The sequence below is a fragment of the Phyllopteryx taeniolatus genome, chromosome 9 (assembly GCF_024500385.1).
Source record: "Phyllopteryx taeniolatus isolate TA_2022b chromosome 9, UOR_Ptae_1.2, whole genome shotgun sequence".
Classification (NCBI taxonomy): domain Eukaryota; kingdom Metazoa; phylum Chordata; class Actinopteri; order Syngnathiformes; family Syngnathidae; genus Phyllopteryx; species Phyllopteryx taeniolatus.
In genome coordinates this window covers 23685626-23807521 of record NC_084510.1, presented here as the reverse complement: position 1 = coordinate 23807521, position 121896 = coordinate 23685626, and the positions used below count along the sequence as shown (strand labels likewise).

Genomic DNA, 121896 nt, shown 5'->3' with positions numbered 1-121896 from the left:
GTAGATACAAAGAGAGACATTTCTACAATCATGTCAAGTATACATATTTACTTTCATTTACAGTCCATACTGTACAGTAAAAACAGATTACACTGCAAATATTCATGATTTGAATTATTTTACAAAAGACAAATGCGCCACAGCTACTCTATAAGAACACAGCTGTTAATTCATGGACGGAAATGCGTCCTACCATTGGATGAAAAACAAAAAGAGAGAGCTTCAAGTCCATAAAAATGTGCTCTCGCCGATTTTCAAAATGACAAAAAAAAGTATCAAGTCCTTTTCTTTAGGTGCAGACGTGTGCCCTTGTTGATATGAACCATTGACGGCGGAGTGGAAACCACACACACACACAGGACAGCTGTAATGACCTTCACTTGATTGTTGGTGCTGCTCGTACACGCACACGCACACTCGTGCACACACACATTTCAAACACGCAGTCCAAATTAATCAGCAAGTCATTTCAGATGAAAGTTCCCTGAATGTTTGCAAGCCTACGCACACAGAGGCATGACAACTTTATTGTTCCACAGATGTACGCTAACAAAAAAAAAGTACAAAATTAAAAAAATTAAAGGAAAGCAGGGCAGCAAATGAAACAAAAAGTGCATTCTTAAAAATTCAAGTATATAAACAAAACGATTTATTTCAAGGGAGATACGTTATGTTCTGTCAGTGTGCTTGAGCCTGAGGTTTGGCACACACATACACACTCACACATATAATGAACTACTGTGAACTACGGTGGGCTAAACTCCATTTTTTATTTTTTTTTTAAACATTTTAAATTTAAGCGCAGAAATAAATAGAGAAAATGAATATCTTACAGATGAATACTGGTCTAAATTGAGGTTTGGTTCCAATATTCACATATATAGCACTTTTCCTGCATCGTCAGTGCAACAACTAGGCCAACTCCCATTTGACAGATGTTTAGAATAACTAAAACATGAGCACAACCACAATTTCTGTAAAATCAAGTATACAGAAGAAGTAATCATTGCCATTTAAATCGCAAAGCTATAAATCACCGACATTTTAATTGCAGCCATAATATTTAAATGACTCTCCTGCAAAATGACAAAAATGGAGTTATCCCACCCTAGTTCTCAGTGGCTGAACTGTACAATACACACGCGCGCACACACACACAGACAGACAAACTCCATGTTTCAAAAAAAAAAAAAAAAATACAAAATAAAAAATAAAGGGGAAGTCCCAGCAAACGAGGAAGGAGGCTCTATGACCTGCAAAGACACACCCCTCGGTCATCGTGCTCACATGGCGGTGTTGCAGTGGCTGCTGGGAGAAAAACAAGACGGTGGAGGAAGAGCAGCAACACAAAGAAAAAGGAACAATGAAACACACACATACACAAACAGAGGCGGTGGTTGGGGATGACAGATGCTTAAAGGAAGAAGCAATCAGAAGATCCTGATCAGTCTGCATGAGGATCGCCACTTCACGGGATAAAATTAAAGAATAAAAATCTTGATGTGATATTTTGGCAAAGGCAGGGGAGACAGAGAAAGTGAGATTAGTATTGTCAGTGTCTACTGAGATGATGCGCTCTTTATCATCCACCGCATGTGAAATACTGTCATTCTTAATTCCTCTTTGGTATCGGTAGGGATTAAGATTTAAAGTCCTTTTCAATATTTAGAACAATTTAACAGGTCAAACTCAGGCTGGGCTCTGTCTTTGTTTGGATAAACATTAAATATACACCACTAGGACAGAAGTATTGGGACAACTGCTCATCATACGCACAGGAAGTGAACAAAGCGAGAATAATGCGTTCTGTATTTTATCGCTCTGCGTGTGTGTAAATACACAAATGCAATAGTGTGTGTGCATTTGCTCTGTTGTTTTATAATGTGCAGCACTTTGTGCTGCATTTACCACAGATGAGAAGAGCTCTACAAAGTTTTGAATGATTGATTGATTGACAAAATGTCTGAGTAAGATGAAGAATTAACATTGAGAGGGAACTGAAGACTCTAACCTAAGACCAATCCATTCATTAAGAGGTTTGTCTCAATACTTTTGTCCATACAGCGTAACAAAATGTGGAACAGGAGGCATAGGACAACACTCACTAAAGACGGTAACACAAGTTGTAGTCAGACAGAGAGAAACACTGAAACGTGACAATAAGACACTTTGAATGAATGCTTGCGATGTGGATACTCACTCTGATCCAGAAGAGTCACCGTCCACCGTTCCTGCCTTGATGCTCACAGCAATGCCGTTCATCTGCTCGGGCAGGCCGGCCTTGGCGGCGCCAGCCTGTCGCTCGCTGCAGGACGAGCCGTGTGGGGAGGCCGAGCCGTGAGGGGATGCCGAACCCGGGGCGCCATCACACACTTCCTTGTGGATGCGGTTGAATCCGTTCCTCTCTATGATCGGGGAGAGCTGCTTCTTCTTTAAAATGCCTGTGTGCCACACAATAATCACCGGATGTAACACCGCCTACTACAAAATCCCTTTCAGGAGAAGCATAACCGTAACAAACTACAAAAAGTTTTTCAGCAGCTATTTCCAACCGCTTGTTTCTAGAACAAATATAAACTGCAACTAGGTCGGAATGAATGAGGTCACTCATCAAAACAACAAAATATCGGTAAATTTGGCATCATCTGCGGCACGGTTGAGGACTGGTTAGAGCGTCTGCGTCACAGTTCTGAGGACCGGAGTTCAATCCCCGGCCCCGCCTGTGTGGAGTTTGCATGTTCTCCCCGTGCCTGCGTGGGTTTTCTCCGGGCCCTCCGGTTTCCTCCCACATCCCAAAAACATTCATGGTAGGTTAATTGACAACTCTAAATTGCCCGTAGGTGTGAATGTGAGTGTGCGAATGGTTGTTTGTTTGTATGTGCCCTGCGATTGGCTGGCAACCAGTTTGGGGTGTACCCCGCCTCCTGCCCGACGATAGCTAGGATAGGCTCCAGCACGCCCGCCACCCTAGTAAGGAGAAGCGGCTCAGAAAATGGATGGATGGATGGATACTCACAAATTCAACAATTGCATTTTTTTTTTTTTAAAAGGTGAACGTATGCCACTAGATGGTGCCAATCCTTGTCTAATAGACAAGTAGTACATTGGCATCAAAGAACTTTGCTGAAGTGATACATTATTTTATTTTGTTTCATAGATCTTGACTGAGAGGTATCCTTTACATGTTGAGGAGGAGGTAAGTTTAGGCTCAGTTGTTAGTGAAAGTTACAATGAGTCTCTGCCGGATGTGCATGTACACGTTCACTTCCGATGAACTTTGTCAAAATCAAGTTATCTGTAGAAACCAACTATTAAGGGTATTTAAGGGTAATGTTGTAAGATGAGTTTGAAATGATGTTAAACTTTTTGGGGATCACAGTTTGTGATATATTTACGGTTCAAACTATTAACACATTTTGGGGGGGGCGTCAGTTACTTCTTGTTTTTCGCTATTCGCGTCAGGGCACGGGCCCTTCTGTGGCAGTAAATTTTGGCAAAGCTTACCACGAAGATATTGTTGTGCTGAATTTAAATCATTGATGTAGGTAAGAAAAAAACTAGTGCTAAGCACGGACCCTTGGGGCACACCAGATATCACCTTGATATCTTGGTCTGAATTGTCATAGATTGCTTCTGCTCGTACAGGTACATTAATCTACCCAAAATTAAATAATTATATAAACTATTATTCCAAAGCAGTTGAACTGTAAATATGCGGGGGGTTACTGTACGCCTGAAACCATTTCAGGCATTTACCTTTGTGGGGGTGGGCATGTAGGTTGGGCATGTGGGGTAGCAGTACCGTCACCGTGTCGAGCCTGCGCTCATCTGATGACTTGGGATTCATCTCGAGTCTGTCAGCATCTGTGAGCTCTCCATCACTCACTGCTGCTGGCCAGTACAGTCTACTGTCTACATGTAAATAGAAAACATATTGTCACCAGGTGTACCTAATGTTTTGGCCTGTGAGTCATTAGACACTTGATGCTGCACATGAGAAGACAACTGATTGTACCGGGCGCTTGAGGCTGTCTGGCTCCATTGGATGCCAAGTTTTCCCAGCATTCCTCAGGTGGTAGGGGACCCTCCTCGTCCTCGCTGTCAGATGAGTGCGTGGAGGCGTAGGAGCCGCTCTGGTCGTCCTCCAGGGACAGGTCGCTGTCTGAGTCGCTGTCACGGTCTGCGCACAGGCGAGAGTGAGAGGACAATGCGGGAAAAGAATGAAGGAGAAAAGAAGAAAAAGGTTCTGCTTAGCTTACCGTCGTCCACGCGCTCGTTGGTTTCATGGAAGAACGACGTGTGGTCGTTGAGGGCGATGTGGGCCTGGCTGGTGCTCAGGCCGTCGTCCCTGCAAAGACACCAGAGCTGTAAAAGTGCTCCTCAAGGCCACCTCATCGTGCCTGCCCTCGAGTTCTTACCTGAGGACAAAGGGCACGAAGCTGTGCTGACTCTTGCAGCTCTGCATGGTGCCGTTCAGAGAAACGCTGGACTCCCCAAAGGGAAGATGGTATAACTTGCCGTCCATGTAGTTGGTGTTGCATTTGTAGCCCTGGAAAAGTCGAGATGATAGCTTATGGCGTTCTGCGGTTCTGTTGTGCAATTTGTTGTCTCATTTCAGTTTTTTTTAAGTCCTGTGTATTTTTAGATCATGGCACTCAGGAATAGTTCTGAGATAAATCAGTACCTCACATCTGGTGTTTCTCAAAGGTCCATCCTTGGCCCTAAGTTTTGAGGTATATTTAACTGCATTTTTGCATTTTATTTTTAAACTGCTTTCCGAAATACCACCCTTAAATCCAGGACACAACAAATCTAATGACCTCAGTCCAAAATAGCACAATATTACAATATATGGCTCATAATGCACAAAGTATATCAAACTACTTGGACTTTTTAAATTATCATAATTTATTTTCTTAGAAATTATTTTGATGTACTGTGCTACATCTGCAGCTTAAGGTCATTCAACTGTATTGTTTATTATACACACAATGCGTTTCACATTTATCATATAATATTTAGAATGGCAGACCACATACTTATGACCATATATAATACTCACTTATATGTAAAATTGAATGTGATTTCTGTTCAGACTGCTACTTGATAACACAATTTCCTGAATTAATGTCCCTAACCCAGGGTGCCGTGGCACCCTTGTGCACCATGAGAGGGTACATGGTGGGGTACTGTAGTCAATTATCCAGAGGTCTGGGGCCTCATTTATCAACCACGCATAAAAAGAGATTCAAAATGTCATCATAGGACTCAAATTTTGACTGTGTGTAGGTACAAAAACATTTTTTGTCCAACTTGAATATTCCCATACTTTACGAGGCAAGGTTCGTACGCATGCTTTACACACACTAAATAAATGAGGCCCCAGGAGCTTTCAGGGAGGCTCCTGACACGGGACCGTGTGAGTTTGTGGCGAAGGACTCACCGATGATTTGGATTTGATCATGTGATCGGGGTGTTTGCGTCCACAGCAATACTTCATGGCGTTCCTAGCCTCTTTATTCAACACAATGCGGAAGAAGAAGATGAAGGGACCCTGCATGACAACAGAAGCGAAGTTTAAAGACACAATAATAATAATAAAGACTACAGTAACATTATTTTGAGAGGATTAAGTGGGCGCACCTGCACACAGTTGAAGCCAGCAAACAAGTAATGGAAGATGATCATGTCACTGTTGACAGAGAGCAAAGCCAGGAAGCATGTGACTGAAACCAGGAAGAGGACACCACCTGCTGTCTTCAGCCCCGAACTGCACAAGACAAAGGACATTTCAATCAGGGGGGACTATTGTGAGGTGTCGGTAGAATGCTCTGACACTCACACACGAGGCTCCTTCTTCTCCACGCTTTGGCGTCTCGTTGAGCATGACGCTCTGGATGACAGGATGTACAGGAAGACGTTCATCTGCGCACACAAACATCAAACATCATCACTGCTTGTTCTGGACAATAAAGTAGAAGAATCTACAGAGACTGACCGACACCACCATGGCGATGGGTCCAGCGAAGCTCCAGATGAGGGTGTCGTACATGGACAGCCAGCAGAAGTCTGGGTTGCCGTAGCCTTCAGGGTCCAATCCCACCGCCAAACCTACACGCCAAACCCATAAGTCTATTTAGTCCAAAGATGTGTGTGACTGTGGCCCATTAAAGCAAATAAAGTACAATCTACTTCATGTTTCTTCCAAAACTGATGTTTTATTTTTTATTTTTTATTTGAACAGAAAATCTGTACGGAAATTGCAATGTTTCTTCTCTTTAACCTGTTTTACAAGGATTGTTTTCATTGGATGTACAGTACGTGATTTTGGCATGTCCCACAAACTGCTTTCCTAACTACAGTGTGTGTCATAAGTGGTTAAATGATACTAAATACTTTGGTCATTTGTTAAAATGAGTCATTTTGATCATGAATATTCAATTTTTACAATCACAATGAACATTTTTGCATCTATCCCTGAAATTGCTGTCCACCCTGCCATTATGGGGTAACTGCCCCTTTAATAAATAAATGTAATAATATGATGGATGAGTTGTAGTGATGAGGGAAACCATAACTACAAAATGGCCCGCGACGAAAATTTCTTTGACACCGCTGATGTTGATGAATTTTCTGATACTATCTGGGTTTGGACCTGTGATGAAGGCGGGTACTCCCCAGCCAATCAGATAGTAGAATCTCATGGGCCCGTAGTTGATGTCTCGCACTTCGCTGATCATGCGGTAGACGTGCAGGCCCTCCAGGAAAAGCCACGAGAACGTGCATAGGTAGAAGAAGTGCAGGAGGATGGCGATGACTGTGCACAAAAACTGCAACAGGAGAAGCAGATTTTTAAAATCCAACTCAAGACTTTACTGGACAAACAGAAAAAAAAAAAAAAACCTCAAGGTGCTCACTGGATTGTCGGCCTGGTTGATTCCCAGGATGAAGACGAGCTCGGAGAGAAAGAGGGCTGTGGCGCCGTTGTTCATGATGCTGGTCTTGTTGCACTGCATGGCTCTCAGACACAGGAGGAAGACGGCGGTGAGGAAGAGGAAGCCCAGGGTGACGCCAACCGTGCTCCACGACAAGATTTTGATGGGCAGGATCTCACCGTTCTAATGCATACAACATGCAGACACGCACACATTTCATTTTATCAGAATATCTTCTGTGACAAACAAGGAATCATCATGAAATTGTCCCCGAAGGACTTTCCAGTGGAAACACAAGTCTTTTCATTTGCAAAAGGAACACTGGCAAGCTGAACTAAAAGCTAATTTAGCTCACTTCATCGGCTCGTTTGCATGCTTACCTCCCTCCTGGAGATGTCCATGAGCACGGCGAAGCTCGTCATGTGATAACACTGACAGCTGATGTGAGTGTTGTTCCGAAAGACCACCTCGCATCCCTTCGCTGACCAGCCGCCCATTACGCCTCTAAAATAACACACGAAAATCAAACATGACAACAACAACAAGAACCTCATCTTCTCTTTGTGTGTGTGTGTGTGTGTGTGTGTGTCCACTCAACAGTATAGTGTGGTTCCAGAAAACGCAGATGGGTTTGGAGCGCTCCTCTGTGGTGACCAGGCGGAACTGCACGGTGATGGGTTTGTCCAGTGGGTGCCGCAGCAGCTCGTCATTGTCGTGAACGGTGATGCTCACCACGGGTGTGTTGATCACAGGACGCTTTGGCACGCTGGAAAAAAATTTGATATACGCAAAAATACTAGAAATCCATGCATTTTTTTTTTTTTATAGTGCATGTCTTCATTAGGGTCACGGATGAGTTGGAGGCTATCCCAGCTGACTTTGGGCGAGATGCTGCGTGCACCCTGGACTGGAGGCCAGCTAATCGCAGAGCACATTTAGACAATCAAACATTCACACTGATGTTCATAGCCACGGTCAATTGACAGTCTTCAATTAACCTAATATGAATGTTTTTTTAAATGTGCAAGGAAGTCGTAGTTTCGGAGAAAACCCTCGCAAGCATGGGGAAAAGATGCAAACTTTTCTTACCGGAGACTTCTCTTGTCGGGGTCGTAGCTCTCCGGTAGCAAAGACGCCAGAGTGTGGAAGATGATCACGCTGGCGACGGCGTCCGGCTGGTCGCCATCAGGATGGCGGCGCTTCCTGTTGGCGGAGCGGTTCCTCGGCGAGGATTCTGGGAAAGCGTCCAGGTTCCTGTGGGCCTTGGCGTCCACGGGCAGCTGGAAGACGGAGTCGGGCAGGGTGACGGTGGTCTCCAGGTCGGCCGGACGAGGGCCCCTCAGGGACTGGTATCGTGGGAGTTTGGCCCCGGCAAAGTTCATCTTTTTCAGACGGTCCACTGAGATGACTAATTAGGACACAATTAAATAGGTCGTAGATCATGACTCTTCATTTCAAAACCCAAAAATCGAAAGACTCCTGTCTGTACCACTTTACTCTCCGTGACTAGCTATTATTATTATTATTATTATTATTATTAATCTATCGTGGGTGTGGTTAGGGAAATCAAAAAACAGAGCTATTATAAAATATATTAAATATTTTTAATATGAATACAATTATTATTTTTACATCCAGTATACAAATATGCAGTATATATGTATAAAAACATTTTATTATTTTATATAATCATTATAAATATAATAACTTAAGAACAACAATAACAATTAGTTATTGATAATAATTGTTGTTTCATACACAATGCAAAATATTATTTTTGTGTCATATTTTTGACAATATTTAAATAAAGAATAATAATACTTATATATTCATCATATAATGTATCATTTTATTAACTAAGTATTATATATCTTCACAACTATGTATAATATACGTAATCAGCACAATTATCTAATAGAACAAACTTTTACAAATATAATACTATGGAAGATTATTTTGAGCAGTATAAAATGTTATTATTCTAATAATAGAATGTATGTTTCTGTTTAATGACGTAATGTACAGAGGCTAACCAATGTGCGGTGTGACGATGGTGAAGGGGCTTAGGTAGGTCTTCCTCATGTTCTGCGCCAGAGTGTTGGCGTATTCCTCGTAGCGGCGCAGCAGTGCCGCCGTGCCGCCCTCCTTGTGCTGGATCAGCTCCCAGTGCGGGCGCGTGTCGGGAGACAGGATGGCACTGCCCACGCGGACCAGGTTCTGTGGGGCCAAAGCCAGAGAAGCTCAGGCACCCTCAATGGTGACATTTATCCAGCTCATTTGAACTGGCATTATTCAAAAGGATGAAGTGGTGGTGTGTGTGTGTGTGTGTGTGTGTGTGTGTGTGTGTGGTAGCGGTGGTGCTTGTTTGTCACCTCGGTGAAGTGGACGTCCTGCGTGGCGGTGAGGTTGAATCCCTGCTGCTTGCTCTCACGCAGCAGCAGCCGCTGAGTGAGTCCGTAGGCCACTTTCACGTCGCTGCCGTAGTACTTCTCTGTGTGCAAAGTGGCGTTGGCCAACATGGCCGCTGTCTGCTGGACGTGGCCCGAGTCCAGCAGTGATGCATTATGGGAAAATCTTTCAGACTGGGAGCAGAAAAGGCACACATACAGTACATGCAGACATCCATCTAAATGCTTCCCCCCCCCCCCCCCCCCCCAAATATAAACAAGATTATGGGAGATATCAACTTTAAAAGAGTGGTTGATGAAGAAGAACAAACTTTTGTGCTCAACGGGCATGTTGTAAATGAACAGAGAGGCAAGGTCATTCAGAGATGAGTTGGGGGGGAAAAAAAATTAATGAAATGCTAAAATATGCATGTAAAATATCAAAATAATAATAATAGCCATGGTTTGCCCACACTACACATTACACTTAAATGCCATTCTTGCCATAAAACTGTGAGAAAATGTTGATGGTAACGGTGAAAAAAAAAAAAACAGCATATTAGAATTCTTATCTCTGTAGTAAAAAAAAACCCTAAAAGCTAACAATTTTTTAATGGTATTTGTGGAATCGCGTTTATCCCCCAGAAACATAATAAAAAAATAAAAAATAAATTCCATACTTTTTGTTCCACAGTGACTGTTGTACCTGCTTTACTCTGACCCATAGGGAAGTACTTATTGAGCTAAAGTGCTAATGATAATAATACAAAATCACAGTAGCAGAAAAAGCTATTTAATGTACTCTGATAGGTGGCATGATAAGTATTTAATTTGACAATTTCTTGGAACTTTGTGTCATGTAATATATTGGAAAGAGTGCAAGAGAGTGATGCATGCATGGTAACATTGAGCTTCCTATTGTTCAATATGACAAATATTTGAACATTTAACATTTGCTTTTAGAGGCAAAGCGAGAGAGAAGCCACACACCAGCGCTCTCAGCTGGCTGAAGGTGACCGACGTGCAATTGAAGAGATTAGGAGGCAGCCAGCCCTTGTGCTCGTCACAGTGGCGGATGGCAGTGCCTGTGAAGGAAAAGGAGGAGGAAGAGGAGGAAGAGGAGGTGTGAGTGTTATTACATGAGGTGGGAAATAGACTGCAGCTTTAAAAAAAGCCTCCGGGCAACCTCCATGCATTGCCATTATTTTATGGTAATCGGAACGTCAGCTGAAAAGACGTCCTACCCAGAGTCCCCTTGGGGCAGGGCACTGCTGCAGGGAGCCCAAACTTGGTCCTGGGCCACCAGATTCCAGCCTGGATTGCCTGAGGGCAGCTGTCATAGATGACTGGCACAGATGGAGCAGCGCGGGGTGAAAATGGAAAAATATTTAGCGGATGAAGCGGAGTGTAAACGTGGCGGGCTGTTACCTTCGCAGCCGTTAGGAGAAACCTCGGCGAAGGGGTTGTCGCAGCGGTCGCAGTGCCGTCCGATCACGCCCGCTTTACACTGACACTGACCGCTCTCGTGCTCGCACGTTCTGGAGAAGGAGCCCACCGGGTAGCAGTCACACAGCAGGCACGTGTCGCTGCCTTCGGGACGGTAGTGATTGTCCTGCAAAGGGCGCAAATTCAGACTGTATATTGTAATTGTTCTGTATGGACACAAAATATTGAGACACCTGACCATTAGGCATACATTACATTACATATATATATATATATATATACATATTCTAGCATACATATTCAAATGATGCTAGTCTCCAAGTGTAGTACTAGTACCACTCGTGGTATGCAAGCTCAGTCGAGGGGTACACGAAAGACTCACTGGCAAGAGCAGTACAGTTGTATTTAACTTTTTAGTACAGTGGTGCCTTGAGATATGAGTAACTGGACTTTTGTGTTTTCCGAGACATGAGCCATCCATTTTTGGCAGTGAAATCCATTCAAATCACTTCACATTGAGCAGTAGTTTGGCAAACAGTGAACAACTCTTCAAAATAAAGAGGCTTCAAGATGTTTAATGGCACTCCCTGTTGAAGTTTACTCTCAAACTAAACATTAAACAAAGAGAATTAAACGTGTATTTCAAACAACGCTGCCTTCAGAATGGCCCATTAGCTTAATGTTAACATATAATGCAAAACGCCATTGACGTGCTAATAGTTAGCATCAATAATTGCGGTTTTAGAACCCTTTGAACACAAACGGAGGGGCAACACATGTAGACACAGTGTTGGGAAAGTATATTTTCTACGCGAACTAGTTCAAAGTACAGTTTACCGTTCCAAAAAGGAACTCGTTCAGTTCATAGTTCAGACTTTAACATTTTTAAACTAAGTCCACCATTCTTAAAAAGAAACAAATTCATAATTCTTTTTGTTTTTTTCTTAATGTTGCTGACGGGCTATCACCCTTAAAATACTGGGATTTCATTTTCCCATTGTTGTCACCCATTCAGTCCACACTAGTAAACAACTGCAGCATTCACCCTACAATATCAGAATAATGAGGAAAAACGTGTTGCTTGAATGGTGTTTTTAAAAAATTAATAATTAAAACAAAAACAGGACTTTTGTCCTTAATGTGCAAACAAAAATACGCAACACAGTATGACAGGAACGATGGTTGAAAGGACATTGTTAACTTTGTATTCCTCGCAGCTTTGGCTGACTATATTAACAAAATATTTGATCTATTCACTCACCTTACAGCGACACTCTCCAGTGGTCTTGTTACAGTCGGAATCAAATCCGCGCTCAGTGGGACAGTTACAGGGCCCGCAGGTCTTGTGACCCCACCAACCTCGAGGACAGGGCAGGTCGGTCCTGCAGAGACACAAATACAGTCACGTACTTTAAAGCGTCCTGGCACGCACACAGGTGGATGTTAACGTTGCGTTATGTACTTTTTCTCGCAGTAATGGCCAAAGTAGTTGTGTGGACATTCACATGTGTAACCCCGGGAGGAACTGGTCTTCCTGGTGCACGTGGACTCGTGCTCGCACAGATTGAGCGTGCACGCGTCTGTGCAGTTGGTGCCGTAGTAACCTGCAAACATGTAAATGACACAATACTGTTGCGGGTCATGTGATATATGAATTATTTCAAAAGATTGTGAATTGATGCTAACCAGGGCGACATGTGCACGAGTAGCTGTCCCAGTCGTCGCTGCAGTAGCTGTTGGCGGGACACGGGCTGGAGCTGCAGGGGTCGGGCACATGGCAGCCCAGCTCCACCTTCACCTTCCTGGCCTGACTCAGACTCAGAGCCCCCCCGACCCGCAGACCCTGCACAGAGACCGACACATCTTTAACAATAGAGGCTGCACTATGAAGCGTAACCACAGAGAAGAGTTTTGCTGTTTCAACATTTTCTTTTAAGTCCTTGTAAAGTAAAAATAAATGTTGTGTAAATTTGACACACCGCAGAGAAGTTAAGAACTCTGCCATTTTAAATGATTAAAAAAAAATTACTAAAATTGGGAAAAATCAAGCCCAAGATATTGAATAGTTTTGGGATCCTGGAGAAGGAAAGCTTTTAAATGGCCATTTATACTGTAGGGCACAACCATAACGGTAACAAAATGGACGCCACACACTGTGATTTCTCTCAGCCAATCAGTACAGAAAGGTTAAGCCAATACTGTACAGCAAATGAACAAAGGTTTTGGGACTTGTAGCAGGAATAGGGTTTCCACGTTATGGACAAAGGTATTGGGACATGCAGCAGAAACATGTTATTCACTTAATGGTTGTAAATTGGCAATTCCTTCACATAGAGGTCTGTGGCAATACATTCTTTAGAGGGGTCTCACTTGTATGCAGCCTCGGAAGCCATGCTGAATTTTCCCATCAGACATTGCTAAACCGCCAACACTGACAGCCTTCAGCGTGGACTCCTGCAACTCCCCATCCACCTGCATACTGGCCTGAAACACAGAGACAACATTCAGTGCGGGGTGGCTGAGCAACAAGATTGTCATGAATAAATCTTGGCATATTTTCTCACCAGGTAGAGTCCATGGTCTACTGATAGAACAGCTTTATGGTGGCCCGCCAGCCCGCCCAAGCTGCTAATATCCAGCTGCAAATGATGCCAGTCGCCGTCGTTCACCAGCACCTCCTCCACGCGGGACAGCGTGGAGTCCTCCCCCCTGTGCAGGCCCATCAGCACACTCCCACCACGCAGCTGCAAAGGGAGAAAGGTGACGAAAAGGACAGAGGCAGCAGGGAGGGGAGTCAATCAATAACAGAAGATTCATTAATTATAATGGATGAGCCTCTTTAAATAGGTGTTTTTGAGTAATGATTTCAATATGGTGAGAATCCAGATTTCGTTGGAATCATATTACAGTTAATTTCATGTAATTGGATCCAGAGGAATTTCTTCTCATTCCAGCTATTAGGACACATAAACATTGTAACCACTTCATTCTGAGTTTTGCCCTCTAAGCGATCTTATTAGCTTTGTTTCCCTCCTAATTAAAACATGCTGATTATATGTAATTCTATTGCCCTTAGGAATAAACTTGACATTTCTGTGTATTGCAACATGTGAGCAGAAAAACAGCATCTGATGCAACGAGCAGCAAAGAAGAGACTTTTGGTTTGAGTTTCAAGTTTTTGTGTTTAAAGCCAAGAGCGGTCTCACCTGCAGAGTGAGGTTGTGCCGCAGGCCGGAGGAGATGTGCAGCAGCATGGCGGCCGCCTGACGGGTGCGCAGCATCAGCTCCACGTGCCACGGGACGGAGGTCGCCGTCGCCAGGTTGTTCCACTGCAACAGGCTGTTGCCCAGGAAACGCTGCGGGTTGGCCATTACTACGGAGAACAACTCATCTTGAACCTCCAAAGGCGAACGCCCCAAAAATCAAACGACACACTGCGGTTGAATAGTTCCGGGGGAAGCACATTCAGTTTATGTTTCCTGCAGTGCACAGCAATTCCTCACACCTTTCATATCAGATCATCACGAAAAGCAAACACAATCACCCTTTTCCTTGTTTGAAACACGGCAAACACAATTATGCGTGTTGCGCACTCACATGGCCCATTTTTTTTTTTTGAGCTTCTGTGCGTGTCCTCTCACATTGCTGTAAACCATAAATCAGCACACAAAAAAAGAGGCTGCGGTGTGTCAGGTGAAACAAACTGGGACACTGGAGAACATGGAAACAGAAATGATAACTCATGCGTGTCGTTAGGGCAATTAGTCGCGTTTCAACTATATTTGAGCACCCTGCTTGACACTCATAACTAAAGCTGATGCTGTGGGAAATCATCCATAAAACTTGAAATGTCCAAAATACAAATTTTGTTTATACACTTTCTTCACAATGAATTGCAGTACGCTGTTTTTTTTTTTACTTTAAGTTGCATTTCATTGCACTTATCCTAGTCGGAGTTTGGTACACCATCAGCCTACAATGCATTGATAAATGCATGTTGAGGTTATTATGTTTTTGTGATTTTGTCCTGGCTGATGTTTTTTTTTTTGTGTGTTTTGGTTGTTGATGAGGATTGCTCATTGTTAATACAATACAATTCATCTTTGGAAGACTTCATATTGCATTCCATTTAAGATCTTACAATAAGTACATTTCTATCATTTGTGGTTAGAATCACTTTAAATGCTTCCTTTGGACCTTTCAGTCAAGCCGGATAGACACATACCAATTTTTAACATTTTAAAATGTGAGCGACTCCACCCACACATGATAAGGGGGAACATAAATGAATAAATAAATTGCCATATGTTTGCTTACTGCTCTTCTAGTATGTGTTGAACTTGAGATGACCACAATATCTCCACAGACAACCACGTCTCCTCCCACAATGTGTTGTAGTACCAAGAGTGACCTGTTAGAGGGAGCATGGTGCCACTGGACATTCAGATTGCCCGAAAGAAGCAACAGTAGTATTGTAGTAACTGGTATCCTATCCGGTAACTTGAATACAGTCACAAAGTTGCCTCATTGTATGTCTGTCTGTCTGTCTGTCTATCTAGCCATCTAACAGGCCTTTGCTGACTTTGATCGAAAGAGAGGAACAATGCTTGAATTTGGCCCAAGTGTCAGCCCTCGCATATTCATGTTCATCATTCGCAGATGTTTTTGTGGAACCTACCCTCCGTTATTCACTGAAAAACTCACTTATTCACTGTTCTCGTGCTTAGAACAAAGCAATAGCATGATTGCTTTGGTGTCATCTGGTGGCGTTTTGGCATCAAGGAAATCTGTTGAAATGAGTTGATGAGTTTCATTCAAATATAAGAAGTGCTTCGTTGCCATCTTGTGGCATCTATAGGCAAGTGCAAACCTTTTTGGGGAGACAGCAATTACTTGTGGATTTTCTCTATTGGTGGCAGGGCTGGGCCTCTATACCCCGCTTCACTATTTCCATTGCTTTATTGATCTGATGGATTCTTTGTTTACACCAAACGATAACTTCAGGTTATATGATTCATGGATCAGACTCACGATAGGTGTCAGGCCTCCTCTGGGGTCTAAACATTCTCGACCCGTCGACACTTTCACTTCCACTCTTTTCCCTCACCTCTTTCACAGTTTCTTCCTCCGAATCCGAGCGGGCAGTCGCAGCTGAAGGAGCCCCACAGGTTGACGCAGGTTCCTCCATTCAGACACGGGTTGTTGTTGCAGAAGTGCCTTTTGGTGGAACATCCTAGGAAGGTGAGGGAAAAAAATAAAAAAGACTCATCTTCATGCTTGATGTGTTCCTACCTCATTATTTTATCGCAGCAGCAAAGAATGGAAGGTAGATTATTCTGATCATTTCCTTCTGATTCGTCTACCCTGCTGTGCTCATTATAGTCAGTGTTTGCTCTCTCTCACTTGGCAGCGCTCATCTGCACACTGACTACAAAACAGAACCAAAGCAAAGCCATGTGAGCTTTTGAGGCCGGGATGGCATCGCTGCGTACCGGGCAACGTGCCGTTGTTAGCGATGAAGCCGGCCATGTCGACGCGTTGGTTGTCCACACGCAGGTTCTTCATGCAACCCACAAACTGGTGGTTGCGGACCGGAAAGTCCTCGGGGAGCTTGGGGACTCCTCCGAGGAGCAGCGGGCCGGTCAGGTCCAGCGATCTGACAGCACAGAACACACGAACATTTAATATATTGCAGAGTTTTGAGTCGCCTGGCGCCTTTAAAAGACATCATCAGCACTCATTAATGGAGAAATACATACAGTAAATAATTCATGACAGAACTAGTGCACAGTGTTACTATTAGTGCCTGCAGATAAAACCAGAAAAGTAGTAAACATCCTGGAAAAAAGTAACACCCTGGAGATGTGGAACTTCATTTTATAAGTTTACTCTTAATGAGCCCACTGCAAAGAAAGTAATGTGCTAAATTATGGAAGTCAATAACAAATGCGTGAGGGGATGCAGCTGCAAGAACTTTATTTATAACACCAATGGAGAAGAATCCACTAAAATATATTTACTTTTTGCTCCCCGATTGGCTTCCTTGCGCGGAGCAGGTGTAGTTTCCAATCACATGACCGAACCTCAGAGCCACAGGGTTGTCGCAGTTGTCCACAGTCACCACCACGGCCTTCTGGTCGGAGGGACCCTGCGGCAGGCCGGCCTGGTTTAGGACGGGCTGTGGACAAAGACGCAACAAAAGAAAAAACCTGAATCTATCATAAGCATTTTTATGTGAAGATTGAATTGTCATGTGATCGACAAGTCATGTCGCCTGGGCTACGACATATATCTATCTGCCTCACAGTTCTGAGGACCCGGGTTCAAATCTGGCCTCCCCTGTGTGGAGTTGGCATGTTGTCCCTGTGCCTGCGTGGGTTTTCTCCAGTTTCCTCACACATCCCAAATTTTCGCAGGAGAATGTGCACTTAATGAAGTCTTTCACCAGATTTGTGTATTTCTCTTCAGGTACATTCTAATGTCTGTGGCTCCTTTCTGAATTGTTCTTTGTTCATGCAAAACTTTTTGTCTGTTCATTTTGGTGGAAAATAGTTTGTGCAGATTGACAGATTAAAGCATAAACGAAAGTACAAGTAGAATCACACCACTATTTTAAGACACTGCCGTATTTTGGGTTACTAAGCATTCAGAAATAGCTATGATGTTAAGAAAATATTGTATTGTTCTGCTGCATTGATGAAAGGATTATTTGGTAAATCAGTTGAGACTCCAGCCAGTGCAATGCTGCATACAGCTTTTTGAGCCAGATTAAACAGTGCAGCTTTGAAACTGTGAAAGATCAGCCAAATGATCTTTTGCCTTTAGCCTGTTTCGGCCTCCCGTTCAGCTCACAAAATCTGCTTATTACAGCTGCTGTTGTGCATGTCGATAATTCATACAACAATACAACAGCTAACGGCAGCGTATGGCCAGATAACACACACGCGCGCAAATGGCTGGCTCTCGGCAGGACATCATCCCTGTCAACAAAGGGTCGTCTTCATTGTCTGAGAAGCCGATTGTGGGGAGGCACCAAAAGCATGAGGGGGTAGAAGGGGGTGTGGTCTGTGGGGGCCCAGAATGATGATTCTATCAATAAAGGTCACAACCTCTTTTCAAACTGGGCAGTTTCTCTGAGGTCACGTCTAACTCATTTTAACCCTTAGCACAGGTTCAAGCTGCTGCTGCAAACAGACAACGGGGAAGTAACCAAGTCCTCCCAAAACCCCCGGCCACCCCCCGTCGTGCAGCTGACCGACCGTTCGGTCTGCAGGAGAGGACGCGGCGCTGCGCTGTCAGCTGGTCAGACAGGATTTAGGAGGCCTTAGCCCATTTCATGCACAGAGATGAGACGCGCAAGCCGTTTTAACTTGCTCGGTGCTGACAGCTTGAGAACGTGCACAATTGTCTTGTTTTGATTGTCTTACAAGAGCCAAAATAGATCGACTATACGTCACTCAATGGCTTCTCTAAGATCCCAGCTGTCATCTCTCAATTTTTTGGCATCTCAACTTTAGCCTCGTAATTTTGTAAGCAGGATATTTGAAAACATGTTTTGAAATTAAATGTCCATGAAGCAGATCAGCATAAAAGTTGTTAGTGATAAAAAAACAAATACCCTGGTTCTGGGGCTGGAAGGTATTAATTCAATTTCCTTTCATTTGAATGGGGAAAATGCTTTAGTTCGCAAACATTTCAGTTCACGAAGAAAGTCTCAGAACCCTAAGTTTGTAAGCTAAGGTACCACTCTCAATAACATCCATACATCCATTTTGTATAGCCTTTGTCCTTATTAGGGTCACAGGTGAGCTGGAGCCTATCACAGCTGACTGTTAGGGCAATAGGCGAGGTACACACTGGACTGGTAAACAGCTAATTGCAATTTATGCTCACATTCGAACCTACGGACAATTTAGTCTTCATGCGTGTTTTTGGAGTGTAGGAGGAAACCGGAGTACCAGGAGAAAAAACACGCAAGCGCGGCGAGAATATGAAAACGCCACATATCGTTAGCCTAACAGCATAATTGCCAAGTAATGTTAAAATGTTTTCGGAAAACAAGAAAAAACAAATTCAACAAACAAGAAGAGTCCACTTGTGTCGATTCACCCTTTGCGGATTACCATGACCCTGGATGAATGAACAAGCTTCACTGACATAAACACGGATTTTCAGCAAACACATTGGTATTTTTGATTGTTATTGTGACAGGTCGTGAAAAAAAACAACATAAATAAATCTGTCAGGTTAACAATATGAAGGTTTAAGATGAGATTCGAACCATCTAGCAATTACACTACCACATGAATAATATATGAATTCTCTATTAAAAGACTCAAGCTTTTGCAGGAGTGATTTCTGTTAAGATGTTCAGTTTAGTGCTCATGCAAATAAGGATTGTTCCTCTTTAGTGGTGGACTGCACTGGAATCATCCAACCCCAATTCCAGTGAAGTTGGGACGTTGTGTTAACCATAAATAAAAACAGAACACAATGATTTGCAAATCATGTTTGACCTATATTTAATTGAATACACTACAAAGACAAGATATTTAATGTTCAAACTGATAAACTCTATTGTTTTTAGCAAATAATCATTAACTTGGAATTTTATGGCTGCAACACGTTCCAAAAAAGCTGGGACAGGTGGCAAAAATGACTGGGAAAGTTGAGGAATGTTCATCAAACACCTGTTTGGAACATCCCACGGGTGAACAGGCTAATTGGGAACAGGTGGGTGCCATGATTGGGTATAAAAGGAACTTCTCTGAATTGCTCAGTCATTCACAAGCAAAGAGGGGGCGAGGTTCACCTCTTTGTGAACAAGTGCGTGAGAAAATAGTCGAACAGTTTAAAGACAATGTTCCTCAACGTACAATTGCAAGGAATTTAGGGATTTCATCCTCTATGTTCAGGTCAAGAGGTTCAGAGAATCTGGAGAAATCATTGCATGTAAGCGGAAAGGCCAAAAACCAACATTGAATGCCCGTGACCTCCGGTCCCTATGGCGGCACTGCATCAAAAACCGACATCAATGTGTAAAGGATATCACCACATGGGCTCAGGAACACTTCAGAAAACCAATGTCAGTAAATACTGTTCGGCGCTACATCCTTAAGTGGAACTTGAAACTCTACTATGCAAAGCAAAAGCCATTTTTCACCCAGAAACGCCGCCGGCTTCTCTGGACCCAAGCTCATCTAAGATGGACTGATGCAAAGTGGAAAACTGTTCTGTGGTCCGACGAGTCCACATTTCAAATTGTTTTTGGAAATCGTGGACGTTGCGTCCCCCGGGCTAAAGAGGAAAAGACTGTTATGGATGCAAAGTTCAAAAGCCAGCATCTGCGATGGTATGGGGCTGTGTTAGTGCCAATGGCATGGGTAACTTACACATCTGTAAAGGCACCATTAATACTGAAATGTACATCCAGGTTTTGGAGAAAAATATGCTGCCATCCCAGCAACGTCTTTTTCATGGACGCCCCTGCTTATTTCAGCAAGACGATACCAAACCACATTCTGCACGTGTTACAACAGTGTGGCTTCGTAGTAAAAGAGTGGGGGTACAAGACTGGCCTGCCTGCAAGTCCAGAAATGTGTGGCGCATTGTGAAGCCTAAAATACGACAACCGAGACCCCGGACTGTTGAACAGCTGAAGCTGTACATCAAATAAGAATGGGAAAGAATTCCTCCTACAAAGCTTCAACAATTAGTGTCCTCAGTTCCCAAATGTTTATTGAATGTTGTTAAAAGAAAAGGTGATGTAACACAGTGGTAAACATGACCCTGTCCCAGCGTTTTTGGAATGTGTTGCAGCCATAAAATTCTAAGTTAATGATTATTTGCTAAAACAATAAAGTTTTAACATTAAATATCTTGTCTTTGTAGTGTATTCAATTAAATATAGGTCGAACATGATTTGCAAATCATTGTATTCTGTTTTTATTTATGTTTAACACAATGTCCCAACTTCATTGGAATTGGGGTTGTACTTAGAGCTGTCTATAATGGTACCATTTTGATGTCGTTAAATGAAGCAACCAAAATATTAAATTCTCATGGTACGCCTCTCTAAGCCAGGGGGTCAGTTCGTGGCCCACAGCTATTTTCTTCATTGTATCAGAACATTAAGTTTACATATGTGACATATTAGTGTGAGGGACAGAAATGGACTTGTGGTCTACCCCTATTTCTGAGTAGAGTCATAGACCACACTAAACTACAGGGTGCTTTCCATACATAAAAACAGATCTTTCACGAAATGCATCTTTTTAAGCCGTCTGAAACATTTTACTTGAAACATGTTAAAGACCCTGTTTAGTGCAGTCAGAGATTGGCTTTGAAATACTTTATGTTTGAAGATAATTGCTGAAGACACGTGAACACTGAAGTACTTGTTTGTGGAGATATAGCGTTAAACTGTTTTTTTACAAGGCTAAAAAAGGTGACAAGAGACATACTTTGGAGTCCGATTCGCGACGACCCGAAAATGCATGTTGAAAAAATGCATGCATGGTATGCCTTTGGTTAGTCTGCTGGCATGGCAGCTTAAGATGGCCTCATTGTTAGGAGAAAGGTGTAAGAGGGAGGAGGGAAAGATAAAAAGCCCAACTTGACAGCCAGCAAAAAGACCTCGCGCCTCGCTTTCGTGGCATGGAAAAGCCCCGTGATGCACCGGTGGAGTATATCCCAGCCAGCAGAAACTTTAAGCACATATATTTCCGTGGCTCAAACATGTAGTTATGTATAGGTATAAGAAAAGTAGCATCCATGTTTTCATGTCACGGTGGTGGTATCTGATTGACAGTTGGTCCACCACAATAATACACATATTGTTCAGTTCATACCATTCTTATATAGTCAATCGAAACTGAGCATTATTATCTTCATAAAAGAGGAGTTTTGTTATATAGCTCTTGTATTGGATGTCACTGAATTGTGGAAGTGGCAAGTGTGTGTGTTTCACTTCCAAAATGTCTTCATACAATTTAGTCCTTTCAAGACAGAGCGATTCATCCTGAGCTTGTTAAAGCAACTGGTTCTTTATTTTTTCAGCAGCACAGGCCAGTGTGTTACAAATTTGTCGATGATGAAAAAGGCAAACACTCTGTTTGAATCGGCCAATGGTGAAATCATCCGACATGCTCTTTTTTTTTTTTTTTTTTTCTCTCTCCACGGCGACCCCCCCCCCCACCTCTCCTCTCTTGTGAAAGGTCCGGAACAGGCAGCGCTCCAGATTGGACGCTCCTTCGCTGACCTCTGCTGTCATCAGTCACGGTTGTTGACTCGCCATTAATGACTGACTGTCAGGATGACATTGGGCCACACAAAGGCCCGCCCTGTCAGCGCTGATTGGAATGTACATATTTGCTCAAGTCGGACATTTGCCGGACACGACAGAAGGATTATGGGAATATGAGTTTCTTGACACAAAAGGGGGACAGGAGGTGAGCAAGAGGAGCATGAGAGAAGTCACACACGCATATGTGATCTAAGATTGACTGGAAAAACCATAGCAACAAGGGAGTTGGGCCCTGAAGCGCAGCATCGCCGCTCAAAGCCCGAGTCAATACTTCTCAGCGCTTTTCTTCCGCTGCTCTCCTGCTCTCCCGAGAACACAGAGCGGGGCACCTTCCCCGGGGCCGCATCATTCACTGCCCGCGGTCCCAAAAGAAGCAGAGCCACGCACAAAGGCAACGGTCATTGCCATTCTCCACAGCCCCGGCTACCGTGAAAGCCACATTTCAATCTCAAACGCACCCCTCCCCGCCACCCTGCCCCACCCCCTGCTGATAGGGACGGGTCAGAGAGGGCCACTGTGGGATACCTCCAATGGGAGGAGCCATGTTTAGACCTCAGCAAGTCCCAGGACGAGGGAGGATTAGTTAGAGGTGAGGAAATGGAATAGGGTGATGTTCAGTTGTCCAAAAGTCAATTCATGAATCAATAAAATAATTAATCTGCATTTTTCTTCTCAATAAAACATGGGAATTGATTGCAACGTTGCAGAAACAGACGTTTCCTTTTCGTCTGCCAGTGCACAACGCAAGGTCCATTAATTCAATGATCCTCAACCACTGTGCTACAGCACTTGAGTGGGTTGTGAGAGTTAATCAGGTAAGCCACAGGAAATTATCCAATTTAACTTAGTCTAAAAAATATATATATTTTAAAATACACATAATGCATCTTTGTTATATGCCAGCAACATATAGTGACAGGCAGTACAATTAGGTGCTCTTCGACTAGATGGCAGAAGGTGCAATTAACCTGTGTATCCACATGTTGCCATGCATATAACAGAATCATAAAACAATTCTTCTTCTTAAAAAAAAAAAAGGCTTCAAACAGTTTATTGCCACTCCAAGTTGAAGTCTACTGTCAAACTCAACATCAAAGAGAATTACACAGTGTATCTCAAACAACCACATAACCTTTCCATTAAATTGCGCTAGCTTAATGCTAGCACATAATGGGAAACAGCAAAGCAGGGCTAACAAATTGGAACGTGTCACAGTGTTATAACCCTTTAAACAATGGATATTGTAATAAAAACGGTGGTGCAACAGATGTAGACATATTATAAAAAAATATTCACGGCATAAAAGTACAGCGGCATACTGAGGAGCTGAGACCAGCTTCATTTGCAGTCTGGCCGTATGTCTGTATTATACTGCCCCAGATGGCCAAGGTGCGCACACCAAAAGGAGCAGCCCCATGTCCATTGACTTGAAGCAATAAATGAGGCAAAACCTGTTTAATTGCTTTGATTTGTATTTAATTATGTATTTACTGTGTGTTTTCATAACGTAAAATCACAATACACACATTTTTGTTGGGTTTGTTGGAAGGCTGGAAAAGATTAAAAGCTATGCCATATATTTCAATTGGGAAAGAAGTATTTGGAGTTCTGCTCTGTCACGCATCATATTAAAACCTTAAGTCAAGATACCACAATATTATTATAACTGTTTTACATTATATAAAGCTCCTATTTCCAAATTTGGTGAATTAGATATTTTTTTCACAAATTGACTTATTTGAAGTGTTGAAAATGCCTTGCTCTCTTTGACGATGAATTGTTAATGGGTCAATAAAAATGACATGTTTTTGTTGTTGTTTTCCTAAGAAGCGATTTTTTTTAATCTAAGACATGGGAATGTTTTTTACGGCGTAACAATTTTCAGCTTTTGTAACAAGTTGACTAAAGACTCCATAATAGGTTGTTGGCAAAAGGACAAGTTTTTCTACCCCCTTCATCACTTTTGTGGGCACAGCTATGCTATCATAGACATTGAATAGAAAATGTGAACTGCAGGGGAGTGTGTGTGGGGGGGGGGGGGGGGGGGACATCTTTATAATGCAAAGTGGCTTTCTCAATGGACTAAAATGTGACATTCTGTCTGGGAAAGCACAGACAGACAACAGGTCCGCACATTCCTCACTGATTGAGATGTTGAGTTGTTGGTACGGAGAAATTCGTTAGTCACAACATCTTAAATCCAATCTGAGCACATCTGCAAAAATAATGTCCAGAAGCTCCTCCCACACACCCCCCCCCAAAAAAAACTAAAACCCTTGGCAGCTTTCCAGATTATCAATTTGTCAGCAGCCATTGTTGAGTGTGACACTGACGAGATGGACCAACAAAGTCCCTCCACTTTCTACTTCACTCCCTCTGAACCAGGGTATTATTGCCAAAGCACGTCACTTATTTATGCCAACTTCAATAGAATCAGAGCCCTCTGACTGACATTTTGCTGCAGATTAACCAGGATTCCACTCATTAACTTCTGTCTTAGTTCTGTCTTGTTTTGTCAGCTATTTGTTGTGTCATGAATTCAAGGAGGGAAGTGCAACGTAGTCTTTTCTCAGCCAAATGAGACGATACCTTGTTGTAGTAGTTAACCTCCACCACATGCCACTGGCCGTCGCTCACACCGCCAACAATAAAAGGTGAAACGGTGGTCTTGGTTTCACCTGTGGAAAGAATCACGATCAATAATGATGATGAAGTATTACACATACACTGCTCACAAAAAGGTAGAGGCATTCAGCCTTCAGGAGAAATTTCAGGATGAAACTAAAATGCACTGTAACTTTTACGGGTGAACTTGATTTGACCTTTTCTAAACTTTTGACTGCACATGTCCAACTGATTAATGTTTCAATAGTTTTTACCAAACCTGCTGCTCTCTAATGTGTTTGATTCGTTAATGGAATAATAAATTGCCGGGTTCGATTACAAATGGTATTTAAACAGTCCTCTTCGTCATCTTTTTCACGTTTTGACATCATGAGACCAAGACAACACCTGGGCCAGTCCTGGCTATTGGTGGCTTTTCTGTCCCCATGAAAAGACTTCGGATATTTTACTTAAAGACAAAATGCTTATTATGAAATTTTTTTTGTCATACATTGTGGTCTTTCCAGGGGCGGAGCTACGTGGTGGCCAGGGGCCACCCCAGACTGAAGGTCAGTCACCCTGCCGGCAGCTGCGGCCACCCCGCTGGCACCCCCACTATAGAGTTTTTCAAGGCAGAAAATTTTGACCAGCACCCCCTTCTGATTCGGAAATAATGAAATATTAAACAGTTGGACATGTACCTTTATACGTTTATAGGAAGTCTAATTAAGTTTAATTGTAGCGGTTATAGTGCATTTTAGGTTCATCCTGAAATTTCACCTAAAAGCCGAACATCCCTAACATTTTGTGAGTAGCGCAAAAGTTGATTAAGTTGATTAAGAAATCCTAAACTAATACGAGTGTTTGTTACCTGCGGAGAAGGTGACCTGAATCTGCTCGTTGATGATTTCCATGGCAATGAAGTCGTGTTTCTCGTTGAAGCGGCCGTTGTACAGCAATAAACCGTTGGGCTCTTTAGTCGCAAATCTAGGACAAAACAAATTACAAAATAAAACAAATGCAATTGCTAGGCTATCAATATCTTGCTAATGCATTACAATTCCCTCAGGTGTTACAGAAATTGGAGTAATTTTAAGGCTTTATTTTCTATTCTCTATTATTAAAATGATACCAATAATGTTAGGAAGCCCTGCACAGTTCAACGTGTTTCAATGCACGACATTATAAAAAATTCCCTTTGTAAAGATAATAATGCTCAGTTTAGATTGACACTATCAGAGAAATCAATTTTAAAATGTTTATTATTGTGGGTGTGGTGTGCAGGGTTAATTAATAGCACAACATCACAATATTATAATTCTACACCACTGCTAACTACAACCACAATGATAAACATGTTGAATTTATATCAATCGAGATCTTTAGTAGTTTTGTGAAGGCAGAATTGTGATACATCTTGTACTGAATCGTATTATTGTTATAAGGCTTGACTGTGTTTTTAGTCTCATCTTAGAATAAAAAAAAAGGAGAGTAACACTTTCACTTAAACAAAACGAGACATGTTTTATTGTAAAAACAATCTAAAAAGTGCATGCGCAGGATGATGATAAAGATTTAGTGCTTTATCGAGATGAAAGTACAAATCACAAATACCAGATAAATGACAAGATTAATGAATAGCACACCGTGAGCAGGAGAACTTTACAGCAGAGAGGTGCCCTGAGAAACAGAAAGGAAGTGTGCCATGAATAACGATTGGCACATTAAACAACAGAGATGAGAAAATCTAGGCCGACGTCAAAGTAGCAGTGGGTCGGATGTGGCGGTGAATGAGTAGGAGGATGTGGGGGGATGCATTATTACCGCACGGACGGCGAAGGGGGAAGGAAGATGAGCAGATGTTTGCATCTGGATCACTGCGATGATGAAGTATAGTGCATAATAAGAATACTATAATAGAGTCTAATAAATACAATATCATTATACATATATTGCAAAAATAATATTTAATTGTCCCCTCCCGGAAGCCATCACCTTAGCGTGGTGGAGGGGTTTGTGTGTCCCAATGATCCGAGGAGCGAAGTTGTCTGGGTATACTTATTGGGGGTGCTGGAGAGCGCTCCCGCTGGGGACTCCATCGTTCTGCTGGGGGAGGAACGGCCCCATCGATCAGAACCTGAATGGGAGCTCGCCCAACCAGTCTACATGTGTTTTGTGGACTTGGAGAAGGCTTTCGACCGTGTACCTCGGGGGGTCCTGTGGGGGGTGATTCGGGAGTATGGGGTACCGAACACCCTGATACGGGCTGTTCGGTCCCTGTACGACCGGAGTCAGAGTTTGGTCCGCATATCCTATCGTGATAACGATACTTGTCAAAAATGTAGCTCATTCATCGCCAAGGAGGCAAGGATTAGTGACTTAGGGAAATAGATCGGCAACGTGGAAGGACAGTGTTTAGTTGCACCAGTTAGCCAGCCGCAGCTCGTAGCTGATGCGAAGCAAGTTAACTTAGCGCCTAGCATTAACCCACTAGTTTCCGAACAGCCGGGAAAGCATGGAGGATGAGTGACCGTTCGAAAGAGCTTGTTTAAGAAAAATGGCGCTGGCAGGCTCTTCCAACTCTGTGATCCGACGTGCTTGAAGGCATTTTTACACTGAAGCAGATACGATTGCATCACCAACAAGCACTATCACAATTGTTTGGTAGAGGCCAAATTTATACCGACTACCGCATATATCGTGCACAACTAATTGTGGCTACAATTTGTTTTCGTCCCTATGTCCTGTCTGGGACTCCGTCTATATTACAATCCAACCCCCTCAATGGGAAATGACCCTCCGCTGTATTATTTTTTTTTTATGTGCTACACACCACAGAGAGAGCCAAACTAAAAGCATGCATGCAAGGAGAGATGCCAGAGAGAAAGCGGCACGGGAACAGTGCGGGACTTCTTGAGCTAGGGTTGCTCAAGGGCACCTCAACAGTAGTTAGGAAGCAGACTAGCATCTCTTCAACAACTAGTTCAAAAGCCCAAGTCCTTACTGATAAGCTACAGCTGAGTTGAATTCCTGGCATTATTATCTGTACAGTATCATGCAGCTAATGCAAATTATTAGGTCAAATAGGACCTTTGGGTTTGGAGCCTGAATGCAGCTACAGTGTCTTCCAGAGATGTCATTCCCAACTCCCACTTTCAATGGATTCTCCCAGACAACATGAGCAGCTGCCCACCCCCTCTTGAAGTCCGCGGGCGTTTGAGGCTATACTACATGCACATGTATGTGACGCTATTGGTGCAGTATTCTTAAAAATGGAGAGGAGCCGGGGGGCACGACACTGCTGGGCTGCTAACACGCAAAAGCTAAATCGCCACCTTGGAGGACAGAGGATGTCGATAAAGACGACAGCGACAGAATTCATAAAAGGCCCTCAAACGACCTCAATACATTCCGAATGTATGCACAAAACGCCAACTAAAATAATAATTTTGACTCTCTCACACAGCAGCCCCTTCTCGTCTTTGACATATCAATTTAAAAGGCCCCACTACCTTGACCCCCCCCAGGGCTCTCGGAACTATGAGAGTAATCAGCTGGAAGTAACCTCGCACATCACTTTGTGTCGCATTAGGCACTCATCAGTAAAAAAAACAACCAGTCTGCCCTTATGTGGGGAACCGTGTCACGCTATGCGAACATGCTGCAATGCATAAGATGTGTGCGCTGATGAGGAATAAAGAGGGGCCCTTCACTCATTGTACTGCTATGCTGTATGTAACATGCATGTACATGTACAGTAGTACATTAACATTCCACAACCACTGCATGGATTTTTATGAAATAACTGTGCTACCTCCTTAATATAGGGTCACTAGCTGGATAAGTTTGGGAATTTTCCAATTATTGTATTTCTTATTATCAATATGTATTACAGTACTTTACCCAGGCAGCACAGTAGACTAGTGGCTAGCATGTCTTACTCTCAGTTCTGAGAGTCGGGGCTTGTGTAGAGTTTTTATGCTCTCTCTGTACTTGCGTGGGTTTTCTTCGGGTACTCCGACTTCCGCCCACATTCCAAAAACATGCATGTTAGGTTAATGTAAGATTCTAAATTGTCTAGACGAGTGAACGTACGTGTGAATGGTTATTTTTCTAGTATGTGCCCTGCCATAGACTGGCGACCAGAAAGTTAGATTTCCTCATCATTTATTATTATCATCATTATGTATTGTTTTACCTAATGTAACCCGTTCATCTATTTTATATTCACTTATCCTGATCTCTGTTGACTTTGAGCAAAAAGGAGGTTTACACTCTGGACTGGTCGCGCTGGGCACATGTGGACAAACAAACAGTCACATTCACACTTATGGACAATTTAGAGTCTTTAATAAACTGAAATCAGTATCGATGTTTTTGGAATGTGAGAGGAAGCTGGAGTACCCGGAGGAAACCCACACAAACACGGGGAAAATATGCAAACTCCACACTGGAAGGCCATAGCTGAGATTGGATCCCACTGCAGAGATTTGAGCGGAAGACAAAAATGTAAACATTGTGTTTGCATTGTTACCATGGGTGCTGGACATTGTCAATTCTACTATGAAGTTTCTTTTTTGGTTGAGAGTACAAATTATGAGCAGAAGTAGGAGTATGGTCACCTCAAATCCAGCCAGTGTTGATCCTATACACCTTTTTGTAAAATCAAAGCCTTTACTTCAGCGCTAAAGCGGTGACCAAACACGATGCGTAAGGCCACCTGTGGCCCGGTGCAAACAAGATTTGCATTCTGATCTGTCCATCATAACAAGTTGCCCATGGACGAAACCTGATCGGTGTCACCGCTACTTGTTCTCCCTTACCTGCCTCGAGCTCGGAGTATCGGCACCTTTTACGTCGCCGCTTCTCTGACCTGCCACTGAAATGTAGAGCACTTTCCAAACTGGTCAGGCCAGTTCTCCATCAAAAAAAGACGGTCATCCGAGCCAGGCTTAAAGGAGGGCCGGGCCCAGAAGCATCACAAGGGCGATATTATTTTCACTAACAGACATTGTGAGGGTCAACCCTTATTGGGCAGGTGGAGCAGTGATGCGAGCATGATGGTTGTCACATTCCCTCTGATGCCATCTGAGATGTTTGACAACATCTGTTGTGTTCGGATATCAAAACAACACGACATGCTTTTATCGCCCATCCCATTACATGAAGGATGGGTATTCATCCTCTAACCTCTGAAGCAAAAAATGCTGAGAAGTAAGTTTTGAGGATATTGCATTAACATTCATCTCCACATTGACTGCAGGATCTCAACTCTACAAAAATACACCTTTTCCTTCTGTCCAGCAGCCATTAAAAAGCCAACATGTAAGCACAGTGTACAGATGTAACCTGCTATATTGGATAGCAGTGGTTCTGCATGTATTTTTAGGTCAGGTGCTAGAATGTGGCACTGCAGTGGCTTGACAGAAGAGGGCTGATGTTCAATGATATCCTGAGAGGTGTGTGGAGGTGGAGGAGCAATGAGTCACACTGTGCAAAAAGCAGTGGAGGGGATACAGTTAATACATGTGATATGGAGTAGATGATACAGGTGATGCGGTTGATATGAAGTATGTGTCAATGTTTTTGCACGTGGGTGATGCAGGTGACACATAGAGGTTTTACAGGTGATGTAGGTGAGGCAGCTGATACAAGTTATATATGTAACAGGTGAAGATGCACAGTCTGCGATGTTGGTGATACAGGTAATATACTCTGGGTGATGAAGGTGATGCATATATGTTCTGTGTTATGGATTGTTGTCCTACTGCAGAACCCAAAGTGTACTTCAGCTTGAGGTCAGGATCTAATGGCCAAACATTCTCCTTCAGGATTTTCTCGTAAAGAGTATAATTCATGGTTTCATCAATCAGGTCCTGAAGGAGCAAAGCAGCCCCAGACCATCACACTACCACCACCATGTTTGATTGTTGGTATGAGGATTTTTCTGAAATATTGTGTTACATTTATGCCACACACACCTCCCAAAAAGCTAAACTTTCTTCTCGTCAGTCCATAGAATATTCTCCCAAAAATCTTGGCAATCAGATAAGCCTGAATGTTCTTTTTGGTCAGCAGTCGTTTTTGCCTTGGAACTGAGACAAGGGAGGCCTGCGGTTCTTGGATTGCTTTGTGACCTTCTAGATGGGTTCCCGTTGTGCTTTGGGTTCATTTTTGTAATCCGACCACTCCTGTGAAATTTAATCACTGTTCCATGTTTACTTTATTTAAGGATAATGGTGTTTACCGTGGTTCGTTCGAATCCTAAAGATTTAGAAATTGCTTTCTAATCCTTTCCACACTGATAGATGTCAATTACTTCATCTGTCGTTTGTTCTTGAATTTCTTTGGATCATGTCATTTTGTTACAGCTTTTTTAGATCCTTTGGCCAACTTCATTTTGTCAAACAGGTTCTATTTAAGTGATTTCTTCATTGAACAGGTCTGGAGGTCATCAGGCTTGGGCGTGGTCAGTAAAAATGAACCAAAATACGCGATTAGCCACAGTAAATTCCTGATTTAACAAGAGGATGCATTACTTTTTTTACACAGGGCCAGTTAGGTTTGAATAATTTTTCCCCCCGTTAATAAATAAAATCACTGTTTGAATACAGCTTTTTATGTTTACTTTTGTTATCTTTGTCTGCTATTTATATCTGTTTAATTTACAATTCCATTGCAGCATGCTGCCAATTATTTTGTCTTGAGTTTGTTGTCACATTTCTGTCGGCCCAATTATACATTATTCGTGCACTCACTGTGGTAGTCTAGCCACGCTGCACTATTTGCATCTGTTGTTGACCAATACTGGCCAGTCATGCCAGAGTAGCATCTGCACCACTTGCACACTGACTGAGGAGTATCTGCAACGTTTGCACAATCGACATTGTCCCAAATGATCACACTACTAGTCACTTTAAACTGCGTACATTCCTTGAAGTCTCGGCGCCCTTTGCACAATGGTCATTGCGCCGGACTATTGCTATATTAGTCATTCAAACTGCTCTAATTGCTAGAGGACTCTGCATCTTTTTGCACAATTTTTGCACAATTGTCAAAAAAAAACAAAAAATTGTGTCGGCATTACCAGATTACTTTTCTCAATGTCTTTATGTCTCAAAAGTATTCTCAGTCAATTGACTGTCTGTTGTCGTACTAGAGCGGCTCCAACTACAAATTCCTTGTGTTTTTTTTGGACATACTTGGCAAAATAAAGATGATTCTGATTCTGATTGATGATCTTAATTAAACATTGAAATTGGGAAATTATGCAAAAATATAAGAATTTGAGCTGCGATTGGCTGGTGACCTGTTCAGGGTGTACCCCGCCTCTCTCGCCCGACGATAGCTGGGATAGGCTCCAGCACACCCGCGACCCTCGTGACGATAAGCGGTACAGAAAATGGATGGATGGATGGATAAGAATTTGAGAATGGGGCCAATATTTTTTCACAGCACTGTATGTGATGTACAGTACATAATGATGTAGGTGACAGATTATATGTGATACAGGCAATGTTCAGGATATAATGCAAGTGATGTAAAGTATGCGATGCGAGTGTTGCAACTTACGTGAGCGAGAAGGTGAAGTGGAAGCGCTGGCGGAGGCCCTTGAAGGTGAGGAAGGAATTCGAGGGGAAGTTGCGCGTAGTCATCTCACAGTAAGGCTTCTCGTAGCCGCCCGTCGGACACTCGCACTTGAACCCGCCCACCAGGAGGTTTACGCACACGCCGTCGTTCTTGCAGATTCCCGGAGCACAGCGGCCGGAGCGGGACGACAGCTCGCAGCGCTCTCCTGGGACAGAGAAAACAGAATAATGATGTTCAACCACTATCGCTTGGCCTCGTTAGGGTCACAGCTGAACTGAAGCCGATCCTAGATGACTTTAGGCAAGACGCGGGGTACACCCTGGACTGGTTCCCAGCCAATCGCAGATCATTATGTATACATTCATTTGTATTTTGGAATTCACTTAAACCCTCACTGGATTTATTAAAAATGAATAATAATAACAATAATAATAATAAGGTCAGTGCGGGCAGTGTGGGTTCAGTTCCCACTCAGTGACGGTGCGAATGTGAGTGCGAAAGGTTGTCCGTGTCTATATGTGCCCTGCGAGTGACTGGCGACCAGTACAGGGTGTACTCCGCCTTTCGCCCGAAGTCAGCTGGGCCCCGCGACCCTAACCAGGATAAGCGGTGTTAATAAGAATAATTGTTATTATGTCATTAATTAACATGCTCTTTCCAAAAGGGTGTGCCCTATGGGAAGTCTAGCTTCCCGCTGCTAATCTGTTGCAGTACGTTGCCAGGTAAGTGCGACAGCAGGGCGCAGAGGTCAGAGTGACAAATGCACAGCATCTCCTGATTAATTATTTAAATAAGTCAATATAAGCAACGACCATGTGTGAGTGAGCGCTCGTTGCCGGCATGAATCATTAAGGCGGCAAATTGCACACCTCGGAAATGGGCGGAAGATGCGCTGCGCTCGTTAATGTTTGCTTGATGCATGCATAAAAGATCAATGCCATTGGAATGTGAGCCAACGTTAAATTATGAATTTAAAAAAAAAATCATTTTGTTATTCACCAAAGAAATCATAAACTGATCCTAGAATAGTAAACAAGATTCAATATTTATGCATAATAAATTCAAGTGCAGCAGAAAGTAGTCAACCAATCGATATGTTAGTATGCAAGTAAAAAGCAGAGGTGGGGGAGTTGAGTCGCCAGTTTTAGAACTTGGGACTTAAAGTCCCAAGTTCTAAAACTAAAACTAAAACTAAATTAACTAAATTAATCAACTTGACCTCGACTTTGTATTCATGAGACTCAACTAGACTCAGACTTAAAATTCATCGTTGGTGTCGAGCGGAATCCTAATTGAGATTAAGATGCAGCAGAGGACATTTCCTCAGAGACACAGAAGCTCATGGGACGTTGTCAGGCTGCTAGATAACAAGAGCACCAACGTCCCTCTGGACTCACAACAAGAACGACCTAGCTCAACTTTAATTACACCAGATAATAAAAAGGAGATGAGGTTGGTGTAGGGTCATGCAGCTCCTGATTGGAACATGATCGATATGAGCATAAATGCTGAGGCATCATTGCGGGGATATGTTCCACACACACTTGCAATAGGTGAAAATCCTATAAAAATGAAAATACATGTTTTTTAACCTATAGAAAATACGTCACATATTGTAGTGTCGGTGTGTCAGGTATGTACCTTTAAGAGGTGGGGCTCGGTGGTGTGGCATGTGACGTGGCGAGCTGGAGGGAGGTTGGTCGGTTGGCTCAAGCTATGGCGAGTCTGTGTGTGTGTGTGTGTGTGTGTGTGTGTGTGTGTGTGTGTAGGCGTGAGCTGTGGTCATTGTGTTTGTGTTCTATACACAGCTGAAAACTGCATCCAATTATTTTTTCAGAATGTAACCCCCTTTTATCAGCTGAAAACTCTGCCGAGTCACGATTTTTTATGAGGTGGTAAAAAATATAATTTTATCCTGTGGCAAAATAAAGTTTACAGTATGTATGTACTTTGGGAAAACAGTTCTGAAGTTGCAGTTTTGAAAGTGTCCCATTGCGCTGGGTATACGTAGTCTCACATTTATCTATCATGTAACGAGCGCTAGTAGCAGTGGTTGACATTAACACCCACCAACCCGCCAATTACGGGTGGATTTCAGCAGTTCCGGGTAGCACTGCCACTCCCCGTTGACAAATGTATTTCGATTGTGAAAAATTTCTATCACCTGGTCTCCTGAGTAATCGTTCATTATAGGAAGCCATTATTACAAACAATATGTGTCCTCCAACACCAAGAGCATAATGTACAGGCTGTAAAAAAAAAAGATATAGTTACCGCTCTGGTGCTCAAGCTGTCATTAGTGCTGAGCTTTTAACTCAATACTTCTCTTGTAAACACTGTTTTTCTCAAAAATTCAACAATGATTGTGACATACAGTACATTGATGTCATTGTACAGCACCAATTTAAATATAGAGTCAGTGGGACCTAAAGAATTTAATTTACCTTGTATCTTCTTATCTACAGTGCTTCATCTCTTAAATTATTAGCCAGGAATAGTTTTATTTTTTGGGTATTCTCTCAGTGATACATTCAAGTGGTTTTCATGGTTTGGCATCAGTGTGAGGTGCTTTTGAAGATTTGATTTGTTCCAAACACATTCGAAGCCCATAAAAGAATTTGGGATGAAATTAAGAATGCAAGCAGTATGACAAACACAAGCGGGGTGCCAACACACTGTGAAGAATGCGGGGCTGTTCTTTCACAACTCGCTACGTTCGTATTTGTTCACTCGGTTGCGTTATTGTGATTCAAACTAAGAGCAACAAATTTGCACTTTCCTCTCTGTGAGCGTTAGAATGTCATTCCAGAAAAGCACATGAATGTTCATTAGTATGTAGTAGTTTTTGTCAAATACACTTACACTTTACTTTTTCTCCCTAAAAACATTACATCACACTCACCACATACTGGATATATTCAAAATCCATTTAATTTACTTATACTTGCTTAATATAAATATTTTATAGCACATTTCTCGTGTATAATGCACATTCATTTTCCCCCCCAAAAAATTGTCAAAAGTCAATAGTGCGCATTATACATAGGTATAGGGGCAAATGGAAAAAAAACTTTCACAATTTATAAATATATGCCGGTATCTAGTGGTTATGAAAACGCTGTACACTTCTTTCCATAATGCCGCCGCCACCAAGAGGTTATGAGAAAGTTGTACACTTTCATTCTAATATGCCACAGCCACCTCGTGGTTATAAAATACGGGTAGCCTACACTTTCATTCCAATATGACAGCGGGTACGTATGACTGCATATAGGTACAGTTGTGCTCATAAGTTTACATACCCTGGCAGAATTTGTAAAACATTGTTTTCTTTATAATATGACTGAACAACAGCCATCATTAATTTCTTTATGGTTATGATTTGTTTACTGATAATGCTTTTCTGAAAAGCTTGACCATTTAATTTGAACCCCATTAAAATAAAATGTCTTTCATGTTTTCTTTAAAGAATTGTACCCATCTTACAAATTCCGCCTGGGTAATCAAACATATGAACACAATTGTGTATTTTCTCATTCACTAAATAAAAGTAGGGCTGTGAATTTCAAAATAAGAGCAAGTCAATAAAAAAAGTATCACATGTTCAAATAAAGTGCTTAACTTTAGAATAATTCTTTCAAAAAAAACCTAACAAAATACAGATAATACTTAATGTTTTGATCATATGGATAGAAGCAAAATCATGCATTTTAAAAATATAGAAGGGTTTTCCAGAATTATGAGGTCAACTTTGGGGGTGTGTATTATACATGGGTGTGCATTATACACGAGAAATTACGGTATACATTCTAAATTTAGATGTCACTACTTGACTAATACATTCCGACATATTTTACTAAATGGTGCATTCATTAATTATTAATTCATAATCATAAAATTAATATACAGTAAATAAACAAGTAATAACATAAGATTAATGTATTCATTATCTTTATAGAGTAATAAAGCTAAATAAAATAAAATCGCTTTACTTCTACTGTATGTAAATGATATATTAGTAATTATTAACTAATAATCTGTGACACTGATAAGTAATAGTGGTTTTATTGTAGTTGATGTTGGATCAGTGGCTTATAACTGCACTGCATTATACTGAGAGCTGTTTGTAATATTTTGGTGAACTTATATGGTGACGTCTATGATGCATTAAACTTTTGCACCAATGTAAAATACAGTACAAGCACAATAATAAACATGTTTTTAATATGACCATGTCAATCAAAACTCAACATTATTACCTTTCTAAATGCTGAATTTTGTATTTGGATCTTATTACCTATTACCTTACTTTTTATTTCGGCCTATGAGTATATTAAAACTTTTTTTTTTTAAACATACAAGGCCATTATCTATCACTTCAGCAGCTACAAAACAACTCAGATGATAAAGATCTTTCACTCTGGCCTTCTGAAGAGTGAAAATGATGGCTACAATTTCTTCTCTCTGTTTTTTCATCGCTACCATCTGGCAAACGCCTACGGTCCAACAGATCCAAACCACACACGCACGGATTCACACATCCATCCACCACAAACGCAGAACTATTCCTCAGATTGTTCATCCAGCTTTAACTGCAGCACTTAGCTACGTGAACCACAATAGGTGAGTGCTTTCCTCAACTCAACCTGAAGTCATGAGAGAAAGTCCACACTGAATTAAACCTGCATGAGCGACTGTGACAGTATGACAGCTACAACATCCCCCCTTCCACAACCCCCCACTAACTCGTGAATATAGCCATCTCTGCTGCTTACAGGGGAAACAAGAGAAAATCTGCCCACTTTCACCCACTCACATGACAACTCCGGTTAAAAGCGGCCACAGTTCTGCTCCGACACCCACAGCAGTGCACGAGAAGATGTGAGTGCCACTCAACCTGGTGATGGGGCCCACACATTGATAAGCTATTTCAGGTGCAACAATGTATACAGCGGGTGAAAGAAAACCTTGGAATGTCGGATGAGGAATAATGGAATGGACATGTTGTTGCAAGGAGAGAGTCACGTGGGCAGGAAACATGTTAAGAACATCAGTCGCCAACATGGTTTTCACTCATGTGAGAAATGTATAACGCATTCCACTATATGCTGCTGTTCTAGTTAGCAACAGAGTTCACTCTTTAATGAAAATAGACTCATAAATGTCTGCGAGTAATAGTAACTTTATCATATAATTTTCACACTACTGAACGTGTTTAAGGCAGCACGTTGGACGACTGGTTAGCTGGTTCGACTGGTTCAAATCCCGGCCTCGCCTGTGTGGAGTTTGCATGTTCTCCCAGTGCCTGCGTGGGTTTTCTCCGGGCACTCCGGTTTCCTCCCACATCCCAAAAAACATGCATGCCAGGTTGATTGAAGACTCTAAATTTCCCTTAGGTGTGAATGTGAGTGCAAATGGTTGTTTGTTTATATGTGCCCTGCGATTGGCTGGCGACCAGTTCAGGGTGTATGTACCCTGCCTCTCACCTGGGATAGGCTCCAGCACGTCCGCGACCCTTGTGAGGATAAAGCGGTACAGAAAATGGATGGATGGATGAATGTGTTTATTGAGGTTCCACCATTAAATCTGTTGTGTCGGCTCTGTGATAAAGCTTTCTGCACTTTTTTTTGGAGTGGGGGGTGTTAGGGAAGCACATTAGAATTTTTTCGGACAGTATCAATCAAAAGTGGGCATTATTCTTTTTTTAAAGGCAGGCTCGAATGTTATAAAAATTATTATGCAGTATCGTGAATGTGTACTTAATATTGGTGGTCAGAATATGACAAGACATGGATTTTAAATCTCAAACTGCGAATAAACAGAGCCCATATGTACAAAAAAGCAATTAAACATGCTGCTTCAAAGAGTACAAATCTTTTCAAAGTCAGTTTTTGGCATACTTAACCTTCTAATAAATAGGATGGTGACTACTCCCATGATATGCATGCTGTATTGATTAGCATATTTTATTTCTCACTTCTCTCTTTTTGCTAAATTAATATGAATGAGTCGGCTTTAACCCAGTTGAGAATGTGAACATTTTGGACTGAATATTTCTGCAGTTGTTTAGCTGCTCTGCTGCCAGCAGTCATACTCCCTCATTATCACTGAAAATTGAAGCTTCTGTCTCAACATACTGTGTGCGGAAATTAATATGTTTATATATATATATATATATATATATTGTGTCACCACAATGAATGGAACAGCCAGGACACATTATTTTTAAAGTTATGTAGCGTTACCATTGCGGCTCGGGATGAACATCCAAGTGTGGGAGTGAATACCTTTGCAGGTGAACCTACTGCGTATTTATAGACATGTAGACACATAAGTGGACATAAGAGTTGCAAGCAGACAATGTACCTCCTAAAAATACATTTATATTCAGATCAAATACAGTCTGCTTTTGGATGAGAACTGAGGGTCCAAAATGGACCAATCCTCGTTTTAATTAAGTGAAATATGACTGGTGCAACATGGCACTGGTAGTAAAATGGTCTACTGTACGTCTGCCATGCTATAAGGTACCACAGATACCCATTATCGGAGTTTGATAAAAGAACAATGTGCTTTATTGACTTTGTGTTGGTGCTTTAATGAATGAATATCTAGCTGAAGCCTGATTGTAGTTGTTTTGGCAATATCTAAAAGAATGGACTTCAACTTAATACAGACTTTCACTTAAACGTGTCCGACTGACCAATTTGATGAAAGAAATCAGAATGTGTGGTCAATGCTGTTCCATTCCAGTCTTGTAGATAGATATAATGTGCATCATAAAGAACCAACTGCCATACAAGGGAATCTTTTTTTCCCCACTTTGAATGCTGTGGTTCACTGCCCTACTTGGCCCCGATGTGAGCAAACGAAAGACCGAGTAACCCGAGGGTGCTTTCAACCTAGCATTTTTTGGGTCTGTATTATTCAAATTGCAATCCAGTTCTCTTTCGTGATCTGACTTTGACTGGCAAACCAATCAGGTATAACACAAAGCAAAGAACATTTGTATTGTTTTACTGAATGTATGATTTGTCAAGCTCCTATAATTCCACACGACACTGTAGACATGTAGCAACATGCCAGGCAGCAGAAGTCTACTAGAGGAGATGCAGTGTAGGTGGAAGCAAGAAGAACAGACAGAGAAGGTCCCAAACAGAGCTGTTGTTCCCATACAGCTGAGAAAATATATGCCTACAAGTATTGTGTGCTCGATTTGTATTCACTGATGCTCCGTGTTCCCATTTGACCATCTACGGTGTTTTGTATGACATGTTGCCTTGAGCTAGCGGACATTTGTCAGATGAAATGATATGGTTTTGGTTGAACATTTTGCTGTATAAATACAACATGTTTAATTCTCTTTTGTTGTATGTGTCAGTTTGAAAGTAAACTTCAACTGAGAGTGACAAATAAAAAACTGGAAGCAAGTACACTTTGCCTCTTATCTGGAGAATTGTGCGAGAGAGTCTACGTTTCGTTTTCCTATGAGTGATGTTAGACGATAGGTTCCCATTTCTTGACAGCGAGAGAGTTCCCACTCGCTTGCTAAGGAATACTTTACTTTTTAACTGTTTTAATAACCTTTAAGTGTTTTCATAGTTAAATCACATTTAAAGCATGTTATGGGGTAAAACATTGCTTAAAAAAATGTGTCTCTATAGTGCAGATTTTCAACTATTGCGGGTGGGTCCAGAACCACTTATCCCCTGCGATAAACAGGGGATTCACTGTATTCTATTTCGAGAAAGCCACTTCTTCATTGATAGAGTGTAGTTTGGGAGAGGCCTCTCACCTGTATAGTCGTCCATGCACTCGCAGGCGAATCCTCCCTCTCTGCTGCGACATACACCGTGAACTCCACAGGGTTTGGAGTAGCACAGGTCGATCTCAGTCTCACAGTAGTCTCCCGTAAAACCGGAGGGACAGCGGCAGCGCAGGCCGGCGATGGGGTGGATGGGCCTGAACAGGATGGTGTCGGACGCCACAAAGGGGGCCAGGCTGTCAAACTTGAGCACGGACACACACTTCATGTAGTTCTCACAGGGCTCGCGTAGACAGATGTTGTCGTCAAAGGGCAGGACTTCCTGGGAGGAGATCTGAGCCAGCAGGCTGCGGTTCAGGTACAGCCTCTCCTGGAGCTCCTCGGAGCCGAAAAACTCCGCCCCTCCGCTTTCGGCCCCTCTCCTGGCGCCGTCCTCCCCGCCCTCACGAAGGCCCGGAGGACGCTGGGGGGCGTCGCCTGGCACGGCCACGGACAGGCTGACATTCAGGACGCGGGCGCTGACGTCGGTGTCGTCCTGAATGTTAAAGATGACGACATCTTCGGGGGCTGCGGAGAGCACACGGGCCACACCGTCCAGGAACTGAGCAAGCAGCAGGGAGAGGAAGTGCTCCTGAGAGGTGTTGGCCAGCCTCACTGTGATGCTGTTGGACAACATCTCATCTGTGATGACGGTGACCTGAAGAAGGCACTGGGCCGACACGGAGTGTACGCCATCTGCACGCACACAGAGTAACACATCATGAAACAGTTTCGTGAAACTGTTTTCACACTTAAAGCAGTACTTTTGAAATATTTGCATGTCATATCTACTATACCTCATTCACGCAACAATAGTACTATTTTGACATGTTTATACTTGCACAATCCTATCAACCTCACTCACTCAACACAATTGCTTTTATACTTACACTATTTTGTTGTTTTTATAATATATATATTTTAATAGCTCTTTTACTTTTTATCTTTGCACTGTGGTTCAGTTCAGAAAGAAATCTTTTTTCCAATCCTCTGTGTGTCTGGTACTACGGATGCATGCGGTGTCGGTGCCGATACTGTACGTCTGTGCTTGTACTCGGACTCACAGGAACACTCCAATACTATGCGACCGGATACCATTTAGCAGCCAGTCTTATACTGTACTATAGTGTCCTCACGAGGAGTTTCTCCACACCCTGACGAAGATCATGTTAACACTGCTTCCGTGTCTATGTTCACTCAAGTGAAGGAAACCAAACCAGAGTTCACTGGCAAGCGGACCGAGACACCCTCTTCAAGCAGCAGGTTTCAAATGATATTGTTCACACTTGACCGATTGAGCCGCACTGTAGGAGCAATCGCACTTCAGTTCCAACCACACATGCCAAGTGAAAACACCGCCTACAATTGGAGGACGCTTATATGAAACACTTTCCTCATATTAGCGGATCAAAAGAAGAGTTTATCTCCTGCTATGCGTTCTACAAATAACAATAGAAATACGCCAGGACTGAGAAAAGAACAAGCTTCTGTTTCTTTTCAATACATCCCAAGCTCCTAATCAGGAATTTTACGCCTTCATTCAGAGCAAAACTCCTCCTTTCTTTGTCCGGAAGCAGAAATGTTTCTTCATTTTTCATGCCAAGTCTTCAGTTCAACAGTTGAAGCTTTTCTCAGCCCGGCTAATCACTTGTCTTGTATCCTCTTGTTCCCATACCACATCGTGTAAATGCTCACCTTCAATACTTCCAATTGTTTGCCTTTCAATGCTGACATGCAGTCTTTTCAAGTCTGCCATGGGACTACGCAGTCACTTAGAATATCCATTTCCCACACTGTAAGGCTAATATTTAGGCTCTACTGTATATAGTTATTTACTTTAACGCAGGGATGTCAAACTCAAATTCACGGTGGGCCAAAATTAAAAATTGGGACAACGTCGCTGACCAAACTCAATATTTAATGAAAAATCACTGCGATGTGCATGTTTCCCTTCTCTGCGGAGATGTAGTGTTAAAGTTTATCATATGACAGCAAACTTAAATTTTGCTTAAATACTGAGTCTGGAATAAATAAACTTTAATATTATAAACACGAGGAATCAAATTTGCTATAAAAGACATCAGTGGTATTTGTTTGTTGTTTTGTATATCAATAGATAACATGAATTCTTCTGTCTCTCCATCTTCTATTTATGTAGACTGATGGGCCAACACACTAGCAAACCATTCTGGGATTTGTAATATTAGTGGCGCATGTGCTATATACTGGCGGGCCAGCTCTAATACACATTTGATATGGTCTTGCGGCCCAAATATAATTACATCGTGGGCCAAATTTGGCCCCCGGGCCTGAGTTTGACAAGTGTGCTTTAAACTTTCAATGCAATGGCATCGATTAGGGGTGACGCAACGATACCATAAGGTATCATGTTTTATGAATTATTACACATCGCTGTATCATGATAATATTGTTAGTCATGGTTTGATCTCCCCTGCTATTGATGCTCGGAACAATAAAAAAAAAAAAGATGTTTTATAAAAGCAGATGGAGAAGAAAAGTAAACACTTCTATGTTTTTGTTTGTTTCTTTTTTGGTTATTGTTGATGAGATTTCAATAGATATTTCATAACAGGCCCTGCCTCAGGTCCGTAGGTTACCATTATCAAAGCGGCAAACACAAAACCAGCTCAATCGACTCAAACGTGTAGTGAAAACGGGCCCAACGCCTCCCCTGTCCCAAACAATCAATGGGTCGCTTTGTTTAAGGGGCCTGGACGCTGGCCAGAGGGCAGAACCTGTGTGCACAACTCGCGCAAACAAACAGAAAACTTCCCAAAGTTACCAGATCACCGTTTGGCATCAGGCGAGGTGAAAAGCACGGTGCCAGCCGGGAGGTGGGGGGTGAGGAGGAAGAGGAGGAAGAGGGGCAGGAGTGCTTTTCATAGAGGAAGCGAGACAGAAGCGTGTTTGACACGGTTCTAATCCCTCTGTTTTCAGTCAAGAGCCTCCGACACAGCAATAATACATGACCCAAGTGGAGGAAGTACAGAAACAAGCGGGACTAATTGACACTGTACAGTCAACAAATACTCACACACACACACACACACACACACTTGTGTACGAGACATTACTTGCATACAAGGGTGGATATACAGTAAAAAAAAAAAAAAGAATACTGAATGAAGACTCACAGACACACAAGTTTAACTGATGATTGTGTGAATGCTAAAAAAATGTCTGCTATTATTTTTCACATTCCAAAATTTACCACTTTTCTCAGAATTCCATATTTTCCCCCCAAAAAAACCAAAAACCCTCACTGATTTACGGAGAGACGTTCAACAACAACACAAAGACTGAAACCATTCCAACTTCAAAATGTTCCGCTCATTAAAAACATCTTGGGAACTATTCCCATTCCCCAAATTGTCAATTAAAAACTTTCAAACTAAGAGATTATTACATATTTAACCTCCTCCAACTTCCACATTTTTTGACCAATTCAAATCTTATTCTAACTAAAACTCCCTCCATAAACAGATGAACTTGAGTATGAGAAGCTCTCATATACTGTATGAATGAAAGAAATGTGATTTCTACAAGTAGCTACAAGCTGTCCCTCAGCATCTGACAGCTTTATTATGATGATTGCATGCTTCAAGCAGACGAGCAGAATTTACACTCACTGGTACACTTCATTAGGTACACCTGTACAATCCAATGAGACTACAAAATTGACTCCACAAAGTAAGGCCGATGTGCTAACCACTCGGCCACCATGCCGCCAACACTGACATCACATTATAATTATATTATTATCAACCATTTCAATGAAGCATACTATCTCTGTTGATATAGTGTCCCAAAAAATATTTCAATAAAATATTGCAATAATAGCATACGATCCCTTAACAGCCACGTCAGACTCATTTAAAAGCATGTCTTAATGATAAAATAAGTTTTTTGGTTGCAGTCTTAGCGGAGAATGTGCACATTCACATCACATTAAAGTTGAAATCCTCATAACATGCAAATCCATTTTTGTAATCAGGTTGTGTTGAAACAATCATTGATTTTGATGCTAGTTTGATTTATTGATTTATTTTGTCCCACCCCAACAACCACAATTAAAAATAAACACACAGGGTGTCCCAAAAGTCATTATACACTTCCTTTTTTCCCATTAAGCTCTCATTTTGAAATGTATTTACACAGTTGTGGCCGGTGAGTGCACAAACCTCGAAACACTCTAGTTAACGCATAACATCAGTAACTTCGGACGCTGAGCAAAGCAACAAAAGTTGAACGGCCTCCGCCTGTTTTCACCCATTTCATCCATTTATGTCCATTCTGGCCGAGTTTCTGCAGCAACAGTAGCCAGATAAACTGCTCTCACTAAAGAGGCGCTTTTAAAGGGTCGCCCGAGTATGAGGACAGACATGGCCTTAATTATGTCTTCTGCCAACTCGCATTCTTGGATGGGAGCTCGGGCACAGCTCCAGGCGTGGATGCAGCGCTGGGAAAGCGAGCACGAGGAGAATCTCCTCTGAAAGGAAGCAGACCATCGTTCAAACGGGTCATTCTCCATGGAAGGATTCTCCGTGCAGGAAGAGGGAGGGCAAGCGGCGGCTTTTGGGGCCAAATGAGGGACGTTTAGGTCCCAGACCTGAAGTGTGACGCTGCTTTCACTTCGGACCCTTGTGGGCCTCCGGGAGCCTCTCAGCTAGGAAGTGGCGCCAGAGAAAAGATTAAACACACACTGTGGTTATGGGTTGAGCCATGGCAGTACACAAACACAAGTGTGTGCATGTGTGTGTTAATGTACACATTGACACATGTAAGCCGGGGTGGTTATTTCACATTAAAGTTGCGGAAAAGACTAACAAGCCACTTGTTTATAGTGTAATTGACTTTATATGGGATCATGATAACAAATAGACATCAAATCAATCGTTTTAACAGTTACTGACTGTAAATGTCTTGATGAGAAGCAATATTAAAGTTCTGGGTCACCTGGATCAGTAGAGTCATTTTTGACATAGTGAACAAGTAAATAAAGACGCAAAGATACAGATATTAGCAATTCTATTGGGGTTTCTATTTAATTTACAACTTTACATTGTAAAAACGTAACATTTCAATTGCATTGTGCACTCGCCTTAATTGTGTGCATTTTTAGACAATAGCTTTTTCATGCAGAGTATGAGGGACAATTTCACTGCATGCTATACAACTTAGTATAGTATCTACTCTATGTGACTAATAAAAGTATGGCGTAAGGGGACGTAACAATAAATACTTGCTTCTTTAGTATTCTGCATTCTAATAAACAGAAGATATAGTATTTTTATTTACGCATTGCAAAGACAACAAATGACATTATTGCACATTAGCATAAACATACAGTACATAAACAGTATCCTCTGTACACCACTGCATATTTAAGTCTTCAGGAGGCCTTAATGGTAGTGATAATTGCCTGCTGAGGGACAGGCAGTGAGAGAGAGGGCAAAGAAATTGGGGAGAGCAGCCTAATTAGACCACAAAGTTACCATCCAATCTCCCAGTGGATTCCCAGAAAATGTCAATGAAGTCATGGTGGATGAAGAGCAGAAAGGCACTGTGACCAAACTGCGGAGGAAAGAGACATCAACAACCTCCGCTGTACCATAGTAACCCCGAGCCATCTTTTCACGCCCCCACTTCTAATATGATATCAGTTATTGAAGCTGACTAAAAAAGATTTTTTCGGGGATGGAAATAAAAGACATGAATTCTTTTCATAACTTGTTACAAACAACGGTTAACTTCTTTTTACTTTTTTTAATGGAAGTTTGAATATAATATACTGTGTGTATATATACATATATATATATATATATATATATATATATATGTATGTCACAAAATATTTCTACGAATACAATATAACATAAAATCTCATTACATTCATTTATAATATTTCATATTTGACAGTTGCTACCTACTATAATTTGTAGAGATTCGCTCCGCTAATAGGACACCGACACCACTTTACTACCAGACTGACATACAACTTCCGGCAGGTGGACTAGCAGCCAATTTAGCTGTGTAGAGATACTTTAAGGTAAACACAGATGAAAACACTTTGTTAGCTGACCGATTTGATTTGAACTACTAAAACGAATCCAGTGACTAACTCACAAGCTTGTGATTAAATGGATATTATTGATGATAAAAGAAGCAAGCTGGCCATTATTTTCAAGGGCAATAATTGGCAGAGACCCACTTTCACAATCCATTTTCATTCATTTTCACTCCATCTAACATTAGAAGTGAATATTCACTTGAGTGTGAAACTTTTTGGGCAATTGTCATGTGTGCCAGCAACACATCTGAGGCACACACAGCAATGAAAACACACAACGTTGACCTGCGAGAACAGTCCCTTTGAGGCCTTTTTGATTTCATTACACCTAAATACTCGGAGCAGCCGCTAATGCGTTACATGTATTACTTAGTGGGAGTACTCTGTGTCCGTACACATGTAACATCGCTTAATGGACAGCACACGTGTTATATGTTTATGGATACTTTGAGAGTAAACCTTACAGGTGTTGTGGTTTGTAAACCTGGGGCCTGCTGAACTGTCAAACTGTAAATCTAGCCAAGAGTTTTCGCTTTACTGTTAGCAGCACACTTGTTTGGACATCTAAATGAGAGCTTCTGAAGAAGTCTCAACCTGTGAAGAAGCACATTTTCCCGTGGCCATTAAGTTGCCACTCACTTTGAATTAATTCCTTCTAAAAACATGCATGTTACGTTCATTTTAGACTCTACATTGGAAAAAAGTGCGGATGTGAGAGTCCATGGTTGTTTCTTTTGGACTGGTGACCAGTCCAGGGTGTATCCGGCCTCTCGCCCAAAGCCAGCTGGGATAGGCTGCAACTCACCCACGACCTTAACAAGGACAAACTCTATAGAAAATGAAAAAGGATGAAAAAGGTCCAAACTCCAATGAATATCACATTTTGGGCTTTTTGTCTCTCTTTACTGTATAATCAATGTACAATAATACAAATTTAAAAAAGGTCCCATGAGCAAAAACTTGTCAACCAAGTGTTCACTGCTGGACTGCTGCAGGTTTGCCATGCATGACTTTCAAACTTAAATGGTTTTTAAACGAAAGGTCCAAGATAGGGTGCCACATAAAATCATTTTAATTAGTGTTTGGTTTTTAGCTCGATGTCCACAACTCACCCAGAAAGGCTCCATGATCCACAAAAACAGCTCCATTCAGACCGCTTTCTCAGAAACTGCAACTATCATGACAAAGTGACCGACATGCCTAACTTAAGCAAATCACACCTAGGAAAAAGTTAATAATTTCACTCTCACTTCTGCTTTGATGATGACTAATTTCCCGAAAATGAAATGAATTATTCCAGAATGCAACTTCAGACCAGAGAGGCCGCAGCGGTGGGGCTGGGCTAATCCCCACCTCCACAATAGCACCACCAGCAGCAGCCGGCGAGTGGATGTTCAATTAAATACAAAATGGAGGAGAGAACCATTCTGCCCTGAACCATCACTAACGAGGGCAGATGTAGGTCAAAGATCGAAAGAGTGGAAGATGATCAAGAAGTTCTATGTCTCTGTGACAGGCTGTCTACAGAAGAAAATGAAAGGCCGTAGACACTAGGCCGTTTTGAGTTGACATTGGCAGCTTGCTTACTGGATAGCAGTGTTTTTGGAGTAAAAACCTGAGAACGATCTAGTGAAAACTGATTTTTATTAATGTATTTACTATAATGTATTTACATGCAGTACTTTCAAATGTTTGGGTTGAGAATTGGAGAAAGTGTACACTTCACTGGAAGACCTTTACGGTTACCTTGAGCAGAACACACGCAACAAGAGCCCTGTGTTCTGTCATTCATGAATGAATGTGGTGCACTTGCACATGCTCATGTTTTGGAATATGCCTGTATTCAGTGTTTAGACAATAACACGGCTGATTGAAAACCTCCCCTCTGAGACCTGTATTTTACCAACAAAAATGCCAGTGTCGTCTAAACGAGTGGCACAAACAACACAATTGTAATCCATCTTTAGTAGGAGAGGTAGGTCTTTAGCATTCACAGTAAAATGTTGCTGGGTAGCGGCCCGTATGAATGAACTGGACTGAAAAGGTCAATGAAGACGAGGGGAGTGGGGGCTATAAAACTTTTTCATCTCATTGCACTTGTACCCTGCCCCCTCTGCAGGCCCTCTTCCTGACCCCTACTAGACCAGCAACGGCTGATGCTGACACTCCACCGCCATCACCACCAACCCCTTGTATTAAATACACCTGTCCATTTACTTACACTACAACTGCTTCTAAGAGAAAGCACCGTCAGGTACCAGGAAAAGTCTCCACCCACAGCCCTTTATCACTTTTAACCGTTAAAAGACATGTTCAGGTGGCCACGAAATAATTGAATGCTAAGGTGTTAAAGGGTTTAGTGGCGATTTTGTATTGGCTTGAGATTAGCTACAGTAAATCCTAAACATTACCATACCCTGGCCATATTCTGAGTTAAATCATATTTATAACGATTAATTGCTTATCTTGCAGCTGGACATGAAGTGACAAAGGACTTTAAAACGTTCTGTTAAGAGATATTATTGAAATATAGTCAACATTTTCATAGTTTTTTTTACATTTTGGAAATTATTTACATTTCGAGGAAATGCAAACTTGCGCGCTATTCTTAAAGATGCTGGTTACTTCTACCATTATCTATATGCAGTGACTTTTACTCAGGGTGCCATGGCACACTATTGTGCCGTGAGAGATAATAAGGGGTGCTGTAGGAATTTTATTAAATTGTACTGGATTTGCCTGAAAATGATCTCTTCATTACAAATATATCTTTGTTCATCTATCTATGCCATTAACGTAAATAGTGACAGGCTGAATAAATAATTAGATGCTCTTCCAAGAGACAATACAATAAACCTATGTAGCCACCTGTTGCTATTTATACAACAGAATAATAGCTTTGTGTTCAACTAAACAGGCCCAGAGTTCCCACTGAGTAAGTCGATTTGTGTGTTAATTGAGACAAGATCATCGTTATTTTAGTGTTCATACTTTAGTCACGTTCATTTATTTTATTCTAATGTAAAATAGGGGCCTTGGCTCCATTAAGGTTGGAAATCACTGATTTATAACATTCAAAAATTAACAAGTGGGTGGCACGGCTCAGGTAGTAGCGTGGTCGTCTCCCAACCTGAAGGTCGTGGGTTTGACCCTCAGCCCTTGTGACAATGTCAAAGTGTCCTTGAGCAAGATACTGAACCACCAGTTGCTCCTGATGCCGTCATCAGTAGGTGAATGATTAACCATTCTCCATCAAGAACATAGGATATGTCTGTAATACGTTTTCTCAATGCAAACTGTATTGAGAAAGCGTATGGATAATTTTGATCATGGAACTTTGTCAAAAAATGTTTTAAGGGGGAAAAAAAACCTGACTCTTTCAACACACTTCCTTATGTAATTTCAAGATACAAATAATAGAACATGGATTTAACTGTACAAATTTTAAATGTAATACAGATGAGTGTTTCCATTGCTAATTCAATGTGCATGAATTTTCTTCTCAGTAAAATAAGCAGAAAAAGACAGTAACAGAGTTTTCCGGGACTATGGCTTAGCTAAGTGGTTGGTGCAGGAAAGACATTTTTAGTATCAAAACTCCGCTAAGTGGGTTACAAATAACATGGGCGCTAATGATGAAAAGATTTGTCAACAACTGAGCCAAGAACAATACTTTCGCAAAGAGAAGTTCATGTTGGCCAGCAGCCACACAAGTTGATCTACGCACAAACAGCTCAGGTGAAAGAAAAAAGCTCTTATCCTCCGGAGAGGGAGCAGACAGACAGCATGTTCCGACTCCTACGCAGCAGATTTGCTGTTGTCTCTATCTGAGTGATGCTAAAGCTGTTAAATCAAATTCCATTAACACTACATACCCTCTGCGCAGAGGAAAAAGGGTTTGCGAGAGCACAAATTAGTGTCTGACCTTGTTTTTGTTTTTATCTGCAGACAAATAAAACCTCTGTCGTTTGAAAAAAAAAAAAAAAAAAAAAGAGCCAAAAATCAGCGATAACGACAAAGACAACAGCTAAAGGGGAGTCAATAGTGACACAAGCAATGTCGACCCATGGACTTCAATCCTGAGGAGACAGAGCCCAAAGGCACAAAACTCTCCCGAGCTGACTGTTTTGGCCATTCGAACTCATTTGTGGAGCCTTCCACTTGATCCGCTGACGACACTTTCCTGCTGCATCCCCCAAAAAAAAACATCAAGATTCCATAAATTGTTCCCCCGCCTCCACGCTTCCAGCGTGGCGGCTCCAGAAGGCACGTGACCTCTCGCAATCAGAACATTTGCATATCAAACAAAACTGCTGTCAGCGCAATAGTGACGAGACATTAGCATGCAGAAACGTGGCCGAGCAAGAGGGCTTTCGTTTGAACCAGTTGTCACTCGATAACTTGATAACTGCAATATTTGCCACAAGCTGGAGAGGAGATAGCATAAGAATCCATGAATCAGTTGTGTGATCAATTGGAACTGATCGCTGATTAACTCGGTCTTGAAGCAATGGAGGATGAATAAGTTAGCCGTTTAAAAAGACAACATGATCTCACTAGTGACTAGAAAAGCGATATTTTATTATTTCATTTATTGTTTTGTGCTTTTTCTATCTTTACTATGTACAGCACTTTGTTAGAGCTGCAGTTGTTTTTTTTTAAAGTGCGCCATGAAGAACATTAAGTTGAGTTGATATTTGTGTTCTTTTACAGAAGATCGTTGCAGCAGAGCTGCAGCTAATGCATCATTAGGCGCCGTTTTAGCCAGGCCCCACCCCCCCAAAAAAATCAGGAAAAATAAAATGGTGAAAAACAGTTTAATGCTATATCACCACAATTCAGTACTGAATTGTTCTCTTTGTACATTTGTCTTTAGTTTCAACTTTTCGTTTTGTTTCTCTCTGTACATTGTCTTTGCACTTTTTACGCAATTACCTTCAAACACGTATAATATATTTCGAAACAAATCTCTGAATTCACATTAGAGGGTCTTTAATGTCGAATAACTTGCAGCTTAGCTCACTACATTTTCAAAGTAGCTTGCCCAAAACTGCGTTTGATTCCAAAAATGGCTTTCCAGAAGTACTAAAAGTAAAAACTACAACCTGCATCCACTCCCACATTGCCAGCAAACTGTGAAATCCCAATCACACCAGTGTCGTGGCTCACGGGGGTCCATCTGTTTGACTACTGTGACGCCCTCCTGTCACTATCAATACAAGACCCTTGCCGCATGTCAGAGATCACTGCAGCTCGCAGTCACACCTCGCGTGTAACAGTTTAACGTTGACAGTTTACACTCTGGAGCTGGAGCATATGAAACCAGCTCACTGTGAAATCTCAATCTGGTTCCACGTTAAATGGGAGCAATGTAGCGTGAAGGTAACAGTCCGTTAAATAATCAGATGCTGTCACATCCGGGATGTTGGAAGCATTCGCTTGCTGTGCTGCCTGCTCGGTTCAATTGAGGTCTCCATGCTGAGAGAAGAAGAAAAATACACTATATGGACAAACGTTATGGGACAACAGGGAGTTAGTCCCCACTTTGCAGCTATAACATTATCGACTACATTACAGAGTGCATCTGTGGGAATTTTTGTCCATTCATCCAGAAGAACATTTGGCCTGTTGGGTCACAATCTGTGTAGTAGCTCATCAAAAATGTGTTTGAATGGGGTTAAGGGGAGGAGTTCTTGCACACCAAACTCATCCAAGCATCCCTTCATGGACCTTGCTTTGTGTACTGGGCTACAGCCACAGCCACAGCCATGCTAGAATGGCAAACGAACATTCCCCAACTGTTCCTTCCAAGTTGGACCAAGGACTAGTCAAACCCCAAATTGATTGATTAAGATAAATGTCCCAATATCTTCCACTTCAAAATAGTATGGTGGGGAAAAATGCAAAAACCACGGTTTATTGAAAGCATCAGCTATGTTTTACAAAAAACAACAATGGATGAGAAATTGAGTCTCCTGTATTAACAAGATGCATAAAAACTGGCTTTTACGTTAAATTTAAGTTTGTTAGTTTGATGTTTTACTTTTTTCAGGTTGAAGAATGACACTTACTCGCAATTGAAAGGCATTTAGTGTGTTGGAATATGCCCGAACACAGTGAAATCAGAATGTGCACTGAGCATTTTTGTAGAAATGCATTACAAATCAACCAACACCAACTGCACAACAGATTTGGACATGACATCACACGGAGCTCGTGCTTTGTAAAGTTTTGAGAAAATCGGTTATAAAATCGATCTCCAATTGAATATGGTGTTGGAATTTTGATAAATGTCTTATATTTTTAACATGAAACCCACTTAATTTCTTTTGCCTCGACATGCAGTTACTCAGATATTCATCTTTCAAATTATGTAAAGTTTTTGGGAGCAACCTGTATAATGGCAAGTAGAACCGTCCCAAGCTAATTATGTACTATGGCGTGTCTGCAATCAGTGATTCGTGAGGGGAGGAAGTGTCACCATTAGACTGTACACTACAGTAAATTGTGACCCCTGTGAAACTCAAATAAGAGGACAAGAAGACAGAAAGGTGCCGCCCCAAAGCGATAGAGGCCACTCCCATTGTCTGCTAGGAGGATGAGGGCAATGCGGGACAACCTTGAGATAAATAAGGCCTCACCCTAGCGATGCACCAATCCTAATCCCAAACAACTCCTATCTCCCCGATGATGTCATCTTCCACGGGACCCTCATAACGCAGCCAAGTGGAGAGAAGCAACAGGATGTTACTGAGAAAAAACACAGCAGCAAGAAATGGGATACCCTCTGAGTGCATCAAAAGACAGCAGCACTGTTATCAACAAAGAGGTCGCAGGTGTTTTTAGGCCTCCGAAGTTTGCCACATGCAGGTTTAAACTATATTTAAAAAACAATAGCAACAACAACACAAGACTAGAGATGGTTTATATCTGAGGTCAGGTGTCGGCCACCTCGCCGCACGCCCTATAAAAATGTCTGCACCCGGCGAGACAGGTCAGTGCGTCCCGGAGTACTGCAGCTCCAAAGAAAACCTGACATGCTTCACTGCTAAAGAGGGAGATGGGGACAGTTACTCTTTAGAACTTTATGTGCCTCCCCTCCCCCGGCATCTTCGCTCCACAAAAGGGGACCTTACCCCTCATCCCCACCCACCAGGAATTTCTCAGGCATTGCTGGGTTCACCATGACAACTGGGCGCTTAACAAAGCATTTCTCTTAGGCATTCTTCCTTTCACAGACCAGGGAGGGGTAGCTGGGGGATGGTGGGGCAAGGCGGGAGGGGGGGAGCGGGGGGGCATAACAGTCAAAAAGACGCAAGAGACAGAGAGGGCGGAACGGAGGAGCTTGGAATGATGGGAGGGAACGGTGGAGGTTGCAGGGGTGACAGCAATATTGACCCAGATAGGAGCAACATGGGAAAGGGGTGACAAGTAGACAAAAAAGGGGGGAAGAGAACAGCATCAGGTGGTAGGTGATGGGAAAGTACGAAGAAAGACTCCATTTTTGCAAGGCTTAACTCATAATCAATATTATGCCGATGCAATTACGCAATATTGATAAGAAAACCATCTACAAAACATAATGATACCAACAGTATGAGTATATAAGAAGAGACTCTTGTGGAAGCAGTCTTTTTACATATTAAGTATAGTGTAATATAAATACCAATTAAAAATGGAAATAAGTGAAGATATATTGTCCATTTGTATCAATACTGTACCATCAGCAGGTCCAGTATTCTAAAATGCCCTACCTGTGGAAATTATAGTGGCTACCTCTGTAGAAATGTTGAAATCTCGACTTACTGTATTTCTATACTATTGCATTTTGTTAAACCACACCTAGGATACAACTAGTCTCTCGCCCTGCTCCACCACCTGACATCTGGATTTTGGCCTGTTTAACTGCCGCTACCCTTATCGCTTCCCTCCCTCTCCTTCTGGTAAAGGGTGTAACATGGCGATGACATTATCAATAGCAGTATACTGTAAATCTAATGCAGGTATATGGTGAGAGATAATAACAGGATATATTGATAATTTGTCCCCCCCTCTGCCATAAACACTGCAAAACATGAACAGTAGCTTTACAGTTTCTTCTGGTCATTGTAGCCTCAAGTGAAAGCAAAACATGTGCATGACACACACACAAACACACACACACACACACACGCACACACAGTTGAGCACACAGAAAGCAATTCATTGTACTGCTTGACTGAGATAATTATATGATTGCGACAAGTGATGAAAGCAGTCCAGCTGTTGGTGGCCACACACACACACACACACACACACACAAATGCATACAGCCCATACACATACCAGTAATACAATATAATTTAAGCAGCTGTATAAATTCGTGTTTCACCGGTGTTGAAGCGATCAACCATGACAAAGGTTTCAGAGTCACAGACATTTGAAAAGTTTGGATGGATCATAATGAAACGACACTACTGAATGTTCCATTGAAATTCAAGACACGCAGCATTGTCTTACACAAGGATAACCACGTCTTGTTCCTACAAGACAGTAAATGGAGCATCTAAATATTTAAACTCTCACAGTCTTAGCTAAACTAAACACCTGCTGGAGCATGTTCGGTACATCTCCGTAATACCAATGTCACCAGAAGTGTTCACAGGTAAAGGCTTTCCAGGAAAACACCATTTAATTGGCATTTAAATCCTTTTAGCACATAAAAAGTAGTGTAATCCCAGTGTAATAATGCGGGGATATGGGAAAAAGGAAAAGGGGGTAATCTTATTATGATAAAGTCGTAAAATTAAGAAAACATTCTTGTAATTAATATTCTGTGCAATATTACAACAAGAGGGACCTCAGCAGAAATAACTCTGAAAAATGAATACTGTCACATTCACACCATGTGTGGGGACTGAACCCACGCTGCCTGTACATAAATCCGGCAAGTGAACCACAACACCCTCAGTGACTCCAACAGACCCTAAATCCCTAATTTATTATCTAATCTTGGATCAGTAATTTGCAGTGATGCTAAAGTGAAGTTGTCTTTTGTTAATACAGATGGGTTACTAATGGCGCAGGTGTACCCTGTTCACAACATTAGATACATCTGCTCATTATAATGAGATCCATTCCAAAAACTACATCAGAGATAATAATAATGATCTGTTTTGATTGATACTGTCAGAGACTACCAGAGATGTTGACAGTATGTGTATTATTGTGGGTGTAGTTTGCACGGAGAGTCTTTTCTTGTACTTTGATCACGAAGTTTAGCTGATTGATGCAGTGTATTTCTACATCACTAGAGTCCAATCACAATGATAAATAGACTTTACACCGATTTTATCGGCCTTATTGGTATCGGCCGATAATTAGCATTTTATGCTGATCGGCTTTAATGTCATAATTCGCCGATCCGATCAATGACGTCATTGATCGGCTCCACAAAAGACATTTACTCCGCGTCGCCATCGTGCACAGTATATTTGAATCCAAAAGCTAGTTTACTTTTAGCCTTGTCACGTGTCCTTTGGCGTAGTCCTGTAACTATATGACGGCCAATAAAGTTATTTAAAACAAAAAACAAAAAAAACGTCAGCGGTGTGGAACAGACAACACGTCTGAGACAGACAACACGTAATGCCTGGATCAGACTACAAGACAAATTTGGTCTTTCAAGATTGCACTATGTTAGACTACTGCAATAAAATATTGTATTCCGATACCACCGCATCCCGTTTTTTACGATCATTGTTCTTTATCTTGTCAACTCAAATGCGACTGGATACACTCGTTACCGTGGCAAGGACAACAAGAGTGGATCGCGCAGACTATATTATTAGGACAAAATGGGGAAAAACGTGTGTTGTCACCGGTGCTCAGGACAGGAGAGGACGTTCGTTTAAGGCTTGCTTGAGGTATGTTCACGTACTTTTAATACGATACGGCTCGCAAGCAGGCAACAAAACGTTATGTAGCCTAGCAAGCTAGTGGTAGCACGAACGGGTGGACGTAAACATGCCGCCGTTCTGTCGAATCATGCTCTAAAGTTTTGGTGTGGGTTAAGTCATTTAATTAAAAATAAAGTAATTTAATTACAGTAAGTTAGCACCCATTATTTCTGTCATGTAATGTTGGTTTGACCTGACAGATTAGAATACACGACTGACTAGAGCAGTGATTTCCAAGGAACATATTTTACAATTGAAAAATCTCACAGCACACCAACAAACAAAAATGTCACAAAAAGGGGATACATTCATTACTGTATTTACCATTCATTCATTCATTCCATTCATTTGAAAAAAGGAAAAAAGATACATTATTTATTGTACAAGTATATACAGTAAATGAACAGGTAATTTAAATAGACACATTCCTCCATCTTGTGATCGGATCGGTGATCGGTTATCGTTTTTTTAAACTCGCTGATTGGCCCCAAAAATCCTGATCGTGTAAAGCCTAATGTTAAATACACCGTCAAATTAATACTTTGCTGACAGTTGCAATCAAAGGGTGTTCTCATTTTTGTAAAGGCAGAATTCACGCGACACATCTTGGATCGGATGTCATTAGATTGTGCAAGTGTACTAAACTGGGCCGGACTGGACAACAAAGTAGCCTGTAACCTTTGCGCATCCACATCCACTTGAGCTGTACACTTGAAAATTGAAAGTGCTCCTGTGCTGTCCACCACTGACCACAAAGAGAAAAACAATGGTGCCCACCATGTAAGTGAAGTACCTGCTCAGCGGGATGTGAGCCGAATCGAACGTGTTAGTCAAATCTCTGCTGTGGCATTTGCGACAATATGCCACCTTGGGTTTGGAATTGGATTAAAACAAAGGACAAAGTGTCCTTGTTGCATATTAAAGCTAATGTATAAATTATCTACTTGCAACAAAGGGGGTTCAACTAACTGGGTCATAAGCAGGCCGTGCCACATGTACAAAACAATAAAAACACTACACAGACACATCACGAACACGCTTTATCTTGCATTAGCAGGGCTTAAGGATGCAATGAAAAGACAATAGAGAACAAAATTTGGTTTCTAATAAAAACACCTATTAATGCAGGCTCACGCATGCCTGGGAAGAGTTGATCAGCCTTGAGTATGTCAACACTGATCTGACACAACCCGGGAAAGAGATGCAAAGGCAAATTGAATCCCACGGATGACAAGAAGCCTCTCGGCCTGTGCTGTGACCAGAATTTGTCTTCACCGCGTATCCCAACGCAGGAGAAAATCTGTGGATTTATTTGACATCCAACTGTCTTGCAGTCTCAACACCCGCACACTGCTGCTGTAAATCTGACAGCATAACTGGCTCACTTAATTATACGCTGATCACTAATTTATGTCAGCTCACAGCAAAAAAGCTAATTGTGTTTATGACATAGACAATGATCCCATTACTGTTTCCGTCTTGTTTGTTTTTCTGAGGTTCTTCGTGCCTATTAAATCATAAAGACCTGATGAGCGTAGGCCTGCAACGAATACTTGAATGTTTCAAGTACTTGGAATACCAAAAATGCCCGAAGAATTCTCTCTGCCTCTGGGACACGCTTATTTAACTTATTCACTGTCAGCCCTCTTGACTGAGTTTGCTCGTACGTCTGTGATGTTCTTGTGTTTCCGCGAGTTCAATAAAATGACGGCAAGTGCATTGGCGACTCCCTTCCTCCTCGACCACTTCCCGGGATGTTACAATACCATTTGCATATACAGTAGCTTCCCTTTAATGGCAGGAAAGAGCTAATTGGCAAGCTGAGACAAATCTCACAGTGCTTAACAAGTTAACAAGCACCCTGAATAGGTTACCTCACATTATCGTCGCACGCACTGTAATTGTATATTATGGCCAGCGTACTTACATCGTACCTATCTGCAAGTGGCAACATTTTGAGTCAAGTACTGTAGGTTAAAAATAAATAAATAAAATAAAAAAGGCTCCTGATGCCTTTTTTTAATTAGTGCCATTTTTTTAATTAGCGCTGTTTGTGTTTTTTATACTTACAAGAAATGCTGAGAATGCTAAGTAGAACAAAATGCGAAGATGAAACTGAAATTTATTGGTGTTTTCTTGCTCACTGAAAATATTTCTAGACAAGAAAGTAGTTTCCTGCTCAATGTGAATTTAAGAAATAAAAAGTATTGATTATTTAAAAAAAGAAAAAGTATTGGTTGTTCATTTTTGAGTGAAATGCCTTATTTTTTTCCTGTGTATTCATAATTGGTCTTTAACCAAGCCAAAATATAATTTATCCGAATAGTCGATTACTTGATAACATTTTTAGTAGGATACTCGAATACAAAAATATGATAGCTGCTGCCCTAGATGAGCAAGTGTAGTCCGTGTCTGTTTGTAAACAAATGATTAAAGCCTTTCCAATGCAGTCTACTCAGTTCCCTCTAATGGCTAATTTATGATTCAATATAGGTCGATTACTTTGGAGGGGGTTGGGATTATTTGAGACCTTGTTAATGTATTACAGCCTTTAAACAGTGATGTCATTGAAATTATTGATGATGTAAGTGAGCGTGTCTTTGACCTGGGCTTGCCAGTGTCTCAATTGAAGCTTGCGTTTTATGATTTTTTTTTTTTTTTTTTACAGAATTTTAGAAAAAGAAAAAAAAACCTGGATTTGACTTTAAATATGGTACATCCTCATCACTTGGGGCATTTTATTTAGATGAGACTGCAAAGGGAGTAGCTAGTTTGCATATCAATCCTACCGCATGTCGAAGACCTTTTACCCTTCGGTTAAAGTGATGAAAAGACAAACCTTTCAAAGCAGATCAAATAGCAGAAAAATCGTTGACGAGAAGCTGGTGTCGACTCGAAATTGACTTTAAAGGCTTATTAGCCAAGTGCCGCTTCATTCAAACCATTTCACTGCTGGAGAGCAGTGCTCAGAAGCGCTGTTAATCACAGTCCAACTACAAACAAAAGAGCCCATCACAAATCTTCGATCATAAGGGGCCTCTGAAACTACAGCATGAAGAGGAAGATAATGGGAAAGACTTGGGAGGCCCCTGGAGGGGGAATCAGTTGTAAATTGGGGTCAGTAGCATCTAAAAGAGGAGCTCATAGTGCTACCACATCCCCTCATCCTGCAGCAGCTGGACAGACTTTCCCTTCTTGCTTCTTTATTTGTTGCCTCTTTAATCAAGCTCTCAGTTCGTACCTCAACCCCCTCTGCCTTTAGCAGGGGTGCCGACACTTATACATATACTCCGTCAGGTGCAGGACCCGTGCAGAGACACGGACTCTAAATGGTCTTTGCTGGAGTCCCAGCTGTCGCCTCCCGGCCACAATCCGCTATGACGTTGAGAACCAGCTTGTCAATCGACTGCTCACTATTGTTCTCCAGAGACGCAAAATACGTCTAACCACCACGCAAACCATGTAGTGTTCAGTCGGTGTGGGAATTGCAGATACTGGAGTGGAAAGTGACAATTTGATATTTACTGGTTACCAGTCAATCGCAGGGCACTTACACATACGGACAATTTGAAGTCTAAATGAAACTAAAACCCCAAACCTCAAACCGTGAGCCAGAGTTGTGCGCACCGCTAGGTCACCATGCGAGACTTAAATCATCACATTAATATCAAATCATTTCAATTAAAAACACAAAAGTGTCATTACATGTGCGGACTTAGACCAAAGACAGCCATAAAAACAATATTTGACGCTTGTGTATTGACACTACACTGATACTGATACTGTACTAACTGTACTGTCAATCACCAAACCATTTAGCCAGCTCAGACAAATCCCCAAGATGCCCATCAGTTTTAATCCACATCCACATTCATATTTAACCTTCATGTCCAACCAATTTCTTAATTGAGCTCCCCGTTGAGTTGTGTTTTCTCTTAGCTTCTGCCAAGGTCAAAGAGAAGGCAGATTTACAGCAGCGCACACTGCGGCACATCAAGGGGGAACAGTGCACTCCCACTCTTTGTGAATATAATTCACGTTCGCTCACATTTTCCGAGTGAGGAAAAATCTCATTTGTGCTTGCCTGCAGAATTGAAGCTTTATGAGTCAAACCTATCAAGTCAATGTGATGTTTAGGTGCTGTCTTTAAATGCATTGTTGTCTGTCATCAACACTTTCTCGGTGAGAAAACAGTTGCTTTTAACCTCTTCCGTTGAATGAGTTCAAAAGCAAAACAGTTAAAAGGACAAACTCTCTGCTGCCGCTCTAAATAAGATCCAGAAACAGATCATAATTGAATTAGGATTTTTCTTTGTATTTGGGTGGGAGTGTGTATAATGGACAATTATGGCTCAGCATCAGTCTACCCACTGAAGTGTGGATCCCGCAGGATACAGACAAGCTCAGTCTGGCACCTATTTAAATCTCCACAATAGATGGCTACAAATCAAGGTATTAATAAGTCAGTTCCTTAATGAGGGTCCAAGTAATTACAGAATCTGCCACACATCAAACAATTGAAATCCAAGACTCAATTGAATGCTTGAATGTTGTATTTTCAGCATGTCCTGCAGAGAATGCTAATCCTCCCTCATGAATATTTCTATTGCATTGAAAATCACTCTGTAAGCACAGGAAGTCATACTAAAGCTGTTGCTCAATTCCATTATCTAGTCAAGTGAATTGAAAATGGAAATGGAGCAAAAACGCATCTGTGTGAGTGTGTGCTATGTCATTATCTTACCTGACACGGAGATTCTCATGGAGGCCTCCAGGGGACGGTTGTTATCCAGGGCCTGGCTCAGCTGGATCTCGCCTGTCGTTTGGTTCAGCAGCACGAGGTTCAACTCATTGCCCACCTCAAAGCTGTAGTGGAGCTGGTCCGACACGTCCGGGTCATGGGCTGGGATGCGACCGATCACACCGGCCGGGAAGCTGTTGGATTTGTCCGTTACATAATTGTTGAAGATGATCTGGAAGTTTTTGAGCACAGGCACGTTGTCGTTCTTGTCAACGAGCTTGATGTGGACTGTGGCGCGGCTGACCAGAGGGGCGGAGGTGGCCTGGACCACTATGATGTACTCAGACCTCATCTCATAGTCCAGGTCTATTAGTGATGTCAGTTCTCCTGAGAAGATATCCAGCTGGAACATCTCTGGGATGTTTCCTTCCACTATCTGGTACATAATCTGTGCATTACTGCCTTCATCTGGGTCTGTTGCTATTATAAGCGCAACCACAAGGCCAATGGGGGTGTTTTCGTCTACCATAATGTCAAACTCATCTTTCTCGAACACAGGAGGGTTGTCATTCACGTCAAGAATAGTCACTTGGATGTTTATTGGCATTTTCAACGCTGGAATACCTTTATCTACACCAAAGGCCTGCAGGCTATAAACAGGCACATTTTCTCGATCTAATCTACGCAGCGTGCGAACAATACCAGAGGTGGATTCAATTATGAAGTCTCCATCGCCATCCTCGCCACCCAGGAATGTGTAGAAGACGCGGCCATTGAGGCCAGAGTCTCGATCAGTGGCAGACACCTGGACCACGCTAGTGAAGACGGGCACGTCCTCCATCACAGAGCCCAAGTAGCTGTCCCTGATGAAGCGCGGCAAGTTGTCGTTCACATCGTTCACCAGTATCTCCAGGTAGGTTGTGTCCGACTTCTGCGGGATGCCGTTGTCGCGGGCAGTGATGGCGAGTGTGTAGGACACCTGGTCCTCGTAGTCCAGCTCCATCTGCGTGGTGACGGCCCCTGTGTCAGGATCGATGTCAAACTGAGGGATGCTGTCGTCCATAAAATAGGTGATGCGCGCGTTTTCTCCTGTGTCTTCATCCGTGGCGCTTATAAGGACAACCGTGGTGCCCATCGGCCTGTCCTCATTAATGTTGACCGTGTAATGGGAGCTCTGAAAGACGGGCCGGTGTGTGTTGGCATCGGTGACGTTGACAAACACTTTAGCCGTGTCAAAGAGCGTACCATCACTTGCCGTCACAGTCAGGACATACTGACGTTCTAGTTTGTAGTCCAAAGGCAGCGCGAGTGTGATAAGCCCACCTCCACTCTGACTCGTGATGGAGAACCTGTTGCGAGTGTTTCCGCTGGATATCTGGTACGACACCACGCTGTTGATGTCTTGGTCCACAGCGGAGACCGTCACCACGCTGGTCCCCACGGCCGCATCCTCATTCAGTCGCATATAGTACGCCTTCTGGGTGAAGTCTGGGTTGTTATCATTGACGTCGAGAACGGTCATGGTAATGCTTGCGGAGGAGGACATGGCAGGGTAGCCGTGATCTCGGGCCTCCACTCCAAAGTTGTAGAAATCGACGCTCTCCCTGTCAAGTTCGGCGGCCACTACGATCCAGCCCGTATTGTTGTTGATGGTGAAAGGGAAGTTTGGCATGGTTTCAGTGAGCCGATAGTCCAGCCTGGAGTTTTCACCAGAGTCTGCATCCACGGCTTGGATGTGGATGATGGAGTAGCCTACCGGTACGTTCTCCAACACGGTGGCCTGGAATGGGGTGCTGACAAAAATGGGAGCGTTGTCATTAACATCCAGCACCTGCACCGTAACCAGGCCGCTGATGTTGGAAAGAGGGGGGCGACCCCCATCTTGAGCTCGGATTCTTAAAGTGTATTCTTTGTTTGTCTCGTAATCCAAGTGGCTCACCAGGTCCATTTTACCTGTCTGTGCATCAATATAAAACTGGCCCCTGGAGTTGCCACTCATGATGCTAAAGTGGACCATGGCATTGCTCCCCCTGTCCCGGTCTGTGGCGGTCACCTGCAGGATCTCAGTATTAGGGGCCAAGTCCTCAGGCACCTGGACCACGTAGCGTTTCTCACTAAACTGGGGAGCATTGTCATTGTCATCCTCCACTACAATGCAGACTGTAGCTGTGGTGCTTCGGGGCCCGGGGTCACGACCTTGGTCATTAGCCTGGACTAACAACACGTACGCATCCACCGCCTCCCTATCTACAAGACCTTTTGTGCGGATAACACCAGACCTGGAGTCAATCTCAAAGACATCATTTGAGCCGTTACTATTAAGGATTTGATAAAGGATGTTACCGTTAACTGGCGCATCGCCATCTGTGGCCCTCACTGTCAACACCTCATAGCCGATCTCTAGATTCTCCCTGATGCTTTCTTTATAGTCCTCCTGCTCGAAAACAGGATCGTGGTCGTTGGCGTCGCTGATTGTGACGGTGAGCGTGGCCATGGCCGTGCGCCGAGGTGTTCCATGGTCCACGGCGGTCACGCGGAACACGTGGGTTTCTTTCGTCTCGCGGTCCAGCACCTCCACTGTGGACACGGTGCCGCTGGCCGGATCCACGGCAAAAAGGTTATTGGAGCGGCTGTCAAAGAGAGCCTCGATAAAATACTCCAGCCTGCCCGCTTCGCCCTCGTCTGCGTCCACTGCTTTCAAAACAACAACAGAAGTCCCAGTAGCCTTGTTCTCTGCCACCGACACCTGGTACATTGGAGGCTGAAACTGAGGGCTGCTGTTGATGCTTCTCCTACTCCTGCCCACAATCCCAGAGGTGGAGCGAGCTGCCTCGTCTAGCAGCTTCTTAATGCGGTCCTGAAGAAAGGGGCCCTGTCCAACACGCCAGTGGACGAAGATAGGATCCACTCGTGCGGATCCGTCTCCGACCAAGACATCGCAGAGCAGGTCCAGCTCCAGGAGCGCGTCTTGGCCCCAGCACAGAGTCTCGGACACAAACAAGTCCCCCTCGGAGAAGTAGAAGTGACCTCGGCTGGTGACCCGGCAGCGGGTGGGCACCCCAGGTAGCAGCCCCCTCACTGGAAATAAAGCAAAGCCTGCTTGGTGGCACTGTGCGGGCTTGACAAACAAACTGAGCACCTCCATATCCCACTCTGCTTTCCTTCTGGGCTTCTTGGAGCAGTTTCTCCCGTGGACGTGAACGTCATAGCGGCTGGTGATGAGGTGCCGGTAGCCGGAACTCACGGAGTCCACGCAGTCCGAAACGGTGTACAGTGTAAACGGGTTGGAGCGGAGCGAGGCGCACTTTATCGAGTCGGAAAGAAACACGGTTCCCGTCGCGGGGTCGGTGTCCAGGAAGCGCTCGGTGGCTGCGGGAGCGAGCACCTGATCCAGGGCGCACCGCGCGCGCTGCTCCACGCCGGCCAGCACCGTCCCCGGCCGGGCATCCTCGCTGAGGTGAACCGCGGAACTGGACACCAGAGGAGCCAGCTTCCACCAGCAGAACACAAGCAGAAACTCCAACTGAACGAAGTGCATCGCTCCTCGGTGTGCGTTCAAGAGTTCCAAGAGAGGAGTTCAAAACGTGGAGCTCCTTAAACTTTCAACCAGTGACTTTTCTTTTGTTGCGGAGGAGCCATGCTCTCTCTCGGCGGGCGCGCGTCTCACTCCGGGTGCCTTTTTGGGGGGTTTTGTTTCAAATTGTATTTTCAAGGTAAAGGTAAAACCATTTCCCGACAGACGGACTTTCCGCACAAACACATTCACACACGCCGCCGAGCTCGCTAACACATCCGACCCGCCTGCGCGACTCCGCTCGAATGGTGAAAATGGCTCCCGGCTGCGACCACGCGCGCGGGCTCCTGATTAGCATGAAAGCCTGCGCGTGCACGTGTATGCAAATGCAGGACAGTTCTTGTGAAGGGGGTCCACAGACCCTGCCACCGGAGATAAATGAAGACTTCCTCGCGGGGTTTCTTTGATGAAACGGGAACATTGCAAAGTCAACAGTGGCTCTCGTCAGTAAAGCTCATTTATTTCACTCCTTCTCTTACATAAGCTGGACATACTTTGCCTGGCTCTGTTGTGCTTTCTTCAAATGCAGATGGCACCCAAGTGAGGATCTCCCAAAACGTGTACTAGAATTAATGAGTGACAAAAATCTGTCCCAGGCTCAATCTGTCACATGGGTATTTTTTTTTTTATTCAAAAAAAAAAAAAACATTTAACATTCCTACCTGTCATACAAATATAAAAGTTAAGCACTGTATAATAAAACTATACAACTAAAATAAGATTTGAAGAGATTTTCATGTTAAATGCTAAGTGAACATCATGTATAAAATTAATTTGCATTCATTTGTATTGCTCATATTGTACTAAGCAGCATTGATTTCAGTCGATGATTATCATCACACTTTTCCTGTAGTGTTTTCACCCCCCCCCCCAAAAAAAAAAAAAAATCTAATAATCAGGTTTGTGATATTACGTATAAACGTCTAAAGAAATGGTAATCTAGTCGAGGATTTATGTTTTCTTTCGGGTCACATAAAAGCAAAACACCAAATGGGCCATCGGTTCTCACTGAGTCTCACGAGATTTGCTGATGCTTGCATATGACTGACTTTTGAAGCATAGAGCTTGCTTGACCTCCAATTTAGAAGTTTCCACTGAAATTCCTAACACTCGAGTTGGATGCGCACTCACCTGGACAATTAAGAATGAATATTTGCATTTAAAATGCTGCCTTTACAAAGACAACAATGTTCTCTTTTGACTGACAATCTCAGCCAGATATTAATTTGAAGACGTTCACATTTGTGAGATCTGTCCCGCTGTTTGTGGAGATAATGATGCGTCACTGCCACCTAACGGACAAACAGCGATAATTCAGCCACACACTAGCACAAGCAGTCAATAAAGTCATGCTGCTCTCCATTTTACAATGGAGACTCAATGTTACAAGTTTTCTGTACATATTTGATTCTTGTGATTAAAAAAATGTCATAAATTGATAAATCCGGTATGACTAAATGGAACACTAGTGTCTTCAACAATAGTTTCTATCACACTATCTTCCTCACTATGACTTTGCCTCTTTGTCCTTGAATTTTCAGATCAGTCAAGAGCTGCCATCAAAGGCTCAATCTCGAGTTTACTCAGAAGCTCTGAGTAAATTCAATGCACGTTTAAATATGTGCATTGAATGTTTCATTACAAAACGAGTCAAATGTTTGGACACTCATTGAATGGCTAAGTGTCCTTTTGACTTGTACTGTACATTGCAAATAAAATGAGGCTCTGGTCCATGATGAGGATTTGTACTAGGATGTTGAAATGTTTACCATCTCTACAAATCTGCATCAATCCCTTGGTCAACTACAGGGATTTTCATTTTTAATAGGAGAATCGGTTGTGAGACTTTCCACCACAAACTAATTTAGCTTGAATCAATTAACATTCAATTGATCAATAATGTCCATCCCTAATCGGCTCTCCTAAAAACAAGCAGAACAATAGCTTTTTTTACTTTTTATTGTTGCTGGAGGCTCTAATACAATATGAATTATAGGCTTTACAAAATTAAAACAAAAACAAAATACAAAGTTTCCCCTCCAAAATGGAAACGGTCAAAGGTTTCCACTGACACAAAAACTGTGACCCCCAACAAAGACATAGAAGGTGAGCAGAGAGAAGAGTTACAGATATTGTAAAGAGGGGTGGCAGTTAAACCGTCATGTGATACTCATTGTGGAAAGGTGGGAGGAGGAGGAGGGGTGGAGGGTATTATTATGGCGGGAAGTATTTCCACTGACTGCAGCTCCACGCTCGCGCATGGGCTCACATGCATGCGAACAGATGACGAGTAAAAAATCTTTCAACAGAAGGCAAAAGCCTCTGTGTGAAGGGAAGACTGAAAGGACAGTTATCAATTGAGACAACTAAATCGAGGGTGGGGCAGAGGGGTGCAAGAAATCAATGTGATGAGAATGATGCCACCTAAAGCACACAAGCCTGTGCCTGTTTGTCTCCTCAGCTGAGAGGAAATAAAAATTGTTCAGTTCCAAATGACTGAGGACATTGCACGGGGGTTGGGGGTGGGTGGGATTAGTATACGCCGACCCTCGCACTGCAAGATGATCTTTAACCGCCATAATGCTATCGTTAAGTTCATAACATGGAAGGGAGTGTGAGTGAATGGCTTCAGAACATGTAGAGATACATGAAAACAACAAAACGTGACAGGTGAAAGGGGGTGGAGAAAAAAGCGAAGCATTTTCTCATTTTTTTTGTTTTGTTTTTTCCACAAAGAAACAAGAGTGCAGGAGGCGGTGAGGGGAGAAGACAGAAAGAAACGAGAGAAGAGATGACGGAGAGAAACGGACAGAACAGTAGCATCTCTAGCTTTGGTTTTTCAGTTTGAGCGCCTTGAACAGTTCGCTTTGGAGAGCCTCCTGCTTTGACTTGTCAGCCAGAGATGTAACACTCCTGTGAGGGTGAAACACATGCAGGAAACACCGTCAGTGTGGACACAATCAGGTACAAAAAAAACAAGAAAACTGTAAGAATACCTTGCCATGAAAACGTATTGTCCCCTTCTCAAATTCTTATTTATTTTGCATAGTTTCCCCGCTTTAAGATCATCAAACAAACTCATTCATTCATCTTCCGTTCCACGTATCCTCACTAGGTTCAAATATCAGAAATAAAGTATTTAAATAGTGTTTTTATTTTTTTAAGGATGGAAAACTTCAAAGCTACCTGGCCTTGTAGGGAAAAAAGTGATTGCCCCCCTTGTAAAATCATGAAATAAGTGTGTTCACGTTCATAAGCTGTGTACATTTTCACTGGCCACATCCAAGCCTGATTACCTCCAGAAATGTTCAATCAAGAAATCATTTAATTAGAAACTTCCTGAGAAAATGAAGTGAGCCAGAAGACCTCAAAAAGCTGAAATAAAAAGCTACGATCCAAATAAATTCAAGAACAGATGAGAAATGAAGTAATTGACATCTATCAGTCTGGAAAGGGTACCAAAGCCATTTCTCCAGCAAACCACGGCGAGAGGAATTTGCCACAAATTGAGAAAACATGGAACAATAGTAAACCTTCCCAGGAGTGGCTGGCCTACAAATATTACCTCCCAACCAAATATAGGTGGGATAGGCTCCAGCAACCTGCGACCCTATTGAGGATAAGTGCTAAAGAAAATGGATGGATAGATAATTGTCGTATAATTACATTTGTTTGATGAAGTTTAATGTTAAAGCGGGGAAATTATGTTAAAAAAAAAAAAAAAAATCATTTCAGAACAGGGCCAATACTTTTTCACAGCACTGTATGTTAGTAAAGTGTCTCAGTCCCATTATCCTCCTTTGCAAGGAAACAGCATTCAGGGTTTTTACAATCATATCAATTGAACATCAGCCTCGGCCTTTTTTCACTTGAAAAATAAACAGTGTATCTTTGCCCCTACTCATGTACCACAATATTAGAAACACCTTGTGCAGTTCTGTACCACTGCGACATACTGTAGAAGCACAATAAGAAATGAATACATCTCATAACAGTGTCAATCAAAACTGAGAATTATTGTTATGTATGCCGCTCTTCTATGATGATATTATGCAGGTGTACCTAATGTGGTTGAGGAGGAGCTGTATCTCATTTAAAAGGCAAAGAGTACTTGTGGTTTGTCGCGAGTTAAGGAGTTAGTAAAGTGCATTCTAGATGAACACATTCAAGTTAACAAACTTAAATACAATATTAAATATTAGTTTAGCGTCTGCTGAGAACAATCAGACACAGTCAGTGATGTGTGCTTTCCTTACAGGTGGCAACTGTGACTAAACAAAGAAATTCAATGCAGTTATTTTCATATGGTCACACACGCACACAAATTCAGGAGAATATAACAATAACTTTTTAGTGGAATTCTTAGTCATTTTAGGAATTTCAGCTATTAAGAACTACTCAGGGTCATGCGGCGACTGCTTTGGCTCATTACCTGGTATTTTGTTTTCTCAAAGGAACATAGTGAGTAGGTGAATAGGAACACCAGAACTGAGCTTCTGTCATGCTCAGCTTGTGACATTTTTCACACACGTGCACACTCTCCATGCCTGGCTGTACCTCCGAACCTAGTCAATGAAGATCTGACGCTGGGTGAGGACCTGCGACAGCTCCCTCTGGAGCTGTCGGTACTTTTGGTTATCAGGCAAAGACTCAATAGATCTAGAGCACAGAGAAGAGGTGGAGTGGGGGAGGCATTTGCAGTGTAGACAGAAGAGGAGAAAAAAATGCAAAGACTAATGCCTGGATCAGACTACAAGACAAATCTGGTCTTTCCCGACTGCACTGTCAGACTACTGGCATAAAATATTGCCGTACCTCGGCTAGACAGTGGCAATACTACACGATGTATTCCGATATCACCGCGTCCCGTCTTGTACGATCACTGGGCTTTATATTGTCAAATCAAACACTGTCAGAAAGGCGGAACCAGAAACCGTGTGACTGGTCAACGCGACCGGATACGCTCGTTACCATGGCGACGAAAAGAACGTGCCCGGCCAATGTATTTTGTGTGTGTGTGTGTCGGGGGGACGACGACAAAATGAGGAAAAACGTGTGGTGGTCGTCACCGGTGCTCAGGAGAGGAGGTTCATTCAATGTTCACATACTTTTAATATGATACGTCTCGCAAGCAGGCAACAAAACGCTATGCAGCCTAGCAAGCCAGTGCTAGCACTAACGGTTGTACGTAAACATGCCGGTGTTCTGTCGACTCATGCTCTAACGCTTCGATAGACATTGGTTTGTGTGCATAAATACATTTTGACAACGGCGACCCACAATGTTGACAACGACAAGCACGGGGGGCGAAGCGCCGGTCACAATTTGCAATCCTATTAGTCGACATCAAGGTGCGCTGTCGGAGTGTTTTCTTGAACATGGAATATGTTTTACTCAAATATAAGACTTTTTACAGTAACAACTTGCAATTAGTGACATTATAACATCCAAATACATGTTTTTGAAATAGTCTTGCCACACATTTCAATTCAGTGTAGCCTCTAACACAAGGCATTTGAGTTCTTTAAATCAAAAATTAAATTTTGGCAGGACAACTGAACTGATAAATCATCACACCATTGCTTACTGTAAATTATCGTGTATAATATGCATTTTTTTCCCCGAAAAAATGCCTCAAAGGCGTATTTTACATTGGGTATAATGAAAATTTAAAAAAAAAAAAAAAGAAAATTCACAAAAGTATACCGGTACCTAGGGGTCGTCCAGTATGATATGTAAGTCTAATGTTACAAATAATTTATATATAATATGGTAAATTTTATCATGACGATCATCGCGGGCACCTCCATATCATATATATTGCTCCAGCGTCTGCTTGACAGCATCGGATTAGCATCTTAGTTTACTGGACGGCAGATTTACTTCTTGTACGGCCACTTCACAGGGCACATCTCCAAAGTTAAAAGTCGAGTAAAAGAACACGTTGTTCGGAAGAAAACACGGAAGTCCGGCACACTAAAAACTAACATGTGGAACACATTAATTGGCCCTTAGTTCCATCTGAGAATTATGCCAACCCACCACCACAGTACTTTCATTTCAATATGATACGATGAAGAAGATATAGACGATAACCTAAACTAAGATACAGACACAGCTAATGAAGAGCGCTTTGTTCTTTTTCTATCACAATGATCTTTTTGATGTGTGTAATGTTGGGATTTGAACTGATTTTGACTCCTGGGCATTCCAGGAACTCATGAGGGTTGGCCTCTCTGTAAAGGTAGCCTGAAGCAGATACAAGTTAAGAAACAACAGTAAAAAAGGACGAGTGTTAACAATAGGAGGTCCGGATGCTGTCGACTGTTGGTGCTTTTCAAGGAAAACGAGGGCACACTCATCCCCTTCTGATCCTTACCTAAGTCCGTTGACAATGTCCTTGGTCTTCCCAAAGTAGATTTCATTCAGTGTGGAGCGAATCTTGTTCTCCATATCCTGCAAGAACATGTCAAAACTTAAAGGGAGTCTTAGCAGCAAAAGAACATTGATTAGTGAGTCTCAGCTTTATGCAGGAGGTAAAAATGGTTCATGAATCAGCCTGCTCGAAGCCATACTGACTTCAACAAGGCGGCCGATGTTGGCAATGTGGGGTGAGGACTCTCCAACCGTCTCGTCTTTTTCCATCTGTGAAAAGGAAACAAAGTGAGTTGATGTGTGGCAGCGGGTCAGCAGGTCGAGTCGGTTGCGCTCAAGTTTTACACCGTACTTGTCTTGTGAGGCTGCCACCCAGATTCATGGTACCAGAGTCGCTTTTGGTCGTCTGGAGCCACAACATGACGGTGGAGGTGAGTTTGTAGTGAGCAGTTCGTCCACTGGACTTCTCCTGAACACGTTAACAGATACGAACAGATCGTCATTCACTTAATAGTGCATGTTTGACACTTCTGTTGTTTAATTTACAAGAGGAGAACAGGTGAACTTTAGGGGACTCACCTGCACCTCCACCACATGGATGGAGTCCCAACACCCTTTGATCTTTTTGGAGCCATCTCCAGCCTTTTTGATGAGAATAACGCCAGCGAAGCCGTGGTCCAAATCCCATAGGTACACTGATGACACACCACCCTCAAAATACCTACAGACAAACAAATTAAGGACTCGAGTGTGAACGTATATACAGTGTGTGTGTGTGTGTGTTTACTTCATTTAAACTCACAGGTCTCTGTACTGGTCAAAGGCGTTATTGGCTTCGACCTCCAGTTTCCTCAACCGAGCTGAAGGCATGGCACCGTCTTCAATGGGAGGGTCGTACTTATTACTCCACGGAGATCTAAAGTATCAGGAAGTACAACATGTAAAGTGTTTGAAGTACATCAAACTTTGGGGATCATGGGAAATATGAATTAAGTAAATATTTTATTTAATTCAACTTTGTATTATTTTGGGGGGGGTTTCATTGAAAGAAGCTGATTAAAAGTAGTTACAAAATTAATGTAAAAATCTAATTTTTAATATTTAGATTACCGTACTATGGCTGCATATGACAAAGCTAAATATTAATATTTGTGTTCATGATTTCAGCAAAGTCCCACAAATTCACACATATGACACAATTGAAAGCGTCCATCTATAAATATATGTAAAATATGATATAGTTTTTATAGATTTGCAAGACATTTTTCCCCATTTTGCAACCTACTGTATTTAGTTATAGATAAAGTTTCAACTGTATGAGTTTCTCAGTTTATGTTTAACGTCGAATTAAAAAAAAATGTAATGATGAAAAAAATTGTCATGTACAATAGGCATCCCCCAGAAAACATTGTTACTGGACATGTTTTGTCTTGATACTGATACGAACCAAACTTTTTATGAATTTGCAGGGAAAAAACTGAAGGGACAAATTTTGTTTTATCCAGAACTAATCCAGATTGCACACATGTAGTAGCATTTAAATTTAACAGATGAAATCCCATTTACTCCACTCATATCTCTGAGTGATATTTATATAAATACCAGTTTGTGATTTGCTGAGCGTATGTAGTTGTTTTAAGCCTTGTAAGATGTTTTGTTTCACCCATGATTGTGTTGCAGTTATGTTCTCTACCTGTAGGAGTCACCATCCCGATTGTAATCACAGAGAAGATAGTCTTTTCCCACCACCTTGTCCCGGGCAATCTTTAGGGGCTGGTCCACAGAGGAGAGAAGGTCCTCACACAGACTGGGCACCTGGACATAAATACAAAGAGAAAAGCTTTACAATGTTTTACAGAATCAATACTACAACGTGGTTGCCTCTATTAAAGAGAGCAAGGGCCAAAAGGACAGTTAAAAAGCAAATGGAAACTCCCAGGAATCTAACAACAAGATTACACAAAACAGAAAATAATACCTCCATTTAAGGCAAGGAATGGTTGAATGTCGTACTGACATTCCAGCTTCCCTTAATAAGGAGAGGAGGAATAAAATATCAGTAGGAAACATTATATCTTGGGGATAAGGGGGTACAAATTACTTCTCACAGACTGACATGTACCCTCTATGTCCACTGCATCATTGCACAAACACAAAAGAGGCACTGTTTTCCTTTAAAAAAAAGATCCCAAATTCCCAGCACCATGCACACAAATGCACACACCTGGCAATGGGCTGAGCAAGAAAAGGAAAGGGAGTGAGGGTGAACAGAAAAGAAAGGTGATTTCAGGTGACTTGAAGTACCCGATACGAGAGATGGAGCCAAGATGGCGGAGCTCAGTTACAGGCAGCTATGTTGGACCCCAAAAAACGTGATTGGCAGCAACGATAATAATCACTAACTACTATACACAGAGGGGTGAGAGGAATGCACTGATGCTTAGGGGGCGAGAGGTCAAAGGTGAGGGGGAAAATAAGGTGAGCAGGTGGGGGGCAGCTGGAATGTAATCTGCAGAAAACAAGATGTCACACCGGGAGTGTGACTTGATTTTCTTTAGAATCATTTAATACACTCAACAGGGATTGCTCAAGTAAAACACACTTAAGCCTTTTAAATGACATTCAGTAGCGTGCATATTCAACAGGCTATTTCAAGTCTTGTCTAAATAATCACACGAATGACTTGAGTTAGATTCTTTTGATACCTTTTCATACCTACGGACAATTTAGAGTCTTCAATTAGCCTACCAACCTTTGTGGGATGTGGGAGGAAACCAGAGTACCCACGCAGGCACAGGGAGAACATGCAAACTCCACACAGGCGAGGCTGGATTTGAACCCGGGTCCTCAGAACTGTGAGGCAGATGAGCTAACTAGTCGTCAACCGTGCCACCTCAACAACAACAAATAATTTCAACATTTATTGAGGATCTTTTCAGGTTATAAAAAATATTGAAATATTCTTACTCAGTACAGTTATAATTTATGGTATGTTGGGGAGTAGAGTGTCTGTTTTGGTTAGACTTCAAATTCTTCCCCCAGTCATCAAACATCAGTACAGTGCTTAACAAATGTAGTAGACCACAACGTGCATGTGTCAAGTTCTACTTGCATTCTGAAACAGAATATTTTCTTTGCTGGCTACGATATGTGTGTAAAACGGTCAGTTTTAACCTTGAATAAGCAGATGTCAAATGAAAGTAATTTACTTGCATTCTTGAACAGAACATTTTCTTCTTAAAGAAGCTGGCTCAAATCTGGGCATAAAAAGTTAAAATTCAGTTTGAAATGCCTCATTCCTCTTTAAAATGCTAAAACAAATACATTTTTGAAAGATTTCAAATATTTTTTTTTTCTCGTGTTAATAACAGGTGGTTGAATAACTCTGTTAAGCACTCTATGTTCCCCAACAGTGGGAGATCCAGAGGTGACTTTTACAGTATTCTAAAACTTTGACCCGAGACCACCAAGCAGAGGGGGAAAGATATCTGAAAATATAGGCACAGACAGTAACTCACCAGGTCAATGAGGTCACTGAGGTTCTTCTCGATCTGTTGAGGCGGCAGACGCCTCATCAGGTCTAGGGCACAGTCTAATTGCTGTTCACTCTGAAATACACAAAATTGGCTAAATCAGACTTAGGGCTATGTCCAGATAAACACAAGCAATTTTAAAACCCTACTGCCTTAGTCTTCTGTTTGCCTTTAAGGCATTCATTGTGCTACCACAACTACCGGCAGGCTAAAATTGTACTTGATTGACGAAGGGGAAAGTTAGTTATCTTCATAATAAATGACTTCATTCTCAGCACAGAATGATGATAAAAGACCAGCTACATTCTGTGCAAGTGTTTAGAACCCTGATTACTGAGAAGAAACTATTCACACACACCCTTGCAGGCCAAGTACTTCTTGCCCTGTTAGAGTGCTCTCTGAACATTTTCAGCTCAGCATGACCAGCACTCATGTCTTGTCACAGTATTTTCCAAGTAAAAAAAAATGAAATAGCGAGTTGAATCCTCATAAGCACCCCTTCAGCGTGGTCCAGGCTTCACTGTTGTTATTAAAAAAACAAAACAAAGGGAAAAAAATAAATAAATGTTTGGCCGAACAATTTTAGGTGAAGATGCAAAGCAAAACAGTTGAAACGTGACCCGTGTAGTTTAATGAATACAGTGTGAAGTCCATTCCTTTTTAGGTCACATTTGAGTATGTTTGCTGTTTTTTTCTTGTGTGTTTGCTTATTTGGGACATGAATAAAGTGGTCAAGATTTCCCATAAACTACTATTGGTGAGGCAGTACGCAGCTTGGCTTTCCTGTTTATCTTATCTAGCGGGGAATCCAGTGTAATCATTCCAATATAGTCCTTTTACGACTGTCTTTTGTTTGTATTGCAGACAAAGTTAATGACTAATAAGGATTACTGTTCACAGCGATCAAACAGTCCCTTCGATAACGTCAGACCACTCTCTAGACACAGACAACCAATCACACTCACTTTTGCACCTACAGTCACTGAGTGGGAATCAAGCTCACGTTTCTTGCATGAAAGTAAGCTGTGTGCACTGTTACACCATCAGGTACTACACCCGTAAATAAAATCTTTTAAAAAGTACATTAATCTTACTTTAATTCAATTCAATTTTACTCAATCTCAATTAGAAAATATGGGTAGTGGAAGTGAAAATACAGTGGTGGCTGGACTTATGCGTTAAATTCATTACGTGACCACACTTCTAACTCTAAACACTCATATCTCAAGGCATCTTTCCCCATTGAAAAAAATGGAAATGCCACTAATCTGTTCCAGCCCTACATTGTGCTCCTTCTGGTATGCATGCCTTGGCCATCACAGGGCAGCATAATACAAACATGGAAACACACACAAAGAAGAGTTGCACAACTGACTTGGTAAGCTGCAGTAATATTAGTCAATTTTCACAGAGGAAGGAATATATACCCATAGGTATTGTTGTAGTGTCTTCCTACATGTGTTGCCACTCCGTTTGTGGTCAAATATCCACTGCTTAAAAGGTTACGAGACTGCAACTATTGATGCTATTGCTGAACCCATCTATGGCATTTTGCATTGTGTATTAGCAATAAGCTAGCCGACATTCCAAAGGCCAAGTTCTGTGGTGGTTTGAAACACACGACGTGTAAATCTTTTTTTTTTCATGTTAATTTATACAGGAAACTTCGACTGGTAGTGCCAATAAAAAGCTTGAAGCCTCTTTTTAAAGAATAGTTCACCATCTGCCAAACTGCTGTTGTTATGAAGTAAGTTGAGTTTGCTGCCACTATCTAGAGCCTGTATGTCAAATTTTTGCTCACAAGTCAGTTGTTTGCATGGGGTTCTTTTAATGCCTCTTTTTGTGTCACAAAAATACAAATACAAATCAAAATACACACAGTAAATGTTTTGATGCTGAACTGAGCTTGTGTGACGTGAGTGGAAGTATCGCGTGATATTCTGATGTCGTGAGAAATCATACAAGATTCCAATCTTTTCAAATTAGTGTGACTAAAAAGCCACAGAAAGCTAAAACACAGGCCCCCAATTAATCCTGATGCTTGATGAACTGATATTTTGCGAGAGATTTGCTGTTGTCCTCAGTTTACGATGGTTCCAATATATGACAAGGTTGCAAACGGCCCACCATTAACTAGTTTCCACAGCGGCGTAAGAAAACATCGTCACATGGCACAAAGTATGCTTAGTTACCAATGTACTTACTCTTTTTTTCATTTGAATGTTTAGTATTTATGGCCAAAAAGTGTTTTTCATACAAATATTTACTGTAATCATGACTTAACTAGTGCTTTTACGCAAGTTTCCAATTTATGTACAAATTTGTTACGTTGCTGCCGTAGGAACGCAAATCCATCATAAGTTGTTAGACAGATTTTTACTGACAAATTTCGTCAAACTCCATATTGTTGGGCCATTCAACCTTTAGCGGGCGCCGGGGAGTGGGACGCATTTGCGCGAAGCGGAGGTCCGCCGGCAGCTGTTCCCAGCCCAACTGCGGCGCGTCGGGGCCACAGGTCTGCGCTTGGGGAGAGACAGAAGATGGCGCGAGGGTCGCCTCTCGCCCAACTGATAGTGAAGCGATGCTCAGACAGGCGAGGTGTGTTCAAGTGACGATGTGTGTCCTGCAACTCACAATCGTTCTCAGCTCTATTTTTGTTGTCGGGCAATTAATGCATGCCTCTTGTGTAACCCAGTTACAGCATATATGCATGTATGTATGTATGTAGGTATACGTGTGTACGCACACACACACACAGACATATAGAATACACACGGTATTGGTATGGATTTGAGGCGGCTGGCTGAATCTTGCTTCGTACCCATACATTTTTGCTGTAGAAGTTCATGTGATAGGACAATGACATTTTTGAGCAGTTACGTCTGTGACGTTCCAACACTGTTCACCTGCGATTCAAATTTCGATTCGCAGAAAAACTAGTGTCCAACCGAATCCTAGTTGCAGAAACGTTCGGCCATGTCGCGGGCCTAAAGCAGCATATGATCATTTAAATCTGGTTGCACTACTTTTATGCACCTACAGGCAGCATTATTCTCTCTAGCATTGTAAATGGTGTTCAGAACATGAGTGAGAGATCCTACCATCCTATTAAACCTTATTTAAAAGAATTGATCATTAATTTTCAACAATGAATCAAGAAAATGTCAATTGGCCAGCCCTACTTTAGGTGCACGAAGTAAAATTTAACTTTAAAAAAGAAGCATGCCACTGGAACATCCATCCATTTTCTGAGCCGCTTCTTCTCACTAGGGTCGCGGGCGTGCTGGAGCCTATCCCAGCTATCATCGGGCAGGAGGCGGGGTACACCCTGAATTGGTTGCCAGCCAATTGCATGGCACACATAAACAAACAACCATTCGCACTCACATTCACACCTACGGGCAATTTAGAGTTGTCAATTAACCTAGCTTGCATGTTTTGGGGATGTGGGAGGAAACCGGAGTGCCAGGAGAAAACCCACGCAGGCACGGGGAGAACATGCAAACTCCACACAGGCGAGGCCGGGGATTGAAGCCTGGTGCCACTGGAACATAAGCACGCATTTAATCTTTTAAACACACTCAATTCATTCATTTTGTTTCATACTGACGAAATAGCGTGCCTTGCAAAAGTATACGCATGCAGCTGGCCACTGGTCAAAGATATCACAGAGGGAGGGGTCTGCTTCCTGTAAAGAATTCCCCTATAGTTGACCCTTAAGAAAACACTTGTTTCAAGGTAATGTCATATTCATGACAATGTTTCTTTTGGCCTCATCTTAAAATCGCTCTCAGCCGATACATCAGGCTGCCCCATCAGACACCTGCACCCCTTTTGACGTTGTGTTTAACAATGCTCCCGTCTTTGAGTAAACACTGGCTCGTAGCAACAACTCTGGGGTCAGGGGGGAGCTGAGCCAGCAGGATGGATGAAGTGAGGCCGTGGAGAACGGGTGACTGGGGAGAAGGGACAGCTGCTTCTGCCATTTTGGGAAAAAGCCAATTTAGGCCACATGGAAGTGAAAACTTCGGGGAATGGTGGTGCATTGGCCTTGTCCATTTTAATCTATTATCTATTTTATTATTATTTTATTATTCCCATCCATCCATTTTCTGTACCGCTTCTCCTCACTAGGGTCGCGGGCGTGCTAGAGCCTATCCCAGCAAACTTCAGGCAATAGGCGGGGTACACCCTGAACTGGTCGCCAGCCAATCACAGGGCAAATAGAAACAAACAACGATTCGCACTCACATTCCCGTAGGTGGAAATTCACTCACACGTCACAGTGAAAGGGGCACGAAAACAGTGCTGAACTATTTGAGCTGGGGGCGTGGAGGGTGGGGATTCAGTGCCTTTCTCATGGGCACCTCGACAGTAGTCAGGACGCAGGCAGCAACTTGTTAACATTTTAGGAACCGTCAAACTTTGGTTCCAATGCCCAAGTCCTTACAGATGCCCTACTGTTCCCCATAGAGGAAATGCAATTGCTAGTATTGTCATATGTGCTTGCAACATGGACATATAAAAGACAACTAAACAAAAAATAAGACTGGACTGAAAAGTCGGTGGGATCAAAAGGTTTGACTAAAGTTGAAAAACTAAGAAAATTGCAAGCAAACTAACCAACTAACTAAATTGTCATGGTAGCGAATAGGGGAGCAGTCAGTCTTAATATAGCAACGGGCACGACGTTCGGCTTTTTAAACTGCGTATGCGTGGGTGGTACATGATCACAGGGCTGAGTTTTGAGCGTGTGTTATATCGGGACTCCTCTCAAATTCACTTCACTAACTTGTGTCAAATCCCAAAACATCCTGTGCTAACTTTACGCCTACGGGGCACCGAGCTAAGCTAAACGCTAGCTCGCTAACTAGTGGGAGGAAGCTGCTACTCGCTTTGCCACAATTTAAATGTCTTTGTTCGCGTAGGTTAATGGCCCCGGTAAGTAACGCGTACGGAACTTAATGGCAACTCCTGGACCAACTCCAGCTGTCCATCTCTGGTTACTAGCAGCAAGCACCTACTGCTAACGTTAGCTTAGCCGTTAGCCACTCGTCCCAGCAAAAGTGTTCCCCCTCTCGCTTCAGCTTCCACCGCGCGACCCTTACCATGTCTGCGGTGGTCTCAGCGGGGCAGGGGGGCACGATTTCACCGGTGACTGTACGCCTTATAGCCTTTGAATGGTTTGTCAGACCGCTCCTCTTGCTTCTTGTTTTTTTTTTTTTTTTTTTTTTCCTCTGTCCCCCGCGGAAGATGTTTTGTTCGCCTCTCCCTCAGTGAACCCAGCCTTGTCAGCGAAATTCACTTCCTCAACCGGTCTTACAGGAAGGAGAGGCGGCAGTCAGAAAAACGGGCCTCAGTTGCATGTCCGGGTCACTCGGGGCCTTCTCGGCTCCAGCCAATAGCGACGAAGCAAGAAAGGCATTGCCAAGTATGGCAAGAGAGGAGTGGTGCACTGGTGCGCTCGGGTTTATGTACTGTACTTTCACACACTGGAATAGACAAACATTATTCTTGCAAATCCGAGACTTTTTTTCTCAGTAGCCTTTCACAGTCGGGACGTGAATGACGGAAATACGTTTTAAATTGTGCATTCACTATGTGTTTTTTTTTTTTTTTTTGACACATCCAGACAAGTTTAGCACAGACTGTACGAACAAACATTATAATATATACTGGACATTCACTTGGCTTATTTTTCTCATGTACAGAGTCACGTTAAAATGTATCTTATATATTTTATAAATACATATTTCACTTTGAAAATATAAGTACTGTAACGATACACCAAGTTAAGATTCGATTAGTATCTCGATTACTGACCCAGCTAAGCTAACAACTAGCTTGCTAACTAGATTGAGGAAGCTGCGACTCGCTTAGCCACAAATTGAAGGTGTTTGTTTTTCGATGCGCGGGGGTTAGTAGCCATAAGTAACGCATAAGGATATCAAATTAGGCTCCAAAATTGTGAAAAATAGAGACCTTCTCTCAGCTGTCGGTCACTGTGGGCGTGTCCGTTGAATGCACTGAAAATACTTCACCTGTCACTCATATAAATTCGTAGTCGGTCAGTAGGCTATGTGATCAAATGTCCGTAGAGTGAATCTCAAGTTATGTCGGCCTACACATGACACAAAACCCAGTGAGGCAGTGATTTATTGGATAAAGCCGATGCAAATCCCCAAGCTAGCGGGATAACTGTAGCTGGAGAAATGGGGCAGATTAATATTACTTTTTTTTTTTTTTTTTTAACCTGTCCTGTTCAGCTGCATGGCCATATTATTATTACAAAGTAATGCACACTTGCCTTGGATAGCCACTGATGGAATGGCAGTGCTCAGTACTTACATAGAGGGGAAAGGCTGAGCCATGTCAGAAAGCCCAAGTGCGTACTTGGGCTTGGTTTTAACGATGCCCAAAAAAATCCTCGCAACTGAAATGGCGAAAAACAGTTTAACACTACTGTATATTTCAACAACTCAGTACTACATTGTTTTCAGTCGGTGGACATGTTTTCAGCACTTACCTTCAAAAATATTTACTGTATTTAGAAATCACAAATCACTGAAATCTCTTTGCAGGGTCTCTAACCTAAAATGTCTGTTTCTGGAATGTGAAAGGAAGCATGGGGAGAACATGCAAACTCAACACAAGAAGGCAGCAACCTGGATTCAAACCCACGACCTTTGAACTGTTAGGCAGACATGCTAATATAATACGTATTAAATGTATAATATATATGATTAATAAATATAATACATAAATTTGTCAGAGTAGACTGTGCCTGTGTTTCCTTTTGTGCCCCACTTAAATTTATTTCGGAATGGTGTCTTTGAAGGCGCATGAACATCTTTGACTTGGCTTGGGAAAGATTTTTGAAGCACTAACCGCAAATAGTCTGGGCCTTTTTGACGACGCAACTTTCATCTTTGTTCTCAGCCGGATAGCCAAAATACTCCCATACTGCTGACCTAAATGAACTTGGAGACTCCACAATTTCAGGTTTATTAGTAGGACTGGCTATGTTCTTATATATTTTTAATTAACTTAAAATAATAATAATATTTATTATGTTAAGTTTGGCCGGCACGGTGGACGACTGGTTAGGACATCCGCCTCACAGTTCTGAGGTCTACTGGTGACCGACCCAGTGGGCACAAAATGATTGGATGGATGGATGGATGGATTTCCAGTATACTTTTTTTATTCCACCCTGTGTTTTAAGAACGGTTTTCAAAGAATAAAAACTTGTGCGGATTTTGTTGCTGTTGTTTTTTGTTTTGTTTTGTGGGGTAGACATTGTATTTACTGTATGCTCTGTTGTATATTAAATCTAGGGATGGATATTTGGTAATATATCCTTGACTGACTATGGGGGAAATTAACAATCAATTATTAGTTATTGTTTTAAATATGAATCTAATGCAATGGGGAAACTCATTTGCCAGTCTATTACAGAATTGAACAATGCGACCTGGAGGAGTTGCCATAGTGTGGCTGTAGTTCAACTTCCCATAGCTGACATGATGTGCTTCTATAGATATCAAACTGGGTGAGATGGAATCAGCAGTGCCTCTGCTGCTCATAGCCAAGTACAGCAGTGCACTCCAGTTTGCACAACTCCTTTATTTGATCAATAAACTACTTCAAGATTCCACACAAATTACAGAATTATTTAAAATAAGTTGAAAGTTTTTACTATTACTAATATAGTAACGTTAACATCCTCTTCTTTTCCATTGGCCGTTATTTTTTCCTTCATTATTTTTAACTTCTCGCGATATCTCGGGAACAGGAAACATGGCGGACGAGAATGGACGGAAGTGGGATCGGTGCCTAGCAGACGCCACAGTGAAAACCGGTAAACTTTAATTTCCACATTTTGCAAACGTCACTTTACTGTACAATATTTAGTATTGTGTATGAGTTAGCAGGGAATTAATTTGTGCTCGCGCGAAATGCTTTACGTGACGCCCTTTAGCGGGACATTGGCTTGACCACTCTGTGTGTGTGAGACACTTTACTGAGGTCAACTTCATAGAAAGATGTATTTCGTTTCGGGAATTCGATATGAAGATCTAAATTCAACAATACAATGTTCCCAATGTTTTATCCTCGCATTATTCAGTTTTCTGGAGAGGATAATGTGTCGGTGTGTATGACAGCCCAAACTGAGATGAAATACAGTGTTAATTCATCCCACTTCATTTGAAACTAATAAACAGTGTACTCTGAGCAAGCCGAGCCTGATTTGCCATAAAATTTAAATTTTAAACAATGACTTAGCTCTTTTAGGGAGAGACTAATTGGAGAAGTCTCCATTGTGTCTGATGTCAGTTTAATTTAAAATGCACATTCTTTCGACAACCTTGCATTGTGGATTAAGTTCATATGCGCTATTTGCAGTAGGTCCAGCCCTCAAATGGGGGTCTTCCTCCAGATGGTGCTTGCTCGGCTCATTTAAGTGTCCTCACAGAGAAGCAATGTGCAACTAATCTCAGATGACACTGGATGCAATCAAAACTTTACTATACCTCATGCAGTTGTTCAAGGCCAAAGCAAACCCCATACAGTCTTTCTCTGATCTAATATGAATCGCATGCATACTTCCTTGTCACTAGAGACAATAGCATTTGGCTTGTTGCTGCCATCGATGTGCACTAAGCTTGAAAAGGGTGCTGCTGTCTGTTTTTGCCTTGTTAACTTCGTGATAATGAATCAACAAATTTTAATAATGACAACCTTAAGGCCTATACAAGTGTCCAAGTAAGAATAGTTTGGCCTTTGCCATCGTGGGCTGATCTGGAAGTTTCTGGAAAAGTGGTACAGTTGAGCGACTAAAATGGACTTCAGAATTCTGCAAAACGTTTTGTGGAAATCATATGCCTTTTAAAGTAGTAAGCAGAAGTTGGTTTGGCTGTTTTGCGTGACATTCTTGAGCAGTGTGTATATATATTAAAAGAATGAATCATTCATTCTTCCTGGATGAGAGATGCTTGTATAAACTCTTTCTTGCCTCTGAAATGACTCCGGGTCGAATCTCCTGGACGTCCCGGTGTTTAACTATCGTTCTCGTAAATGATGCCAGGCTAGATTCACGTAGTCCCACCGCCATGACCAGCTAGAAGGAGACGGAATTGCAAGCGCAATGTACGCTGAGACAAATGGAAAATGGTGAAATACTTAGGCTGGCAAACAATCCACTTGACTCTGCGTGACGCCACCATCAGCACTATAAAATAGGCTTCTTGCCGGGAGGAAAACATCTGCATTCTTTGAGCGAACTCTAGCAAGCTGCCAGCTGTGCGAAAGTGCCTTTCGTGGCCTAGCAACTCTGTAGCATATGTACTGCTAATGCTGTTGGTTAATTACAATTAATTTGCGGAAATGTTGTCGGATGTCGGTATCTTTAAGTTGGCTACATACAGTCCAACTGTATGCCAGAAAAAATTATGTTTGTTTTGTAACTTCATAGGTTTTTGTTTGTTTATTTGTATCCAAGAGCAATTGTCTAGGGTATTGGCTAAAGTGAATTCCCGGGATTGAAAATTAGTAAATTATTGGTGGAATTTTGAGAGAATAAAAAAAAAAAGTATAACAATTAGGCTTTTACACCGATTTTATCGGTGTGATCGGTATCGTCTGATAATTAGCATTTTATGCTGATCGGCTTTAATGTCATCATTCGCCGTCATTGATCGGCTCCGCAAAAGACATTTACGCCGTGTCACCATCGTGCGCAGTATATTTGAATCCAAAAGCTAGTTTATTTTTAGCCTTGTCGCGTGCCTTTTGACGTAGTACTGTAAATATCTGACGGCAAATAAATGTATTTAAAAAAAAAAAAAAAAACATATCAGTGGTGTGGAACAGACAAGACGTAATGCCCGGATCAGACTACAAGACAAATTTTCTCTTTCAAGATTGCACTATGTCAGACTACTGCAATAAAATATTGTATTCCGATACCACCGCATCCCATTTTTTTACAATCATTGGGCTTTATCTTGTCAACTCAAATGCGACCGGATACACTCGTTACCGTGGCGACGACAACAAGAGTGGATCGGCAAAATGGGGAAAATGTCTGTTGGTGGTCACCGGTGCTCAGGACAGGAGAGGATATTTGTTTCAGGCTTGCTTGAGGTATGTTCCCATACTCGCAAGCAGGCAACACAATGTTATGTAGCCTAGCAAGCAAGTGGTAGCACTAACCGTTGTACGTAAAACTGCCGCCGTTCTGTCGAATCATGCTCTAAGGTTTCGGTGTGGGTGAAGTAAGTTAATGACAATAAGTTGGCGCTCATTATTTCTGTCATGTAGTGTTGGTTTGACCTGACTGATTAGAATACACGATCTGACTAGAGCAGTGATTTCCAACCTTTACGGAGCCAATGAACATATTTTACAATTGAAAAATTTCACGGCACACCAACAAACAAAAATGTCACAAAAAGTGGATACATTAATTACTGTACTTACTTCCTGCCATCTAATAGAAGACCATTCATTTGTTCTATCACTATGCCTCACTGGCATAAATAGAGGAACAAAGATACATTATTTATCCATCCATCCATCCATCCATTTTCTGAGCCGCTTATCCTCACAAGAGTCGGGGAGTGCTGGAGCCAATCCCAGCTGTCATCGGGCAGGAGGCGGGGTACACCCTGAACTGGTTGCCAGCCAATCGCAGGGCACATATAAACAAACCATTCGCACTCAAATTCACACCTGTGGAAAACTTTGAATCTTCAATTAACCTACCATGCATGTTTTTGGGATGTGGGAGGAAACCGGAGTGCCCGGAGAAAACCCACGCAGGCACGGGGAGATCATGCAACCTCCACACAGGCGGGGCCGAGGATTGAACCCCAGTCCTCAGAAGTGTGAGGCAGATGTTCTAACCAGTCGTCCACCGCGTCTCTCATTATTTATTGTAAATATTTTATTTTGAGCAATTAAGTACACAAGTATATAGAGTAAAAGAACAGGTCATTTAAATAGACACATTGCTCCATCTTATGATCGGATCAGTGATCGGTTATCGTTTTTTTAAACTCACTGATCGGTGATCGGCCCCAAAAATCCTGATCGTGTAAAGCCTAATGACAATAGGTTACTGGGAACCGGGTGAGGGTTTGCAGGCCCGAGGCTTGTGTATTTTTTGTTACCGCACAAATCTTTTCATTATAGCCAGAGGAACACAAACTGATTCAAAGGGACATGTTGATTTGCGCTGATATTTTCCTGCGAGTATTGCTATGAAAATCAGCGCTTGGCATGAGAGCAAAGCGAGAGTGAGGTGGAACCAAACATGGTCTTAAGTTGAGCAAAATATTTGTATGAAAAGGATGCATATGGTTTAATGTTGATCTGGGCTGATAATGAAGATGAGCTTTTCTTGTTTGACTTTTCTAAAGCTGGGTAATCGAAAACAGTCCAACGGTTCTGGTTCAACAACATTGGTCATGCCGCATAGCTCTCTGAATCCAATTAAGAGTTTAGAGGGGCCCAAATGGCTCTTTTTATGTTTTCTGTGCTGGCTGGCCTGCCACTGGGTGCGATGTGGCCTGCACATTCCTATGCAAGGTCCTCTCCAGTCCGAGGCAAAACAAGCATGGGGATTTTTTTTGTGGCACTGCCTAACCGTTTTCACGGCTGCACTGCATGGGACCGACACTGCAGCACTGTATTTCTTACCTACATGTGCACCCTTTTGAACTGGCCTCTGTCTCAACTCCACACACCCATTTTGGCACCTTTTTACTATTTTCTGTGCTCTTATTTCTTCATCGCTGCCTTCCTCTTCCTCACGAGCAATGTCTTGCTGTTTGTGTTTTCATTTAGGGATCTCATCACAGCAGATTTACTTTGGTGGATCTAAAGCTGGGTTTCCCAAACCTTTTCAGCTCAAGACTTAAACTCGAAATGTGGTTTATCTCTCGAAGCATACTAAAAATATCATTGTTCTGTATGTAAACTAATGATGAAAAACACAAGACATTAATTCAGCTCAACTCTATTTCTGTTGCACTTTAACAACAACCACAGCTGTAACAAAGTGATGTACATACAAAGTGAATAAAATAATATCAATACAATCATAAATAAAATATTTTCTAATTAAAATATATAACCGCTCCCTTTACATTTGCATTTAGCATACAGGAGTTGCAGTTTTTTTTATTCCCTCGTGTTGCGCATGTTGTGTGAAGCTGTTAGTAGATGAGAGAAAGGAACAAGACTGAAGTCTCCATTGACCAGTATGAAGGGGGCGGGATGCGGAAATTGTAATCTTGAGATCACAGCGTGGGTGATGTCACTTCGGTTTGCTACAAGATGAGTTTGAAAGTAAACAAAAAACTCAAGTAGTGTAGTTTTCCAACAGCCAAAAGTTTTTCCATCCATCCATCCATTATCTGAGCCGCTTCTCCTCACAAGGGTCGCGGGAGCGCTGGAGCTCATCCCAGCTATCATCGGGCAGGAGGCGGGGTACACCTTGAACTGGTTGCCAGCCAATTGCAGGGCACTTATAAACAAACAACTGTTCGCACTCACATTCACACCTACAGGAAATTTAGAGTCTTCAATTAACCTACCATGCATGTTTTTGGGATGTGGGAGGAAACCGGAGTGCCCGGAGAAAACATGCAAAACAGGCAGGGCCGGGGATTGAACCCTGGTCCTCAGAAGTTTGAGGCAGAGGCTCTAACCAGTCGTCCACCGTGCTGGTAGTTTTTCCATGGGCAAGTAATTGAGCCATTGTAAACATGCTGGTGCTGATTCTCTTCACCAAGGTCAATGTCATAGCTGAAAATGCTGAAAACAGTCCCCAACGGGTAAGCACAATGCACATTGAACATTAAATGACAAAAAAAAAGGGTCAAAAAGTACACATTAAAGCAAAAATTGGGTGTTCTAACCGCCTGCCAATTAACAGGCCCCTCTTTCATCCAATCATCCCAAAAAATATAACCAAATGATCTAGTTTAACAACATGAATCAAAAAGCCCATGCCAAGAAACTGTGTGCCTGCTTGATGATCCGTAAACTAGTTAACAGCATTTTATTTGATTCATTGATTTAAAGTCCCATAAATGTCAAATCAGGCCTGCAGGCCAAATCTGGCCTGCGATGTAATTATATTTGGCTGGCAAGACCATATCAAATGTGTATTAGAGCTGGCCCCCCAATATGTAGCGCCTGCGCCACTAATACTTCAAATCCCAGAATGCTTTGCCAGTGTGTCGATGCATCAGTCGAGACCAGCAAGCGCCCCCTCCTTTTGTGTTGGAGTCATGAGCAACTATGCTGCCAGTCTCTTCGGGCAAATTTATACCAACCCCGTCCCCAAAAATGGCCAAACAAAAGATGGAAAACAAGAGCTTTCAAGACAAGTGCAGGCGGAATATTTTCTGTTCACGACAGATTTTAGATTTCAGAGCTACATATTTTATGTTTTTAAATAAGAACAAATTTGCTCTAATTGTTTGGGGTAAATCACCTGCTAATTGTCGTTGCACCGGCTAGCTTGTCTCCATGAATGCTAGGTTTAGTCGTGCTAAAATACTGAACTTTGACTTATATATAATATATATATTTAAAATAGCATTTCCAAATTTACACCAATGGAAATGTGATTTAAAAAGCATGGCTGCAAAAAAACACATCCAGCTCGCTGGTCAGTGGCACAATTTCTCTTTGATGAACAACCAAAAAAATGACTCATGTCACTGGTGTGCTATTTTCAGTACAGGTCCACAGGCTACTCAGGTGGTCCTTGGGGGCTACCTGGTGCTTGTGGGTATCATGTTGGTGACCCCTGGCCCTAGCATAACCTAACGTTAGTCACTTAAAGCTGGGATATCAATACACTAATATGTCACTTTATCAGATAGTCTTTTCAGCTATTCTATCACAGTAAATATCAGTGGTCCAGATTCTTGAAGTTGTGCTGATTAAAGGTGCTCGTTAAAAAAAACAACAAAAAAAACAATCTAAAAATAATTCTGGATCTGTATAGAAAGGTGCATGATTCCAAAACCAGTCAGCCTATTCTGGACTTCTGTTCTGCATCCACTGCGCCAGACGCTATGGGACTGGATCAAACTTACAGACGCCACCTCAGTGCTCAGTGCTTGAGTTGAGTCACTGAAGCCGGGTTGTTGATGCTGTCTATTTTTTTTTCTCCTTTGCAGTAACTGGCCTGGGTGTGGGGATCGTCCTCTCTGTCCTTCTCTTTAAAAGTAAGTCATCAGTGCAAAAAGAAGTAGGCTCTCGTCATTTGGGTGATGAATGAATGTTTTTGTCCTCCCCTCAGGACGCACATGGCCCGTCTCCTTTGGTGCAGGTTTGGGTTTGGGCATGGGCTACTCCAACTGCCAGAATGACATCAGGTCGCCGTACTTGATTCATGGCCGTGTGGTAAAGGTGAGATGAGAGCACAGTGTGAAGAAGTGTTCGTGTTGAGGGGTGTTCACCCATGCACACCTCAGGCTACATGATTTCTGTTTCCTCTCAGGACCAGCAGTGAAGGATTAAGGAGGATGTGGTTTCACCACATAAGCATCTGTTTCATGTTGCCCTACTAATGTGGCTCTGCCACCAATGTTGCCTCACTTATGGCACTCCATGTATATTTAATAAAGTGACTAAAGAGGATTCTCTGCCTGTCTTTGTCTGTTTGTGAGCAATGCAATGTGGTTTGGGTGTGGAAGGTAATATTGTGTGTTAATGAGCTTTGAGACTTTGACCTCCTGCTGTATTGGAATGAAGACCAGGTTCAGCATCTGCAGCCTGCTTGGAGAGTGGGAGGAGAAAGACTGAGAAATATTGTGTGTACAGTTTCTCACTGGGGAGGAAAATAGATTTATGGATGCATAGCTACATGGCTCGAAAGATAGATATTAAATACAAATGTTACATGCATTTTATCTATACGCAGTTTTCCCTCAGATGTGCACAATTTAAATAAAGCTGCAGTGGAATCTCCAAAGTTGTTGGTTGACTTCCAAGTAATTTCAACACTTTTCCCAGATGAAATATGTGAATTAAGTTATTCTAGGGTGAAGCTGTTTTCATCAAACTAATACTAACTGGACAGGCAACGCTTTAACATTTTAACATTCTTTACTAAAAAAAAAAAAAGTTAATCACTGAAATAATACCGAATCTCACCCTTTGAAGACGAGTGACAGAATATTGGGGAAGAAAGTGTGCATCTGTATGAGGGGCAGCATTCAAACAGCATGTACCTTTCAAGTAGTTATTTGTTCAACATGCCATTTGCTTGGTAAAAATAATTCTATACTGTAAGAAATGGACGTTTAATTTTAGCCAAAGACATGTTGCACTGAGAGGCCAGATCCTTTCCAGTTCTATGGTTTGGGTTAGCGTTACGGTTTTCCTCTTTGCTACCACTGGTACCCTTCAGTGGTGTTCCCACAAAGTCGGAAGCGTCAGGATTGTCTCAACAGTCTCCGTAAGATAAACGAACGATTCACGGGGAATTTCGGGGTCTAACTTAACCCCCGACTGATTACTAACTTGATTAGCTGTGCCCCAATTCTTCTCCACGTATATATTTTAGGTTTCTATGAAGCGCGAGTACCATCTGCGTGTCACTTGCGAAAAGCATCATGAGGTCGCCATGGCTTGTGTAATCACTGGCAGCGTGTGCTCCTGATCAAGATTGAGTACATGTGCTCGGACCACTCGAGTATTTGCCCTCCTTGTCCGATTGAAGAGGAAGAAGACGAAGAGCAGATGTTCGTGTGGACGTCAGTTCACATTTAGCCCCCCGCTGAAGCAGAATCTGCGGAATGCTGGAGAAGGCCTTTTCTGGACTGGATCTTGGGTCTTATTGCTAACAGGTGAGTCCAACACTTTCTCATCTAAGAAAACACGGGTGCGTGATGGAGTGTTCTTTTTCCTTCATCAAGCTTTTCACAGTTCAAGCCCACACATTCCAGTGCACAAAAGAACAGAGCTTTCAAAGGTCACTCATGACTTCAACACTCGTGCTGTGCAAAAAAGCATGTCGGATATTGAGCCTATCGCTCATCCCCTGTTCATTGAAATATGTCTTTGCTAATTAAACCGATAAGGCCGCTCATGGACTCCTGCCAGGGTACACACCTGTGCACTTCGGGTACTTGGGGTGACTGGTGAGATAAATGCCAGTAAGGTAGTGTAAAAAAATAATAAAATAAAATCTTCCAAAAGTGGGAGGAGAGTAGTCTGAATAATTAAATTTATTGTACTTGTTCCAGGTATTGAGCAGTATTTATTGACTTTAGGTTATAACTTGCCTGAATCAGGTCACACTCTGCGAAAGTAGCAATTGGCTCCTGTCTCCTGACCTCTTTCTTCCCACGGAGCATATTGTGACCGCCATGTGTATAGAATAGAAGCGTATACAGATTGTTAGTGTTCTATATTACAATAGATTTCTATGATCATTCTTTTTCTTGTGTATTACTACTTTCTTACATGTGTCTGCTAGTTATACACGCGTCTCTTGTTATTTACACTGAAATGCTTAAACACTGTGGAGCCATGAATGTTACAATACACGCTGGGAATTATTGGGCGTATATTACCATTTCTGTAAATTGTACAGTTATTTATCACATGCCACAGTAAAATACTGTAAAGTCATTGTACACTAATTGTACCGACAATCCTTTCAGCGGTTTTGATTGTCCGTTGCAGTCGGAGTTTGTCCTTTTTTTGTAGCAGCACCAAAGCAGACTGTGATGGAAGAACACAGGACTGATTCGATGACCGCTGTGTAGAACTGCCTCAGCAGCTCCTGTGGCAGGCCGTGCTTTCTCAGAAGCCGCAGGAAGTACATCCTCTGCTGGGCCTTTTTGAGGACGGAGTTGATGTTGGTCGCCCACTTCAGGTCCTGGGAGATTGTAATTCCCAGGAACTTGAAGGTCTCGACGGTTGACACAAGGCAGCTGGACAACGTGAGGGGCAGCTGTGGCGAACGATGCCTCCTGAAGTCCACGATCATCTCTACAGTCTTGAGCGTGTTCAGCTCCAGGTTGTGTCGGCCGCACCGCAGCTCCGGCCGCTCCGCTTCCTGTCGATATGCAGACGCATCACCGTCCTTGATGAGGCAGATGACGGTGGTGTCATCTGCAAACTTCAGGAGTTTGACAGCCGGGTGCGCTGAGGTGCAGTCGTTCGTGTAGAGAGAGAAGAGCAGCGGAGAGAGGACACAACCTTGGGGCGCCCCAGTGCTGATGCTGGCCTCCCCCAGCCTGACCTGCTGTGTCCTGCCCGTCAGAAAGCTGTAAATCCCAAAAGTGAAAGTGTCCTTTTCAAATCTGCATGTGTTTTGTTATCACACAAAATTTTCCAATACAATATTTGATTGTGAAATGACAGTAAACTGGTGATTTCACAATTAAATTCTAGGAATAGTTCTTTACCGAGTTTGTCAAAGTCTGCATTAAATCCTGCATGAGTGAAAATTTTAAATTTGCATTTAAATAGTATGCTATTGTATTTTTGCGTTTTTTGTTTACATCCATTAAAAAAAAAAATCAGTAACTGTGTGGCGTCAACCCAAATGCCATGATGAAAGTGAAAGTGAAAATTACAGTTAATTACTGTATAATCACAAAAAAAAAATGTTTTACTATATGGTATGTGGTTAATAACTACAATTTTCAGAAATGGCAAACAGGGAGACTATTATACTGCAGATCTACCTTATATGCAGACTGTGTATAATATATAACCACAATATATGGATCGTCTTCACCTGGCCTTTAACTTTGAAATAATAATAATATTTTTTTATTTTTTTTCAAACTGGACTTCCAAGCCCCCCCTCACAGCAGGAGCTCCGTCTGGCTGACTGCGGGCATTTTTACAACCACAGCTTGGAAAGAGCTTTTCAGCGGCTTTCAACTTGGGACTTGGAGGAGGAGGAGGAGGAGGAGAAGAAGGAAAGAAGAAGGGGAGGAAGGGGAGGGACGCTCCGGGCTGATGGAGCCTGACATGAGATCGTCGCGCACGGCACATCTCCTCCTCCTCCTCCTCCTCCTCCTCCTCCTCCTTCTCCTCCTTCCTCCCTTCCTTCCTCGGACCCGGACGCACGCTGCTGCCACTGCCGCTGCCGCCGCCGCTGCTGCTGCTGCTGCTGCTGCTGCTGGATGATGTGACCGCTAAATGACATAGCAGGCTCGGATGTTCCACCGCAGAGCAGGACGCTCTCCTAATTTGCTTTAAACAACCATCAAGACATCATTTTGTATTCCTTGGAGACGGCGACGACGCGTAGCAACGGTAACGCAGCGGGCCGGTACTTTTTCCCGTGTTAATGTCATCACCAGGAGTTCATATTTATTAAGCACACTTTGAGTTCATTCCCTATACGGTGACCTACCAAAGTTCGACGCTAGAAAAACCAATGGCGTGATAAATGAAAAAAAAACCCTTGTTTTTTTTTTTTTTTTAAATCCTAGGAATAAAAATTAACCTCATTATTTTATTTGCTTTGCGATTGTGCTGTTGGGTGCGTCAAAATTAATTAGAAACGAATCATCTTACTATATTTGCAACTACTGTGTTGTGTCGCAGTGTTACAATGGAACCTCCAAAGTCGAACAGACAAAAAAGCCAATCATAACTTGGAGTTAAAACCCAATAAATCTCATGACACTTAAACTCATTGAGCAATAAAAGGCTTGACTTGTTTTGACTTTGACTTTTTTTGTTGTTTTTTTTTGGTTTTTACTTCAAAAGCTGCAGTGTTGGCAAAGTGGAATGTGATGATAACCGTAGAATCCGAAATGGCACTTGACTAGGAAAGCATATTGACCTTACAATTAAGTCTCATGAGACTTAATTTCATTGAGTATTTAAAGGCTTGACTCCCTAGTATTAATTTTTTGCTTTATATCTATAAACCATAGAACCAGAAAAAAATCTGATCGCTCAATAAAACATAACTGTACAATTAATGATCAATAACATACACAAAGAGCATGGAGCTAAATGTACAATGGCTACTAAACTTTATGAAAACGACCAAAGAATCGTCCTAACTAAAGGTGCATTTCATGCATTTTTTTCTATTTTGCAACCAACAGTGTTGCCTCAATCCTTTTCATAAACCACATACCGATGTAACAAACCCAAAGCTCAAGATGCGTGTTAAATGTTGCCTGCCAACGGAAATATTGCTCTGTCCCACAAGGCTATATAAATTCCAGCAATACTTAGAAAACTATCGCTCTGCAAACACTTCCCAGTTTCCTCGCCATTATGTTTCCGTCAGCCGTGTTCAAAATGTATCTGCATCGTACAGTGGCGAACTTGTTTTTATACTTATATGCAAGTGAGGACTGTTAAAATGTTGCATGTCTTATTTTTTTTTTTTAATCCAGGATTGTACATTGTTAAGTAGAGTTCAGTCGTATTTAACTTTTAAGTACAACAAATTTGCATTTCATCTTTTAGAACTGTTTACAAACATTGATTTACTGCAGCTGCCATTTGTATTTAAGTGTTATGGAAATACATTTGAATTGAGTCATTATTGAAGTGCAGTTTTAAAGCAGTGTTAATGTTCACACTGTGCATCCAGTGGTTTATCAAATATAGTTTTTAGGAATAAAACCTCTGCCTCATTTTTTGATGGACACTTGGGCCTACCGTATTTTAATGTTGGTCATGATGGTGATACATTTTTGAGCTGGTACTGGCTGTAAAAAGTTTGGGAACCACAGCCGTAGATTTGATAAATGTTTTATGAATGTGACACTTTGAGCTTGGAACTCACTTCACATGATTTCTTATATGGGAAGATTGTTCTGAAATTAGAACTCAACTATTGTCACTGAACATATTGTTTAGCTTTCCATATTTCACTGCAAATATCATTGCAAGGTATGGTTTCTCAAACCTCAGGTTGTGGGCCCAAAATAGGCAGCGGACAGATTTTTTGGAGTCGTCTATTGTCAGAGTAAAATGCTTTAAGCTGATTTAGTGATCATCAAGCAGGCACACGATATCTTGGCAAATGACTTTTCGATTCATGTTTGTTTTCATAAAGTCATGTCTGTTGTGTTTATTGCATGTGATGTATTTTCAGTATGATGGTTCTGGAACTCCTGCTGTAAGGGATTTGGACTATTATTTTTTTCTACTAACAAGTGCAACACTAAACCCTTTAAGAATCAAATGGGATGGTATTTTACGCATATTTGCATGGGGTTTGCCTGTGTCTGCTTCATAGGAGAGTACCAAAAAGGGCGCAGCAGGAGAAACGTGTTAAAACTCTAGCTTGTAAAGGACTTGACAGGCCGAGGCATTTTTAAAGAGGGAGGTGAGGACAGCATTGCTATTGAGGCCAGAAAGGCTTTCCTTCTTCCAACTGTTGGGCCTTTTTAGGGACAATGTGGGTCGAGTCCACCCTAATGTCCTCCGTGCAACCGGTGATTTACATCATTGCGGAGCATGTCAATGTCAGTTGTTATACTTCGTAAACAGGTCCAGATATCTTCGGAAAGTTCGCAGTGTGTTTGCTTGGGTGAATAAAATCACACCGAACGAGTTTGGTGATGGTTAGTAACACACTACTATGTTGTGCCCGTTTAGGTGCAGTCATGTGGCAGACCATTCTCATTTGCTACGGCCTGTTTGCACTGTATGCCACGGCACCGCCCGCACACATCAACCGCCTGGCGCTGTTCCCTGACAAGAGTGCCTGGTGCGAGGCCAAGAACATCACACAGATAGTCGGGCACACTGGATGTCAGCCTCGCTCTATTCAAAACAGGTCAGAATGAGACCCCCCCCCCCCCCCCCCCCCCCGTCCTCTGTGTCCTTCCTCGCCTCTATCTTGTGATCTCGTCATACTGTTTTAAACAAGTCATATTTCAGTGTCCTCCACAAGCTGAGGTCGACTATTTTCTGAAAGGGCTTTTAGGAAACAAACAGCAACAGAAACAAATGAAAAGCCTCATGTCCATTGCAGTATATTGTTGTATTTTGCAAGCTCATTGTCTTTTACTGCTGCTCTGATGCTCCACATAAAACTGCTTCCAGCAGAAGCCAGCAAAATCCTATTGAAGTCATTTTGAATATGCTAACCATTTACCACGTGCAGTGACATTTGTATATACCAAAATGGTGGGCACCAACTGCTTTGCTAAGGTAATCTACAAACCAGGAGAATATTCTCTCCTAGTGTCTGACAAATATCCTTTGTGATTCATTATAAAACTTAACAAAGGAATTAAAATTGTGTTATAAAGTGTCTTCGCAAATAGTGTGAGTGTTTATTTCCTGAACTGAAGATTGGGGGAGACATGTATTCAATGATGCGTTTTTGGAACAATTTTAGCGATTTAAAAAAAAACAAAAAAACATTTATGTCAAGAGAAACTTCTTGTAGAAAGTCTGCATTGGGGTAATAATTTCATGTGAAACGAGCGGCTTATTTTGTCTTCATTTCAGGAGCAAATAAAACAGGGTTGACAAAATGCTCATCACGGAGTGAGATACAGCTCTGGTTGACAGACTTCAATTTATACAGTCCAAGATGAAGTCATAACAAGGATGCTTTTGTTTTGAGAGCTATGTGCGGCATAACAATCACACACTCGTATATCGACAAAACTATACGTGGCCTTGTGAGGCTCGAGGCTGGAAAACAGGAACGTCACTCATATTAAAACATCATAAAGAGTGCATAAATGCAATAAACAGAATAATACATGAAGCTTATCGATGAATGTTCTTTTGAAATTTGAGGTTTAGAATTTGTTTCTATGGAAATGACTAGTTTTAAGAATAGAATACCATTTTTGCAAGTCACTTCATTGGTCAGTGCAAATAAATTACATTAGCAACACTATTAGTGCCAAATAATGAAGGAAAAAAAGTAATTCAACTAATAAACGCAGTGTATGTGAATACTGTGTATAGAACAATATTTCCTCAATAGTGTCCATTGCAAAAGTTCTCATCATATCCCAATGAATCACAAATAAAAGCCTCTCCAAAAAGACACGTCCCTTATCCCGTCCGCAAAAAACAGGTTGAAATTAGTTTACCGATGCAATTGTTCACACGCGTACATTTAAAGTTAACGGCGGAGCCCATTTCAACTCAGATGCTAACCAAAACAGCAGCACCGACGCACATAAAAAGTCAAATTCGGGTCTTATCAAGCATTGTAAAGGTGTTCCATTCGCAGTACTGAAGATGATCTTACGTTACATGGAGATCGCTTCTTTAACTGCGACTAGTATACTTTGACGTGTAATCAATCTGCAATGCTGTGTGCGTCCATGTTTATGTAGGGTGGAGTTACACAACTTATCTGCTCCACTCAGTTTGGTTATTTACTTTGAAACTGTAGTTTCACTAGACATCTATTGTATTAAACCAGCAATATTGTTTACTATTATTCAAGAATGCATTCCCTAGCAGAGTGTTTACCAACCTTTATTGAGCCAAAGCGCATACAATATTTTATATTAGAAAAATCTCACAACACACGACCAAACAAATATGTAGGTACTGTAATAATGATTATCTTACCTCGATTTACTCACAAATGTACTCAGTCTAAACTATGGGCCTGTTTAGTTGAATACGGCTGATATACTGGCAGGAAGAAACACAGAAGGAGAATTTAAATGGTATTTGTTGGACCAATTCAGTGAAATAGGATCATTTCCTACAGTACAGTGGTTGGAAATTACTTTCCTAGCAAATTCCCCCGAAATAGATTGACGTAAAAAAACATCCCAGACCACGATTCTCAGCCGCTGTGCCACGGCACAATATTGAGTGAGATCATAAGGTGTTCAGTTGGTGTTCATTATCCAACTTCCCTTAATTCGTTCCAAAAGCATTTTTTTTTTTTTTACTGTACAAATAATGTATATTTGTTCATCTATGAATTAACACATACGCTGCCATTGACGTCTTTAGAAGTCAAATATCCATGTTAACTGGGAAGGCTGGCAGTGAAGCGACATATTGTAACAGGCAAAACAATTCGATGCTCTTCCACTAGATGGCAGAAGGTACAATTAAGCTGCCACGAGATTTTTCCCGGACAGTATGTGCCTTGGCTCAATGTAGTTTGGAAAACACAGATAGATTGCTAGCTAGCTAGATAGATAGCTAGATAGATGTAGATTTTTCCAGTATCGCCACAATAAAAAAAAGGCAACACCACAAAGCAAAGCTGGCATGCCAAATACCAAATTATGAATATTATTAAAGATGTGAAAAATATAAACTATTGAACTTGGTTTAAAATGATCTTAAACGTGACCAATATCGTCATGTAGAGTGATGTGATTTCAGTGAGCTCTGTTTCCTTTTTCTGTCACACATGGATGCGTTGGCCGTGCATCTGAATGTGACGCGGGATAATGGCCTGTGTCCTCCTTGCAGAGCTTGTCTGGGCCAATGTTTCAGCTACAGCGTCCCCAACACATTCCCGCAGTCCACTGAGTCTCTGGTGCACTGCGACTCCTGCATGCCTGCACAGACTCAGTGGGAAGTGGTAAGAGTTATTGCATGTTTGTTAGCTCACGGAGCAAGCGGACTTTTTGGTATTCTCACCCAAAAACACAACTTCCAAACAAGCGCTGTTCATGACTCAACGACGTACATATGACAACGGTGCATTTCTTCCTATGCTTGTTGACAATGTTAAGTCCATGTTCCACAAGCGTCTACAGTTCATTGTACCTCTGAGGCAGGAATCCAGTCTCGCGACAACAAAGGCTTTGGAGAAAGCACTTTGGAGGGACGCCATGTAGACTAGGCGGGTGGGGGCACAGGTGAGGTCACCTCATGTTACACTGGAAAATATTGCATCTTTTACAAAGAACAGACACCTGGTAGAGTAGTCACTTTGCTCCTCGTGTTGAGTGTGTATGTGTGTGTGTGTGTGTGTGTGTGAGAGAGAGAGTGTGTATCTGGGAGAGAGAGCGAACGAGTCCAACTCAACTGACTTTTAATCATCTTCAAATGGATGTTTGTGTTCGTGGTTATGATTATTGTTCCATGACTTTAAGTGGAGCTGGAAATAACAAAGTCAGAGCTCATGAAAGAGGATACCACTCACAGTTGTTTTGGTCCTCATGCTCGAACTTGATGAAACTGCTGAATGATCATTTTCAATGCACAATCCAAACAGTGAGGGGACGTTGTGTGAGGTCTGGAGCACAAGTTTAGCTTGTGCAACAGTAAGATTCGCCGGGAATTTATGCAGCGGGAACTTTCGAAGTTGACCGTCCCAAAAGTGGTCAAATTTGTTGCACAAAATAAATGCCTCGAATGCAGTGGCGGCTGGTCAATAGAGGGCGCTAGGGCACCGCCCCACCGTTCAGCCGAGTCACCTTGAATCAGACAAAATTAATGAAAATATTCATGAAAATATTGCAAAATATATGTATATCTATTTTTAAATTAGCAAGATAAATAGTTTACAGTTAATGATGAGTACAATTGTTCCGGTTTGGGGTGAAAAAAAGTTTAACCATTGACGCTCATTAAAAGTTGGACACGCACAGTTGATCCTGTTTTTGTAGAAGAGAAAGGAGCATGGTGGGGCATTAAATTCCAATTATTGCTGATATTTCATGCCGAGGTGTACACGATCAGATTGTGTTCTCTGTTGACATGTCCGGTCGTCAAGCGTGGCAAAGTGCACTTGCCAGCTGGACTTGCTATTTATTTATTTGAAGTTTTTCACGTCGTCTTACTTCTGCAAATTGAAAAGCAAGTTTTGTAACATTGGTTGCTAGCTTGCTAACTTGGCTTCATGACCTTCGGGCTGGTCGAAAGGTGCTTTTGAAAATCTCCCTCCGAACCGTTCGATAACTCACAACGCTTGTTGGAATGTGCTCAACATTGTCATTCTCAGAGTAGAGTTAGGGCGTCAGATTGAATTTCGGAACGCACCGCATACACGCCGCTGCAGCCATGCGTGCCGCCATCTTGGCTTGCATTAGCACTACGGCTCACTGCTTCGCCACATTAGTAAATGAGAAAAAAAAGAGAGTGCATGCCTACGAAGCGAATGGGACACATGCAAACTGAACCGACACAGTCGAACCGACGTTTGACATTCCATCCCTCATATATATATATATATATATATATATATACATACACATTTGTTTGTGCGCTGCTAAACTGTGATGTACTGTTATGCATTTACCCGCACTTTTCTGAAAGCAGTTTGTGTTTATGTACGCACAGGTGACTCTGGAGTGCCCAGGGAATGAAGAGACTCCTCACGTGGACAAGTTGGTAGAGAGGATCTTCCACTGCAGCTGCCAGTCCTGCGGTAAGGAAGGCGCCCAGGAAGGTGCCATGATGCAGCTGTATCCGGCAGACAACAGCCTGGACGCTCCGTCTTTACCCGACACCCTGAGCGAGACTAACTCTCACCCACCACCCCGTTCAGACAAACACTCCAAGCACGGCCACACACTCGCAGGCCATCACCCTCTTCCACACACGTCAAACGGAGGGTAGGGCTTACCCATCCCGCCGCTCCGTTCTCCTACGCTTTGCATCGTTCTTAATGCGTAGTGTTGCAGAAGCACTTTGAAGATGTGATTCACTTTGTCTTAAAAGCTGCAAACGCATTTACAAATTCATTTTATCCATTGTTAATAGATTCAAATCATATTAACACATGAGCCTATAAATGCACTGCTTTTGTTTCCTGATAAAATATGTTTGTTGTATCCAGACACAACCATAGTCTGTTGATGAACTGTGGTAGCTACCTTTTATCTGCAATGATTACAATAAATTACAAAATTGTTGTGATAGCTGCATTTGATTCATTTTGACATGACCTTGGCGGAGTGACAATTTGGTGGCAGAAAGTAAACTTACGCCTGCTGAGACCGCTGGTCTAACATGATTTTGGTGACTTTGATTGGAGTGCAGGCAGACATCGATTACGAGTGCAGCAACACAGGTAGACAGAATAGAGCAAGACTCACAAGCATAAATTCTTTATCCTCTGTGAAAAATGACTACTTTTACTGCAGCTGACTGAGTCACTTCCAAACTCTACTTCGATTGTGCCTGCATGACTGTATTATACTGCCCCCGGTGAGAGGTTGCACACACCAGAAGGAGCCGCAATATGATGCACAAACTGTTTAATGCTTTACATACTATTTAATTATGTTATTACTATAAGTTTTTATAAACTACACTAGTATAGAGCATGGTCACTTTTATCTCAGGCCACCACTGCAGAGTGGTTTTAAAACATTAATAGCATGATACGCACCAGTCAGACTCACTGTGATATGATCAACAATTCTCTGAAATGGGTTATTAAGTTTTATATAATTGTTTAAATTGTGACATTTTAAAGAATGGGAGGTGCTGATGTTCTATAAAGGGGAGGCTCACTGTCCACACTTTGCAAGCCCGGATGGAAGACATCCTAAGAGGTCACATTTATGGGTCACCATGAACACTAGTTAGACATGATGTTCTTCAAATCAGGAACAGCACATGCTGCCTAAATGACTGCCTAATCTTTGCTCGAAGGCCTCAATCAGTCCCCATCATCTATTCCCGGATCCTCTCTTCTGTTTCTCGTCAATTCTGTTCCTGTAGACTACCCTTTATCTTTCCCTTTTTCTTCTATGTAATTCCATTTGAGCAGCGATGGACCGACTGCACGACAAATTGATCTCCTCCTTATCTCACGGCTACATAGCTGACCGACATAGATTCGGACGTCACAGGTTATTGTATCAAAAGATGAGACGAAATGCGATGTTGTGTGGCTCCAAATGGTATCCCCTTGGAGTGCGCCATGGCAACGGTAATCCTTGCGATATCGCTTTTCATTGGAAAACCAATGCAATAATGTCACTCAAGGAATAGTTTGCGTAAAGGATTATTGGTAGCCTCTGCAAGGGGGTTGTAACATGTAAAGTTTATCAGGCCTGTGAGTGGTCACTGGAGTACAATTTCGGCCATGTTTCCAGGTCCAATTTAATAGTGGTGGTTGTAAACACAAAAATAAAATAGTGGCAATATTTGTGTCCAAAAAATACTCTGTTAATAGTCACATTTCAACTCCTTTGCACCAGTCTTTGCACATTTTTAGCAATTTTTTTTAAACATGTAACGTATAATATATTTAGAAACAAATCTCTGAATTCATACATCCCTTCCCTCCCTCCCTCCAGAAAGGCCACCCCCCCATCAACTTTACATTAAAGCTCAATGTCATCAGACCTCTTTTGAAAAGCCTCTACCCTGGATCCAGAAGTCCTAGCCAACTACAAACCCACAGCAAATATTCAATTTCTTTCAACAGCTTCGGGAACAAGTGCAATAACCTCTTCGAAACGTTTCAGTCTAGTTTCCGCTCAGCCCACAGCACGGAATCCGCTCTGCGGTCGATGCGACAAATGACCCGCTGATGGCGGCAGATGCTGGTTCTCCATCATTACTGCTCCTCCTAACCACAGCATTTGGCCACATTATCCCACTAAAGCGCCCGTGCAGCACTAATCGACTACCACACTGCGGTCGGACCTCGCCGGGAGAAGTGTACATGTAACGCTAGAAGCTACGAAGCCTTAAGAACTCAAAATGCAGGACAGAGCTGCAAGAATCCTGACGAGACAACGAAAACAGGAACACATGACCCCTGCCATCTTGCACTTACTTCAACGGCTGCCCATTACCCCGCAGGGTTGAATACAAAATCCGGCTGTTAACACATCTCTGTATCCATGGCAATGCCCCCCCTTGTCCCCATCCACACGCACCCTCTTTTCCAAAAATACCTTCAACCCCCAGGTCCAATCTACGGCCAATGGTTGATTGGGCCTTCTGCTTTTTCTCGCTGGTGCGATGCTCTCCCTGACCACCTGAGGACACTCAAATACTTAGAGACTTTCAAAAAGGAACTAAAAATCTACCTTTTCATTGAAGGGGAGATTTGCATTGTTAAAGCTGCCAGCAAGATGTGAACGTAGCCAGGAATGATCGTTGGATGGGTTATACAGTAGATACATAAGGTCGGCGGACATATTTAAGTCACCAGCAGTTTTCACGAGATCATTCCACATTTAATAAGGTTCAATGCTCCAGTAATGCATGAATCGCTGCATCCTCTTCTGCATAAAGAGACGTCTCCATGCGAGACTATTGCGTCACATTTAAAGGGAATGAGAGGAGCCGCTTCGATTGGAGTGGATTGAAGAAGTCGGCTGTGAACACACCCACACCAGTGCAGATGTCCCACTTTTAAATACGCTGATGTACGCCGGCCCACCAAATTACCAACACCCGGTCTAAAACGCCTCCTCGCAGAGTTACGGCAGTCCTGAAAATAGAGCCCTAAATGTTATTGGGTTGAAGTTTTATTTTTTGGAACCTACAATGAATTAAAAATCAAAAAGAGGTGATAAACTCATGTGTCGAGAAGAAATGTTGCTAATTCAGCATCATTTCTGACTTCGCTCAGCTGTCTGCCTCAGGCTATATTATGTAAATTAGCAGAACTCTAACATCACATTTTTTGGGGGGGGGGAAGTGGCAGATAACAAATCATTACTTGTTTGTATAATTTCACACTTGATGATTGGAAAGGCACACCAGAGTACCAACTAATACATGTCTGGTCCAACACATACACTTTACAGTACTAGTGTATATACTGTACATTTGTGTTACAGAAATCTCTCTCGAAAATACTGTGCAGAATGTGCCATCCATGTAGAAAATCCATCAATGACCTCTTATCAGTAAGAACATTTGCTCAACAAGCTCCAATCTGAAAACAACAACAACATGCTTTTAGTGATGCAAAGCCGAGCAGAGTTTATCCGACTTGGTTGGATAACTTGCTTGACTGATTTTAAAAGCACTCTATTCATTATGTTATTTGCCCTGCACATTGTAAATACTCAACTTAGCTCTTCCATTTAATGGTATTTTTTTTTAGGTTAGTTTTTTTAGTGAAGCTTTATTATTATTATGATTTTATTATTTTAAATCGGTTAGGTTTGTTTCCAGTTTGCCTTTAAAAAGGTGCTAAAGCTTGACGGATACATTCACTGGTCGAATGATCAAACTTAACAGAGCATATCATTTTCCAAAAAGTTGTAAAAACACAAGGCTGGAACTAAATGGTTCAATAAAAGTACACATCATAAATCATTTGCCATGACGGAAATGATCCATGTGGGGAGGGGAACAAAACAAAAACTACAAACCTCCTTTGGCCACGTGAGCGTGCGTGCGCTGCTCGCGCACGCGGGCTCGGGTCGCGCGCCCCAACGAGCCCAAAGTGTCCACGCGCTCCGCCGTCGCCTCAACCGGCAGCTGATTTTTCTCCAGCACCTCATTTGAAAACTTGTCTGCAGCAGCCTCACACACTTGCAGGTAGGCAGCATTTACTCCCTGATGCCACTTTACATCCGCACCTAATTGTTGCTATAGAAATAGAAAATGTTACCAAAGGATTATAAAGTGTGTTATAATGAAGCGCTAGGCTATACGTGAATGCGTTCCTGAGCTTGTAATCTCGTTTGCAGTATGTGCATGTTCTGCACGTTTAAGATTACAATGGATTCTCTGCAATGATAAAAGGATTGATCAATAGGGTGTGTGTGTGTGTGTGTGTGTGTGTGTGTGAAAGCTATAGGATGCTTTTTGGCATTTAGTCTAATGACTTTCTGACGATCAGGAATGGGGTGGGAAGGGGATAATGATCTGATCTGATAATGATAATAGTCTTATGGGACTGTACCTTCCTCTCAGGATGTGTGGCACGGATGTTGACCTGGACGACGAAGGCTCAGTCGAGGAGGAGAGGGAGGAAGACTTGTGGATGGGCGAGCGAGTGAAGATGCTGCCCCCTCCTGTGGCCCACAGCCAGAGTTCCGCGTGGGGCAGCCGGAGGAGCGGGTCGGGCTGCGTGGTGTGCGGGGCGGCTCTGGTCCTTTGGAACGTGTGTGTGCTCCTGGCTGGTGCTCTGCTCCTGACGCTGATCTTCTCCTTGGTGCTGCTGCCCGCAGTGGTGCTGCTCTACGTTGGATTCCTGTGCCATTCCAGGGTGAGTTGATTACGACAGTTACAGGAGCGCAGTGCTTGGAGCCTCGAGATACAAGTTGAATATGTTCTATGAGCACGCTCTTATCTCTCATCATCTTTCCACATTGAATTTCCCCATTTCTAGTTCTCTCACGCTCTTTTCTCATGTACAGTCAGGGGCGTCGAATCGGGGAGAATAGGGGACCATTATTAGAGTCTTGGATGTTTGCATATTCCAGGCGAGTCCACCGACACAATGGGTGACTGAAATAGGTGATTTGTGGTTGCCATGGCAATGACAAACATTGAGTCTCGGTGTCTCATCTTCCTGTGAAGATCTACAGTCATGCCCTTGAACAAGCCAACCCCGCCCTGCACGTGACCATTGCAGATATTATATTTCACTACTGTATGGCAGCGTGGACAATAAACCGAAAATAGTCTGCTCAAAATAATCAAGTGAGCGCATAATAATCACGGTGCAAGTCAATCACACTTCTGAAATATCGACCTGTCGAGCGAGGAAGCAAAAAACGACTGTGAATCAATTTGAGCTCCGATAGTAGCGTGAGGCACTGACTGCACAGTGTCCTGGTGGTGAGCGCGTCTGCCTCACAGTTCTGAGGAGGATTTTTTTTTTTTCTAGATACTCGGCCTTGCTCCCCATTACAATGAAATGCATTTTGTATTCATTGAACACTCTAAATCACTGGTTCTCAACTGGTGGGGCTTTGGGACCCACCATCACAAGCCCTGACCCAAATCGAGGAACATTTTCAACATCTCTTATGTATTTAATAAAAACATGTTGCAGTTTGAACCCGACATGTGACAAAATATCACAGTGTGCCAATAGATGTAATGTTCAGATTTAATGATGAACAACAACAAAAGTGTGCAACGGTAGAGACAAAAATATCTCTCTCAAGTGGCTGGATTTTAATTTTAAAAATAAATAAATAAATAAATAAATAAATAAATAAATAAATAAATAAATATGCAGCAGTTATTAATCCAAACACTAAATATATTCATCAGGGTGACATTAAAAAACACAAAGCAATTTAAGTATATTAAAAAATGGTTTTGTTCATTTAACTTGTAATTAAATGGCTTGTCAGCATTCCCCTCTTTTGTCTTTAATATCAAAAAATCCATATTTCATGCAGTCTATGTCATACATGCGTTTAGCCATATTGATTGTATAATTATGACAATAAAATGGCGGGATTCCGTTAGCATTACATGGCATCGTCGCCACCTTCTGTTTCGGAGTGTGTATAGCCGGCATTTTGTAAACTTTTCCCCAGACCCCGAAACGGTTCAGTAACCCAACCGGTCGAGAATCACTGCTCTGAATTGTCCGTAGGTGCGAATGTGCCCTGTGATTGGCTGGCGACCAGTCCAGGTGTCTACCGCACTTCTTGCATAAATCAGGCGGAGGAGGTTCCAGCTCACCCACGACCTAGTGAGGCCAAGTGCTATAGAAAATGGATGTAAATGGTTGGATGGTAGCATCAGGTGTTATCTGCAGCCCACAGGTAGTGAAGCTCCTGCAGGATGGCACATCCATAGTGTCAAGAGCGTGGAGGAAATACCCGGCCGGCAAGAGGGCGGTAAACCAAGGTGAGGTCCAAAGGGTTTTGGATTTGGGGCTTTGGGGCCCATCACGTCAATGCTGAAAATTGAAAATACTATTTTCTAGGCGGACCCTCAGTCACGTGCCCATGGAATCGTCATCACCCGCCACCTTATGGCGCCCTGTTATTCACTCATATGTGACTGGAAAAGCACTGCCGGAGCCCTACAAATTGACCTCCAGCCGGCCACTCGTGTTCATGCACTAATTGTGTAGGGAATCATAATTGCTGCTTGAAATCATGAATAAATAATGTATAATTACTAAAGAGCGGGACAAGCTAATTTAACCTGTTTTAAAAGTCCATTTACCATAGCCTGGATGAGTGACAATCTAAACAGACTTTTCTTGTCCTCATTAGGACTTGATTTATTTTCGAAAACCAGCTCTAGTCAATTTGGCCCAATTACGGGGCTAATTGTCAAAGTTCCCAAATCGGAAGGAACAATCCAATGCTGATGCTGAAGAATGTTTCTGTCTTTTACAAGTCTCCAAAATATGAACTATTGTCATTAGCAGCAAACCAGCCTCCTTGCAAATGAGTTGGCAATTGAGCGAATTGTGGTGACTTTAATTGCAGCTAGACTTCCTGCCTCCTTACGCACAGCTCGCAGCCGCTGTGACGCTCACTGTGAACTATTCAGGCAGGCAAAGTGCAGTATGGGAGCAAAAGCATCAATCCATCCGTCCATTTTCGATAGCGCTTGTCCCCGGAAAATAGGTTCGCGGACTTCCTGTGTACCCTGCGGTAACTAGCGTATCAATGGGTTGATGACACGATGATTTGAACCCAAACTAAAATGTTGTTTTCTTTATGGCTGGTGTCTTTGGACAAAAAAATGAATATATATTGCATTGTCATTTAATTGGTCAAATATAATTTAATTGGTCAAATATAATTTAATATATGTTTGGTTCTTTGTCCCGGTCTCCTGCTATAAGGTTCACCCATTTATCCGAGCCGAAAGGAAGTGCTTCGACTTGTTTTGCCGAATGCTTCGGTAGGTTGCACATTCAGTGGACCACCTGCGGATTTTGTTTGTTGTTGTTTTTTTCTTTTGGGGAGGGAACCAACCCCCCAAATACTTTTTGGCAATATACATCCCTGCTTATTCAATAATCTTTTAGGTTTATAAAAAAAAAAAAAAACGTTTTTTTTTCCATTATAACGGCCGTCAATGACCTGCAGATCTTCGCTATTCGCAGACAGGTCTGGTCCCTACCTCTGTGAATAGGAGGGGTCCTCTGTATATTCTGTTAGGGTCTGGGATGAGCTGGATCCCAGCTGACTTTGAGCAGGAAGCGGGATACATTCTGGACTGGTCGCCAGTCATTCACAGCAAACTATTGGCACTCACATTTCCACCAATGGACAATTTAGAACAGGGGTGTCAAACTCATTTTTGTCACGGGCCACATTGTAATTACAATTTCCCTCAGATGGCCGTTATGACTGTGAAACCACAAAAATCTTTATTACGCATGAAATTTATAAACTAGTTTTAGAATCAGAAATCAGGGGTAATGAGTTTTTCAACTATTGTTCATGTTTGGTAACACAAAAACGCTTGCAATATTTCAACGTTGTCATTGATGATATATGAAAATTTAAAAATTTCCAGCCATCAAATTCTAAATTAATGTTTATTTGCTGAAAGCAATAAAGTTTATCAGTTTGAACATTAAATATCTCACAATCAGAATCAGATCAGAATTGACTGTCTGTTGTCGTACTAGAGCGGCTCCAATTACCGGAGACAAATTCATTGTGTGTTCTTTGGACATACTTGGCAAATGAAGATGATTCGGATTCTGATCTTGTCTTTGTAGTGTATTCAATTAAATATATAGGTTGAACATGATTTGCAAATCATTGTATTCTGTTTTTATTTATGTTTAACACAACGTCCCAAGTTTGGGGTTGTAAAATGTTGACTGCCTCATCATCTGTCATCTGTGTGTGTGTGTGTGTGTGTTGTGTGCGTGAGTGTGGAGTTCACCATCACCGTCATTGATTGACAGCTCAGAGTTGGTGCCAACCCTGAGACACTCGCCTCGTCACACTTCACTGCCCGCATGACGTCTCTCCTTCACAAATATGAACACAAATGCATTCACTTATAGCAGTAACTAGCCAAAAAAATCATTTCACCAGAGGCTCCACTCAGACCCTCTTCCAAGGGCCCCATGTGGACTTTTACGCCCTTCCCCGTGTGTCTTCACAGATCCTGGACAGCTCGTCGGGCATCTGCAATTACCTTGACGACAACAGCTGCTCGGCCCTCATCATCCTGGGCTTTGTAATGATGTCGCCGCTCGTGGTTGTGGCGGCGGCGGTCTTCTGCGGCCTGCTGCGAAGGTTTCGACTCCTGCTTCTCATTCAGCCAATCAGTCGCGCACGGTACAGAGGGAGGCTAATGGACTGGGTGGGCAGCGTCCACGCTTGGGTCTGATTGCTGCATTGAGGTGGTGGGGGGAAAAAAAAGGCCTGGCATGTTGAGTCTAAAGTAGCCTTTTCTTACCTCATACATTCCCAACCTTTACTGAGCTAAGGCACATGCTTTACAGTAAACACAAAAAGCATAGCTTAAATTGTTTCGTGGCCACACTTGTAACCCAAAACACCTGTACCTCAAATTAAATCAACTTTCCATTGAAAAGAATGGAAACGACATTAATCTGTTCCACCCCCCACCCCCAAAATTTTACAAAAATGTTTGGAATGTTTTTTAAGATGAAAAATGGGACTCTATAATATATTACTTGGTAACAACATCCAAAGTTAGCATAAGTAAGTAGAATGTAAAGAATTAAAGAGTTTGTGGGTCATGAATAATTTATTGGGGCTCTTTCGGGTGTGCGTGACTTGGCCAGCTGGGGGCAGTCTAATACAGTGAGGCAGACACACGCGAAGAAGACTTTCACAACAACTCTAAGCAGCACTATTAGTTGTTTTTTTGCAGAGGATAAAGAATATATGCGTGCGAATATTGTTATATTGTCTGTCTATATGTGTTGCTGCACCATTTGTGTTCAAATATCTGTGTTTTTTTTGAAGTGTTATAACACTGCCACATAGATGTTATTTGTTAGCCTCGCTATGACTTTCCCTGTTCCCATTAAGCTAGCAGACTTTGAGGCAAGGTTATGTGTTTGTTTTAACTACACAAGATGTCATTGTTTACTGTTTAGATTGACAGCAAACTTCTCATGTCTCACAAAACACACAATTCGAGTCACTCATATCCCAAGTCACCACTGAATACTGAAATAATGATGATCTCGTCTCAATGGACTCCCAAATTGACTTACTCAGTGTGAAATGTGGGCCTGTTTAGTTGAACATAACGCTACTATTGTATTGTAAATACAATACAATAATACAATAAAATTGTAAGTGGAAGGACAATTAACTGTTCTATGTCGCTGACAAAGATAGATGAACAGAGGCACAAATATGACTATAGGTGTTGATTGACACTGTCAGATATTGTTTGACATTTTATTGTTGTTGTTTTTTTTTGCTGTGGTTGTAGATTGCTGTGGTGTAGAACTGCAAGAGTAATTTAGCTACATGAAAGTGTCAGTATATTACAAATGCTCGCTTTTTCTTCAGCTTTTTGTGACCTTTAGTGGAATATTTATTCCAATGTTGTTCAGAGAAGAAAAAAGGCTCAAAGTTACATTGAAATCAGCAAAACTGCAGTGTCACTTGTTTTTAGAGGATTGTTTTATTGTTGTGTTCAGTGTTTTTTTATTTTTACATTTTTTTTTAGGTGGTTTGTTTTTCATGTACAAAATCACCTAATGTAGCCTTTTTAGTAGTCATGCCTTGTACTGTATGAGGGAGGCTCTAAAGATACATAGTACAACCACAATTAGAAAACAAAAGTTGCCAATATGATAGTGAGTGTAATGGCTGTTTAGTGGGAGCCTAGTGCTTAAGTTTAAATTTGTGTTTAAATTTGATCTTCAGATTGTTATGCTTCATTCTGCCGTCGAGTCGTTTACTTTAATGTTATTGTTATCTAGGAGGTATACAAGAACCAGAATGACTGTAATTACTGTATGCTGTACAGATACGGTAAAATGTCTGACGATTTTAAATTGTACTTATTATTTTAGTACCAGGAGTGGAAAATCATTTTTTGCTTATTGCTTGTGCCAAACCACACAAACACACATCGCCATAGTGAGTATTCCCATTAATAAAGATATACTCTGCAGTATTTTTTTTTGTAATGTGACCTTTTCCCCCTATAAAAATGTTAGTTGATTAAATCCAATTGAGTGATTGCTTTACATTTAACTCAGACAACACACACTCAAAAAAGACAATGTGGGTCCACTATGTTCTCATTACTGTAATCAATTTGAACAATATACCCGCATGCGCAGAACAAGTGAGATAATCAGCTAATCAGGATGAAATGGCCTACGTCCATCGTGGTGATGTTTATGGGCCCCTTAATCAGATGAGCTTTGTTCTTATTGACAAATACATCATTTAGAACGATTACCACATTGCACTGCGGCCATGTTAGCATAATAATAAGCTTGACATGTTCAATGTAGAACTTTATTGTTGATCAAAATTATATGGCGTCGGACAATATTGCGCTGACATGTAATTGGGTTTGGCATTGAAAATGCCCCGTCAGAGAGAAAGTTGTTTATATTCATCCACATCATTAGGTACACCTGCTCAATCGAATAACATCCAAGTCAAGCTCTGTCGTGGAAAAAAAACAAATGTAACACTGTAAAATTATTTAAAAACATAACCTTTAATAGTGTAGAACTGCATGTTCAGAGAAATATAATGTATAAATCAATAGGAACCTTTCCCAGTTAGAGACAGTTACAAATTAATTTTTTTTTTTCGCGGTCCAACCGAATGATTAAAATAAAAAAACAAGTACCCGTAAAGGCGACGTTTGCAATTTTCAAAGAAATCACTTGTCCCCTTGTTTATTGCAGGGGTTCCGTTCTGGAGTAAAAGTCATTCAAAAGTGGTTAGAATGTTTATTGTTTTGAGTTATTCAAATTAGATGTTTATTTTGTTTTGTTTATTACATTAGTAGTGTAGTTAGAGCTGTGTGTTGGCTATTGAGCGAAGTTTGCATGGCCTCAAGCTGCTACGCCCATTTAAAGACTTCCTGGTAACATGCATCTCATTTTCATGACTTCCCCCCTAGAAGTATTCCTACTGCATCAGGCAGGACTATTCTTCTGCTTTATGCTCCGTGGTTAAGGCATTACATCAACGAAAAAACATTTCTGGTTTGATTTTGTGGTAACGAGTAACGAAGATGGTTCGGGGAAATATATCGGAGTAATACATTTTAATTAGGAAAGGGCGAAAAGTGAAAGTTTCCAGAAATATAAATAACAAAGTACAGCTATGTGAAAATTCTACTTAAGTGCAGTGACAAAGTATTTGGATGTTACACTGCAAGACTGTATTTGTTACCAAAGCTGTGGACCAAGCAACAAAAGAAAAACTAGTTCAGTACTGTGCCCGTCTGAATATGAAACAACCCTTTAAAGAACACACTGACAATTTACCAGCCCACGCATTTTCACTAGAACAATGTTCCAACTTGAAGTGACTGAAATAATGGCTGCTCCTGTATGCGCGTGTTAAGTGTGTCAAGTGTGTACGTTAATATGAGGCGAACGCGTCACAGCCGCGCTGAGTCAAAAGGATATTTCCATTTGAAGAACAATGTTCAATATGGATGGAATAATCGCAGCGTATGAAACAGACTGCATTGCTTCAATTTTGATTGTTTCATCACTGCCCATGCAAGAAGTGTTTTTGTTTTGTTTTTGTACTTTTGTGTAAAAGCCCTTTTGTACTTTTTTCACGTCTATCGTCATAAAATAAACAATAACATATAATCAGGCTTGGGGAGTAATGGATTACATATAACGGCGTTACATAATTAGGATGCAAAAAAAGGTAACTGTATTCTACAGTTAGAGAAAAAAAAACAATTTACAAATGACAGGGACATTTAGACTAATATATATAATTGATTGATAGTTTATTTTGGAATATATGGTATTGGGGTAATCCAAAAAGTACAACCCCAATTCCAATGAAGTTGGGATGTTGTGTTAAACAGAAATAAAAACAGAATACAATGATTTGCAAATCAAGTTCAACCTATAATTAATTGAATACACTACAAAAACAAGATAGTTAATGTTCAAACTGTTAAACTTTATTGTTTTTAGCAAATAAGCATTAACCTAGAATTTTATGGCTGCAACACGTTCCAAAAAAGCAGGGACAGGGTCATGTTTACCACTGTGTTACATCACCTTTTCTTTCAACAACATTCAATAAACGTTTGGGAACTGAGGACACTAATTGTTGAAGCTTTTGTAGGAGGAATTCTTTCCCATTCTTACTTGATGTACAGCTTCAGCTGTTCAACAGTCCGGGGTCTCCGTTGTCGTATTTGACGCTTCATAATGCGCCACACATTTTCAATGGGAGACAGGTCTGGAATGCAGGCAGGCCAGTCTAGTACCCGCACTCTTTTACTACAAAGCCACGTAGTAGAGTTTCAAGTTGCATTTACGGACGTGGCGCCAAACTGTATTTACTGACATTGGTTTTCTGAAGTGTTCCTGAGCCCATGTGGTGATATCCTTCATCCTTTTTGATGCGGTGCCGCCTGAGGGATCGAAGGTCACGGGCATTCAAGGTTGGTTTTCGGCCTTGCCGCTTACATGCAGTGATTTCTCCAGATTCTCTGAACCTTTTGATGATATTATGGACCCTAAATTCCTTGCAATTGTACGTTGAGGAACATTGTCCTTAAAATGTTCGACTATTTTCTCACACACTTGTTCACAAAGAGGGGAACCTCGCCCCATCTTTGCTTGTGAATGACTGAGCAATTCAGGGAAGCTCCTTTTATACCCAATCATGGCACCCACCTGTTCCCAAATAGCCCGTTCACCTGTGGGAAGTTCCAAACAGGTGTTTGATGCGCATTCCTCAACTTTCTCACTCTTTTTTGCCACCTGTCCCAGCTTTTTGGGAACGTATTACAGCCATAAAATTCTAAGTTAATGATTATTTGCTAAAAACAATAAAGTTTGTCAGTTTGAACATTAAATATCTTGTCTTCGTAGTGTATCCAATTAAATATAGGTTGAACAGGATTTGCAAATCATTGTATTCTGTTTTTATTTATGTTTCACACAACGTCCCAACTTCATTGGAATTGGGCTTGTAATTGAATGTAACAAAGTTACATTGTTTGGATATTATCGTAGGCTACTTCGGTTACGTTACTGACTACATTTGTAACGGGTAACCAGTAACTGTATGAATGCGTTTTTAAAGTAACCCTTCAATCCCTCCATATCATAAACGTTTCTTATGCATCTATAAACAATATACCATGGCTAAACCCTAGCGCTGAATTGTCAGCATGACTATAAACATTTGCACACGAAAATGTTTTGAACATTACATACATTTTACATTTAACCTTTGGGGAAAAAAAGGTGAGAAATGTGTTATATGCCATGTTATTTAGTGCACAAGGCATGCTATCCCAGAAGTACGTAAATAATTAAGATATATGGGTATCCAAGTTATCTATTTTATGTATATACTCTAAATGCAAGCGTGGCAGTGCCGTGTACTGTATTTCTATGCATGCACAGATTTAGGTGTTTTAAACTACTTAATGTATACAGGGTATGACATTTCTGAACACAGTCTGCTGTAAAAAAAGCAAAAATCAATTATGCTCTGTCAACAAATAAATCTGGATTAGACTAGCAAAACAAAAAAGACAAACAAAATGGCCTCGCCAAGCAGGCGAGGCCATTATTACAGGTTATATTTTGTGTGCTTATAAATACGTTTGTTGGCATGAGTGGCCAAACAAATAAAATCATTTGGGATAATAGTAACCAAAAAAACCAAAACAATTGTGATTCTCTGCACAGTGCACAGCAAACAACTGTGGGTGATGAAGCACTCAAGTGGATAATCACCAGCAGCCAGTCAGGCACGGCTCTCTGAGGAGAAACACTTCCAGGGCAAGCTGTAGGCGTGGGGAACTAAAGACTTTTAATTACTGCAATGGACATCTCCTCTTTATATGGTCTATTTAAAGACACTCATCCAATTCGCTATTGCCTTGCCGGTTGGGTTTGGTGCGGGAGGTGGGAAGCGACAAAGACGGCTGGCGCGAGACAGCCACATGCGACGTGAACCTTAAACGAATAGCGACTGTCTCGCTCGCTCGCCTCGTCTCTAACGGTCATAAGTGGTGTGTATGGCAGAATCAGAATCATCTTTATTTGCCAGGTATGTCAAAAAGGAAGCAGGGAATTTGTCTCCGGTAGTTGGAGCCATGAGTCCGCTGGCAATTTAGAGCAGTTTGAAATGACTAATAGAGCAATAGTCTGGTATAGTGACCATTGTGCAAATGGCGCAGAGACTCATGAGTGGCCACTATTGGTCAACAACAGATATGCAAATAGTGCTGAGTGGCGAGAGTGCTCCAGTGAGTGCATGAATAATTTATAATCGGCCCGAAAGAGATGTGACAACAATCTCAAGACAAAATTGTCGGCATGTTATAATGGAAGTTAATGGCAAGAGAGAAGAAGCTGTTGGAATGTCTGCCAGTTTTATTTTGCATTGTTCGATAGTGCCTACCCGAGGGAAGGAGCTGGAAAAGGTGGTGACCAGGATGTGACGGGTCCAAGAGGATTTTGCATGCTCTTGTGTGAATCAAAAGAAGGGTGTTTGTCTACAATCTGTGTACATGTAAATGGACAGACAGATGTTTACATAGAGTCTGTACGATCGTGCGAGATTGTGACCTTAGCATACCATAGAAAAGTATACAGTCGCCCTGAAAGCACTTTGAACCCAAGTTAATATTGCAAACAACTTAGTTGGTACTTTTAACAGTTTGAGATGATGCACCGAGCCGAGTCGTCCGTTTTGAGGCTGCCGAGATGACAGAGAAAGGTTACGAAAGTCAGCATATGCTCAACAACAAATGCTCCCATTCCTGAATGAGTGTTGGCGCAGATGTATTTCTTATTGCTCCTACGGTACCGTTCATTTCAAGCTGGCCGCACAATGTATGACTTGCCTCGTAACAACACTGTCTCGTCTGTGCTCTCGGTCTCTGCTGCTTTATGAAGCACTCAAGCTGAATCTATAAGCCATTTACAGCTCTCAATTCATTTCGCGCTTGTGTACTGCCATACGCATTCTCAGATGTTTATTATGGCCACTACAATTTCCCCTTGTACACCCTCTCTACCTTCCATTTACAGCCTCGTTGTACTTAATTAGCGCTCCCCCAGGGAGAAAAGTATCTTATTGATTGTTCCTCCAGATTCCTCTGCTTCCTTGTGGTAACATCTTATCTTCGTGATGGCGCCATCCACGGGGGATTCTGCTGCAAGGTTTACATGTTTGCCTTGAACAGAATTCCTCCAGTGATCATTTAGCGTGAAATTAACAACACAGTCTCGCTCGGAATGAGTCGTGATTGCTTGAGTGGTTTCTTGACGTGGTAATGGAAGAGCAGAGCACATGATGTAAATATGGGAATTTTAAATTACATCTTTTTCTCTTTTTCACAAAACAAAATTAACGTACGGTATGTGGGTAGCCACCTAACATCATGATATTAGACTTTATTTAGGGCTAACTCAGTAAGCATTAGATTAAATTTACTAGATTAAAATGTAATATTTTTATATGAATTGATATGGAGGAAAATAGTAAGGAAATAGTGTTTTTTAATCGTAATTTTTATATAGTTTTAACAGTACAAGAAATAATAATAACAAAATACAATTCATTAGTTAAATGCTTCTATATACAACCAACTAGGTTATTATCATTAAGAGTTCCTCCATTAGTTGCAGACAAATGGTGCACTCCAATTTGCCTCGGTTGCCCCGAGACACGATTAATCAGCAAATGAGGTCGTGAATATTTTGCCCATCCCCAATTAATTCTTAATAAAGGCTCCTAAATTTGGTTTCCTTTGTTACTGTCTCCTCCTATTTAAATCCAAGAAACCAGCTTTACATGGATATTTTCTTGTATGGGATCTAATTGAATGTATTAAAAGAATTGTACTAGGAAATGTTCACACTCACTGGACACTTCATAAGATACACTGTCATAATACCACAAGTAGATAAGAATACTGTTTATTTAAAAAAAACGGGGGGAAAAACAGCTGTATCACAAGTGCAGGGTTATCAAATTAATCAACAGTTGAATTAAAACTCAGTACAGCATTGCCTTGAAATATGAGTTTAAGGTGTTCCGTGACTATGCTCGTAAATTAAAACACTCTCTAAAATCATCTTTTTGCATTGAAATGAATGGAAATGCCATTCATCTATTCCAGCCTCCCCCCCAAAAAAAAAATATTGTAATGTGTTTTCAAAAAATAGCACTCTACAATATTGTACTTTGTAAAACAACAACAACAACATACAGTTAGGACATAATTAAATAAAATGTAAAGATGGTTTTTGCCACTTTTTAAAAAAAAACTTCAATTCAATGGACATTGTGCCGTTCCTTCTGCTGCATGTGCTTTAGCCACCTGGGGGCGGTGTAACAAAAGACAGACCAAGTTAACTGAAGTTATATTTTCCACAAAGGATAAAGAATATATGCTTGTGGTATTATCTTTTCATTTGCGTTGCTCCACTGTTTGTGTTCAAATATCTGCTTGTATCTAAAAAAACCTGTAGGTCGGGTCACTCTTAATTCAAAGCACCACTGTATTTTTATCTTTGTAAAGGCAGAACTTTGGAAACGCATTTTGTATTGGATCGTAATCGATTCAGTGTGTCAGTGAACAGAAAACTGTGTTGAGTTTGCTCAGAAATGTGTACCTTTCTTTTTCTTTTTCTTTTCTTTTTATCTCTTTGCCTTCAGGTGACCACTGTACATTTGTTTCCGAATTAAGTTGTGAACACAGAGGCGTTGAGTCTGGCTCTCATCATCACCCAACAGAGATAAGAAGGAAAAATAGCGAGCTCCCACTAAGACTTATCATCTTCACCCTTTTTTCCAGCTTCTGGCTCATTAATCTCATTTCAGTTCACGGCTTAACAGTTGGATACCGCAGGTCCTTCCTATTTTCTCACATCTAAAATCCATTTTCCATGTTCCACTTCTATCTCATCACAACCTATTGCCTGTGCTGCTAGCATGAAAAGAGGAATCAAGGCAGGCTATTCATTAACCCTGCTTCCAACCTCTACAAAACGCCATTCAGGAAAGGCGTTTGCACTCCATGCAATTGAGAAATCATATTCACCCAAGGTCTAAAGGACCAACTGTCTTGATAATCTTCTTTTATTACATCGGTAATTACAGCAGTTTTTCCCCTCTCTTCTGTGTGATCATGAGTTCCATCCATCCAATTCTTTATATACTGTAGCCCAAAGCATTCATATCTATGGCCAATTCTGACAAGTGTAATTTTCATATCAATAAAGCATCCTGCAACCTCTGAAGTTGAACAATTCAGCAGTGAAAAGAAATTGGGATTTTCCATCCATCCATCTTCTCCTCACTAGGGTCGCGGGTGTGCTGGAGCCTATCCCAGCTATCTGCGGGCGAGAGGCGGGGTACACCCTGAACTGGTCGCCAGCCAATCGCAGTCCAAGTTTGAACTTTTTACATTCAACATTCATCATGGCAGCATCCATCATCATTCTGTCCCCACTGCGTTCATCAGTGGGTCAGAGTCCACCGATCGTCTCGTCTCTTGGACGACTGCTGACGTGAGGAGCGGAAGTGGCGACATGTTCGACTGATCCTTGCGCACACAGGCGCGCTGAGCGAAATAAAAATGAAGTTGTTGAAGCATAGAAGCTATAAAAGGTCACGGGGGAGTCAGGGAGAAGGTGGGGAGGTCACATAAAGTGAATGCAGAATTTGAAATGAGGTCAATATACAGTCAACCTTCCTGCAACAACAATAGGTACACATGCTAATGAGATCAAACACAAGACCTTCTGCCTTCAAACTTTACAACTGCAAATTTCTCCAAAGACTGCAAAGCGTCTTTTATCATCCCCTGGTCCCCAACTTGTGTGATTATTGCTTTAGTCAGCACCAAAGAGCCAACTGTGTATATGTGTTGCTCCCTTAGTTTACTTGCAAAGTCGGCACAACACACTGGAACGAATCAATGCAATGGCACAACTGGAAATATTTATTTATGATCCCCCTTAAGCTGCCATCACCATCCCTGATGCAGTATTTGAATAAAAGCACACTCACGTAAACATCGAAATGTCAGAATATGGGTGCAAATGTGTGAGGCTCACTGACATGCCTAAACAGGACAGATGGTTGAAATGCAGTAGTAATGGATGCGACGAATGAAAATAGCTAAATATGAACTGTGAATGGAAAAGACCTTCAATTGGTCTCAGTCTTGATAAGATGCCATGAACTGTACATTAACGTAGCTTGGGCAACAACTAAAATGGGAGCACAGGCGACCATTAAACGGTGGCGCATGTCTCAAAGTGAGTCCCTGTCGCGGCGGGACAAATTTTTAAAGTAATCATTAAAATTTAATTGGAGGCATAAGATGGCGGCAGAGAGGGATACGTTTTCAAAAGATAATTTTAATAATATTCTATTGTCAGGTCATACAGACAGTTTTAACATAAGCATGAAAAAAGTGTTTTTATTTCTTTTTATTATTTTTTTACTGTACCTTTAAATGGTGGCAGGTGTGTGCTGACTCCCATTCAAGTTGAGTTTGAATGGGATTGATGAATTGTGAAAACATTCCCGCTGATAAGAGGGTGTGCACACTTGTGCAACTACATTATCTCAATTGTTGTTGTTTTTTTTTTCCCTCCCGAAAATTTGAAAGTTCAAATTGAGTTGTACAGGTTACAGATCACATTAATGATGGAAACATTTAAAAAAAATGTTTTACAGCATCGTCGTTTTCTATCACAAAAAGCTGACATTTGAACTTACTGTATAATACTAAAATATTATTTGCATTCTGGTAGTCAGTTTCAAATGGAAGGTGCAATCAAAATGGTCCAACACAAGCATACTGAGTGGAAATGTGTACCTCACGCCAAGGTCGTTTGACGTATTGTGCTCACGCCAAGGTCGTTTGACGTATTGTGCTCACATGTCCTGAAAAGCTGAATCGATTGGTCACAGGTCACAGTCGACGCGTGTAACACGACTGCGACATCATATTTCCTTTGGGTCCACACGAAGGTGGCGTAACGATGTATTTCCAGCGATGAAAATATATCAGTGATATTTAACAACACTTAGGCTCGTCAGTGGTTGCTACTGCACTTCAAATAAATTGGTGTTAAAATCCAACAAAAGCTCAGGTCATCATTTCGAAACATTTGAAGGTCTCAAACGCAGAGGCATTTTTTGTGAATTAACTTGCGCTTGAACTTGTCATTTTCACATTTACTGTACTATATTATCAAAATGTTTAATATTTGTGTTTTTTATTACTCCAAACAGGAGCAGTAATTGCAATGTTGTTTTTGTTTTTTTGTTTTTTACTGCTGATAGACTTTTAAGTTTTGCAATAATTCATAGTTCATATCTAGTTCATCTTTAAGAGCATTTAATGTTTTATTGTGCCCTCTGGCGACCTATAAATTTTTCCATTTGCTTATTTATTAATATGAATTGAACTTGCAGAGACTTGACCCATCGTCATGAAATTCTACAGCTGTTTAATGTTGTAGCTCAAAGGGTACACACACACACACATCAGAATCACTAAATATTACATTTGTGCTGATCTTGCAGTCTTTGTAAATGCTGCAGTTTGAGGGGAAATTAGCCACACCGTGATTTTGTCCCAGCTGCCAAACTACTTTGATACATTGCTGAGTGGAATGACTCACGACAGTCGATTTAGGATTCAGAGATGTGCCGAGTCTAGCCTGTCAATCAAATATGTTCGCTCGTATGTTCTGTGCTCAAGTGTCTGGACTTAGCTACTGGCTGAAAAACGTGTGCTGCTGTGGTTATAGTTAATAAACAGTTAACTTTTGGCGTGTCTGCGTTATGTGGGGGACCCACACACAACAACTCTGAGCGTTGCCGTATTAAAAGACCCCGCCACGGTTAGGCGACTTCTTTAGCTCCTGAGCTCGGTAGCTCGTGGGCTAGCGAACGTAATAAACAGTTAACTTTCCCTTAAGTGTCTCTGTAGTGTGGATCTACACACGGCACACGGAGCAAGGCTGTGGAATATTGGACGGAGACAATGCCGGTCCACGCGAGCACTAGCGGCTAACACGTACTAGCCTAGCTGCTAGTAGAAGGCCACGTCGCAGCGGAGCCGTCCAACTCGCCGTCAGCTCACTGCGTGAGCCGCGTACAGAGACACTCGCTCAAATAACACAAAAAGCTTCAGCAAAGATGCATTTTGTAGGCATTGATGTCTAACTGCACAATGACGTTGTGATAGAAATGCCCAAAGCTATAATAGTAACCATACTTAACTAAAAAAGTAGACTGTTATACTGCACAGTTTACTGTATATAGTGTGGGAGAGTTGACACATGCTGTTACCTGATGATATCACGAGACCCCATTTAAGCCCCGCCCCAAAAATCCGGCCAGCTGAGAAGGTGAAAAAGAGTTTTAAACTCGTTCTCAACAATTCAGTACTATCCTTTTTCTCAGTCTTTGCACGTTTTCAACACTTACCTTCAAACATATTTAATGTACTTAGAAACAAAACATGAAAATGACTTTAGTGCGACTTTAAGTCAAATTGTTTTTTCCATGTCACACCTGACGATCTCTCACGACACAGTAACCACGGCACAGTGGTTGCTAAAGGTTAAAGTTAACATGCGTTTATGAAGTTGGGTTTCAACTGTTGGGTTTCAACTGTTTTTTGTTTTTTTTTTTGCTTGTTTTTGCAGAACAACAAGTACAGAGGAAAAACACATGTAACATCTCATCTTTGTAAAAACAGACACGATGTTGGCTATACATGTTTGTCCCTGCAAACAGGAAGACAAAGTGTCACAAACTCTCCCTCATTGGGAAATTCCACTTTTCTAACTGAGCTACAGTCTGTGATGCGGCAAGCCCAGACATGCAGCAGACAGATGTCTACAAACACACACACACACACACACACACACACACACACACACACACACTTCAGGAGAGATGGCTGCATCGGTACTCATCTGTGTAAACAGTCAAGTCAAATGCTGCGTAAGTTGTTTTCCTCAGCCCGTCACTTCAAAGTTGTGTTTGAGGGTTTTCCTTGCCACCAACACTCAGCATGTAAACACTCCACAACATGGAACATATGCATAATAACAGCATTCAGTGAGGGAATTTCCTGAAAGCTGGCATGCTTCGTGTCCAGCAGGTTCTCGGTTTACGATAGCGCCGACACAGTTTCGGGGTTCCGAACGTCACGCAATGAACTAGTTTCCGTGACGAGATGAGAATGCACTTTTCCAGTGAACCGACACATATCGCCTATTTGATTTTTTGTGGGGAACCTATCCTACATTATTTGCTGAAAAACTCACCTACTAGCTTTTTTATGCTCTGGTCACGACCATGTCTAGTATAAAAAATATTGCTTTGGCGCCATCTTGTTACATCTTGGTGACCAGCAACTACTGAGTGAGGGGAGGAGCTTCATTTCATCATGCCATAATCTTGTCCAGTTGAAGAAAGGGGGGAAAAAAGGAATTGCTTTGTCGCCATCTTGTGGCATGTAAAGGCAATTACAAACCTTTTGGGATAGGCATCAGTTACTTGCGCGTT

At 41.9% G+C, this 121896-nt stretch overlaps 5 protein-coding genes and 1 long non-coding RNA gene across 9 annotated transcripts; 4 read left to right on the top strand and 2 right to left on the bottom strand.

Moving 5' to 3' along the window:
- Nucleotides 1-293: 293 nt before the first annotated feature.
- Nucleotides 294-64803, bottom strand: celsr2 (cadherin, EGF LAG seven-pass G-type receptor 2). 2 transcript variants are annotated; one of them, XM_061784542.1, is made up of 34 exons: nt 60845-64803; nt 40063-40767; nt 32250-32472; nt 25549-25664; nt 24663-24751; nt 16789-16946; nt 16261-16424; nt 15876-16001; nt 13975-14141; nt 13333-13512; nt 13139-13252; nt 12455-12611; nt 12231-12372; nt 12030-12150; nt 10751-10934; nt 10567-10668; nt 10313-10407; nt 9308-9517; nt 8969-9152; nt 8025-8343; nt 7534-7701; nt 7316-7439; nt 6918-7118; nt 6656-6830; nt 5999-6111; nt 5843-5925; nt 5644-5770; nt 5444-5554; nt 4419-4549; nt 4260-4348; nt 4016-4180; nt 3757-3912; nt 2201-2441; nt 294-1308 (listed from the first exon to the last, which is right to left on the bottom strand). In XM_061784542.1, exons 1-34 carry the CDS (start codon nt 64377-64379, stop codon nt 1284-1286), a joined length of 9000 nt encoding a protein of 2999 aa, XP_061640526.1. In that variant the 5' UTR covers nt 64380-64803; the 3' UTR covers nt 294-1283. The 2 variants fall into 2 exon arrangements, with proteins under 2 accessions (XP_061640526.1, XP_061640525.1); XM_061784541.1 differs by lacking the exon at nt 294-1308 and adding an exon at nt 1315-1496.
- Nucleotides 64804-66917: 2114 nt separating this feature from the next.
- On the bottom strand, nt 66918-79701 carry capzb (capping actin protein of muscle Z-line subunit beta). 2 transcript variants are annotated; one of them, XM_061784543.1, is made up of 10 exons: nt 79432-79701; nt 74309-74398; nt 72484-72605; nt 71593-71706; nt 71370-71511; nt 71143-71259; nt 70995-71060; nt 70795-70871; nt 68981-69074; nt 66918-67328 (listed from the first exon to the last, which is right to left on the bottom strand). In XM_061784543.1, exons 1-9 carry the CDS (start codon nt 79432-79434, stop codon nt 68981-68983), a joined length of 825 nt encoding a protein of 274 aa, XP_061640527.1. In that variant the 5' UTR covers nt 79435-79701; the 3' UTR covers nt 66918-67328. The 2 variants fall into 2 exon arrangements, with proteins under 2 accessions (XP_061640527.1, XP_061640528.1); XM_061784544.1 differs by lacking the exon at nt 68981-69074 and having other exon boundaries at nt 79432-79691.
- Nucleotides 78979-81094, top strand: LOC133483384 (uncharacterized). Its single transcript, XR_009790095.1, has 2 exons — nt 78979-79264; nt 80905-81094. It is a non-coding gene; the product is annotated as an uncharacterized LOC133483384 (long non-coding RNA).
- A 1000-nt stretch (nt 81095-82094) lies between these two features.
- On the top strand, nt 82095-88987 carry LOC133484132 (MICOS complex subunit MIC10-like). Its single transcript, XM_061786278.1, has 4 exons — nt 82095-82184; nt 88525-88572; nt 88647-88756; nt 88848-88987. Exons 1-4 carry the CDS (start codon nt 82124-82126, stop codon nt 88857-88859), a joined length of 231 nt encoding a protein of 76 aa, XP_061642262.1. The 5' UTR covers nt 82095-82123; the 3' UTR covers nt 88860-88987.
- A 3325-nt stretch (nt 88988-92312) lies between these two features.
- On the top strand, nt 92313-100161 carry nbl1 (NBL1, DAN family BMP antagonist). The gene is made up of 4 exons (XM_061785936.1): nt 92313-92629; nt 94946-95126; nt 97763-97874; nt 99581-100161. The coding sequence occupies exons 2-4, from the start codon at nt 94954-94956 to the stop codon at nt 99857-99859; spliced, it is 564 nt and encodes a 187-aa protein (XP_061641920.1). The 5' UTR covers nt 92313-92629; nt 94946-94953; the 3' UTR covers nt 99860-100161.
- A 3412-nt stretch (nt 100162-103573) lies between these two features.
- Nucleotides 103574-111842, top strand: LOC133484129 (transmembrane protein 88). 2 transcript variants are annotated; one of them, XM_061786274.1, is made up of 4 exons: nt 103574-103759; nt 104138-104432; nt 105945-106036; nt 106116-108254. In XM_061786274.1, exons 2-4 carry the CDS (start codon nt 104139-104141, stop codon nt 106255-106257), a joined length of 528 nt encoding a protein of 175 aa, XP_061642258.1. In that variant the 5' UTR covers nt 103574-103759; nt 104138; the 3' UTR covers nt 106258-108254. The 2 variants fall into 2 exon arrangements, with proteins under 2 accessions (XP_061642258.1, XP_061642259.1); XM_061786275.1 differs by lacking the exons at nt 105945-106036; nt 106116-108254 and adding an exon at nt 108275-111842.
- The last annotated feature ends 10054 nt before the right edge of the window (nt 111843-121896 follow it).

Excerpts from the sequence above, each read along its gene's own strand:
- celsr2 (XM_061784541.1), bottom strand. The coding sequence starts at position 64,379 with ATGCACTTCGTTCAGTTGGAGTTTCTGCTTGTGTTCTGCTGGTGGAAG. Across the intron at positions 25,665-32,249 it reads CACTTCACCTTCTCGCTCAC|ATTTGCGACTAAAGAGCCCA; the intron begins GTAAGTTGCAAC and ends GTTTTGTCCTAG. Across the intron at positions 10,408-10,566 it reads CTGCCCCAAGGGGACTCTGG|GCACTGCCATCCGCCACTGT; the intron begins GTAGGACGTCTT and ends TTTCCTTCACAG.
- capzb (XM_061784543.1), bottom strand. Across the intron at positions 71,707-72,483 it reads CGGGATGGTGACTCCTACAG|ATCTCCGTGGAGTAATAAGT; the intron begins GTAGAGAACATA and ends CTGATACTTTAG. Across the intron at positions 71,512-71,592 it reads TTTGACCAGTACAGAGACCT|GTATTTTGAGGGTGGTGTGT; the intron begins GTGAGTTTAAAT and ends GTTTGTCTGTAG.
- LOC133484132 (XM_061786278.1), top strand. The coding sequence starts at position 82,124 with ATGGCGGACGAGAATGGACGGAAGTGGGATCGGTGCCTAGCAGACGCC. Across the intron at positions 82,185-88,524 it reads AGACGCCACAGTGAAAACCG|TAACTGGCCTGGGTGTGGGG; the intron begins GTAAACTTTAAT and ends TCTCCTTTGCAG. Across the intron at positions 88,573-88,646 it reads CTCTGTCCTTCTCTTTAAAA|GACGCACATGGCCCGTCTCC; the intron begins GTAAGTCATCAG and ends TCCTCCCCTCAG.
- nbl1 (XM_061785936.1), top strand. The coding sequence starts at position 94,954 with ATGTGGCAGACCATTCTCATTTGCTACGGCCTGTTTGCACTGTATGCC. Across the intron at positions 95,127-97,762 it reads CCTCGCTCTATTCAAAACAG|AGCTTGTCTGGGCCAATGTT; the intron begins GTCAGAATGAGA and ends TCCTCCTTGCAG. Across the intron at positions 97,875-99,580 it reads CACAGACTCAGTGGGAAGTG|GTGACTCTGGAGTGCCCAGG; the intron begins GTAAGAGTTATT and ends ATGTACGCACAG.
- LOC133484129 (XM_061786274.1), top strand. The coding sequence starts at position 104,139 with ATGTGTGGCACGGATGTTGACCTGGACGACGAAGGCTCAGTCGAGGAG. Across the intron at positions 104,433-105,944 it reads GATTCCTGTGCCATTCCAGG|CCCACAGGTAGTGAAGCTCC; the intron begins GTGAGTTGATTA and ends TGTTATCTGCAG. Across the intron at positions 106,037-106,115 it reads CAAGAGGGCGGTAAACCAAG|GCGGACCCTCAGTCACGTGC; the intron begins GTGAGGTCCAAA and ends ACTATTTTCTAG.